Genomic DNA, 144,179 nt, shown 5'->3' with positions numbered 1-144,179 from the left:
GAAGGTCTGAGTGTTTTGCACCTGACACACACACACACACATTTCCTGTCTCCTGTTCTACGAGGCACTGGGCTTCGTACACAGTAAGTCACCTGTTTGTTCATTTTCTTCATCTTCTGCTTTCAATATTTTCCTCTCAAAGCTCCATCACACACACTTCAAAAACCGAAGTGTGTATGTAGAGAAGCAAAGCGTTGACTGCAGCATATTACAGCTTCTTCTAGAACTGAAAGAAATCATGTTAAGTTCTCATGTTCAGGACATGGAGGAGTGTAACATCATCACCTGCTTCTGCTTTACATCGAGAGAATAGACCGTTTTTATCACCACTTTCAGTCCTCTTCCTTCCTCTGTCTGTTTCTGTCTGCCTCCATCTGCCTCCATCTGCCTCGTCAACTCAATAAGACCTGAACTTTGTCATGCTTTTTAAAGCATCATGTTACTTATGTTTCTCTTTTATAGTAAACACGTGCAACACAACAAACCATATCAAATTTTTTTTTTGTGTGAAGTGTGTAAAGGTATGTGTAGTGTGTGTAAAGTGTGTGTAAAAGTATGTGTAGTGTGTGTAAAGTGTGTGTAGTGTGTGTAACGTGTGTGTAAGGTGTATGTAAAGTGTGTAGTGTGTGTAAGGTGTATGTAAAGTGTGTAAAGTGTGTGTAAAGTGTGTAAAGTGTGTGTGTGTGTAAAGTGTGTATGTGTGTGTAAAGTGTGTATAAGTGTGTGTAAAGTGTGTGTAAGTGTGTGTAAGTGTGTGTGTAAGTGTGTGTAAAGTGTGTGTAAAGTGTGTGTAAGGTGTGTAAAGTGTGTGTGTGTGTGTAAAGTGTGTAAAGTGTGTAAGGTGTGTGTAAAGTGTGTGTGTAAAGTGTGTGTGTGTGTGTAAAGTGTGTATGTGTAAAGTGTGTGTGTAAGTGTGTGTAAAGTGTGTATGTAAAGTGTGTAGTGTGTAAGTGTGTGTGTAAAGTGTGTAGTGTGTGTAAAGTGTGTGTAAGGTGTGTGTAAAGTGTGTAGTGTGTAAAGTGTGTAAGGTGTGTGTAAAGTGTGTGTAAAGTGTGTGTAAAGTGTGTGTGTAAGGTGTGTGTAAAGTGTGTGTGTGTGTAAAGTGTGTGTAAGGTGTGTGTAAAGTGTGTGTAGTGTGTGTAAAGTGTGTAAGGTGTGTGTAAAGTGTAGTGTGTAAAGTGTGTGTGTGTAAAGTGTGTGTAAGGTGTGTGTGTGTGTAAAGTGTGTAAGGTGTGTGTAAAGTGTGTGTAAGGTGTGTGTAAAGTGTGTAGTGTGTGTAAAGTGTGTGTAAGGTGTGTGTAAAGTGTGTAGTGTGTGTAAAGTGTGTGTAAGGTGTGTGTAAAATGTTTAGTCCTCATGCCTCTTGATGCGTTTCTGTAAAACCAACGCATGAGAAACACATCATTGTACACAGCAGCTGGTGTTTAATTCTGACTTATGAGTGAATATAGAGAATTATTATAGAGATCATTTTGTACAAAAGACACACACACACACACACACACACACACACACACACACACACACACACACACACACACACACACACACACAACAACTCTATAGATTCGCAGGCCAAAAAGGCCTGTCTGATCAAGCTTTTCTTCACTTCTGGTTTTGTTCACTACATTCTTTATTTTGTTCCAACATCTGGTTTGTTTTTAATTTTCTCCTCATTTCCCCTCTGTCTCCCCATTTTCTTTTCTTCTTCCTTATTCTCTCTTCTCACCTTTCATCTGCTCTTCTCCTTCCTGTTTTCCTCTCTACATTTTCTCTTCTTTTCTTTTCTTTTCTTTTCTTTTCTTTTCTTTTCTTTTCTTTTCTTTTCTTTTCTTTTCTTTTCTTTTCTTTTCTTTTCTTTTCTTTTCTTTTCTTTTCTTTTCTTTTCTTTTCTTTTCTTTTCTTTAGGTTTCTTATATTATATTATATTATATTTTAATTTATTTCAGGCCCTAATCTCATTTGTTCCAATGGCTGTTGTGGATTCAGTGAAGATCGGTAAAAACAAGTTCATCAGCAAGTAAGAGTCAAATTTTTAAATCCAAATGAGTGCAAACTTTATTATTATTATTATAATTATTATTATTATTATTATTATTATTATTATTATTATAGTTGTTGTTGTTGTTGTTGTTGTTATTATTTAATAATAAAAAGCCTGTATTCTCTTTATTGCTCTGAGAAAGTGAACTGCCTCTGTTTTATGAGTAAAAATTTTATTTTTAGAACTGACTTACTGTCACATCTCAAAACCTACAACCTTTATTATGAGGAGAAATCACTCCAGCTGCGGCACAGAGAGGCGAGTCACACACACACACACACACACACACACACACACACACACACACACACACACACACACACACAGACTGAGAAAGCTAGTTTGTGGCACTTTGTGTTTATATATAATATTTTTTGGGGATTGTTGTGACTGAAACAGGAGGAAGGAGAGCTGATCATTGAAGGTTTGCTGAACATCTACTGGGGTCTGCAGCGACCAATCAGACTGCAGATGCAAGATGGCAAAGAGCCAACCGACTTTCCTCGTTTCCTCGCATCACTGAGACGCTCAAGAGTTGGGATGAAAAGAAATGGCCCAAAGTATACAGCAGTTTTTATTTCATTCAATAGTTTATCATTCTTTTACATAATAATAATAATAATAATAATAATAATAATAATAATAATAATAATATACAACAATATAAAGGAATAAAAGGATCACATTATGCCAAGTCATAACTCTTTTTTTTTAGACAGCACACGACACAGGCTCCACCCACAATTAAGGTCACCGAGCCTGAGAGGGAATCAGATGAGAGAACAGATCAGGCAGAAGATACAGGTACATCAATTTAAACTTAAACTCATAGAATCCTAATGTACACTGAACTCAAAAACTCAAAAGTTTGGACTCGCCTTCTTATTCAATGTTTTTCTAATGTACAGTAATACTGAAGTCAAACAAATATAGAATTACGTAGTAAACAAAAATGGGTTAATAACCCAGAATATCTTTTATATTTTCAATACTTAAAAATAGCCTCCTGCTTAGATGATGCTCATGAGGTAGTCACCTGAAATGGTTTTCCAAAAAGCTTGAGCAGTTGCCAAGGTGTTGAGTGCTTGTTGGCTGCTTTTCCTTCACTCTCAGGTCTAACTCATCCCAAACAATCTATACTGGGTTTTAGGGGTGATTGTGGAGGCCAGTTCATCTGATGCAGCACTCCATCACTATCCTTCTGGAACAAACAACCCTTACAGAACCAAGAGGTGTGTTTTTAAGGTCATTGTCCTGTTGGAAAAGAAATTATAACCCAATTAATGCAAACCAGATAGAGTGGCATGTAGCTGCAAAATGCTGTGGTAGCCATGCTGGTTTACGAGTGTCCTCAATTCCGACTAAATCGCCAACATTGTCACCAGCAAAACACCTCCACAGCATCACACCTTTGGAGAATCTGAAATATGTGTTTTTGTTTACTAAATAATTTCATATGAGTTCTTTAATAGTTTGGATTCTTTAGATGTTGAAAATAATAATAATAACAATAATAATAATAATAAAAAACACTGAAGAAGAAGGTACAGTATGTTCAAACTTTTGGCTGGAACCATATATATTTATATATTGTATGTAATGTTGTTACGTGTCACATGGGCAGTAGAAGAGGAGGATTCCTCTCTGCAGAGGACCAGGAGTTGTGTGAGTGGGCGGAGTCTTGGTGAGCAAACAGAACCTGGTAACCAGAGGCGAATCAGACGACATCGCTGTTCCTTCAATGGCCATTTCTACAATCGCACAGTATGAGTTACTACAGTCTGAATTCAGTAACCAAACGTCGAGTTTCTGTGTTCAATTTTGACATTTTTTTGTTGCATTATTTTTGTTGTGTTTGTATTAGAATTGTTTTTTTATTGTATTTTTTATAGATATTTTTATAAATTGTCCAAATTTCTATTTAAATGTCTACTTTTTTAAAAACTACCATAACTCATATTTAACATCTACATTTCTGCTTCAAAGTCCGACTTTTCTAGAAATTAACAAAGTTTTTTTCATCATTTCAAATTAATAAAATGATCACCATCAAAATTACTGTTCCGAATGTTTACATTTCTAAATTTTCTCTAGTCTGTCTTGGAAAACGTCTGTCTCTTGACTCTTCTGTATTTATTCTGTTTTCCTCCTCACCTTCTCGATTTGTCAGACGGCGGTTTTCACCCCGGCTTTTGGTTCGGTCACTAACGTCCGCATCAACAGCTCCATGAACATGTCGCAGGTCCTGCGTGTGCTGCTCAACAAGTTTAAGATTGAGAACGGTCCTGATGAGTTCAGTCTCTTCCTTTTACACATTAGTGGAGGTGAGCTGCTACACCCTCACCTGGATGCTGAACATTTTCACTGCAAACAGAATTGAATGCCATTCAATTGGTTTCTGTGTTTTGTTTCAGAGCGCGTCCAGCTAAAAAAGGATGATCACCCGCTGGTCTTTCGTCTCCTGCATGGACCATGTGAACAGATCAGCAAAATCTTCCTAATGGAGCCTGACCAGGTCGAGGAGGTCACCTATGATGTAAGATATTGGTGTCAGCTGGTTCAAGCTATTTGAGCTATTTCTAAACAATGTTGAATCCGGCTTGGGTTTAAATCAGTACATACACAGTACACCAGCAGTGGGCCGTGTATTTTACACCTAAACCTTCAATATTGTGAATCAATTCAGATCAATCAAATACAGAAACCATCAGTATTTTAGAGACGTGCAGTAGATCAGAGCGCTGCATCACACAGGATCTCATACAGTCAGAATAAACGTCATTAGAGCAAGAAACCCAATGATCACAATTCAACACGTCTCCTTTCACTGGAGCCACAACTGCACTTCCACATACATCATCTCCAGCAGGAGCACCGATATTCACCTCACCACATCACCCCGGGGTTTCCTGCTTTGTTTCAGCACATTACAGTTTTCCTGTGGATTTGAAATGAAGACAAATGATGCGTTTCTGTGCAAATTCTACAGGAAAAAAAACACTAAAGTATGAAAAAGTTTAACAACTGTTTTAAACTGTTTTGGTGACCTTTAATCACAATGTCCGACTTCTTTTATAAAGTCTATCTTGTGAATGTCCTTGTGTCTGCAACCGAATCAGTTTCTTCTCCTCTGTCAGTCATTGCGGAATGAAATAACAGCTATTAAATCCATGAGAATATATTCCAGCTTGTGCTACAGATGCGGGTTGCGAGCTCTGACTAGTGCGCTCTCTGACCATCCGAACCAAAGGATGTGAATGCTGATCTGATTGGACGCCTGTTAGAGAGCCTCAGAGTCGACAACTTGCAGTCTGATTGGTTATTTATCAACTCAGTTTATGTGTAAAGACTCGACTGTGACTCTCAGCACACTGATCTATCAATAGAATGATATTAATGACTCAAACAACTTCAGAAAATGGTGTGAATAAGTCCACGTGTGCGGATGCTCGTGCCCTCTCTGCCACTGCCAGGCACCAATCAAAACAAGTTTAAGACAGAGCGCACGCTCGACCCTGATTGGTACTTTCGGCGGCGTGTTTGACCAGTTACGTTTTTATTCGCTCATAAATAAAAAGGAACGACTGATTTTGCGAAATGTATTTGAGTAAAATGTCAGATGACTTTGAAATGTAGTGAAGTTTCAAAATTCTCTCCAAACGGAAATACTCGAGTAAAACACAATACGAAAAAGTTGCTTAATTACAGTAAGGAATTACATTTACTTCCTTTCTGTCTGACTTCATGATTCAAAAGAAATTGGTTGGTGTTTAAATAAAAGTAAAAAAAGCATTTTGCTCCATTTTTACTCAGTTTTTCAATTTTTTTCACAATGTAGGTTTGAATAGCAGAATTCAGGTGAACATGATGCTAGAAATGCTGATGTTGCATCTTGAACCTGCAGCAGCAGTCAAAACAACATGTTTCATGTTATTTGTCCAGACAGTGTACAGCAGCATGGGAGATAAACAACATGAAACTCCAGTAAACAGTCATTCAGGTGTTGTTTTGTTGTTTGCAGGTAGCGCAGTATATCAAGCTGGAGATGCCTGTGCTACAGAGCTTCATTGTGAAACTGAAGGAGGAAGAGAACAGAGAGATGGAGAAGATCAAGCAGCGGTACGTGTGAATGGAAACTCACTGGTATTTGAATGGATGTTTATTATACTGTATATTTATTATGAATTATTGTTGTTGCAGGTACTGTGAAACACGGCGTACGATTCTGCAGCACATGCAGCGTCTGTCTGATAAAGCTTTTTGTTAGTAGATGTTTCATTTCATTTCTCTCTCAGGATCTTATTTTTTTTTTAATCACTCCAAGGATTGAAACATCACTCATCAAAACATTGTCTAATGTTATAGTATGACTTAAGAGTGCACTACCAATAGAATAATTTCTGGTACATCCTGCAGTTGTTAGACTGTGAATCCAATAATCCCCTACCACTTCATTTACATTTCATCAGATATTTCTAAATATCTAAATATCAAACCAAATGTAAGATCAGATCTGGACTAAAGTGATGCCTGTCACTCAGCATCATCATACAGATCTTATAACCAGAGTGTATCTTCTCTACTCCTCCGTCTCACTGGAGAAGTAGCATTTGATGATCTTTTCTATGAATTCTCAGAACTGCTTTAGTGAAACTGAATCCTGCTGTGTACTGATTTTGCTCTGATCATGTTGTAATGTATTTGTTGTATCTGAGGAACCATGAGAACATGTAAGACTTAATAAAATGGAGATTATTTATTTTTCCTTTTTATTTAATAAGTAATGTTGTTGTTTTTTTATAGCAGTGTCTGCATGATGTAGCACCAGTGCTGAACTTACAGACAGTGACGTAATCTATATGCGCGCGCGCGTGCATGTGCGCGAACGTATAACGAACGTGCCAGACGCAGAGGAGCGCGCGAGCGAAACATTCACCATTATAGAAAACACCAGCAAACCGGAAGTGAACAAACAGATCAATGTGATTTATCTGCTGTAAAAAATAAAATGGAGATACACGGAATGTTCTTTCAATTATGTGTAATTATGTTGTTAAATGATTTATTTTTAATTTAATTATGATTTTCTGCCATAACAATATAGACTGTGTTATTGAATAGGTTAGGATTAAAAAAAATAATAAATAAATACGTTGTAAGTAAATAAATGGCAAAAAGAAAGAAAGACAACACAAATTGGGCAAAATATTTCCAGGATTTAGAGCAGGGGTGTGGATTTCCGTGTACAGCGCCACCATTTGAGAAATAATCTGGAGATTACAAAAAAAGCTCATCGGCTTCAGATGACAGAAGCCCAGCCGCGTCCTTTTTCCCGTTATTCCCATGACCAGGGCAGGAAATCCCGCCCCAAACACAGCCCAAATCCACAATTCCCTCCACTCGGAGTCCAGTCCATGATCTTCTACCCTGTGCAGTGCATTTCCATATGGAATAAAGAGCAAATCGAGAACCAGAGGAGCAAACAGACCTTTTTGGTACCAGGAGGAGAAACAGCAGCAGCAGCAGCAGCCATCCATCAGGTAAGAAGCAGATATTTATCTTTATTTATTTACTTCTGATTATGTAATAAAGTGCGCCATGCAGCAGTCATTATGATCAGTTAATTTATTCATTGAATAATTTATCCATCATAAACCAAACACACACACACACACACACACACACACACACACACACACTTCTCATCCGGAACATATGCCGTCTATAGACAGTGAGAAATTATAGGGATTCGTTTAATTAAAAGGTTTGTTTTCGTAAAGTGTGTGTGTGTGTGTGTGTGTGTGTTTGGGTGCGCACCACTTTATTAAAATGGAGTGTTTGAACACACCCTGATGCTGATGATGGAGGTGAAACCTTTACATGTAGACGCAGATTGGATGAAACACATGAAACCCTCTGTAATAACAGCTTGATATAGTAAACACGGATTATAGGTGTGGTTTTGGTTGTGTCTTTTTCTTTTAACACACATTATATACTGTTCCCATCACTTCTCTGGATAAAATAAAAACTGTTCTTCTTAGACATGAAAGATTTTGTTCCAGTTTCATGGCCAGCACTTTTCCCAGGTGGAGGTTGAGAAAAACTTGAGAATGTGGTGTATCTCAACACAAATCAGCCAAGAGCTTCAAAACATCATCATTCTGACATTCAGAAGGAAATACATCAAGATTAAAAAATCCCCAGCCCTTAAGCTTCAGCTCATAGTAACTGATCTGAAAATCAATGGGGCTTTTAGCGCTTAATAAGATCAACTGAGCATCACTTCTGCTCGACAAACACAATTAGCAATCTGCAAGTGCAAAATCCTGGCCATGTCTGACCGCAGTCTGGCTCAGACTTTTAGACCAATCACATGTACACTATATGCACTGTATGTAGAATACAAACATCTGGTTACAGATGTTTATGCCTTCTGCATTATTGAATCATTTTAGATTTCCAATTAAATTAAGATTTTACAGAAATGTATAAACTGCACTAATTATAGGATTGTCATATGTAATGTTGACTTTATATAGTTTATTACTGTTTACTGCTTTTTATATTTTTAATTTATAATTTCATTATTTTGAACATAACATGAATGTCCTTTCACCAATTGCTTCTGCTCTTAGTTCCATCACTGGATTTCCTTGTTTACTGTTAAGTATGAAATATATGTGAGGGGGAAAAGAAATCAGCTGAGCTGGAAATGAGGATTGTGGGTACATCATCACGTAGGTCATGGACGTGGAGATTCACCACATATGATGGAGGTTTTAGTAACAAAGAATATATTAGTAATTATTTCTGTTGTTGCATCGCTATTTTCTACAAATGACATATTACTTGAGAAATCAAGCTAATCTTACTGCTAATCCTAAAATCCAAACTGTAGTCTAGTATTTGAGTTAAACAGCCTTTTCTTTAAAAAGGGTTATTCAACAACAGAAAGTCTTTTTAAACACAGTTAAATGCTCTAATACAGTGTCAATTACTTGATTACAGGATGGGGCAGCTGTGCATCTTTACAATCTTCTGTCTGGCTTTAATGCTATTGCTGCATGATACATCAGCAAGCAAGAAAGGAACAAGCATCAAGAAGCCGACCAACACTAAAACACCTACATCTTCAAACAAGCCTCCTCAGGGGAGCAAGCCACAGCCCAACTATCCCAGGCAGCCCAACCAGCATACCAATGCAGGCAGTAATCCTGGGGTAGGGCATCCCAACCAACAATACCCTGCTAAAGGAGGTGCTAGTCCAGGAGGATATCCTAATCAGAACCCTGCTGGTGGGAGTTATCCTGCAGGTGGGAGTTATCCTGCTGGTGGGAGTTATCCTGCTGGTGGGAGTTATCCTGCAGGTGGGAGTTATCCTGCAGGTGGTGGGAGTTATCCTGCTGGTGGTAGTTATCCTGCAGGTGGGAGTTATCCTGCAGGTGGGAGTTATCCTGCTGGTGGGAGTTATCCTGCAGGTGGGAGATATCCTGCAGGTGGCAGTCACCCTGCTGGTGGGAGTTACCCAGCAGGTGGAAGTTATCCTGCAGGTGGCAGTTACCCTGCTGGTGGGAGTTATCCTGCAGGTGGCAGTTACCCTGCTGGGGGGGGTTACCCAGCAGGTGGGAGTTACCCTGCTGGTGGGAGTTATCCTGCAGGAGGAAGGTATCCATCTGGAGGGCAATATCCAGGACAAGGGGGCAGTAGTCCTGGAGGGTATCCTAACCAGTATCCAGGAAGAGGAGGTGTGAATCAAGGTGGGCATTCCAATCAGTTCCCTGCAGGTGGTAGTTACCCATCTGGAGGACAGTATCCTAGAGGAGGTGGTGTAAGTCCTAACCAGTATCCTGCAGGGTACCCAGCGGGTGGTGGCTATCCAGTAAGAACAGCAGGACAACCAGGAGGATTCCCAGGGGGCTATCCATCTTCAGGAGGAGTATATCCTAACTGGAATCCTAACAATAAAATCCTTAGTCCACGCTATGGAGGTGGATTTGGGGGTCCAGGGTATGGAATGGGTGGCTCCCCTTTCTCCAAATCGGTTCATAATATGGGTTATGCACCATCTGTGAAATCCAAAGGCTTTGCCAAAAAGGCAATGCTGGCAGCTGGAGTTGGTGCAATGGCGGGGATGGCTGTAGGGTACGGCCTGGGTCGATTTCCACGTCCACACTTTCAGTTCAGCAGCCCCCAAGAGGAGCATTACTACAACCATTATATGCAGAAGCAGTATGGCACAAAATCTACTGATACCAATGACTATGGCCGTGACTACACTTTCAAGCCACCGCCACAAGCCCAGACTTATGAAAACTATATGGACAAGTGCATGAATAGAACTGACCTCTTGCGTGATGAAAATATTAGCAGTATCCAGGGGGATGGGCCCATGACTGAGGAGAGAATTTCTGAGAGAGTAAGCACTGCCGAGAATGCTACAACTGAAGTTCAGGTCTCTGTTAAGTCCCAAGACATCAATGATGATACAGTGAGCATCACAGAGATTGGTTACCCTGCACTCATCCAGCAAATGAAGGCTCGGAGATGTGTAGAGTTGTACATGGTATATTCTGAAAAATTTCTGCAGAAACAAACACAAGAGCGTCCCAGCAGCCGCAGTGACACAAACGGACTTTCTGGACTCCTTGTTCTGCTCACAACAGCCATTTCTGTACTCAGCAGCGCCCTCTTGCTGAAGTGATTGCAAGGATATGGCTCTACAGTGTGCTAAAGGGTGTCAGATGGAAGATCTCCGGGTTCATGATAAATTTCCTTGTATAAACTTTTCAAATTACATATCACTGTCTGACATATCACGGTTCACGATATTAGCATAACGCTATTGTATGAAACAATACAGCATGCTTTACAGCATGTGTTAGCTAAATGCATCATTTTGACCAAAAATTATTACATATGCGGCATTTAACTCCTAAGTCTAATATTCATCCTCGCATGCTAGCTTCTCAGCAACTAAACTTTAGATCAAGCTCATGAGTATTGCTAGCTAAACATGCATCATTCATCAGTAATCAATACTTAATAAAAAACATTTTGTTAATGCACATCATTCAACGAAGAAACTGTCAGGAATTATGGTTTAGCACTGAAAATACGCTGTATATCCAGAATTATTATACATTATATATAATTCTATTTTATTTATTAACTGTGTAACTTCTTGGTGGATTTTTATTATTTCTAAATAAAACTATCATATATACACATTATTACAAGACTGACTGTTTAATAATTGACTTTGACTGTTTTATTCTTACATCCCTGTTAGTGATCGTGGTTCATGAACGAGTCGTTCATTTTAAACGAGTCTTTAATGTGACTCAGAAGAACGATTCGTCTCAAAGAGCGATTTGTTCCTTTTCTACTGGACGCACATGAGCAAAGCATCGCAAAATCTTCTTAGGTTATGTACAGGAAACGGAACTGAGTGGTTCATCACGTGAGTTCTCTGGTCTGAGTCATTCGTTTATGTGTCACGTGACAAAAGAACTAAAAACACAGACCAGAAGAAGCTACTCATTCTGTTCATCATAATTTGTGCTTAGCAGCATTGTTATTTTATTATTGGATCTAAAGTTGGTGAATGTAGATGTGTTGGAGGATCTGCTTATTGAAAATGTAACATTAAATCTTTTTTAAATAAATGACTCAAAAAAAAAAAAAAGATTTGTTCATTTTGATTCAAGATTCAAAGAACCGAATCGAAAAAATGACTCGATCTTCCCATCACTATTCCCTGAACGAAGCAGTAGGCCACAGTCCAAACTTTCCAAACGTTTTATTGAGACCCCATTATAACTATAATGTGAAGTCCATGTGAACAAATGACGTACAAACATGTTAAAGACCCCCCTCCCCCCCAACCCAGACTATTCGAATACAAATTGAAATACATATATAATAATAATAATAATAATAATAATACACAAACAATTATTTTGTATGTTCTTAAGAAGGTCAGACTGAAACAGGAACATCTCAGTCTCGGTCCCACACACACATTGGCAGCATTAGTTTGAGGGCTGTGAATGAGGACATGTCCATCACACAGTTCAAGATTAGCTTAGATGCTACTGAAACCTCTACAGAGGCAGGAGAAATCCTGCCGCGGCCTGTTTGCGTTCCTGTGCTGAGAGAAGTGCGTCTCTGAACCGTAGGGGTTTGTGGGAATCGGTTTCGGTGAGCGACGGATAATGTTGCCGGTAGCACAGATACGAGAAAATCAAACCCAGCAGCGACCCCACTAATACATCTGAAACAACAAGCAACAGAGAGATTCAGTAACAGAATGTTATTTATATCATTAAAGAACATTAAAAATAAAGTGCAGTGCAGCTGTGGGAAACATCTGCATCGAGATTTCATCGTGCACTTAAACATTCTCCCATAAACTCCTATCAGATTTGTAGGTATTTAATGCGTGGACTTTTTTCTATTTGAAATATTGACTGCTTTGTTCATGTCTGCTATATATTTGTTTTATTATTTGTTTTTACTGTCTGTTAAATTTATTTGTAGAACAATGGAAATGCAAATAAATGAGAAAAATATTGAAATCTTGTGTTACTGTGTGTTATTTATGTAGAAGTCACGAAGTAAAGCTAAACTGCTATTTGTGTGGATCCTCATTCACCTTGCCAGTGATGTTTGTAGTCGCAAGTTCTGGAGACGGCGATCAAGACAGCACAGAGTAGAGGCGTGAGGAACGCACAGAGACGCCACGCTTTTCCCCGACCGGCCGGACTGAAACAGTGGAGCTTCCCAGCCACGAAAAGAGCCGTAAAGCCGAGGCCAGCAAATGCAACTAATAAAGAAATAAAGAGAAAAAATGTAGACTGAACACAGAAATGCGTCGATATTATAAATATTGACTACAGAGAGATGTTTGATTATGAGTAGTTTGAGCTGCAAGTAAAATCTGAGTTTATATTAATAATGAAAGAACGTGCTGTTATTCAAAAATAAAAACATTAACTTTGGGGTTTTAACTGAATCCAGTATCCGGTGTTCACTCGGGATTCAAAAGCACAATTTCCTACTGAACAAATAAACATGAATTGAATTGAATTTTTTTTTTAAATGCAACGAATGAAGCAGTCTGATGCGAGTTCTGATTTTGTTCTGCTCTGTGAAAGTGTCCAACATGACTTCAGTCAGATTCCCACACTCATGACTCTGTAGAGATTTCTTGGAGGTCACATGCTGAAACCAAAGCTATTTCCAATAAAGTCATGAGTTTGTTTTAAGACTATAAATAGCAGACTGACACACAATTACTCCTGTTTGTTGACTCGAGTTATTTCCTTAAAAATAAAAATCGTTTTATTTACATGATGAGTGTCCACTGGGGAAACTCTTCCTCCCTTCTGTCACCATTTCAGAGTCGCCGCTGCACTGGAACTCTGCGTTCATCTGACCATCTGGAAAGCAGCGGTAGAAGAAATCGGGACGCGGCCTACAGAGAGAGAAAGAGAGAGAGAGAGACAGACAGACAGACAGAGACAGACAGACAGACAGAGAGCGAGAGACAGACAGAGAGAGAGAGAGAGAGAGAGAGAGAGAGAGAGAGACAGACAGACAGGCAGACAGACAGAGCGCGACAGACAGACAGACAGACAGACAGACAGAGAGAGAGAGAGAGAGACAGACAGACAGACAGACAGACAGACAGAGAGAGAGAGAGAGAGAGACAGACAGACAGGCAGACAGACAGAGAGCGAGAGAGAGACAGACAGACAGACAGACAGACAGACAGACAGACAGAGAGTGAGCGAGAGAGAGAGAGACAGACAGACAGACAGAGACAGAGAGAGACAGACAGACAGACAGACAGACAGACAGACAGAGAGAGAGAGACAGACAGACAGACAGACAGGCAGACAGACAGAGAGCGAGAGAGACAGACAGACAGACAGACAGACAGACAGACAGAGAGTGAGCGAGAGAGAGAGACAGAGAGAGAGACAGACAGACAGAGAGTGAGCGAGAGAGAGACAGACAGACAGACAGACAGACAGAGAGAGAGAGAGAGAGAGAGAGAGAGAGAGAGAGAGCAGCATTAAGGTGAGCAGCTGGTGAACAGAGAGACCAGAGTCCATGATCTTCATGTTTCTGTCTTTGTGCTCATCAGCTCGTTCGTATTTAAATGTATGTTTGAAGCTGCTCATTGGACGGTACTTAAGTCAAAAACGTGCATTTCTCAACACAGATTATTTACAATTAATGACCTTTATTTCAGTCTTGTGGCTTTTATTGTCATTTAATTTTGTATACAATACTGTACACTGTGAAACAAAACAACGTACCTTCATGACCAAGGTATGGTGGCGGAGATAAAAACCACAACGAAAATTCAGACACACCAGAAAATCTAGACTTAGTTTGTGAATGGAATATTTACCACTCATGGGATGAGACATCTGTCATTCACACAACTACACACAGAACAAGAAACAAATTTATAGGATATTTGGTATCAAAACGTTTTTGGACTAATGGTGTAACTGGTGCTGTTGTGACCCACGTGCGTTCTTAGAAGTTAGAACACGTGAAAGCGAGTTAGAACACGTGAAATTCTGTGTGAAACTGGGCAACTCTGCCACAGAGATGTTTGACGTGACGTACGTGTGACACGCGGCGTCGCTGCGACGAGTCGTTCGTGAGAAAAGAAGAACATCAGCAGAAGATGACGAGAGATCAGGAGGAGCTTCGACGAGCTCAACCCCCAAAAATGTCAAAACCGTTCGGCAGCTCCTGCATGATGATCGTCTGAGAACAATTCACACGATCTCACTGCCACACCCACCCTAATCACCAGGTTCAGCTCCTGCACTTTGACCTCACCCTCCTCCTGAAGATGAAGATGCGGCTTGAAGCTCGCCGTTTTCACGTAGTTGCGGAGATCCGGTGTGAATCACAGAAGGTGCTTGATACGATTTAAAAAGAAGACTTTCAGGACGCGTTCCAGAAGACCACAGGGGGCGCTGTTTTACTGTGTAAGGAGACTATTTTGAAGGCGATCGTGTGGAAACATAAAGTCCTTTCTTATAAACAGAGCGAGTCTCCAAACTTTCTGATAAAACCAACACAACAAATGTCTCATCCAATGAGCTGTAAGTATTTTATTCACAAACTATACCTCTCTTTTTTTAGCTTATCTGAATTGTAGTTTTGTTATTTTCATAAATTTGTTAATTTGTTTTTAAATTTGTTCATGTGTTCTCCACTTCTCTGCCTCTGTAATGGTGCTACAGACCTACACTACAAACACGTACGTCTGCAAACAAGATTTAGTGCAAAAAACTCAGAGAAGGTAAAAGAGTGAAAGAGAAAGTTCTAAGCAGCAGCACGTGTTAAATATTCCAGGAATGTACAATATTTTCCATTGGTGTATTTAAGATCACTGTGATCAAACATCATCCCTCACCTTCCCACAGTGAGCTTCACTGCGTTGGTGAATACTCCGTTCAGAAGCAGAGTCAACGTCACAGCTGAGGGACACACACACACACACACACACACACACACACACACACACACACACACACACACACAGTCAGGTTCTATAGATGCTTAGAACAATGCAAACACAATTAATTTATAGAAATGAATTCACATCTCTTAGTAAATATGATTGAAACTATTTCGACATGAAGGTCGTAGTGAATGCTGGACTCACCTAGCGACGCCTCCTTCACCTCGCCCTTTTCAGTTCTTCTCAGGAATGCAAAAAGCAGAATGGTGACCAGCGGTGTGAAAAGAGCAATGCTCTGCAGAAAACAGAAAAATGTAATCTTCACCACAGAGTCTCATCCAAGCTCAAAAATTCCTCCGTCACTTCTACGTATAAAATAAAACAGCACTCAGACACGCCCAATGCATCTCCTGAGAAGAAGCAATGAAGCAGCACGATTTGCAAGTGGACGTGTAGCTTCACTCTGAAGGTCTGAGCTCATTCAAATGCTCATGCAAATTTCTGACACTGTATAAAACGGCTGAATACAGGCCTAAAATCCATCTCCATTTTATTCACACAGCTCTCACACAAGCCTTGAGGAAACCCTGCATGTTCACTGTGTCACATAAGTTTCAGATTCGAGGTCGATCGATGGATTTTACTGAAATCAATCATACTGATCAATAACCAATTAATCTACCAGGTGTTTTTAAAAATAGATACTGGATAAAAATTAAACTGAAAATAAAATATTTCTGAACTTTAATAAAAAAAAAAAAAAAAAGGACTGCATCAGGAAAATGTGCAACAGGAAATAAATTTAAATACATGAATCAATAAATAGAAATATATATAAATGATAAATAATAAATATAATATAGCGCTCTCTGTGCAGCGTGCAGTGTAACTGTAAAAACAAACAGCATGTGGCGTCACTGATTCACCTCTAGAGGCCGCTGTTGTAATGAGAGCAGACCGGAAACCTGAAAAACTAGTGGTATGGGTTTTTGCAGATGGTTCCAGTGATCAAATATCAGTGCTGATTAATCTGAAAATCTGATGAATCAGTTGAGTGAGTAAACTTTCTTAAACTGAGATTAAAAACACACACACACATTCTCAGTGTTTATATGTTGCAGTTACACAACACACACTTACGAACATGAGTGAGGTAGGAACGTGGTCATTCTTCACGTGCTGGAACCTGTAAAGCCAGATCTCCTCCGGCTGGATCTGGCGTGTGAATGGAGCCAGTTTCTCAGTTACTCTGAAACGACACAATCATCATGCGATGTTCATTTGCATATCTGTGTCCTTCTTTTCCATAAATTTACTCAGTCAGACGAGATGTTTTGTGTAGGAGGTCTCACACCAGAGCTCAGACGTCCTGATCATGCAAAACGTCCCAAATTTGCAGAAAGTGGAAACAATGTGGAAATCTCCAAGAACTTCTGGACAAGATCTACCCTCTGCTTTCTGTCTGCACTTTACACCGACACACCGACACTTAATAACTCAGTGTATGAGATGATGATGAAGATGAAGATGAAAGTAAACACTTACATAAAGACAGCCAACAGCAGCAGGCGAACAAACACTTCAGTAATGAACTCCTGGTCCAAACTCTTCCTCATCTTTGGAATCTGGTGTGTCCCAGTCACCTGCTCCACCTGAGTAGAACATCATTCACATGGTTTAATGATCTGTGCAGATCCTACACACAGGAATTAGAACGATTTATAAAACTGAAGCTGTGGAAACGATACTGCTGTGTTTTCCGGCTGAACTTCAGTTTAATCGGAGCAGCCTGCATCTCTGATCCCTCACGTGCGTTACGTGGAATGTTTTCAGCACTTCTACTCGAAACTCATCCACGTGCTTCACATCACACCATCCAAACGTCAGAACTCACGCAGGGATTCGATATCAGGCAAAATCTGAGGATCTGATCTCAATCATTCAGCAGATCAGAACGTGTTCCATCTTCATCAGGATTAAAGAGGAGTGTTTCTGTGTTTTGTGTTTTAGACACGTGGAACGTTGCCATCACATCTCTCTCTTTTTCTCTCTCTCTTTCTCTCTTTCTTTCTCTCTCTCTTTCTCTCAGGTTTTACACATATGACAACCATATATTATTATTATTATTATTATTATATATAATTCAATGCTGAGAACTTTCAGAAGGACCCAAATAAATAGAAAATAAATGCCATGAAATCAAAACAGGCACATCAGAACATCATCTGCTGGGACTCACATAAAGGCTCCACTTCAGATACTTAGAACTTGTACAAGTGGTCCATGTCATGCAGTCTGAACTTTCAGAAGCTCTCAGTATTTCAGAACTTGTACACTCAGAGTCACACATTCAGAACGTCAAAACTCGCACAAGTGTTCCGTGTCATGCAACCAAACACCTGAACCATCACCAGCACCCTGTTCCAAACACTCCAAACCTTCACAAGCGCTCCACACACTCCAAACCTTCACAAGCGCTCCACACACTCCAAACCTTCACAAGCGCTCCACACACTCCAAACCTTCACAAGCGCTCCACACACTCCAAACCTTCAAGCGCTCACACACTCCAAACCTTCACAGCGCTCCACACACCCAAACCTTCACAGCGCTCCACACACCCAAACCTTCACAAGTGCTCCACACACTCCGAACCTTCACAAGTGCTCCACACACTCCGAACCTTCACAAGCGCTCCACACACTCTGAACCTTCACAAGCGCTCCACACACTCCGAACCTTCACAACCGCTCCACACACTCGAACCTTCACAAGCGCTCCACACACTCCGAACCTTCACAACCTTCACAAGCGCTCCACACACTCCAAACCTTCACAGCGCCCACACTCCAAACCTTCACAGCGCTCCACACACCAACCTTCACAAGCGCTCCACACACTCCAAACTTTCACAAGTGCTCCACACACTCCAAACCTTCACAAGCGCTCCACACACTCCAAAACCTTCACAAGCGCTCCACACACTCCGAACCTTCACAAGTGCTCCACACACTCCGAACCTTCACAAGTGCTCCACACACTCCGAACCTGCCCGCGCTTCACGCCAAACTCACTCACACTGTTCCACGTCACGCAGCTCGAACCTGCACAAGCGCTCAGGACGTCATGGCCCGAGGAGGAGTTGGATGGATGTTCTGGCCGCTCTGAGCTCTTCGTCGTTACACTGCACGCGCTCTGAGCTTCGGGAGGCTCAGAAGTGTCACGGGCGCGCGCGCCACACGGACGGACACGTCAGCGTTACATGTAACAACACAAACCGGCTTTTCTACATTCCGGGATTGTTTTTTAGCATTAGCATCTGATCTCCGTCTATTGTCTGCTGGACACGGACCTGGAATGATGAAGACTCGCTCCTCTATTTCCAGCTCGTCTTAAACAGGAAGCGCGCGAGGCGAGGAGGTTGATGTGGATGCGGTTCCTCATGTAGAAGTAAACACCTACATGCTCTACATGTCCAGAGTGACTAAAGAAGGTGCAGATCCTTATTCTTCTTCTCCTGGTGAGGAGAGACCAGCCCGGGCCGGCAGAGACACATTTACACGTCACTCAGGTCTCACGCCACCTGGAGGCTGTTAGAAGTAAGAGCTTGTGTGTGGTACACATGGCTGTATCCGAATCCGCTTCCTGTCTCCTACTCAGCGCACTATATCGAGTCTCGGCCATTTTGGAGTGGAGTTTTTTTAACAGATTCGCGTCTCAATTCGATAAACGATAAAATACATTAAAGATCTGATGCTCTGCCATTTATTATGGTACAGAAAGTTCACTTTAATTTCTTTGGTTCAGACTGACAGCAAATCATCACTTTACTCAAGTGCCTTCTGACTTCTTGCAGAGCCCTTTTACAAAAAAGAGATGAAATAAAACCAGATGTTCTTTTTTCGTCTGCAGGAAGTTACAGCTCTACCTCTGCCATGTTAATCTGTATTATCTGACTCGCAGAACACGCCTCGTCTCCGTGGTGTTGCATTGCGTCATATTCATCTAAACCCTAACTCTTACCCTCTAACCCTCCAACCCTAACCCTAACTCTAACCCTCCAACCCTAACCCTAACCCTAACTCTAACCCTCCAACCCTAACCCTAACTCTAACCCTAGATCTAAATATCAAATATTTCTCACAAATTATTGGTCACTTTCTAAATAATAAAAGTGTCGTGCATCGACTAATAATTCTATAGAAATAAATCGTTTTTTTTTTTTACCAGCACATGCTAAAAATGATGCATCGTGATACATATGATAACTTGTATCTGATGCACACGTGTTTAAATCGATGCATCACGTTATGGTGGTGGGTGGGGAGTGGGTGGATGGGGGGTTATGGTGGTGGGTGGGGAGTGGGTGGATGGGGGTTATGGTGGTAGGCAGGAGTGGGTGGATGGGGGTTATGGTGGTAGGTGGGGAGTGGGTGGATGGGGGTTATGGTGGTAGGCGGGGAGTGGGTGGATGGGGGTTATGGTGGTAGGTGGGGAGTGGGTGGATGGGGGTTATGGTGGTAGGTGGGGAGTGGGTGGATGGGGGTTATGGTGGTAGGCGGGGAGTGGGTGGATGGGGGTTATGGTGTTAGGCGGGGAGTGGGTGGATGGGGGTTATGGTGGTAGGTGGGGAGTGGGTGGATGGGGGTTATGGTGGTAGGTGGGGAGTGGGTGGATGGGGGTTATGGTGTTAGGTGGGGAGTGGGTGGATGGGGGTTATGGTGGTAGGTGGGGAGTGGGTGGATGGGGGTTATGGTGGTAGGTGGGGAGTGGGTGGATGGGGGTTATGGTGGTAGGTGGGGAGTGGGTGGATGGGGGTTATGGTGTTAGGTGGGGAGTGGGTGGATGGGGGTTATGGTGGTAGGTGGGGAGTGGGTGGATGGGGGTTATGGTGGTAGGTGGGGAGTGGGTGGATGGGGGTTATGGTGGTAGGTGGGGAGTGGGTGGATGGGGGTTATGGTGGTAGGTGTCGAGAGGGTGGATGGGGGTTATGGTGTTGGGTGGGGAGTGGGTGGATGGGGGTTATGGTGGTAGGTGGGGAGTGGGTGGATGGGGGTTATGGTGGTAGGTGGGGAGTGGGTGGATGGGGGTTATGGTGGTAGGTGGGGAGTGGGTGGATGGGGGTTATGGTGGTAGGTGGGGAGTGGGTGGATGGGGGTTATGGTGGTGGGTGGGGAGTGGGTGGATGGGGGTTATGGTGTTAGGCGGGGAGTGGGTGGATGGGGGTTATGGTGTAGGTGGGGAGTGGGTGGATGGGGGTTATGGTGGTAGGTGAGTGGGTGGATGGGGGTTATGGTGGTAGGTGGGGAGTGGGTGGATGGGGGTTATGGTGGTAGGTGGGGAGTGGGTGGATGGGGGTTATGGTGTTAGGTGGGGAGTGGGTGGATGGGGGTTATGGTGGTAGGTGGGGAGTGGGTGGATGGGGGTTATGGTGGTAGGTGGGGAGTGGGTGGATGGGGGTTATGGTGGTAGGTGGGGAGTGGGTGGATGGGGGTTATGGTGGTGGGTGGGGAGTGGGTGGATGGGGGTTATGGTGTTAGGTGGGGAGTGGGTGGATGGGGGTTATGGTGGTAGGTGGGGAGTGGGTGGATGGGGGTTATGGTGGTAGGTGGGGAGTGGGTGGATGGGGGTTATGGTGGTAGGTGGGGAGTGGGTGGATGGGGGTTATGGTGGTAGGTGGGGAGTGGGTGGATGGGGGTTATGGTGGTAGGTGGGGAGTGGGTGGATGGGGGTTATGGTGGTAGGTGGGGAGTGGGTGGATGGGGGTTATGGTGGTAGGTGGGGAGTGGGTGGATGGGGGTTATGGTGGTAGGTGGGGAGTGGGTGGATGGGGGTTATGGTGGTAGGTGGGGAGTGGGTGGATGGGGGTTATGGTGGTAGGTGGGGAGTGGGTGGATGGGGGTTATGGTGGTAGGTGGGGAGTGGGTGGATGGGGGTTATGGTGTTAGGTGGGGAGTGGGTGGATGGGGGTTATGGTGGTAGGTGGGGAGTGGGTGGATGGGGGTTATGGTGGTAGGTGGGGAGTGGGTGGATGGGGGTTATGGTGGTAGGTGGGGAGTGGGTGGATGGGGGGGTTATGGTGGTAGGTGGGGAGTGGATTGATGGGGGGTTATGGTGGTGTGAGTTCAGAGATAACCAGTAACAGTAGCTTAATAAACTGCACATCGTCACTACTGTGTTGTTAAAGTTCACTAGATAAATACCACACACACACACACACACACACACACACACACACACACACACACACACACACACACACTTACTTGTTGGTTCATGGCAGCATCCAGAAACAGTTTTCTACTAAAAGAATGAGACTTTGTTGGAATCCTTATTAATTAAAAAAAAACTACAGGGAATCAAATGTAATGTTCTAGTTTATGCTGCAGGCTTAACTATTGTAGGTGCTAACAAAGAGCCTGCACCTTTTCCATCAAAGCAGGTATGAGTTTATAAAAGACCAACAGTTCACTTGGGTACAGAGGTGTGAGATATTTCAGTACTTCAGTAGAGTTTATAGTAGTTTTTTATAAATCAATGCTACATTTCTCTGAGAGACAATAAAACGCATGAACACAAATAGAGGAAAAAAAGAAGAAAGAAAACATACATCTGTTATTAAACACTGAACCGAAACAGTTGAACATTCAGTAGAGTTTTTATTGAAGTCAAACCAGGCAAGTCTGAGAGAGCGAGTAAATCTGTGGAATGTTGTTTCTCTGAATAAATTAGCAATTCTGAAGAAAAAAAAAATCTCAAAAAGTTGGTCAAATAAAAAATACAGTAAAATAAAGTTACAAAAAGAATGTGCCTATACGTTCACAAACATTCAGAAGTAATTTTACAGGCATTCTTTAGACACTACGATATAATGATAGTGGAGTTCTTTACTTTCTACTATGTACAAGTCAGACGAGCTCGACGCCGTGGCGTCTCCCGGATCACATTAACACTGTGGCCGTCTGCCCGCTCAGGAGCACAGCCTGCTATGAAGCTCGGAGAAGCTCGTTCTACCCAGATAATATCATTTACTGTTATTCAGCTGGAGTGTATACTGCGACTCGATGCACGGGGGTGAGTTTTACATTAACACTTAGATTTACACACAACAGAAAGAAGTCCAGTAGCAAGATTCCTTTAAAACAGTCTATGAAAGGAATGTGATTTGTCCTTAACACGTCAACACAAATGATTTTCCCTTGGAGCTGGTGAGATGGCATCATTTTAAAAAATATAAAAATTGAACAACATAAAGAACAGGCACAAACATGCACAAGATGATTTATGACACTTTAAATCACGTATATATTTATATATATAAAAAAACCTAAAATAAAATAAACAGTGAAGTACAGTGCACTAACACTCTTTAAGGAGGTAAATACAAAATGGCTGATATGGCAACAAAGGTTCGTCTTACAAAGTCCAATCAGTAACACTGTGCCTTTCGTTCAGCTCGATTTCTACTCGTACAAATTCCACCGAAAGGCATTTATTTTAATCAGAAGGAAAACCGAAACACTTCATTTGTACTGAATTAGTGAACATTACAATACAGTATAGGAATACAAAAGTCATTCAGGTCAGGATTCCAAACGCACGTCTTCTGTGTGTTGAATTGTTTCTCTGAGTCCACAGACGAGCAAACGGCACTGCTCACGCAGGGGGAAAAGTGCTCATGATAAACTACAAGTCGTACCTCTTCATCAAACCTACTACGCATTCATCCAATCAAAAAAAGAAAAAAAAAATCCAGCATGTCACGTGTGTGTCACTGTGAGGAGAGCAGACCAGACAGAAGACATGCAGACGACTGAAAAAAAGACAAAGTGCGCTGAAAAGATACAGAAAACTATGAGGGACAAAAAACAGGAAGGAACATGAGAAAAAGGAAGTAAAAAAAACGTACAAAAGTCTGGGATGGAAAATAAAGGAAAGAAAATAAAGGAAAAAAAGGGGGTTGAAGATTAAAAATTGGAAGGAAGGAAGAAAAAGGAAAGAAAGAATTGAACCATAGGGTAGAAAAAAGGGGACAATAGAAACAAAAAGGTAAGAAAGTCAAAAAAAAAAAAAAAAAAGGGTCAAAGAAAATGGGGAAAGAAATTCAAGAAAAACAAACAAGAAAAAAAATATACAAATGGATGTAAAATTTGCTCCTAAATTAATGAAAACTTAAAAATTATAATTAATGAAATTATCATGAATGAATGTTCAAAATAAGAAAACAATAAGGAAACAGGATTAATAAAGGAAAAATATAAAATAGAAAGAAAATAGAAAAAAAGTGTATTTATAGTGTGTGTGTGTGTGTGTGTGTGTGTGTGTGTAATCTATGGCACTGTGTCCATTGAGTGCTAATAGAAGTGGAGCTGCTGCCTGGTCCTTAATAATTACAGTATTACATTATTATCATCATCATAATCATTATTATTGTTACATCTGGTTGTTGGAGAGTCAAAAAAATCTCCAACATTTATTCCAATTATTTCCACTGAAATGTAAATATTTGAACAGAGCGTAAAAAAACTCCAGTGAGGTTGTTGGAGTGAGGAATTGAAGCCCTTCACGCAATCATTCTGAACATGATCTATACTGTGATGTCGACAGATGACACAAACAGTGATGTGCTGGATTTTTAACCCTCTGAGTGTAAACAGACTCGGCATCGGAACTCCAACAACGCGATAAAAGGTGGAAAGAAAAAGCACAAAGTGCATTGAGATGTGAACAGAGCTGCAGAAGTGCACGGGACTGGAGAGCTGCTGGATCCAACACGTTTCTGAAAAGCTTCAGTTCGGCAGTGAGAGAGTTCCTCCGTGCTTTTACACACACACACGATATTACAGGATTCGATTGAATAGTATGCGAGTGGTGTAAAGAGGAGGAGAAGGAACCGAGGGTCTGGTCTAGCGGCTCAGCGGAGGGGTAACTGTCGACCGCAGTACATGTTTATATGCGATTGTGAACTGTTTTAGCGTGTGCTGGAATTGTCCTGATCTTGGACGTGTCCGAGTGTTTAAATGGATCTCAGCAGCACTCAAACCAGTCAAAACCGGATCCGCCGGCTTCTTATTACCAGGTCTAACGATCTCCGTGTGTATCGTGCAGCCCTGCTGTTACACTGAACGTCTGCCCCGATCAACACTACCGAGTTAAAAAAGTAACACATGCTCACCAGTAAAATACGCTTTGGTCACCGGTATACATCCTGCAGAAAGGCAGTGCCTCGGTGAGGAAGGTTTTGAGCTCGATGAGCGTACGCATCACCAGTGAACGACTCGAGATACTAGTAAAAATCTCGGCTTGTTAACGCGGCTGGATTATCGCAGTGCATCATGATTATGAATCCTAAAAAGTGGTCACTTGTGTACAAATGGCATAAAAAAAGGGAAATAATATATATATTGGCGACATCAACAAAACAAAATCCTTATAGACTGATATTCCTATGGGTACAACACCAACGATGGCAGTGTTCAGGTGTTTCTCAGAAGATACCCTCACAAAAATGCTGAGATTTAAGTGCTCGTCTATGACGGATCACGACAAGAAGCGAGTGTGAACACGGGCTGAGTGAGCGATGGGGGGGAAGGGGGAAAAACGAGGCACATGTATGTTGACGTTAAGAATAGTGATAAACTCACTAATAATACCGATGAGCAGTACTGTACAACAGGAGCGAATGTAAACGTAGTCATAAATATATTCGTGATATATATATCTTACAAATCACAAACGCACGAGTGTGAGGAGGCAGCACGTAATCCAAAAAAAAAAAAAAAAAAAACGGAGTCACGGTCCTGTTTTTTTTCTTCTCTTTTTTCTTTTTTTTTCACAACTAGCCGATATTCAGACGTGTAGTGAAAATTCTAGTGTAGAGACTCTGACCTACGTCTTTCGTATGAATCCTTTCTATTTACACTGAGGTACGTCAAATCAAGTTCTCAACGTGCTGCAGGTACCGGAGAGAGAGAGTGTGTGTGTGTGTGTGTGTGTACTGAGATCTCTGAAGAAGAATTCAGACTTGGCTTGAAAAAGAAACGATCGGTAAAGTGACGATTAGGTGCTGTGTGATTCTGGATCGGAAAGAGTGAAGTTGTAAATGTTTTCGGCTCAATAAACGATCGCCCTCAGCTGCAGATCTGGAATGGACTTGTACGAGTGATGATTCTGAACTGAACACCGCCCCCTGGCTGCATGGAGGAGGGCCTCGTTTTTAACAAATTCCAGCCAGGATTTTAAGAAGAAGAGCTTCAGCTCAGTCACTCAGCTATTTCTCCTTCGTCATCCTCTTCCGCCTCTCTCTCTGCATCCCCCTCGTCGTCCTCTTCTCTCTCTGCTTCCTCTTCTTCCTTCACCCTCACAGTGGTAGGGAGGCTGGGGGCTTGTTCCGGGTCGTGATTGGGACAGCAGGGGCGGTTATCCTGTGTTGAAAGCACCAGCTGCCCTGCCTCATGATCCTGGCAAAACGAGGCGGGGCAAAAGTGACAGAACGCAGAGGCTGGGCGCTGACATACACTGCACTGGTGCCATGGGCATTCCCAGCGACCTGAACACACACACACACACACACACACACACACACACACACACACACACACACACACACACACATACAGATTCAATGAGACAGAAAGTCACTGGTCTCCTCAAAGTAGTATTGAGGAACACACGTGATGTAAACGTGTGGTCTGCACGTACCACAAAACACGACGTCACTAAATGAGCGTCAGTGTTTTAACATTTTCAATGTGTTTTTGAGTCATGCAGTATCAGTCTCTGTATGAATGGGTGTGGCTTTGCATACCAAAAGGGGGTGTGGCCAGATTGAGACAGAGCAGGTGATAGGCTCTGGGACAGTCCTTCCTGTCACACATGACCAGTTCTCCGCCCTCACCGCAGCAGTAACAGTAATAATCGTGACTGCGGCTTTCCGTCTTCAGTTTCCTCTTCTTCATCTTCAGCTTAGAGTTCCTCACTTTCTCCTCCCTTTCCATCACCACAGCACTCTGAGGGACGGGAGATGATGGCACGTGTACATACGGGGCAGAGCAGAGCGGCCAGGAAGACAAGGCAGAGAAAGGAAGAAAGAAACAAGGGAGAGGAGATGTATATTAGGGTTAACGATGTGAATGGAAAGTGCGTTAGAAGTCAGAAGACACTTAAATAAATTGATGATTTGCTGTCTGTCTGAACCCAAGAAATAAAAGTGAACTCTGTACTTTATTGAATTGCAGAGCATCAGATTTTTACCAATGAATCATATTGTACTGAATCGAAGTTTGTATCAGATTCTTACTGCATCATAACGGGGGAATCGTATCATCGTATCATCTCGTATCCTGGGCATCAAGATGTGAATCGCATCGTCCTCAGTTATGGAGATTCATATATATACACATATATATATATATATATATATATATATATAATTAGTGATATGTGTGTGTGTGTTTGCGTGCGCACACCTTTGGTCGGACTCCCAAGAAGCCGCTGCAGTTTTCTGCTCCGCAGTGACACGTCATTCTCCCGTTCCCCAAACAGTCCAGGTTATAATTGAATGTCAGTTCAGTGTCTGTTCAAACACACACACACACACACACACACACACACACACACACAATGATTCACAGCATTCAGAAATATAGAAAGAATAATTCATTTCATTTCCTGTCTTTTAACCAATCAGCAGTGAAAATATTCCTGACAGTACACTGATCTCTCATATACCCCACACAGCTCCACTGGACCCACTGGACTGCTCTATAAACACCACAAACTTCTGAGTGACAGAGCCGTAAGATACAATGCTTCTTAAATCATGCATGTTTTTTTTTTTTTACATTTGAACGTTTTACGCAGTAAAGACGAGATGAAGAGCAGTAAAGACGAGATGAAGAGCAGTAAAGACGAGATGAAGAGCAGTAAAGACGAGATGAAGAGTGGGTCAGGCTGATGTTCACCTGCAGCGATGTCACACAGAGTGAACAGGCCGATGCGGACGTCTCCGTTCACCGTCCATTTCTGCGTCTCACAGTTCGGGCTGCAGCTGTGGTTCATGAAGCGAGACAGGTTCCCTTTGGGCCCAGCATCAATCACACGATCCTGAAACACAAATAAACGTCTTTCAAACCGATCCAACAAACAGAGCTGATAGATTTCTCTCTCTCTCTCATCTCTCTCTCTCTCTCTCTCTCTCTCTCTCTCTCTCTCTCTCTCTCTCTCTCTCTCTCTCTCTTTACTCTTGGACTAAGGACATGGTTAAATCGTTTAAAATGTGATATTACCTTGGTGAGGGTGAGCATGTAGAAGTTGGTCACATGGTTCTTGTTGGCGAGGCTGATTCTGTGTCGACATTCCTCCAGATCGATCAGTTCCCCTACGTACTCGATCACAAAATCTCCCTACACACACACACACACACACACACACACACACACACACACACACACACACACACACACACACACACACATTAATTACACTAATACAGCAGATTTAATTTTTATTTTCCATGAGTGTTTTATGATGTTTGAGAGACACATGTATGTTCTTTTTGTTTCTATGCAACAAACTCAGTCTGAAAATTTACTTTGAACAAAAAAAAAATCTAGAAATGTCCAGATGTTCTATTTAATTTCATTAGCATGAAGAACAGCATTACACACATTCAACATCTGGACACTTCTTCAAACGTTCAGCTGAAATATTTTGCTGTGTCTCTTGAAAATCTCCAACTAATGAAGAACATCTTTGAGGAGTTTTACTTGTTCCTCCCAGAGCAGTTTAGTAGGATTGAGGTGTGGTGACTGGGCAGGTCGTGATAGGTCCATGATAGATATCACTCCAGACGTCTGTCTGCTCTTAAAATAACTCGTACAGAACTCAGACGTGCGCTTCAGATCATCGTCTTGTTGACGGAACTGCATGGTGTTGAAGTATGGAATAAAAGCCACGTTGTTTCAGGACCCTTTCACTTTCCAGAACCTTCCCTGCTCCAAAAAAACCCCAAACCACCAAACTTCCACCTCCATGTGTGAGTGTGGGGGTGAGGTAGTCTGATCACATCTTCTCTCCTGTTCTCCATCTTATACAAGTTTTTCTGTTAGAGACAGAAATGTCTCATTTGGACTCCACAGGAGTCAACTTTGGACTCAAAAATTGGACTCCACGTTTTTCCACTCAATCACTGTCACATTGTGTGTTTTTGCCTTTTACTGAGTTTGTTGCATAGAAACAAAAAGAACATGCTTGTGTGTGAAAAACCATAACACATATGTATATTTGACATGTGTAAGATGCCCTGATATTGCAGAGTAACAGGTTTCTCTGGATGGACATGAGCAGAGTTTGAGATCAGCCATGAATCAGTATTTATTACTTAAATATAAACCTTTAAGTGTTTAATGCCAAAGGTTCGAGTTTGTTTGGTTGATTAAAAGAATTTCACTGCGCATGTCTATCCCGAGAAGTCAATCACCTGCAGACATGTTCCTGCAGAAAGACGTCAGTTCCTGACCTTTTTGAGGTCCTGTTTGGTTTTGAGGCCCCAGCCGCATGTCTCCGTCTTGACCACCTCCATCTTTGGACACTGGCGTTTGTTGAAGCACTGGTTGAGGCAGCGCTCGGCAGCGGCACACACCTGAGGGTGACACTCGTACTGCAGCGCCCGGTTCACACACTCCGATTCCTGCGCGCACGGACGCTCGTCACTCGGACTGCAGTTGCAGCGTGGGATCTCAGACAGGTCGGCAACACACACCTGCACCTTCCCTATGGGCCTGTTACACTGAGAATAGGAGAACATTTACACACACTTATTAAATGTTTAAAGCAGCAGGAATGTGTGTATGTGTGTGTGTGTGTTTCACACTCTCATGTTGTACCTTGATGAGTTTGTATGGTGAAGGCCGTCGTGAGTTGCGTTCCTGTTCCAGAGCTTCTTTGGTCTCTCGCTGAGATTTCAGCTCCTGAAACCTCCTTGCTGCCTCCTCGAGTGCTATACACACACACACACACACACACACACACACACACACACACACACACACAAAATACCACACCGATAAGAATTGTACATTTTCTAATTACAACTTATGTTGCAGATTTTTTTAAGGGCCATTTCATTGCTGATTTAAAACAAATTTTTTACAGCGATTATATTTATAATTGTTGTACTGCATCATTAATATCAACAATTATAAATGTCAGTCTTATTTTCATAACAACATCAGTGTGAAAACCATGAAGCCCATTTCTATACTACTACTTATTTCAGCTTCTCCCATTAGGGGGCGCAACAGCAGATCATCCATTTCCATACCCACCTGTCCTCTACATCTGCCTCTTTCACACAACCACCTGCATGTCTTCCCTCACCACATCATTTGGTCTTCCTCTTTTCCTCCTTCCTGGTGGCTCCATCTTCAGCATTCTCCCACCATGTCTCCAAAACGTCCCACATGTGCTGTCCCTCTAATAAACTCATTTCTAATCCTGTCCATCGTCGTCACTCCCAACGAACATCTAATCATCTTCAGCTCTGCTACCTCCAGCTCCACCTCCTGTCTTTTACTCAATACCACTGTCTCTAATCCATACAACATCTCAGGTCTCACCACAGTCCTATAAACTTTCCCTTTCACTCTCACAGATACTCTTCTATCACAAATCACTCCTGCTATCACTCTTCTCCACCCACCCACTGTTGACCCCAGGTACCTGAACTCCTTCACCTTCTCCACCTCTTCTCCCTGCAACCGCACCCCTCCACTGCCCTCCCTCTCATTCACACACATGTACTCTGTCTTACTCCTACTCACTTTCATTGCTCTTCTCTCCACCGTGTACCTCCACCTCTCCAGGATCTTCTCCACCTGCTCCCTACTCTCACCAGTAATCACAATATCATCCACAAACATCATAGTCCACAGAGACACCTGTCTGACCTGGTCCTTCAACCTGTCCATCACCACTGCAAACAGGAAAGGGCTCAAAGCTGATCCTTGATGCAGTCCAACCTCCACCTTAAACCAGTCTGTCTTTCCTACTGCAAAAGCCCATTTCTATACAGAATTACTTAATTCAAAATGGGAAAAAAAATTTATCTGCCAATAAAATAACAATTTTAATCTTTGTTTGTAAAGACGTGTAAAAACATACCTGAAAACTAGATTTTATATAAAGGGAATAAGTGATTTGCAAAACAACACCTTTGGGAAACAGAGGAGTCGAAACTCACAGCCTTTATTTTTACCTTTTTTAAAGGTCTTGTTAATCCCAATCTGTCCTTCAGCAAAATTCTTATCGTTCTCCAAGTATGGAAAAACACGACCCTGGTGGATCCAGTAATAATCGTGAGACCCGAAGAAAAAGACCGGAAAATCCCCGATGTCATGTTTCAGGTTCTGGATGTTGGACGGAACCAGCCGAGGGTTACAGATCTCAGCAGGCCACCATCTACACAACAGAGAAAACACAACAGGAGACAAATGAATTCATTACAAAAGGGAATTAATGGAAATAAACAAAAAAATTATTTTGGGTAAAAACAATCACATTTAATGCACATTCATCAGTCACATGCACACAGCACAGCGAATGTGATCTTCAGACTAACAGGAGGAACATGGTTTGGTTCTGTGATGGATCTGCAGCATCTACCGCCTCTTTGATCTTTGTGTTTGGTGCGTTATAGAGATTTGTACCTGTAGTTGCCCAGTTTGACCCAAACGATCTGCTTGTAGTGAGGTTTCTTTCCTGCTCTGCATTCACTACAAAGCCAGGCTCCTTCAGGCATCTCGATGTTCAAACAGGACGGGTGGAAAGAGGCAGGGCATGCCTCGCAGCACAGGAGTCTTCCTCCTACACACACACACACACACACACACACACACACACACACACACACACACACACACACACATTAAACACACAGGTGCGTTACTGCAGGTCAGCTCCTAATCGGCGGTTGCAATTCGCCAAACCTCACCCCCGAAGCAGTGTGTCTCCAACGCTGGGAAAGGAACTACGTGGATTTGATGCACCTTCATGTTCATGTTCCGTGACCATATTAGCAAAATCGGAACCATCCCTGATCGACCCCCTTTATCATGCTGCAAACACACACTCGTGTAATATACTAGATGGATGTAAACAAGTGTGTGTGTTACCATGAAATGCAGCAGGACTGAATATCTGGAGATTTTTAAACCCACTCTCAAGGGTGAGATTTGAGAAATTCAGAGCCATTCGAATTGAGACACAGCCATAATAGATGGATTAGATGCAGAATAATGAGCGGCATGCGCGCACACACACACACACACACACACACACACACACTACAGCTGCACTTAACACACCTGCACTAAATAGCAAAACAATCGCAACCCAAACTATTTTGAACGGCAAAAAAATGGCAGATGATGAGGCCAAAAAAGCATGAATGAGAAGTACAAAGGCTACGAATTTACATGCTGCCGTCCAAAATAGGATTGGATTTAAAACAAACCAAAAAAAAAGAAAAAGAAAGAAAAGAAAAAAAAGCATAAAGCGAATGCGAATAAAACACAAAGCCAGAGTGAATAAAGATTTAGAGGTGCGTGTTGTGAAAGTGCAGCTCGAGGACTAAAAATAACTACAGGCGCATGAACTTCTGATACTAGAACACAATTAAAGCATTAAACTCTTTTGCCATAAAGCGAAATACACTAAAATAAGAGAATGAAGTCTGAGGTGTCGGAGAAAGTGTGCACTGGGACTACAGGGATGACGAAGGCACCGGTTTTGGTATTGTTCAACCTCATACCTGAACCATCACACACTGGAATCATAGCCCTGTGGAGTCTTTAGTATGAAGCCGTTATCCAGGAGTGTTATCTATAAACTGCTGTGCACCAAAAACGACTACGGCAAAAATCAACCATTTTCACATCATGACGTCAATCTGCACTACAGATTCCCCAGAATCTGAAGTCTAGTTTTAAGTAAAACTGAGCCCAGGAGAACGAGACTATATCAAAAAGGAGCAGGAGCTTCTGTGGACACTTTCAGCATTTAGACGTTCATGTAGGAATTCACGTGGAAGACTTGAATCGCAGACAGACATGGTTGTTGTTTTGGACATTAGATGGATGAACTAAACCGGTGCTGGTGAGCATCCTGAAGCACGTTCTTCCTCATCGAGGTGGAGCTGATGCTGAATAATTGATTACATCGGTTCAGCAGCTCAACAATGACAGCATAATGATGCAGGAATTTGAACTCACAACCTTCTGATCCTGTCCTGAGTGACTTACAATGATCTTACACACACACACACACACACACACACACACACACACAAACATTGGAGCCTAGGGCTGAGCAGTTTTTAGATTTATTCAATGAATCAGAATTTTAGTTAAGACGATTACATTTTTTCTTCAATCAAAGTATCGTGATTTTTAACACAAATGTTGACGCACGCATCCAATCAGATTCATCGTCATTGCACCGATAGCAGAATGATTAAGAATCGACATTGTCCGAGCGCATGATGGTGCACCTGGTTACCCGCTCACGTGCGAGAACATTCTCTGAAGGAGTATAATGTAGAAATAGAGTCTAACACCATGGAGACGGACGTCTCTTTACGTCAGGACCGCGAGCTAAAGAAAAGTAGTAACGTTTCCTCTGTGGTCTGGAAACGGTTCGGATTTGAGGTCAGATGCTGAACAAACTTTTCTGAAACGCTCAATATGCTGAAAGTCCACTTATTTATTCCAGCGTTTACGACACCAGGCTGAATGGGAAAAACACTTCAAGTTAAGAGATGAAAATAAACCAACAAGTCAATATTATTGTGAATCAAACAGAAAATGTTTCTCTGTAAATTTGGGAAACCAGCAGCTGGTCAGTCAGTTGCACCAGCAGAACATAAGTTTTTTTTAATTCCATAAACTTCTATATGATGCTTTGATATCATAATATAACCAGGTTTGAGCTTTATGCCCTTTGAAACAGACCCTGACTACACCCACTGGAGTTTAAAGTTCTCCCAGAGTACTTCTGTAGATCAGCATCTACTAACTGCTGTGAATGTATGTTTATACTTCCTGTTCCAGGTCTAGAAGTTGTTCAGGAGATCAGAATCCAAGCTGCTGTGTGTTTCTTAGTCATGGTTTAAACCCAGTTTCAGTTGGTGCAACTGGCTGCTAGATATTTCTCAAACACACACACACACACACACACACACACACACACACACACACACACACACGGCCTCAGCACTAATTTCTGAATGCATAGCGATGTCTAAGTGTGTATACCGAGCATGTGCTGAAATTACATTCTCATATTATGATAACGGCCCAAACTTTTACCAGAGTTTGTAAAATTATCATAATATTGCATTTTTTTCGTATGATTTGAAATGTTCAGGACAGCTGTCCGTATATTTATGCTGCCTTATCAATGAGATTTGGAGTTTTCTGAATCTATAAAACAGAAAAATAACGCTGCCTATCCTGATTGGCTTATCTGAAACATGCGTGTACAAGACCACTGATCACACCAGCACATGCCCGCTATAACCCACGACTGAGCCTGTCTACTGCAGCTGAGACAACGCCGAGCAGTTATCACGTGAGCCGTACGTTATTTCTAGTCCAGCGCTTGCATTAGTGGCTGCAAATTAGAAAAAGCTGAAATAAAAATTAACAAAAGAAAAGAGCAAAAGCGTGAAAAGTGAGAGTAAATAAAGAGGGTGGAGGTGGAAGGGCTTTAAACGGGAGCGAAGGTGAAGTTACCTTTGGCCGGATTCTTTTGGGTAGCTGACGAAGGAGAAGGAATCAGAGGTAATTTCATCAACTCAGCACGATTTGACTCAGTCAGAAGGTAGTGAGACTTAAACGTATAAGAACTTAATACGGTGTCAGTGAGGTCGTGCACTAAGCGTCCTACACGAGACAAACAGGAAAACCCGTGAGCAGTCAATCACACTCCCCATGATTGCAGAAAACACATACCAGGCTACACACACACACACACACTCGCATACAGACTCCTGAGCGTGATGAAGAAAACACACATTTTGGAGATTTCAGTGTTGGCCTGGAAATCACTGTTTATATTAAAATTGCTGTTTGAATTCTGGAACGTTCCATAAAACTCCACCAGCACGTCAGGGGTCTGATTGTGTGGTGATGAATGATATATAACTCAATATTCTCAGATTTATTTGGATTAAGATTATAGAGTTATATGTTATTTATCTGCTACCAAGCCAACACCTTCCTCGTCAGGATTTCTACAGGCTCTACAATAATAATCATTACTCCTCTTCTATTCCTAATGAGGTTTAGCACGACTTTTTAGAAGAAAAGAGACTTTTTATTCTACGAAGCAAAAGGCTGAAGGTGCAATCAGTGATCCATGTTTACAGCAAAAATAAATAAATCAATAATAATAATATATATATATTGAACTAGGAGCCCCAAACCTGTTCCAGCATGACAATGCCCTTGTGCACAAAGCGAGCTCCATGAAGATCTGCTCACCATGGGAAAGTTGGAGTGGAAGATCTCCTGCTATAGAGCTATATCCTATATTGAACAATGTAGATGAACGCTGCACCCCAGGCTTCCTCACATCAGTACTAACACCCTTGTAGCTGAATGAACCTACACAAACATCTAGTGGAACATCTTCCCAAAAGAGTGGAGCTCATTATAACTAGTAAATGGGAAGTCGTATGGTCAGGTGTGTGTGTACTTCTGTCCTGATAGTGTATATTAGTCGTACTTTAGGCTTGCAGACGTCAGACTGAATAAAAGCTGTTATTCACTAAAAACACTCAGACTGCCTGAATTTCATATAAGCATCAATGATTGCACCTGTACAGCCACCACACACACACACACACACACACACACACACACACACACACACACACACACGAGGAAATGATGTGGATCTGCACCAGTCACGCCTCGACCTCATTCACACTGAATCAGTGTTTACAGATTATCAAGACACACACAGGTCCGACGGCTTATAAACACATAGCACATCTAAAAGGAAAAGAAAGATTAGACAACAAGATAAAAAAAGGAGGTTAGAAATATGCATTTGTTTTTTTTCACACAAAGTGAGCTACGGTTAGAAAAGACACATCAACAGAGACAAAGACAACACTGAAGCAAAGGGTCATTAATAAACATCTTCACATGATGAGCAACAGTTACGCCAAAACTGAAATGTATACAACGACCTCGTTACTCCAGCTGTAGTTAGACAAGACCTTCTGCGTGCCTACAGCAGGAAAAAGTGAGACGAACGGAGACGAACTGAGACGAAGTGTGTCAGCGAGGGAATGAGGACGGGTTTAGACATGAAATTAACTCCACGCTTAACCACATCCATGTCACAGCTTCAGTGCGTCCTGTAATAATCGAACATCTCACGTGTCTTTAGCTGACAGACTACAGCTGGGGTACGGAGGACATTTCATTTCTGACCAAACTGTTGCTGTGACAAATACAATTACGGTCACTGTGTTAATGTTATTATTAAAGGAAAACCAGGCATTGAACATGTGCAGCTGTAGTGAACCAGAGAGGAGGGAAAAATCCTAAAGATGCTCCTCCACTCAGGCCTGAGAATGTTCTGCGTGAGATAAAGTTCTCAGATGTTCAGGGCTAAAAATGGACACAGGATATGTTCTGCTTTCTGCCCACACAAACGTCTGCGTTCCACACGTTCACACGAATTTGATAGGGAATGTAAAGATAAAATAAATACTCCTGCTGTGTATATAAAGTGCAGTTCTCACAGCACAACTCTGACCGGGGCTTCTTCCTATTCCGAGGTAAGACTCTACCCTTTCAAGTGACGGATCTTCTGTACATTTCTGAGCTGGGCCTCCACTCTTCTGTGCAAAGATGCACTTACGAGGTGGTATCAAAGGGTTTCGAGACTCGCTCTGTTTACAAGAAAGTACTTTATTTATCTATATTTACACACAATCCCCCCTTAAAAGCCTCCACCTGTACAGAGAGGGGCCTCCACCCCTACAAACAGGGGCCCCCACCCGTACAGAGGAGCCTCCACCCCTACAGAGAGGGGCCCCCCACCCGTACAGAGAGGGGCCTCCACCTCTACAGAGAGGGGCCCCCACCCGTACAGAGAGGGGCCCCCACCCGTACAGAGAGGGGCCTCCACCCGTACAGAGAGGGGCCCCCACCCGTACAGAGAGGGGCCTCCACCCGTACAGAGAGGGGCCCCCACCCGTACAGAGAGGGGCCTCCACCCGTACAGAGAGGGGCCCCCACCCGTACAGAGAGGGGCCTCCACCTCTACAGAGAGGGGCCCCCACCCTTACAGAGAGGGGCCTCCACCCCTACAGAGAGGGGCCTCCACTCTTCCTTGTAACTAACAGAGAGGGGCTTCTACAATTCAGACTGGGAGCATCAAAAAGTGATAATCATCAACAAGTCTTTTTATTTTGGCCCTTAGACACTCTAAAACACATTAAAGCTCCATCAGCTGAGTGGAGAAACACCTACTCCAGCCACATGGACTCACTACTGCTACACACTGCACAATGACCTGCAGGACTGCAACTTCTTCATCAGCATGCAGTAAACACACTTTGAGTAAAAGAACCAGCCATGTGAGTGTGTAAGCTTTAGGCCTAGCCGGCTGCTCCGGCTCTTTGGCTCTGTGCTGAGTGGGGAACGAGTCTCACCTCGCGAGCAAACGAAACACCAGCCTACGTTTACGGAGGAGCCGAGATGACCGTTCTTCCTTGTGCCCGAGTGATTGCTGCACACGATGAGGTGAGGCGTGATCATCACGCTCCCCGCTGCTATGCACAGGTCTCCTGTGTGGAAGGCTAGAGGACAGCGGATACAGCGCATCATCCGGCCTGTGGACACACACATTCACACGTATAAACACTGCCTGTCAAACACGTCAACACTAATATAACACACACACACACACATCTACATAACTTAACTACACACTCCTCACAACTCTGCTAAACTTTCAATTTGAACTTCATCTGGGGATTTTTGGAAACTTACCAGGAATTTATGGGAATTAATGAAACATTGGGGGAAAATGTATATAAACTGTGCCATATGCAAACCTGAATATAAACATTTTGTTTGGTTTGGTTTGCACAGTAACATACACACAGCACGCAGACGTTTGTAACATAAATGTATGTCATATTTATGTAATTTACGTGAACACTCGCCGAGATGGATTTGTTTTTAGCGTGCAGGATTGCAGAAATGAAAAGTGTGTGACGTGATGGAGGGATGTACAGTGACTCAGTAAGTGTGCTGTGTGCATGTGATTGATGAATGTGCAGGGTAGAAAAGCAGCTGGAACTGCATTTAATCTGGTTGTTTTAAACAAAATTATCCTGCAATATTTTTTTTCCAAATACATTTCAATTCCTTGTTCTAAGCAAACCTGCAATTTAGTAAATTCCCAGTTTATTCCCATTAATTCCTATATATTCCAATGGAATGTTTCCAGGGAAGGTGTATTTGTGTATGCGCGCAATAAATCGCACCCTTGAGAGCTTTTTGCGAATCCTTTTCCAGCCAGCAGGTAGAGCAGCAGTGCTGTGGGCACCTCAGGCCCTGTGGCTCGGCAGCAGTGCCGGCGTACTTCCACGCACAGGACTCGTGATAGAAACGCCCACAACCGATCACCGAACACGGCTTCACGTCTTCATCAGTGCGCTTACAGGAGAAACACAGGTGTGAACCTGGACAGAGAGAGACAGAGAGAGAGAGAGAGAGAGAGAGAGAGAGAGAGAGATATGTAATAAAAGTACACATGTGCAGTTAAAACGAACAAAATAAGAATATATTAATGGTTCTGACCCGTTTTACACTCGGTACAGATGTTTTCTCCCTCTGTTCCACCAGCTGAGGCCAAACACTCCGGATGAAAAAACCCGTTACACTCGCCCTCACAGGACAGCAGGGAATCTCCAAATGTCTCGCAAACCTAAAAAGTCACACACACACACACACACACACACACACACACCTTTCAGTATAAACACAATCCCTCTATAAAATCAATTAGGCAGAAGTGAATGTAATCAATAGCAGGACGAGTTCTTCTCATGACATCTTTTTACCATCAACATTATTTGCTCTTTTCAACTTACAATATGTTGCCAGATTTATCATTTCTACACACACACATGCCAGTCATAATACACATGCATTAATCTTCCCTGATCACACTCACCGAACACACCATATCCTTCTTGGAGAAGTTGCCGCTCTGCCGGGAGATGTTGGAATCTTCTGACTGGGCATCTGAGCCGTCGGCGTCCAGTGTACCAGGGCTGTCGCAGCGTTTTTCAAACACACACTGCACACACAATACGAGACTCACAAACTGGCAACAAACTCGTCCCTAAAGACGAACCGATATCAGCAGAATTACACCAAGAGGAGTTCAAAAATGTTGGCTTATGTTTCTGAGCTGAGCACAAGTTTGAAGACTGGTGTGTGTGTGTCTCGGTCCCCCCTCACCTGCATGTCGTTGAGGCCTCTGGAATCGGAGTCGGATGTGTCTCTATAAATAGAACTTGTGACTTCGACATCTGTCGACGCTCGACTTCGTTTCTTCAGTGGTTTACAGGAGTCGGAGATCTCGCTGGCTCCTGCACGAGCAGAAGGTTCTCAGTGTTAAATCTCTCAGAACTGACTGATGGAATTTTGTAAATCACCTCTATTATTTATTCTGCAGTTTTCCTTTCTGGAATCAATCCATTTTAAAAATATCAATTTATGGGATTTAAACATGGACCTTTGTTTGTAAGAAAGAAGGAAGATAACGTAGAAAATATACTTCGTACTAATTAATATTAAATCAAATGTGTAACGTAAAATAATAGTTTCAGTTCAGTTGTCGGAGAAAATAAACCGTATAAAAACTCACCTTTTTGAAATCCCGTCTTAAAGTCCATCTGAGGCATCGCTTCCACCTGAAATACATCAGGAACATTTATTATAGGTTATAATTACTATAAACATCTGCAGCTCACACACTTGTTAAACACCAACAGAACAGAATCTCAAATGTAATTCATGAAAGGTGTGAGAGTCCACCTGCTCCTTCTTGATCTTCTTCTTCGGAACAGGATCGACACTCTTTTCCGACTCTGAGCGACTTCTTACACACCGCCGCTGCAGCTTCCTTTCCATCGAGTCTGCACATGCACACACACACACACACACACACACACACAAGTATTCATTAGTGAAAGCAGGAAAAATACGTAGATGCACAGTGATCAAGTCATGCAGAAAAACCCTCACAAAACGTGTGCTCAGAGTGTGTGTGTCTGTGTGCGTGTGTGTGTGATGTACCTTAACTGAGTTCAGTAACAGGAGTAGGAGAGTGTGTGTATGTGTGTGTGTGTGTGTGTACCTGAGCTGAGTTCAGTAACAGGAGTGTGTGTGTGTGTGTGTGTGTGTGTGTGTGTGTGTGTGTGTGTGTACCTGAGCTGAGTTCAGTAACAGGATTGTGTGTGTGTGTGTACCTGAGCTGAGTTCAGTAACAGGAGTGTGTGTGTGTTCTGCGCTCTCTGGTTCACTCCATGCTGTTCTCTCCTCCTCGCTGGAGAACGTCTCACCCTCTGCTTTATCACTCGAACCCTTCCGTAACGATAACAATAAATCAATTACATTTAAAATGTATCAGTAAATGTTAGAATAAACAAACAATAAGCAAAACCTCTCAAGAATTTATTACCCTGAGTTAATGTTACAAAAGGAATCTTCCGTTAAAGGGTTATTTCACTAATCCACACACTCATGCCAGAAATCGTCCATCTTTAAATGTCTGAAATCTCAGAGGCCGTCGTATTGAAATTATATTGATTTTTGGAATAAGAGGTTTAATTACAATCACAAATGAAGCTCACCTCTGGAGACTGAACTCTCTCGTCATCTCTCTCCACCTCCTTTTTTATGTCCACCTTCTCTTTGGGCAGCTGCCAATCGCATTTCACGATCTCCACGTTGAGCTTCTTCATGGTGATGGAGAGCGGGAGCAGCTTCCGAGCAGCCGCCGTTCTCCAAGGAGTCCGGACAGGAGGTGGCGAGGGTTGAGATTCTGTTGCGTCCTCGGGCTCCGCCTCTTCCTCCTGAGCGTCCGAAACGCTGCACTGGCGACGAGGCTGCTGACGGCGCGGAGGCGTCGTGGGGTCCTCCTTCTTCAGGCTCTTCGAGCGTCTTGCCCTCCGTTTTTTTATAATCGTCGGGGTCACGGGCTCGCTGCTAGGCTCCTCAACAGGCAGTTTGTCGATGTAAATGAAGGTGTAGGTCTCGTTACGCTCCTCTCGGGACATGAGCAGAGCCGACTCGGCGTGGCCGACGCCCACCTCCCACTGAGCGCGCTCCCTCTGAGACTGAGGCTTCAGCAGCTACACGTGGGCAAAAGAAGATGTCACACGGAAGGGAGCAAGACGTCACACATGTCCAGCAAAAAAAAAAGCGTTTCTCTCTACATACAAATTATGTTTAACAGAATGAAATGGATTTCTCCTCGCTTGCTCACATACGCCATCATTTCTAAAAAATACACACATACAATTTCACTATGATGCTGGACTCATAAGAAGCTCAGATTTAAGAAAAATACTAAAAAATAAATATTAACTGTATATTACAAAAAACATTCAAGTATTAGAGATCGACTGATTAATCGGTTCTGCTAAGTAATCGCCACTGATCGCTGGAACTGTCGGCTATCTGCAAAAATCCATACCGATTTTCTGGCTTCCGGTCTGCTGTCAATACAAGAGCGGCCTCTAGAGGCGAATCACTGCCACCACGTGCTGCATGTTTTTACACGCGAGACTGAACAGACAGAACGCTATATTTATTTTTTTACTTTATTCATTATATAATTATATGTATTAATTATTATTTATATTTATTTCATTTAGCACATTTTAATGACTTAGTACTGATGTTTAATTATTGTAATAAACTTCAGTACTATTTTACATGGAGTGTTGTGTTTGTTTTTATCCACTATAAATTTTACATCCATCGGTCGACCTTTACCGAGTATATCTACTTCATAAATGCATATATTAAACACACACACACACACACACACACACACACAAAAATAAAAACGGCATTACCTTATTATGCATTAACTGCTTGCAATAAATACAAATACAAATACAAAATTAATCATATGAAACATGTACAACGTTCAGAAATATATATTTTTTACATAAATCCAATAAAATATACTGTATATAATCTGCAGCGAGAACTGGGTTGAATCGTACTTTCTGATAACCGATTAATCAACCAATAGTTTTTAAAAATGGATACTGTATAAAAAGCAAACAAACAAAAACAAAACACTCCATGTAAAATAATAGCGAACTTTTCTACAAAAAAAAGACAATTTATAATAATGAAAACTGAATTAATAGGAAGGTATTAACTGTGTTAATAAATATAATTGTATAAATAATAAATATATAGCGCCCCCTACGTTGGGCTGAAACGATTCTTTGAATAACTCGAGTAATTTGAATGCAAAAAAAGTTTCGTTTAGTGAATTTAACCACACACGGAGCACTGTGTTTCCCCACGGACCATTATTACTGACGCACCACCTGCTAAACTCTGGAGCGCTCTGCACAGGTGGCACAGAAGATGATGCAGATTGAAAAAACGGTTCAGATTCAGGCCAAAAAAAAAGTTACTTGTTCATTTTAAGAGACACGTCTTATTTTCTCTTTATATATATTAGTATATTTAGTATTGCTCTTTAATCATAATAAAAAAATTACTTTTTTTTAATTACTCGATTAATCGGCAGAATACTCGATTACTCAAATAATAGATCGATTCACCTCGTAATGAGAGAGGACAGAAGCTGGAAAAACTCGCTATGGATTTTAGCCCATAGTTCCAGCTATCAACTATCAATGCCGATTAATTGATAAAACTGAAAACTGATTAATCGGTCGACCTCTGATCTCCATTATAAAATATATATAACAATACTACTAAAATGAGAGTCATTAAGTACATATTAATAAATAAATATACACATATAAAATAATAAGAGTGAAATGTGATTTTTAGAATATAAACCGGGCGGACCTTCTGTCTCTCAGTGGGATTGGTGGTTTTGCGTAAGGTTTCCGCCTGCAGTTCCTCAAACTGACTCTCTCCTTTATACACCAAAATCCTCTTCTCGTGAATCCAAGCCCGCTCAGCCACACTGCCAAAAAACTGCACATGGTACTCCCTGTGACCTAGACACACACACACACACACACACACACACACACACACACACACAGAGAGAGGTAAATACAGACCCATCACCCGCACTACTAAAAGAAAAGCATCCTGTGCTGCCTCTAGTGGCGAGTGAGTGAATGACAGCCCAGGATTCACTAACAAAAGCAGCTGTGAAAAGAAGAGAATAAACATCATGGCAGCTATTTATAACACACACAACAAGAAGTGTGTCAAATCAGTCTGTTAATAGAAAGTACAAGTACAATTAGAATATTAGGATTGAATAGAAGGCACATATTAAATGAATGTAAAAGTGTAAATACAATCTGTGGATGTTCATGTTAAAGCTCGCAGATGCAGTAGTGTGAGGGTTATGGTTACCTCGGGTGTTGATGCGTGTGTGAACCTTCAGCTGGGGGTCAGAGGAGACCATGCAGGGCCACCACGGGTACGTCCCTACTTTAGCCCACACCAGATCACCGATCTCGTACTCCACGCACAGCGAGGGCACGTTCCTGTCCACCTGCATACAACCAGCATTCGTTTATAATGCAGTGTCAAGTCACAAGACTGGACCCTTAAATGTCCTGTTTCTCTATAAACTTCCATATTTTTTAATGATCTACACCACACGGACTTCCTTCACTCTTCTAAACAAATAAGATGACTCTCTGGAATAGTACCCCGAATGGAGTTCCCCTTGTCTCCTTGTTTTCAGGATTGCACCTGATCGCTCTGTTATTCTTTAAACATTTTCTACGAATGAAAATATCTAAAATATCTTCTCAACCTGTTTTTCCCTTGAAACAATCCTTCACATCTCTCTCACCTGGACCTCCTTGGGCTCCGTTTTGGGGCTCTTGACACTGAGGGTCGGTTGTTGTTCCTGCATTACAGCCTGTCCATCGCCGAGCCTGACTTCCTGTTCAGGGAAGACCCCGTGCCGGCTGTTTTTCTTTTTTCTCTTCTCCTTCTTGTGCTCGTTCCTCCTGGTCGACTCCTGAAACTCGTGCAGCAGGTCTCCGCACAGCGACGACTCGAACAGCTCGCGGCCGTTCTGATACGTCTTTATGATCTTAATCTTGATCTCCGGGGAGTTTGTTTTCTTCTGGCCGACGGGTTCGGAGACCGTGTCCTGAATGGAGGAGGAAAGGGGAGGTGGAGTGGAGGGAAGGATGAGAGTAGGAGGAGGGAAAACCGGCTGTAAATGATGTAAAGAGGAGGACGATGGAGGAGGTGGAGGAGGAGGAGGAGGAAGAGGGGGAGGAGGCTGATGAGGTAAAAGTTTAGGATTCGGTTGGTGCTGCTGCGACTGATGTTGAAGATGCGAATGAGGATGATGAGGATGATGAGGATGGTGGTGATGAAGATGAGAATGAGACGGAGGAAGAGGGGAAGAGATGTGAGATGATTTTTCCTGGACGACGGGCGACCTCAGCACTGTTCCCTCCCCCAGGATCAGGCCGTGGTCGGCGTGGTAGTTGCGTATGGCGCCGTAGCCGTTAGCCGAGCCGTTAGCCGAGCCGTTAGGGAACTGCGAGTACAGTGCAAACTTTGCCTGTTGCTCGTAGGCACTGATTCCCGGCTGGTAACCGTTAGTGACGACCCCTAAGTCGTCCGGAGGGTAGGAGAATCCCGGATCTAGGGGTGAATCGTAGGCGGAGGGACCTCCCTCATCCCCGGGGTCGCTGATCACATCGTACCCGTCCTCCTGTCTGATGTTAGCTGAGTCAATGAGCTGAGGCGGTTGCTGGATTGTGTTTCCCATGATCCCTTGCATGAAAGAGAAGGAGAAATCCATTGTTCTGCTCCAGCATCCTTAGGTTTCCCTTTTTCTTACAGGGTCTGGAGATGGGAACATAAATATATTATAATAAAAAAAAAAAAACTGCAGTAATATAAACATACTTCATATTCTTCATTCTGATTGGTCAGAAGGGGCTGGTTCATTTTCTCATTCATTCAATACGTCATGATTTTGCGTACGGAGATATTTATTTTTTAACTTATTAGCCTCGACAGAGGGGAAAAAAGTGAACTGATGAGGAAAAGACAAATCTGTTTACTGGACATTTCAACACAACAAAAGTAACTGTGAAAATTAAGGCTATAGCACAGAGGACACGCAAGACTGTACGCTGCACGGAGAGCATATTATATTTATTTATTAATTACATCATTCTATGATGTATATTTATTTTTTTATTATATCCAGGATCCATATTATTTTGACTAATCAATTATTGGTGAGTACGATCCAACTCAGCTATCAGTATCGCCAAAATCCACTATCGGTCGACTTCTAGTTTAGTGTGTTTTACCCTCCAAAAGCCACTCGATACGTTTACATACGCCACAATCTACATACACACAGCCCAGACACACACCAACATCTGGTTTACAAAAACATTTCCAACATATAACTGTTCTGTGGTGTGCAAGAGGTTGGAAACACCTGGCTCCACATACCTGCACACCTGACCAAACGTTACATGTGGCAAATCCCGAGACTGAGGTTTGTGCGTCATGCCGTCTTTTGTGCGTCACGTCAAAGCAGAACATTGACAGCGACACTGCCGTGTTCCAGGATGACAACTGCACAGTGCAGTGACAAATCTGTGTGTGAATTACTAGGTCAGTATAATGGAACACTTTGCCTTGCCTGAAAAATCAGCACCAAACCTCAATCTGATCGAAAACCAGTGCTGTGTCAGGACAGCTTCGACACAGGTCATCTCACCGATTCTCCTGCTGCTTTAACAAAGGCTTGTTTACAGGATCGAGGTCAGATGATGGTGCAGGACAGTGGAAGTGTCCCTTTAGTTTATTGACGTTTTGGTACAAATTAGAATGTTAAATGTACCTCGTTGAATGTAGGAGACAAAAATCGTTGTGTTTGGAAATGAAGGACGAAAACCAAAACATAACCTGACCAGTATTCAGGTGGGCATCTCTTTCACACTGTACTGGATCCTGTGATCGTCTGGGGAGCAACTGCATGAGATCCAGAGATCTATTTAGAGGGAAATTGCTATAATCGGACAAACCTTACAGCTGTGAAGAAGCTCATCAGCCCGTCTCTTCAATAATGCATTTTAAAAGAGTCCCTCTGAAATGCTGGTTTGCAAACACTTCATTTAGGGACGTTACACACGGCCACGGTAGCGCCCCCTGTGGCTTTGTGGGGACTTTTCTGTACGTGAAATGGAATAACTGCATGCATCTGTGCTGAGTTTTCAAATGAGACATCGATGTCATTAGAAACCTGAGGAACTACAGTGTTATTGTATGGATTTGACCTGAACGCTGTTGAAGCTCTTGGGGAACAGAGTAAAAACGTGCACATGCTTTTATTATAACTGATAATGGACCACAGGCCTGATCAGGAGACGCTTGGCGTTTCAGGGCAGATCAGGGCAGACTGGTCCCCCATAGATCTATTCAAGCCTTTATTTGCTTTTCAACTGGATGCAACAAACACCAAACGAAGCAGACCACATATTGTGTGGGTCTCAGGGACAGCGGTGTTTATACAACCATCATATAACCTGAGGATGGAGGACGTACCTCCAAAAACATTCGAGTTACGCCACTGCTGTGTACTTCAAGTTACCCATGTGGGAATATGAGGAGTTTGGGAGTTTGGTTAAGGCACGGGGCTACTGATCAGACGGTCAGGGGTTCAATCACCGGTATGACCAAGCTGCCTCTCTTGGGCCCTTGAGAAAGGCCCTTATACCTCTGTGCTTCAGGGGTACTGTATCATGGCTGACCCTGAGCTCTGAACCCCAGACTCCCATCGCTGGGATAAACAGTGTAAATACACCTTTCATTTCAGTTTCTACTCGATATCACAAAGTGTTAAAAAAAAAAAAAAAAAAAGAGAGAGTGTGTGTGAGAGAGAGAGAGAGAGAGAGAGAGAGAGAGAGAGAGAGAGAGAAAAGAAAGAACCTGGTGTTTAACAGCTGTTCAAGCAAACTGGAGTGAATGGAGAATACTGGTGGATATCAGCAGCTGAAAGGTCTTGAGTTCAGCACATAACATTGTGGTTCCTCATTAAAATAATGTGCTGCTAAACAAAATACACAAAGGAATGGATTCATGATTTATTTAAATAACCTCAAGAAATGTCCCGAGACAAATTAATGGCTGCCATTAACGACCTGATCGCAGTCTAATCACATGGAAATCCGAAGTGTTCCCTATGCAATGTCTGCACAAGTAGTTTAGATATTCCCAGTTTTGGAGTTGAATGGAACACGAGCATGTGAACTTGAACATGTCATCTTTAGCTTTTCACAATTTAGAAGACCTGGATCCTCATCCAGAGCTACTTACATCATTTACACAACTGAGTTGTGGAGCATTAAGGGCCTTGCTCAGGGGCCCGGGAGTGGCAGCTTAGTGGAACTGGGATTTGAACACATGACACAATGCAACCGAGCTTCCACAAACATTTCATCACCAACCTAAACTGGAGGTTAGGGATGGAACGCTACACGTATCCGTACAGAAATGTTTCCGTACAGGTCTTTCGGTTCGGTGCACGTGTACCAAATACCACGTGTACCGGCGGAACGTAGTTATAATACGAGTTGCCTCACAAACGTATTAAGTGGCGGCCCGCGAGTTTGTTTATTCTCTGTCTCGCGTCACTGCTCGATTCGTCCCGGAAACACGATTTGTACTGAAGTGCGAAATCGCTGCTACTTCACGTCTTCGCCAACATTTTTACGAGTTGAGCGACACTGAGAATTAGAATAAGAATTTCTCTTAATAGAAAAAAAAATCCTGACAATTTCGCATTTTGAGGGAGTGAATGAATGAAGGATGAAAGGAATGGAATTATTCATGAATAAATAAAAAATTTAATATTAAAATGTAAAACTCTCTCACACACACACACACACACACACACACACACACACATCTGTATTACCCAAATGGGGTCTAACTAATGTAAAGTATTTAATTCATTTTTCCATTGATACAATTTAATTTAAGGTACGTACCGAGCCGTGACTTTACTGTACAGTTACACCACTAATACAAGGAGAAAATCCGAGCTAAAGCACAGAGGACCACGCTGAAGGCTCACTGACTGTGACGGCTGCAACAGTGTGCAGGTTCTCGCAGGTTACCAAACTTCATTTCCCAGTGTAAAGACGATGCTGGATTAGAAACATGTTTTCACAAGACTAAACGACTGAGTGCTACAAAACCAGGACGAACAGAATGTTATATAAAAACTCAACTCCTCCAGCTGGCCGAAGCATGAAATTAAATACAGGAGAACACATTTAGCATTAAGTCTGATTAGCAGTTTTGATGCTAATATAACCAACATGCTAACCTGAAGCTATAAAACTTCACTTGCATCATGCGAACGTGGCGTCCGAGTCGTCACACTTTTGCCTTTATAAACTTTTATCTCCAAGAGTGCTGGGCAGAACAACCAAATAATCATCTCACGGTATTTAATCTTCATGCATGACAGGGTATTAACCACAATATCTACTGATCGATAAAAGAAACACTGCAGTAGATTGACTTATTTTACAGTCATGATGAGTGAATATTGTAGAAAAATTCCACACAAGTAAACCAATTGGCAACTACACAAAGTAACCAAACCCCTTCCCCATAAACTTTAACACCTGAACAGCCTGCAATGGAAACTTGCATAAATAATATTTAAACAAATCAATAGAAACGGTGCATTATTATTAATAATATTCTTTAAATTCGAGCTAAACTGCAGTGTTCAATTCAATCTAAAAAGAAAAGAAGTGTAACTTGGTGAAGAATATGGATTTTGAGGTACACACACATTCCATCTAATAAAAAGTCAAATAAAAGTCTGCAGCTGGTATTAGTGATAGAATTGTTTCTATATTTCTGAAAGCAGGTGCAGTCAACAGTAATCCAGTACTGAAAATAGAAAACAAAGTGCAGATTGTGTTGCAGGATTATTCTGTAGCACAGAAACAATATTTACACATTTCAACCTGAGAGACGAGCTACAAAACTCAGCCATTACAGATGTTGCGCCTGAAAACCAGACGGTCCACAGCATCTGGTTTGTGGCCCGTTGCCATGCTGGGATACAGATACACTGGTGAGCTTTGCAACGCGGGGAGATTTGCCGCTAGTAAACGCGTCTTCCAGCGACATCTGACTCGACTTTTCTTTTGATTTTCCACTCTGACCTGCTGATGTGGAGGACGCTGATCTAAGTTTCATGTATTCTTGATATTTCAAGACGTTTGCAGATCGTGGATCAAAAAACGCTCATATTCAGAAAATAATGTTTAGTTGACTTTTTATAAAAAACAACAACATAAAAAAACTCCAAAAAAACAGACAACTCCTGTTTTTGCACAAGTTTCTCAGTCATCACGTTCTACAGCTTCAGTTTTAGATGTAATGTCCATCCTCTCCGTCTTCACACTTGATAACACATACGGCTGTGAACAGGGACCCCCTCTCAGACTGCGCCAACAAACACCGCTATTACACTATACTACACATTCATACCAGGACAAACAAACACCGCTATTACACTATACTACACATTCATACCAGAATAAACACCGCTATTACACTATACTACATTCATACCAGAACAAACACCGCTATTACACTATACTACACATTCATACCAGAACAAACACCGCTATTACACTATACTACACATTCATACCAGAATAAACACCGCTATTACACTATACTACACATTCATACCAGAATAAACACCGCTTATTACACTATACTACACATTCATACCAGAATAAACACGCTATTACACTATACTACACATTCATACCAGAATAAACACCGCTATTACACTATACACATTCATACCAGGACAAACACCGCTATTACACTATACTACACATTCATACCAGAACAAACACCGCTATTACACTATACTACACATTCATACCAGAACAAACACCGCTATTACACTATACTACACATTCATACCAGAATAAACACCGCTATTACACTATACTACACATTCATACCAGAATAAACACCGCTATTACACTATACTACACATTCATACCAGGACAAACAAACACCGCTATTACACTATACTACACATTCATACCAGGACAAACAAACACCGCTATTACACTATACTACACATTCATACCAGAATAAACACCGCTATTACACTATACTACATATTCATACCAGAATAAACACCGCTATTACACTATACTACACATTCATACCAGGACAAACACCGCTATTACACTATACTACACATTCATACCAGAATAAACACGCTATTACACTATACACATTCATACCAGAACAAACACGCTATTACACTATACTACACATTCATACCAGAACAAACACCGCTATTACACTATACTACACATTCATACCAGAACAAACACCGCTATTACACTATACTACACATTCATACCAGAATAAACACCGCTATTACACTATACTACACATTCATACCAGAACAAACACCGCTATTACACTATACTACACATTCATACCAGAACAAATGCCGCTATTACACTATACTACACATTCATACCAGAATAAACACCGCTATTACACTATACTACACATTCATACCAGGACAAACACCGCTATTACACTATACTACACATTCATACCAGAACAAACACCGCTATTACACTATACTACACATTCATACCAGGACAAACAAACACCGCTATTACACTATACTACACATTCATACCAGAACAAACACCGCTTATTACACTATACTACACATTCATACCAGAACAAACACCGCTATTACACTATACTACACATTCATACCAGAACAAACATAAACACCGCTGTTACACTATACTACACATTCATACCAGAACAAACACCGCTATTACACTATACTACACATTCATACCAGAACAAACACCGCTTATTACACTATACTACACATTCATACCAGGACAAACACCGCTATTACACTATACTACACATTCATACCAGAACAAACACCGCTATTACACTATACTACACATTCATACCAGAACAAACACCGCTATTACACTATACTACATTCATACCAGAACAAACACCGCTATTACACTATACTACATTCATACCAGGACAAACACCGCTATTACACTATACTACATTCATACCAGGACAAACACCGCTATTACACTATACTACACATTCATACCAGAACAAACACCGCTATTACACTATACTACACATTCATACCAGGACAAACACCGCTATTACACTATACTACATTCATACCAGAACAAACAAACACCGCTCTTACACTATACTACACATTCATACCAGAACAAACAAACACCGCTTATTACACTATACTACACATTCATACCAGAACAAACACCGCTCTTACACTATACTACACATTCATACCAGAACAAACACCGCTATTACACTATACTACACATTCATACCAGAACAAACGCTATTACACTATACTACACATTCATACCAGAACAAACACCGCTATTACACTATACTACACATTCATACCAGAACAAACACCGCTATTACACTATACCACACATTCATACCAGAACAAACACCGCTATTACACTATACTACATTCATACCAGAACAAACACCGCTATTACACTATACCACACATTCATACCAGAACAAACACCGCTATTACACTATACTACACATTCATACCAGAACAAACAAACACCGCTATTACACTATACTACACATTCATACCAGAACAAACACCGCTATTACACTATACTACACATTTATACCAGAACAAACATAAACACCGCTATTACACTATACTACACATTCATACCAAAACAAACACCGCTATTACACTATACTACACATTCATACCAGAACAAACACTGGTATGATCTGGTTTACCGCCCAGCACCAGTCTCCATATTAAATCCAAACATAAGAAATGATGCAGATGATAAATACGGTTTCTGTGTACACACACACACACACACACACACACACACACACACACACACACACACACAGTAATATTCCTCGTCTCTACAGTGGTATAATCAAACACACCATTTCTACCTTTAACACACACTGTACTCTAAAAGGTAATTACAGTGTAATTAAACACCGGCTGGATCTTTTTAAAGGTCTGCTTTAATCTACATTTCCAGCTGCAGTATATTAAAAAAACAGCTTCTGTGGCAGAGGAAAGTTAGAAGTTTGAGCAGATATTCTTCTTGCTGATTTACACGTTCGGTTCATTCTGCACTGGAGGAATTTAGTTTTCTATGTTTGGCCCTTAGAAAGACGTCGTGTGAATTCTTTCCTGGTTTTGTGATGATGTCGATTTCACCATCCGCTCAACTGGACGTTCAGAACGCCGAGCGAGATCGAGCCGTCACATCGACACTTTCCTGTTCTACTCCATCATCCAGCACTTTTGACCCACTGCACCGCTTCAAGGTGACACGCACGCGACACGTCGGCGATCGAGACGTACGTACGCACGTGCGCGGACCTCCACGAGTCTCCATCGTTGAGCAGGTGAGAACTTCAACCGTGATGAAACTATAATAAACAGATCACAAGTCTTGAAGATGAGGATCCCTTTTGAGTCTGGTTCCTCTTAAGGTTTCTTCCTTGTACCATCTCAGAGATTTTCCTCACCACTTAATTAGAGATAAACTTTTGATAGGGAATCATTTATACGTTTAGAAATGTCTGCTTGTGATCTGTTGATTTTTGGGACGATGTGTACGATATACAAACACTGAATTGAATGGATTATATGGAGAGCTGCAGAGCTGCACATGGTTCTAGGTGACCAGAACCTGAGCTGAAACTCATTTCAGGAGAAATTCTTTACAAAGCAGCTTCTACATGGAGTTTGGAACATCATGATGTGTCTAAGTTCATCCTCTGGATCCATGTGAATCCATTTCAATGTTTTGATTCTACATAACCCTGTTAACATCCATCCCAAAGCAGCTTTAGACTAAAAAAAACATGCCAGAATACGAATTTAATTCATAAATAAATCCATAGTAACTGATATTTCAGAAAGGAGCATCATAATAATAATAATAATAATAATAATAATAATAATAATAGTGTATATAACCCTGAGGTACAGCAGCTCGCGCTCTCATCAACCCCCAGAAACTTTTAATGCTTTTATTAATAATTAGATCACTAATAAAACTGTAAACATTATACACATAAAAACGTGTCTCTCTATTATTATTATTTGAATGAAATAAACAAGCGTTTTGTGGTGTTCGGGTTTCCCAGAGGTCCCACAGGTTTCTCTCAGCTGGAATGCTAACTTAATTGAAATCCTGTCAGAGCTAGCATGCTAAATACCTCCGATATCATCAAATAATTATAATAATGATGGCACTAACGCCAGTTTTCAGCATGTGTTGATGATGAGGACTGTATATGAAGAAGAAAAGACCTGAGGAGACGGATTTAACGCGCACACATGCTGAAGGATGTGGACTATAGGATGTGATGGTAGCATTATTAGCGCTGTCCTGCTGCTTAAACATCCATCATCTCGCTTTATTCTGAGGTAAAAAACCCGTGTGCTTTTTATTTTAGCGCTTTTTCTGGGAAACTGAAGCGGTGTAAATGATGAGGGATGCGTTAACCTGAGTGAAATCATCGTGTTTTTTCTCTTTGCTGTATAAAAGCGAGTGTAGGAGAAGATGTAGTGAGAGACCCAGGAGCCAACATGGCCGCCCTTTAAACCAAGCTGGTCCGTTCGGGTTCGTCCGGTTTCCGACAAGTGGCCGTTATTTTCCGACGGAAAAATCCGGATTTAGGAGACGCGGTGTGTTTTTATAATTGGGGATATTATCCGATTTTTTAGAAAAAACCTCCGCAGCATCGCGAAGCTGCCGCTCGGGTTTTTTTCTGACGCCATGCGAGCAAACAACGAGGCAAAAACAACAGCAGAAAAAAAAAAGAAAGAACATGTCGGTACCTTCAGCGTTTCCCATTCTAAACAAATACTGCGAATAAATCCGATTCCGGGTGCAGAGATCACAGATCTAACGCGATCTACACAAAGAGCAGCTGCGGAGACACGGAGCTCGATCGGACAGGCCCGAGTTTTCAGTGCAGATCGGACTCCCGTAGATCGAATTCAAGCCTTTGCTTGCTCTCCCTCTGGATGCAACAAAAGCCCCTGTGCTCGAAGCCCGGTTGCCAGATTGGACTAAATCCATTGAATAGGCAGATCAAAACAGATGATAAAGACGTTAGAAATATTAGATTAAACAGATCCATAATGTCATGTCTTTATATATTTATGTTTTTATTATATTTTTCTGTTTGGTTCTTATACAGGTGGATCAGAATTATCAATCGAAAAAATGCACAACCCCATGCACCCTGCTCAATACAATCTGGCAACCTGATCAATTCCCTCTACCGACCCTAATCAATCTGTTTCATTCACCTGATGTAGATCGGACTGGATCAGAACAGTGTCCTGCAAATATTATTATCCTGATTAAAACTCTCCACATCCTGTTTTACTAGTCTGATTCAATAAGGATTCACCTGAATCTGATTTTTAAAAAATCGTAAAAATCTAATCTAAATTCAAGTTGCATATTACAATAAACATATTGATTTGTGATTTGATGTTATTTTTATGGTTAAGGTTATAATAATAAGATTTTCATCATCATCATCATCATCATCATAAAGGGTTTTAAGTCTGATTGTTCAGGTTGTTCTGATCAAATCAATCCGGTGGCAATGTTCAATCCAAGATAATCAGTCTGGCATCTTGCTCAATCACTTTAACAAGAAAATCACTTTTAGTTCGTACAATCAGGGTGCTTAAGTGAGGCTACAGGCAAACTACAGCAAACTACAGCAAATATTAAACATTAAAACAATAATAAACAGTTAAGAGAAGAGGAATATATATATATATATATATATATATATATATATATATATATATATATATATATATATATATATATATATAAATACTCTTTGACACATATGACATATTAGAATGAGGTATGTTCTATGGCACAAGAAAAACATATGAAGGTGTACAAGCAGAATGTAAATCCTACAGTACAGTAGTTGTGCAAAAATATGTAAAATAAATAAATAAAATATGTAGTGTGCAAGTAATCAATAGTACTGAGTGTAATAGTATTTCGAGTTGTGCAGTCCCAGTGTTTAACAATATGCATAAAATAAATGACAGTTAGTTGGCTGTTGTGGTCTGCAGTGAGACTGTATAAGATAGATAGATAGATAGATAGATAGATAGATAGATAGATAGATAGATAGATAGATAGATAGATAGATAGATAGATAGATAGATAGCACTAAACATAAATAATTATAAATAATCAGCCATGGTTTCCTGATTCAATAAATAATTAAATTAATGGATTACAGAATAAAACCACTTTATCATGTAGAATTGCTATATATAACCAAACACGTACTAAACAATTAATATGCACTCTATAAACCAGGTTCACTAATTACCACTCAAATTTACATTTACGCCACATTTTTATCCATTGCAACTTTCAGCTGAGCAGGCGAGGTTTAAGGGCCTTGCTCAGGGGCCCAGTGGTGGTGGGATTTGAACCTGTGGCCTTCCAATCCAAAGTCCAATTCTTTAACCACTGAGCTACAACCTCCCCATAAATGTAATGTAATTATAGAGTTATAATTATTCCATAATATTAAATATCTTATTTGGCAACCCTGTTTAGCACTAAAAGGAAATCTTCCTGATTGGCTGTTCTACGAGAAATTAAATTGCATGCTGGGAAGTTTTTCAACCCTGACTATAGACTCCACGTATCTCACGTTGACTCATTCCATGAGAAACACATCACTGTATAACTATATAATTATTTATTGTACATTGTAATCATTGTACATTTGTTTATGCATTACAATATTTACATCAATGAAACACAGTGTATTAATTCATATTTATTGAATTTGGCTCATGGGGTTACAGTAATAAAGGTCATCTCTCTCACACGTTATTTACTTATTGAAAGGTCATTAAATTCCAACAGTATCAGACTTCTATTTAATTTCAATACGGAGGACTCAGAAGGTAACAAGTTTAATTCCCAGCAATTCCAAGCTGCCACTGCTGGGCCCTTGAGTAAGGCCCTTAACCCCTTACCTGATCAGTTATTGCTCTGGATAAGGACCTCTGCCAAATGCTATAAATGTAAGTGATTTATTGACTGTGTGTTGAGGATGTAAGTTGGTGCTGAAACTCTCTCTGAAATGTCAGATGTTTGACATTTACAGTTCCTGTGAAAAGGTTAGAAGCACCTACTGTAGTTTAATGGTTTTTGAGACACACATGTTCTATTTGTTATACAACACACTCGGTAAAATGGGTTGTTTTGTGGCAGGGAGGGTTGAAACATGAACCATCATGGCTCCCATTCCAAACTTCAACACCATGCATCTCCGTCTGGACTGCGGCTTTGAAATTGGAACCAACTGAGCCGAAGCATACGTCCGAGTTCTGTAAGTGTTGTTCAGAGAACGAGCAGATGTCTGGAGTGATGTCTGTCATGGAACCACCTGCCCAGTCACTGCACCTAAACCCTACTGAACTGCTCTGAGATCAACAAGAATCTCCAACTAGTGAAGAACATCTACATCAACAAACATTTGTTTGGTCAAAGGAAATTTTCAGACTGTTACATTACTGAACATAGAAGTCTTTTTTGTATTTCATTCCTAATGATATTTTTACTGCTCATATGACAGATGTTATTTCACGCTATTTTAGACACTTTAGACACATTCATTGGGTTGGAATTAAATAAAGAAAGTCAAGTCGATTTCTATTGCGCTTTTCACAACAGACATTGTCTCAAAGCAGCTTTACAGAATTTATCAGTTAAGATGAACAATGTGTGTTTATCCCTGATGATGAGCTATTAGTAAAAACTCCCTTAGAAACCTTCAGAGGAACCAGACTCCAAAGTGGAACCTCATCCTCATCTGTAAGCTAAAGTATGTCAGGGGGGATACAAAGTTGTGAGCATGTCTATAATAACAACTGCTGACTCAGACTCAGGTTCTGACTCAGGGCTCAAACCTTCCAGCGTGGCTTAAAAGTTTGCATTTAATAATTTATTCAAATGTGTTCTGTAAACGTTGACCTCAGCATTTCTTTTTTTGTGCAGCAGATCCACTTGAATGGTAGTTCAACACTAGCTGAGGTTAGAGCACGGAGATAAGATAAGCATGGAATAAACAAATAATCAACAGAATGAAGGTGTGAAAGCAGAGTGACTTCTACTACCTCAAAGTTGATCAGTTTCCAATAAAAGCATGCCGTAAATTCTGTCAACCCAATATAACTAATATAAAGGGTGTCCTACCTGAATCAGTTTACCTCTTAATACCATCATTATCACACCACGGCTACAGAAACTATCAGTATTATAGAGAAGTGCAGCAGAACAGAGCGCTGCGTCACACAGGAATCTCACACAGTGAGAATAAACGTCATCATTAAAGCAAGAAACCCAATGATCACAATTCAACACGTCTCCTTTCACTGGAGCCACAACTGCACCTCCACATACATCTCTAGCAGGAGCATCGATTTTCACCCCGGGGTTTCCTGCATTTTCCTGCATTTTCCCAGTGCATTACGGTTTTCCTGGGAATTTGAAATGAAGGCAAAATTTGTGTTTTTGTGCAAATGTTTACACAAAAGAAAACACAAAAGTATAAATGATCCATGGAACTGTTTTGGCGACTTTTCCTCACGATCTGATTAAAGATTCTGTGCAGTGTGAATTCAGTACCAGATCACAATTTTACCCAAAACTCTTCCTTTGGCAGCATTTGGCAGAGACTTCCAGACCCACACCAAAGGTCTATCCTGATACAGGTTCTCCTGACACATCAAACATTCAAACATTCCCCAATCATAGGAATCCCCATGATACTGTAGTCTCTCTATCAGAAGCATCGATATCCACCTCATCACATCACATCACCCCGGGGTTTCCTGCATTTTCTCAGTGCATTACGGTTTTCCTGCGGATTTGAAATGAAGGCAAATTGTATGTTTTTGTGCAAATTCTACATAAAAGGTTTGTCTTGTAAATGTCCTTGTACGTGATTCTGCATCCAAATCGGTTTCTTCTCCTCTGTCAGTCGTTGTGGAATGAAAAAAACAGCTGATAAGTTGGAAACTAAATTGGAAATTGTGCCGTTTGCTACTGATGGAGGTTGTGAGATCTGACGAGTGTCCCTCTCTGATCATCCAATCAAAGGACGAGAAAATGCTGACGTGATTGAACGCCTGTTAGGGGCCTCAGAGTGGCCAAATCACAGTCTAATTGGTTAAAACAACAGCTTTATTCTCATGTATTGTCTGCTACATATTGCACACATAAAATATAAACTATATTAGATCATCACCTGCATCAGCAGAGAAACACTGATATGTAAAGTGTATAGGTTTGAGCTAATAGGTTTGAATTATATTGCTCTAAAATTTTGATAAGCTCTCTCCCTCCCACATACACACACACACACACACACACACACACACACACACACACACACACACACACACACACACAAACACACCTTTAAAGCACATGTTGAGTTAGATATTTTAAGCTGTGGGCTGAAAGAGTCACGCTCTTGACTGTGTTATTTCCACTGGCTGTATAACTGGTTTCATATGTACCCTGTACACGTTGACACAAATCATTAACACTGTCTGTCTTTAAACTACGCCGAAGACCAATCAATCTACAACTTTATGTATAAACATCAGGATACAGTTTTGTTGTTATTGCTGTTTTTGCCTCATTTCCTTCTTCCACATGTTTACCTACTAATTCCCACCCATCTGTCAAGGCTAACATGTGCCTCCCCTGGTACACGTAGCAACATTATCATGATCTTTATCTTCCCTCTCCTACATATACATGTTCACGTTTCAGACTGGTTAGTGTTGACAGGTAAGACTGAGATCCTCAATATAGAAAACATGAACAATTTTACTCCCTTAGCTCCGGGTTCATGCACTACAAATGCACTACACAGTCTCACGGGGATTCCCATAATTGAGGAATGTTTGATGTGTCTGGAGAACCTGTATCAGGATAGACCTTTGGTGTGGTTCTGTAAGTCTCTGCCAAAGGAAGAGTTTAATTACATCGTGAGGAAAAGTCACCAAAACAGTTCAAAACAGTTGTTACGCTTTTCCATGAATCATTTATACTTTTGTTTTCTTTTGCGTGGACATTTGCACAAAAACACACAATTTGCCTTCATTTCAAATTCACAGGAAAACCATAATGCACGGAAGAAATGGACAAAAATAGCACTTTGTAATGTTACGTTTACATCTTTACATTTTGGTCATGTCATTTTCTTTTCCATGACAGGCAATAATTATAAGTTCAAAAATCTCAAACACACCTGAAAATATGAGTTTGTGTGTGTGTGTGTGTGTGTGTGTGTGTGTGTGGTTGCTTTGGGCATTAAAACCACACCGCTGTCTGCGTAAATTGACTTCAAGAGCCATTTTTAACTATACTCATTAACATCTGTTTCCAGAACAGTTTTTCACCGTTTTTCTCTCAAATACGGTGCAGGTCTGAGATCAGTCACTTAGGAGGCTATGACGCTTACGTCATTGTACTAGACCAGCTGTGTATGGCATGTTCTGGTCTATGAGAAGTGATCGGCCAATCATCACCCGTCGTATACATTTCCGCAATCCTATTGGCTGTTTTGCTTGTCAATCAAAACGCTGATTTTAATCTGACGTGAAAACCTCCTGACAGCCTGTTAGCCAATCGTCACTCAGCGTTTTTCCAAAGCGCATGCTAATTGGTCGTTTTGTCTGTCAATCGAACTCAGGTTCGTCCCTCATCCGGGCATCGCAGTTGTTGGTATCGGGTTTAGTGTAGTGACTGGGCAGGCTGAGGGGAGAAGTCGGCCGTGTTTGTTATCTTTCTTTGTTCGGTCTGTTTAATACCGGATTCATCACCACTAGAGCTGTGTTTAACAAAACAGGAGCCGGGGATAACGCTGGAGGGAGTCGCCGCTTATCGTGAATGGATCAAATAATTTCCAGAGGAATCGTTTTCGTTGCTACGCCGCATGGAATCCGGGGGAGAGATTTGACCCTCATAACGTTATCGCGCAGAGACAAACTCCATTTTCCTCCAAATCAAATGACTTCCGTCTAACAACGAGGACTTTTTTCCAAATACACTCCAAGTTGCAACCTGGTATTTATTTCTTTATTCTTCCTTCTCGCTCAAGTGTCCACTTTCTCTCTCTGGTTGTTTACGAGATTCCCCTCACAGAGTACCGCTGCTACAGGCCGAATCCCAAATCAGCGTGTCCTCCCTAGAAAGGTGCACTACTTCTACATGACAATAACAGCACGTCATAGCCTATTTACTCTGCTACATATCCAATTGGGATCAGTCCATTTTATAATTCTCAGTACGTATAATTTTTAAGCGCCATTATTCTCCAATGTGTTCTTTATTACAGCAGTAAAGGAAATGTGGCCTAATAAATCGATACAGATTGAATAGATTTTTCGTTGTGGGAGCGAATAAATAATAGATATAATATACAGGGATACAGAGCTCTGTGTCAGCTGTGGGAAACCTGTGGGGTACTGTAGTGCTCTGAATTGGGAAGAGGGAACCGACTCCCAAATGACTCAGTGCATGTAGTGCTCTGAATTGGGAAGAGGGAACCGACTCCCAAATGACACTGATCTTTTCCCACTAGTGATTGTCATGTGTCCAAATTATTTAGTTTCTTTTTCTGGATGAAAACATTGCTATCGAAACACCTGTAGAGGTGCATGCAACATCTGTGACACCTGTAGTGGTGCATGCAACATCTGTGACACCTGTAGTGGTGCATGCAACATCTGCGACACCTGTAGTGGTGCATGCAACATCTGCGACACCTGTAGAGATGCATGCAACATCTGTGACACCTGTAGTGGTGCATGCAACATCTGTGACACCTGTAGAGATGAACATGACACTTGCTTAGATGCATGCCGCAGACTTGCTTGTATTTCACGACGCATTAAACAGCAGGCATGTTTGTCCTCCAGCTATTCGAAGTTGTTACAAACTCTGCGAGCCACAACCTGACACACGCACGCGCCCATGAAGCCGCTTTGGGTCACGTGATCCTTTGAAACGTCATTATAGCAGCGTGTTTATTGTCCACCAGAAACTGAAAGCGGCTCCAGGACCAGACACTTAACTGGTTAATTACTCTGGATTTCCCCCTCCTCCCCCGCCTCTAACCACGTTCTGTCTGGGTTTGTTGTTTGTTTTTGTTTCAGCTGGACGACGTGCGGTGTGACGTCATCATGACCGTCTTCAGCTCCCAGGTGCTGTTCGCATTCACAAGATCCAGGTGAGGCAAAGTTTCAATGTTCAGATTCATTTAGCTGTTCAATCACTGCCTCGTTCACTCACGTGACTACATGCTTCAGATCATCTGTAATTAATTTAGGCTGTGATCTAATCTAGAATTAAGGGCACGTGTTACTAAAGAAGTGTGTCATATATCTTGAGGAGGTGTTCCAGCCCCTTTATCTTTACACCATGTGTGATATAGTGTCAAATATTTAATACAATCAATAAAAGTATGTATATTTAGTAGAAGTTGATTGATATGGATTTTTCTCAGGCTAATGTTGATGCCAATATTTAGAAATCGATAGCCGATATATGATGCTGATTTTCTTTTTCTTCTCTTCATCTCATAAAATCCAACATTTAATGAGAAGTGATATATAAAGCATTTAGGTGGTTGACATAATAGTATGGAAATGTTGTGAAACCTGCAGGGTAATGGTTTTATTTTATTACTGTTACACTAAATACTGTTTGGTTTTACTTTCAGATTCATGTTTCATGTTTCATGTGGGAATCACCTCATCATCATCTCTCTTATTCATAACATAACCATGTTTTTTAAGGAACACTCATGCAGTTGTACAGAAATCCCTTCTTTTTCTCCACCTCCAGATTTTCCCTACAATTCCCTATAATTAATTTTTTTTATGTGCTTGATTATAACTTCAAGTTGGTCCTCAAATTATGTATTTTCTACCTCAAAATCTTTTTTGTTCCTCAGGGGATCGTATTTTCTCTCCAAGCGGCATGGCTGTCCTCTCTCCTCTTCTGTATCCGTTATCACATCTCCACGTTGGAGCTCTCGTCCCACAGTGCTCCCAAACCGCTCTACCTTCACGTCTCCCACACTCCCACCCCACACACCTTCCACATCCGCTCTCGGACTCTTCACTCCTCCTGCGCTTGGCTCCAGGAAGTAAAGAACACTCCCTCCGAAGGCGAGCAGGTGAAGGTGGATGTTGTTCCCGAGCCCAACAAAGCCTTGGCTCGTAAATCTGTGGGTCAGAGAGTGCTGGACGAGCTTAAACATTACTATCATGGCTTCCGGCTGCTGGGAATCGATACGAACATTGCCGGCCGCATGGTGTGGAGGCTTCTGCACGGACAACAGCTCACCCGCAGGGAGAGGAGGCGGGTACGTTTAGGGCAATTTACACACGTGGTGAAGGACAGGCAGTGATCTTCAGCGCTTAGCTCTTTGTTCAGGAGGATTTGGTCCAGCAGTGACCAGAATTGTCGTATTAAACTCACTTTAACATCCCTCTAGTCCTCTCTCCAGAACTTAAAGCATTTATAGCCTTTTGATATTAAGGATTCAGACTAGATTAGGGGTCATCAATTGGTGGATCCAGTAAGTCAGACTCCACTGGAGCAATGAGACTCATTCAGCACTAAAAGACAGAAGAATATTATTTTTTTCTAGTAATTTATTCTTTTCCTATTTGTCCATTCACATGCATTTTACTAAAGGATGCTGCTTATCAGTTTGGCAGCAGGGCACGACGTACCTGTTATAGACTTTAATTTGAATTGCACTCTGTCTGATTAGTGTGAACTTTGTGTGCTCCCTATATCTAGAATAAATTGTACCACACACTTGACTGTTGAACGTCATTAATAGACCTGCACCGGCTCCGAAATAGTCACCAGTAGTCCAACCTGATAGGGACCCTTTCTTAATTCCTTTGCTAAACTTTTTACATAACAAAAGGTTATTTAGGAAATGAAGTGAAACCCTGAGGTATTGGTTTCTGATTACCCCATCATGCTTTGTTTAACATTTGATGCTAACCTGTCCCCCCTCCCCGTTTTTGCAGTTGATGAGGACGTGTGCAGACTTGTTCCGTCTCGTCCCCTTCGTGGTGTTCATCATTGTCCCCTTCATGGAGTTCCTGCTTCCTGTCTTCCTGAAGCTTTTCCCTGAAATGCTTCCTTCTACTTTTGAAACAGAATCCAAAAAGGCAAGTATTCAGTAGTCAGATTTGAGCTTTTTAAGAACAGAGAGAGAGAGCGAGAGAGACAGGCAGACAGGCAGAGAGAGAGAGAGACAGGCAGACAGGCAGAGAGAGAGAGAAAGAGAGAGAGAGAGACAGGCAGACAGAGAGAGAAAAAGACAGGCAGAAAGAGAGAGACAGACAGAGAGAGAGACAGGCAGACAGACCGAGAGAGAGAGTGAGAGAGAGAGAGACAGGCAGACAGAGAGTGTCCTTACGGTGTAGGGTGGTGGTAGATGGGGGGGGGAGCTCGCTCTGAATGAGCTGGTTCTGGTTGATGGAACGAGTTTAAACAGTTTGTGGTGACTAAAATGATGATGATGATGATGATAATAATAATAATAATAATACGTTGTGTGAGATATAGCATGCTGTATTCCCAATATGATTGTTAATTCATGCATGTTTAGATAAAAACCAGATGAAATTTCGTCGCTTATATGTTTAATTGTGTGAGTAGGAGGAAAAGCAGAAGAAGGGACTCGCGGCCAAACTGGAGCTGGCAAAGTTTCTTCAGGAGACGATTGCTGAGATGGCTCAAAGAAACAAAGCGGCCGTGGGAGGAGACGAGACGCAGAAGTTCTCCACTTACGTACAGCAGGTACAAGAACTGAAGTCGGTCAATTAAAAACGGGACGAACCTGTTTGCCTTAACACCTCCCGTAAAATAGCGTCGTATTCTACCAGGAATAAGAACACCCGTGTTTAAAGTGCCTCTCTGGATGTTCTGTCCAGGTGAGACACACGGGCGAGCATCCCAGCACAAAGGACATCGTGAAGTTCTCCAAGCTCTTTGAAGATGAACTAACGCTGGAACATCTGGAGCGGCCCCAGCTTGTGGCTCTGTGTAAGCTGCTGGAGCTACAGCCCATTGGCACCAACAACCTGCTGCGCTTTCAGCTCATGATGCAGCTGCGCAACATCAAAACCGACGATGAGGTGCAGAATTCTGTGCTTCTCTGTCTGTAGGTTCTTACCTGTGGCATGGTTGATAAAAAAAAAAAAAAACTCTTAATGGTTTCTTTGTTTAGATGATCTCAAAGGAAGGAGTCTCGGTGATGACCGTCACAGAACTTCAGGCTGCGTGTAGGAGTCGAGGGATGAGATCTCTCGGTCTCACCACAGATCAGTTACGAGAACAACTGCAACAGGTACATCAACCACACCTCAGGAATAAATGGTGTATGCTTTATAAGCGAATTGATTAGAACGGATCTACACCATACTGAGTAAATATCTGTCTGATAAGGAGGTGTGCAGTGGTTAATGTCATATTGTGGTGTGTGTGTGTGTGTGTTACAGTGGCTGGATCTGCATTTGAAAGAAAACGTTCCGCCATCTTTGCTGCTGCTTTCCAGAGCCATGTACCTGACGGACCTTAAACCTAAACCTCCCATTATTCCTCCCGTGCCCAAACTGGAGGTATGTGTGGTTTAAACCATACAGAAGATTCAGGGCGATTGCTTACACACCTGTAACCCAGGTGCAGTTTAGTGTGTCTTTCTTTTTTCTGTAGCATCAAACCAGCAAATGATACAGGATTATATAAAGAGAAGATTTAAACGTAACATCCATACAGTGAGCGAGGAAATAAATAATTCAAGGTGTACTAGATAACACATTCTCTGATTTTTTTGAGAAGAATGGCAAGAAAAATATTTATAGTGCAGTCGCCAATAAATACCTGTAGTGATGCAATGCACAGGTAACATTCCTGATCTAATGCTGTATGTGACTGATGGTCATAACTGGAGGTCAACCGATGGATTGGAATGGAGCTTAATTTAAATCTCATCTTTAAGTTATTTAATGCACCATGGACTAACATGAGTGACGTACAGCATGCAGCCTAGCTTTAAAACTAACAACATTCGCCTCTAGAGGCCGCTCTCGTATTATATAATGTCAGCCAACCTGTGCAGACGCGACTCGGAAAAACTATCGGTATGGATTTTGACCTAAACGATTAAAAGTACCTATAGTCGTAACATGTATGTTCTGATTACAAGAAAAAAAAAACCTGACTTCAGCTAGGAATTCATACTAAGGAATCCTCAACTCTGGGAAGATGTTCCACTAGATTTTGCAGAAATCGACAATGACAAATTCCAGTTAATTCAGAGAGCAGAGGAAATGTTTAACAGATGTTTCACTGATTTATTTAGTCATGATGTACTTTATTCTAATACACAAGCTCACACTTACAGGCCTATTTACAATAATCAATCTGCTCTACTTTAAAACACACCACTTACTGCTCTATACACACACACTCACTGATTAGATGTCTCAGACTTCAGCTGAATGTTATCTAATGTGACCTGTGTGTGTGTGTGTGTGTGTGTGTGTGTGTGTGTGTGTGTGTGTGTGTGTGTGTGTGTGCGCACGCACGCTAGAAACCTCCTATTGAGACTGAAGCCACAGCAAAGTCAATTTCCTCTTCTGTGGAGATGCTGATTGACTCTGCCCCCATCATCAAGGACAGCAAGGTCAGTGAGCCTGGAATGAACTCCCCTAGACGAGATCCTACAGAACATTTTCACAATAATTATACAATATGCAGCTATCTATATGGCCAAAAGTTTGTGGACATCTGACCATAAGCTTCATATGTGCTACTTTTTTTTTTTTTTTTTTTTTTTTTTTTAATAATCCCATTCCACATTTAGTCTCTATTTGCTGTTATAATGAGCTCCACACTTTTGGGAAGATGTTCCACTAGATTTTGTGGAGATTCAACGCAATGGTGCTCAGTCAGCGTTTACATTTATTTCGACAGTGTTCAGTAGGGTTTATAGCTCTATAGCAGGAGATCTTCCACTCCAACCCATGTAAAGCAGATCTTCATGGAGCTTGCTTTGTGCACAGGAGCATCATCATACTGGAGCAGGTTTGGGTCTCCAAGTTTAAGTGAAGGAAGTATTTTCTGCTACCACATCCAAAGCTGTTTTATACAACTGTGTGCCTTCAACTTTGTGGAACGGTTTGGGAAAGAACCACATATGGGTGGAAAAGTCAGGGGTTCCAATACTTTTGGTCATAGAGATATTGTCTTATTTCAAGGCTTTTTGATTTGAAGTGCTCTAGGTTAAGGTTATGTACAGCAAACAGAACTGAGTGGTTCATCACGAGGTCTCTGGTCCGAGTCGTTCGTTCTTTTGTCACGTGACTCCCAAAGATGCAACACAATTAAATAGATTCGTTGTTGTTTTTTTTGTCCGAATCTTGATGTTATTGCTACAATAATTATGGGACTTGTGTGACAAAAGAACTCAAATCGTCTTGTTGGAGGATCTGCTTATTGAAAATCTAACATTTTATTTTATTTCTGAACAAAGGAACTGAATGAACTAAATGATTCGCAAAAAGATTCGTTTTTGATGAATAAGATTCCAAGAACCGAGTCACTAAAATGATCCGATCTTCCCATCAGGAGTTTGGAGTGATAGAACCATTTAAAGTGTCGTGTGCATTTCTGTGTCATTACATAAACATAATATTGTAAATAATACTCACATGGTTTCTGTGTGTGTCAGGAGGAGGAACTGTCGGAGAAACAGAGTGATTTGGAAATGCCGTCTCCTGAGGCTCAGTTAATCCATGTAAGTTAAAGATCAGCTTTAACTTCCACACCACATCGCTTTATCGCTCATTAACTGCAGTAAAGCTTCCAGAATCCTCAGCAATCCACTTTGTGTGATCTGTATAAAGCTGTTAATTCTACTTTAACCTGCCGGAGCAGGACAAAAACGTTATTCCAGCTTTATTCACCTTTTGATCTCGAAGTCTCATCAGAAATCGCTGCTAATATCAGACCTACACACAAAGTTAGAAAATACAGTACAGCTGCTGTGTCACTAATTTACACGTCTTTTATTATCAGGCTAAAGGTGCAGAAATGGCACAGAAATCCAAGATGAGTGCAAATGGACTTTGACGAGCTTCTCCTGGAAATTTCTCATCTTCCTCATGTGCAGCACATGACATGAGGGGGCGCACACACACACACACACACACACACACTCCTGATCTTGGCGATGGACTCGGATGAGCCTGTGCCCTCGTCCAGCACGTCGTGGCCTATTATTTCTTTTTTTCCCATTTATAAGAGAAAGAAAGAAGAGAACTTGATTTGAGGAGAGAGTCGTACAAATGTGCCTACGAACTCAGAGCTACAGAATAAATTCTTATGGTGTACAGTGAATGATACTGAAGACACGCTTCTATCTCGGAGACGTGGCCGGGCCACGTTTAACCTGCACGCCTGAGAATCAATCATGCTCTTTATTTTTATTTTGCGAACCCAAATGTCAAGTCGACTCATTTATTTTGAACTCTCAGGCATCACAGGATGAAATAAACTTTCAGTAGAGCTCTCGACTTTTCAGACCTGTATGTTTCGTAAATTAGCGCACCCACAAAAGCTGATTTTTTTTGTAACGGAAAAAACATCGGCTGCCCTTTTTACTGTGTAAAGATCAGTGTTTGTACATAAATTTAATATGGATGTAAAATAAATTGTAGAGATTGTTTAAAGCAGTAATCAGGAGTCTTGTGAGACGGAAAATAGCAAGAACTTTGTTTGTTTGGGGATTTCAAAAGCTTTATATATTTGATGCATTGCTCAGTTCAGCTGTGAGATCGGTGATATTGGTGATATCTAACGCCGCTGTGGATTTAATTTTTGCTCTCAAATAAAGGAAAATATTTCTAAACTTACACCACAATAAAACCGCAGCAATTTGGAGTCGTTTTGTGCAAACAGTATTTATTAACAATTTGTAACAGTATTTACAGTATGGAAGTGTGAAAGATATTATAGAATAATGTAGATGTTAAATATTTTTTATATTTTTAAACCATACTGTTAAATTCTACCTGTTTAAAGCTAATGGTCCTTTGGTTGGAATGAAAACCTTCACCCACACTCTTGCTCTTCCGGCTTCTTCCATTAGGGGGCGCCAAAGCGGGTCATCCGTCTCCATACCCCCCTGTCCTCTACATCTGCCTCATTAAACCAACTACCTGCATGTCTTCTCTCACCACATCCATAAACCTCCTCCTTGATCTTCCTCTTCTCCTCCTTCCCCGTGGCTCCATCCTCAGCATTCTTCTACTGATATACCCCATGTCCCTCCTTTCACACTTCTGCTCTAAGACCTTTTAATGGATCATTAGAGACTGAAATGTGGGTGATGTGATCATATAACCATCACTCTAAACCTGGAATTAGTTAAATGTCACCATTTTATCTCCAGATCAACACTTGCAGATGATCATTTTATTTCATTTTCGCTTCCTTACTTTCTCACTCGGCTTTACGGAAAAACCTGTTACTGTAACTGCAGAAATACATATATGTGTGTGTGTGTGTGTGTGTGTGTGAGTGCGTACATGCATATTGTATGATGCTGAATAAACATGCTCTTGCATGTCTGAATCTCAGAGACTGTGTTGGATGAGGAATCTGATTGTCATGTGGGCGTGGCCTAATATTTAAATGAGCAGACTTGATTGGTTTTGTATGTTAAAGCTTCAGTATATGTCTAGTTTTGATTAAAGTGTACAGGGAAGGCTTTGAGTGAGCAGATGTATATGGTGAGGTGGCATTAATGGTAAGCCCCGCCCACTTTTTATTAATGGGAGAAAGTATGGGCAATGAAACTAACATCATTCAAATGATGTTTATTTTTACACTGTTATATTGAAATATAAGGTAATATGGTGTACACTTAACATCTGCTGTGCTGAGCAGAGAAATAATAAAAAAAATCATGCCTTTCTTTTGGTGCAGTTTTTTCGTCTCATGTTAAACTTGATGCTTTTCACCTCTTCAGATTCCCCTGGTGAAGTGCAGGTCCAGAGCAAACCTTTTCATGTTCTTCATAAGTAATTACAGTCCAATTGACATTATTATAGTTATTGGGTCTAACAAAACAATTTTCTTCTCTACTACTGCATCACTCTACAACTTTCTCCATCTTTGCTTCCAGGACTTCTTTAGCACTATATCTCATGATAGATGTTTCTGTGGGGAGAGAAAAAATATATATAAAAATATAAAAATATTCAACATTATCTTTTTGGCCTGGAGTCACAGTCCAAAAAAAGTCACAACATAACATCCTGACCATCATTAAATAATAAACTACCCAGAAAATGTTATTCAAAAAATTAAAATTCGAGTGAAAATGCAAACATACGGAATGACATTATCCCCAAGAATAACAAATGAAAATGTCATACTAAATAATTATTTAATATTCTGTGAAAGTTTAAATAAAATATTAAATCTTATGCCCTCTGTGACAAATCATTAAAACGATATAGAAATTATCATAAAAAAAAAAAAAAAAGTCATTATCGTAATATCGTTTTTATCATGTGGAGGAATTGTACCGGTGTATAATGAACGATACGATATTGCACAGCTCTACACGGCTCTATGTAGTTCATTTCTAGTTCGGGTATCGGTCAAAATCTTTAGGTGAAATGTGAAATAAAATGAGTTCAATGTATTTTACTGATTATGAATCTTTAAAAATAATATAAAGTTCATTCAAAACCATCGGAATCGACAATATAAACCGTACAACAAAAGCGCTCTAATACAGTGCATCAGCGACACCTAGTGGCTGAATTTATGAAATACAGCTTTACAATCACCCTGCGTAAAATTCACCGAAAGTGTTTAAATGTTTACTTAATACATCACTTCCGGGTAATAATGTTGAGAAAAGCATGTTTTTTGCTTAAAGTAAAATGCTGTATCCATGCTGCAATGCCTGTAACACTAATAGTACTTTATTCGAAGGAAGTAAAGTCTAATATAAATAGTCAATCATGTTTATTTGTGTTTTTTTATATTAATGGTTACAATACGTAATGAATAAACTCCAGTCTGATCTGCTGTTTAATGAAAATCCATTAAAAATCTATTGGACGACCACAATGTCCCTCTGCAGCTCTGGACAAAAACGTTTGATAGAAAAGATCATCATCAATTGAAAGTTCTTTCTGCTGTTAAACTCTCTCCAATCAGTTATTGAGTTCACTTCCACTTCAGCGGTAATAAAATGTCTTGCACTTGATACTCCTCGTCATCTCACTGCAAATGTGGTTGGAATCTGTTCACAAATTATTACTAGTAATAGAAGATCATAGTCACAAGTTCAGCGTTGTGAAGTCTGCAGCATTGTCTTGGCAGGAATTCATCACAGTTTGCTTTACAGCTTATTACCACTGTGTGGCGCCAGAGCCGAGCAAAGCACTTTTAAAAACATATTATTATTATTATTATTAGTATTATTAGTAGTAGTAGTAATAGTATTTATAAGTAGGATTAATACTACTCCTACTACTACTAATAATTAGCGGTCTTTTTCTCTTCTTCTCGTTTGCGTCTATATGACTGTTCACATTTGTATCATGCCATTCATGTCCTGTCAGGTCACACTGTCTCTGTCTCTCTGTCTCTCTGTGATCAGTGATGAACAGCTCTGATGTGAAAAGGACGATGGAGTTTGTCTCCAATGTGACTCTGTTGCCGTACTACATGCACTCAGATGGAATGGCACTCAGTTACATTCTGCTGTACACACTCGTGTGTGTGATGTGTGTTTGGGGCAACATGCTGGTGTGTGTGGTGATTCTGACCAACAAGAACATGTGCTCCATCACCAACCTCTTCATCCTCAACTCGCCATTAGTGACCTGCTCGTGGGTGTGGTCTGTGTGCCAACAGCCTTATCTCAGGTAATCACCAGGGTGTCTGTTTATCTGTCTGTCTGTCCATCTGTTTGTCTGTCTGTCCACCTTAGTTCTGTCTGCCTGTGTGTGTATCTGTCTGTCCATCTGTGTGTCTGTCTATGTGTTTGTCCGTCCGTCCATCCATTGGTCCATCTGTTTGTCTGTCTGGTAAAATGTGTGTCTGTCTGTCTTTCTGCCGATCTGTCTGTCTTTTGGTGAGCACTAATTTTCAGAGGGGTGTAGGTCAGGGGGCCGGTTGTGTAAGAATCTGAATTTTCTGGTCATTGAACCTTTTCTGTGTCAAACTGGACATTTTTTAGGTCACTGGTCTGCTGGGAGAATTTTTTTGGAAGGGTTTAAAAAAATGCCATAAAATAAACGTCTTTGACCTTCATTTGTCTGCAAGGGCAGGATTTAGTCATTAATTTGTTTTCTTACAATGACAACTGAATTTCTGACATTCCACAAGGTTGAATTGTGTCTGTATTACTTTCACAGGCATCGCTTGTTATTGCTGTATACCTTTGCTTAGGTGTGTGTGATGTTTAATATTGTGTGTGTGTGTGTGTGTGTGTGCAGGTTGGCCATTCAGTCAGACGACCTGCACTGTCAGTAATCTGTTCCAGGGCATGTCTGTGTCTGCGTCTGTCTTCACTCTCGTTGCTATAGCAGTGGACAGGTGAAGACTCTGGTCTCAGTGTTTTTATAACAGTGCTCTACAGAAACGTGTTTGTTTCCCATGTGCATTTTTAAGAAGAGAACAGTCGGAACAGTGTTAAGAATAAATGATCATTAACACTCCTCTCTAATTCATGGTCATGTTTCTTTATTTGCAAAGATATACAGGTATTGTTTTTCCGCTTCACCACCGCCTGAGGCCTGTCACTGCTCCACCATCTTCTTCATCTGACTTCTGGCTTTCGCAATCATTTTCCCTTCATCTGCGAGTGTACATGGTGCACGAAAACAAGACTTATCTGTTGTTTGTGTGTTATGAGGTCTGGCCTCGCTCTGGCATGAGGCGTGTCTATACCACCACCATCTTTGTCCATGTGTACCTCCTGCCCTTGGTGCTCATCAGCATCATGTACGGCTGCATCGCCTTTAAATCTGCGCCAGAACAGCCGGCGTCTGAAAGTGATAAAGATGCTGATCATGGTGGCTGCGCTGTTCATGGTATTATGGCTTCCTCTCTGGACGCTCATGCTGTTGACCGACTATCAGGAGCTGGATGGCCAGCAAATTGACTTCCTGAGCAGCTTCTTGTTTCTTGTTGCACACTGGCTGGCGTTCTTCAACAGTGCCAATAACCCCATCGTCTACGGATTCTTCAGTGAGAACTTCAAGCGAGGTTTTCAGGCTGCTGTCTCCTGTCGAATATGTGATCTGCAGCTGCTCGTCTCGCATTGCAGACGGTTCGCCAATAAAGATCTGCTGTGGCGCCCCCTAATGGGAGAAGCTGAAAGAAGAAGAAGACGTAGTGTATCAGACGTGTCCTGATCTTGTGAACATTTTCATCCTTGTATATTACATACACCTTGAATCAAAACACGTTTAAAGAAGAACATTTCTCATGTACAGTATTTTAGTAACTGAATCTATCAGTGTGTAGACATTTAGACACGTCCTGGACTTTTATGTACAGAATGAATTGATTGACCCTAATGTGCAGTTTACTGCCTCTGATCTGGGTGTTTATGTTCCTGTGTATTTGGTGTTCAGTTCTGTATTTTTCAGTATTTATTGTCTTGCACTTTATTGATTCTTTCACACTCGTCTGTGTTGCACCATGTTTCTGTAAACAGCGGCTGAATGGAGTGAAGAATCTTCCGGATCATTCCATGTGAAGTTTATTGCATAAATGATTAAGTTTCGTTATTTGAAATAAAGAGAAAGAAAAACAGAGAGCTTTTTGTAACCCAATACACAAATGTGTACGGCCAAAAGTTTGTGGACACCTGACCATACGATTGGTATGTGCTTTTTGAACATCTCATTCAACATTCGCTGGTATAATAAAGTTCACTCTTCTGGGTAGAATTTGAATAAAATATCTATTAAAATGACTGCGCAGGTCTGACATTTGTATTTCTAGAGATTAAAAGCATTTTATAGTAATTTGTATCTGCCTTTTAAAAAATTCTAAAACACAATAATAAGTGTTTATTTTTTGTTTTTGTTTATATAACACAAGCAGATTTGATAAAGACTGGAAAAGGCTCTGATTGTAATGTGGGGGGGTTCAAGCCCCTGTACTGCTTCTGCCGGGCCCCTGAGGAAGGCCCTTATCTCTCTCTGCTGTAGGGACGCTGTATCATGGCTGACCCTCCTCTGACCACAATTTCCTAACAAGCTGCGATATGCAAAGAAAGAATTTCACTGTGTCTGTAACAAGTAAAACCTTTTTCTATTCCTAAAACCAGTGACCTGCCTCATGTTCATGATTACGAACTTGGACAAACCACAGTGTTTCATAGAAACTAATAATGAACTGACGTTTCATTTGTGGTATGCAACACGTTTTTTGTTTAATGAAGTGAAGCACTGTGTGTGTGTGTGTGTGTGTGTGTGTGTGTGTGTGTGTGTGTGTTTGAAAAGCTTGCGATCTCTGAGTATGGCTCACTGCCCGGGTGTGTTATAGCGACTCACTGGTCCAGAATAAACCCCAGAAGATCTAAGCTGGTGTTCTCATCCATCGCTTTGCACATGTGGTTGAAACTCATCATGAATTCCCAGTGGACATTTTTGCTCCTGCATTCTTGTTTATCACTGGTCTTCGGCTTAGATTTAGAGGTTAAATATCCTCCAGAAACTGATGCAGTCAACTACAGGGATCCATGCAAGGCAGGTAAATAACTCATAAATATTCAGATTTACATGCAGACGCTTTAAACACACTTTCTGATGCTTCACAGGTGAAGTGTAAGACTGGCAGTGATTTTTATTTCTGTTACGCTGAAATACAGAAGTGTGGCTTAAATGGGAATAATTAAGTGTTTAATATATAAACCCTTTTTCCCGTATTAAAATTCATTCTAATGTTGGTGTTGCAGCAGACTGTGGGCACTCAGGCTTCCGTTGTTTACACCTGAAAGATATTCAGTCCTGCTGATATTCAGTATAAATGGTGTAAAGTAAGAAGTGATGATTTCTAGAGAGCTGAAAACCATAAATACTTTTTCACTGACATTTGCTCAAGAAAACACTGTAAATACAGTACAAACGTGTATTTTATGTGAAGAGGCTGTTGCAGTCATTATGCAAATTAATCTAATGAGACAATCAGAAAAGAATTAGAGAATAAAAAGACAGAATGTGAAGCAGTTGAACTTTATACTGTAGAAACGACTTTTTATTTAAACATGAATTAAAAGCGTCCTTAACTTATTTCCTGATACTCTTTTCAACACAGCAGCTAGAAATCCCATTCCCTCAGGTTTCACTCTTAATTTTCTCTTTTACTATTGAACTCATTATAACATTAAAATTCCCCAAAAAACAAACCAAACAGCTTTTTTTGTTTTGTTTTTGTGAAACTACTCTTTCCTGAAGAATTTTACAGGTTTAAAAAAAACATGAATAGAAAACAAATTCACAAATATACATTTTTATTCTATTTCTTAGTTTTATATTCCATCCAACATGAGCCACAAGGTCCACGTTCATGATCTTCTACTACGGAAACACGAACAGAATATTAATAAAATGAAGAATGCACACACACATATATAGTGCGCACACACACACACACACACACACACACACACACACACACACACACACACACTTTTCACTATTCAAACATCTAATAAATGGAGTCTGGAATTTTCCACTCTGCGTTAAGCCATGCTAATCCATTGAATAATCACCTCCATGTACAGGAAACACACTGGGGGTTGTGAGTTCACATCTCATGCAACCGCAAGTCCAAAAAAAGAATTGGGACACTGAGATAATGTGAAAAAAAAAAAACATTGCAAAGGAAAAAATAAGTATTTTTTATTAATAGGATTGAGGTCAAAGATTTATAACCCATTAGAAAGCAGATCTTCATGGAGCTGATTTTGTGCACAGGAGATTTGACATGCTGGAGCAGGTTTTGGTCTCCTAGTTCAAGTGAAGGGAAAAGTTTATGCAGCATTCAAAGACTATTGAGTGCCTCTGACTTTGTCTGAGGAAGAACCACATATTGGTGGAAAATTCGGGTGTCCTAATACTTTTGGCCTACCAGTTTGGGCTGTATTTTGGTGTTTTGTACGTGTGTGTGATCTTTGGTGATAGAATCCGTGATAACAAGCGGTTCCTAATGAAGAGCCGAGATGATTACTACAAACATTCATCGGTCTCATCACACACTCTTCCAGGAAGTACGGAAAATACTCATGTCCAATCACTGCCATTGATCATATTCCTGAGTATAAGCAAACTTATATTGAACTCTGTGGAGTCCAAACGGGACATTTGTGTCTCTACCAGAAGAACTTGTGTAAGAAGAAGAAGATGTGATCAGACTCCCTCACCCCCACACTCACACATGGAGGTGGAAGTTGAATGATTTGGGGTTGTTTTGGAGCAGAGAAGATTACAGAAAGTGAACCATCACAGCTCCCATTCCACACTTCATCACCACGCAGTTCCGTCTAGAAGCGACTTCACTGTACAACAAGACGCACCTAAATCCTACTGAACTGCTCTGGGAGGAACAACAATCTCCAACTAGTGAAGAACATCTTTGGAAAGTTTTACAAGAGACACAGCAAAATATTTCAGCTGAACGTTTGGACAAACAAAGTGTCCAGATGCTGAAAGTGTGTAAAACTGTTCCTCATTATGGCTGCCAAAGTAAATAATGCGTTAAAGCAAATTCTTTTTAAAGGCACTCATTTTTTTATTTGTTTATTAGTTGATTAATAAAGTGCACATTTCTGTTTGACCATTTTAAAGAAAAATATAAATAAATAAATATGAAAGGCGAAATTAAAACTTCAACGCAGCACATTTATTCACAACGCCATTTTTTATTCAAATATAAAAAAATTAAAATAAAATATTGTAAAAAATATAAAAAAATATTGTTTTATTTTCACTAAACATTTACTGATGTGCCAAGTCTCAAATCAACACCAAAATCCGCCATGATGCACAAATCCGGTAATTAAAACCGTCCGTGTGGAAACATAACAAAAGTTCCGTTTGGTGTCCTGATGATTTACGACATTTAAAACACCATCATTTAAAACATTTAAATAATATTTAGTCTTCGCAAAATTGTCTTTACAGCTCTAGTAAAGATACATATACTTTAAACAAACTAAAAGCTGCATCATTTTAAGGTTCTTACACAAAGCAAACACAAAATATACTTTAAGAGTAAAATAAGGTGTTTGGGAATGTTAGGAATGTTTTAAATTTACGATCTGAATCTCAAGTACATTTTTTATATATTGAACTCTTCTTCTATCTCAACTGGACAGCTGCATTTATTGGAGACATTGCTCTGGACCAGGAGGACCTGCACCTCTTCAGACAAGATCAGGCTGAGAAGGACCTTCAACACACCACCGAAAACTCTAATACCACTGTCAATAACACAGGTGTGTGTGTGTGTGTGTGTGTGTGTGTCTACACTACAGTATAATGTGATTGACTTACCAACATGTGTGCTCTCGTTGTGTGTTCTTTTCTATAAATTTTTGAGTCAGTTAACAGAAATGGAGAAACAGATGCTTCAGCCAATCGGAGTCGACAATTTTGGAACAGTTTGAAGTTTTCTCGTAGAAGGAGAGCTGCTACTGCGAAGAACCAGAGAATTTGGCCCGATGGGGTCATTCCTTACATGATCAGTTCAAGTTTCAGTGGTGGGACACTCTTAATAACGACTCACACACACACACACACACACACACACACACACACACACACACACACACACACACACCCTAAGAACACACTGAAGAAACCTTTTCCATGTGGCTTCATTACAGCACTGATGCCTCCATGACTTTGAGGTTTATGAGATGATGGAGCTAACACGAGCGATGAGGGTCTCGGCTCAGTACATGAGCTCTTTTAGTGATCTTTCTAACAGATAAAAGTGATACCAGTCACTCACTAGCTGTATCTCAGAGCTCAGTTTGAAGTCTACAGTGATGTTGATCTTTTTTCTAATAAAATGTATTGATGCACTACTTTCACACGCTGATGAAGTGCACATGACTGTCACACGTGCGTCACATCAAACTTCTCTGTGGCAGATGTTCCAGGTTTCACACAGAATTTCACGTTTGCTCTTTGTTCTAACTCGCTATCCGTAATGAAATCGCAGACACGTGGGTCAGAACAGCATCAGTTACATTATTAGACTCCAAATTTTTAAATACCACCTTGTATTTATCACAAATAACTTCTTATAACCATATTACATTATTTGCATGCATGAGAATATGATCAGAAAAAGCAAATAAAACACTTGGGTTTAAATTCCTCTTCTCAGGCAGTCAGAAAGCGATCTTTAAACAGGCCATGCGGCACTGGGAACGACACGTCTGTGTCTCCTTTGTAGAACGAACGGCTGAGAAGAACTACATCATCTTCACGTACCGGCCATGTGGGTAAGAACAAACAAACTATAAATATATATATTCATTTTTTATTTTCAGTTTGATAAACAAACTAAAACAGAAAACAGAATGATTGCATGGTCTTCACTGAGAAGTTCATGTGATGCTTTTTATGATGCTCCTTGTGATGCTCCTTATGATGCTCCTTGTAAACCCAGATGTTCTCTTCAACCTTCTGAACCACACTACAGATTTTAATCGATGACTGAAGAAGCACTGAGTGTATTTCTAAATCTATTTTTTAGATGTTGCTCCTATGTGGGTCGGAGAGGTGATGGACCTCAGGCTATCTCCATTGGAAAGAATTGTGATAAATTTGGCATTGTGGTTCACGAGCTCGGTCACGTGATTGGCTTCTGGCATGAACACACACGACCTGACCGGGATGCACATGTCAGCATTATTAAAGAAAACATACAACCAGGTAACACTCACACTCCTACTGTTCTCTCCACCTCGTAAACACGATGATGATTTATGCTAATCAGAGTTACTTTGAAGAGCACGGAAAACATATCCACGGATCTGCTCTGCTGGCTTTCGCTCTGTAATGTGTGTAGGCCAGGAGTATAATTTCCTGAAGATGGGACCGGATGAGGTGAACTCGTTAGGAGAAACGTACGACTTTGACAGCATCATGCACTACTCCACAAACACCTTCTCCAGGTGTGATCATTATATATCCCTCATCTACACTGAGTCTTTAATTATACAATCATGAGAAAACATGCTCAGTCTTTTCATCCTTTCAGTTTTTTGTAAGGAAAAAAAAACAGTGCAATAATCGTGGAACAGATAAAACATTTGTATAATCAAAAAAATCCTCTCATTCTTCTTCAATAGGGAAGTAGGAAGTAGGAAATACAAAACTTCAGATCTGGTTTATTTTTAAATAACTGCAGATCCATAACTCAAATTTGACTGCAGACTGTGCTGTTACTGAAGCGCTCTGATGATTAATCCTGATTCAAATAATAACAAATTTATTATCATTTCATATTCCGACACGATTACATTCAGCCAATCGGATGTAGACCATGAACGTGAATGGGTTCGTACACGGAGAACTTAATGGATTATAAAGAAACAAAGCAGTTTCATACTGAGATCCAACTCAAATAATTAAAAACATCAACCAGCCGCATCATCTCAGGGCTTATTCTTATTTATATTAATATGTACTGCTCTATTAATAAACACAAAACTATTACCGACTACCTTCATAGCAAAGAAAGAAAGAGAGGGATGGAGGGAACAGATGAGGAAAGAGGAGAAAGGAGATGGTAGAGATCAACAACAACAATAATAATAATAACAATATAAAAAACAATAATTATGTGAATAAAATCAATATAATTGAATCACAATCATCCTTATTGCCAAATCACAATATAAACTTTGTCATGGTGTGCTGATGTTATAAAAATATGAAAAACTATGAGAGTTTAATAAAATAATGAAATAATAATTAAAGAGAAAGACATGAACTCGACAGTGGATGTAAAAGTAAAGCAGTACAATGATCATTTTTCCCAAATAAGTCCACGGTTGCTATATAGTATTTAACAATTAAAATAAAAAATTAAGAATACGTGAATCTATTAACTTAGAAATTGTGATATAATAATACATATTATTATGTAATATATGTTTTATAATTTACATACATGTATATAAACTAAAAAACAGCATAGATGTATAGCGAAAATGTTTACAAACCAGAATCACCAGATGTCCTGCTCTAAATGTCCTGCGTTTATGTTACATTAATAATTATTCCATAAGAAAAATATATTTCTCTTGTTTAGTTAAAATGGTCTTATAAATAAATATGTCTTGTTTTCCCCCCTGAACCCTACACATGTATAATAGAAGCGTCCTCTTGGAGACGATTCTGCCTCGGTATGATGTAAACGGGATCATTCCCCTGATTGGTCAGAGGATGAGACTGAGCGAAGGCGACATCACTCAGGCACGAAAGCTCTACAAGTGTCCCAGTAAGTGGATTGGAATGATTCCATTTCTGACGTGTTTTGTCTCTGTTCTGATTGTCTGAGAGCATCAGGAACAGCATCTCTCTCATACTAAAAGAAGAGTCTCCACCATCTCCTAGCGCAGCTGCTAATGAACAGCTATTGAACATGTATGGAATTAATTAGTAAACAAAATCATGACCAAGAATGTGTTTTATATTTTAGATTGTCCAAAGTAGCTCCATGTAGCTTTCATGCTGCCTTACAAACTCTTGGCATTCTCTGATCAGATTCACAAAGTAGTCACCTGGAATGAGTTTTAGGTCGCAGGTGTGTCGAGTTCATTTGGACTTTTCTGACCTTCTTAATGTGCTTTAAACCATCAGTTGGTCGTTGCAGAGGAAAGTGTGAGTACAGAGTCAATAATCCTTTTAGTGCTGCTACAACTACTGTACAGATCCACTGGTACATTGGATATTTTTGTTTCTTATCTATGAACCAATTCAATATAAATTTGTGTAGGCCATCTAGTCTAGATTTTATTATCAGTCTGAATCTGTATCAATTAATAAACATGCATTTATAAATACATACATTTTACTTACATCAGCTCTAAATGGGCTATCGTAAGCCCTGGTCCATTCTCCATATGTGCCACTAGATGTATCTATGTTCAATATAACATGTACCTGTAACAATTGGTCTTTTATAGAGCTCCATGCAGAAGATATTTTCTGGTCAGAAGATATGGCAGGAGTTCCTGTGAGGCATCAAGCTTGGAAAGAGTGAAAAGTGTGTGTAGTGTGGAATTGATACACACTGTTTGAGTTTTAACATTAATGTTAAATCCAGTCTGAATGGTCCAGATGTTCTGTTTAGTTTCCCTGTAGGTGGATTAGTTGATGTTGGATCAATAGCAGAGTCTGGATTTTCTGGGAAAAGTTACTCCATTAGATATCTTTAGGTGTATTTGATATAGTCACATGATCTTTCTATAAATAAGAATGAAATGGTAAACACAATACATATCCATCACAAACATGACATCCTAAAAGGCAACACATGATGATACGTGATGGAGAAGATCCATACGACTGCAAAATCGTACATATGGTGTCATCATCAGCTTTCTGAAAGGCAATGAAATGTATGTAAAATGCAGTATTCTGTTCCAAACACTACTCATTTCTACCTCGATCTTACACAGCAGTAGCTTCTGAAATGAAGATCTGGTGATGGAATTCATTTCCTTTGATATGTGACTGTGTTGTGTGGCAGAGTGTGGAGAGAGTTTGCAGGAGAGCTCTGGGAATTTCTCTTCTCCTGGATTTCCTAATGGATATGTCGCTTACACACAGTGTGCATGGAGCATCTCTGTTACACCTGGAGAAAAGGTAGAACATACAGAAAAAAGTAACAGATAATTACTGATTTAGGCTTTTGGTTCATCTTCTGACTGAATTCTTTGAAGATCGGTTGAGTTAGATCTGATCTCTATCATAAAACGTGACATGAAGAACAATTTGCTATTGCATTGTTTCTTAGAGAATTGTAACATGGAAAAAGATTTTATTAAAAACATCTCAAACAGCTCAATGAGTAAAAAGCTTAGAAAATGACAAATCAATGACTTTAATTAACTGAAATCAAAGGACTAAACTTTTTTTTTTTTTTTTATGATAGTGGCATTTAAATAAACCAAAGAAATAACCACAATGATCCTTTGCTCTAAATTAATTGTGAATTAATTCCAGCCTATTGTTCAGTTTTACTGTGTCTGTTTTAGATCATACTTAATTTCACCTCCATGGATCTCTACCAAAGTCATCTTTGCTCGTATGATTATGTGGAGGTGCGAGATGGATACTGGAGGAACTCTCCTTTAATAGGTAATTGACCTTTCTGTATTCTCTGAAGCTACTCTAAATAGATTAGGCATACATTATTTAATACTGTGACACATTTTGCAACACGGCTAAAACACATTTGACAAAATATTTTGACAATAAAACATTTGACAAAATGTATTTATTTTGATTACATCACATGATCACTAGCATTTGAATTAACTTCCCTTAACTCGATGTTAAAAGTTCAGCTAGTTTTAGATTACTCAGCTACTACTTTACTAGGCTACTTAGCTAGCTAGGACTCTAGAGTTAGCAATTATTTAAGCTAAACTAATGATGTTCTGAGATGCACAGTCATGAGGCATACTCAAAAGATATGATAGTCCTCAATAGGTCGTGGTTTAGAGTGTAAATATGTACACATCTATGTTGGATTCAGGCCGTTTTTGTGGAGATCGGGTTCCAGATTCTCTCGTTTCCACTAACAGTCGTATGTGGATCGAGTTTCACAGCAGCAGTAACTGGGTTGGAAAAGGGTTCTCCGCCCTGTATGAAGGTAAATATAAATCCTCCAGGCACAATGTTAATGCATTTCTGAATCATCACACACTTGACCCCAACAGCTTTGTTACAGTGAAGTTCTGAAGCAGAATAGCGTTACTGTGCCACCTCTGAAACTGAATTACAGATTATTATTATTACACTAATTCCTGAAATATCAGCATAAGAGCATGTTCTAGAAACAATGTTTTTTATGTCGGAAGAACGAGATAATGAAGTCATGATCATGAGAAAACAAGAAGGAAAAAATATATATGATTGATGGCCTCTTAAGATTTCCGATGAAGGATGAATGAGAAAACACTATTACTGATTTGGGACATTATGATTATTTATGAATGCCTCGTGGTCTAGTAAATGCCCCATCCAAAAATTGGATTGGAACACTGATAATCCCCATGCGCATCCTTCTCAAAAGGACACATCACCTGGGTAATCTATGAGGTGGTATCAAAAAGGTTTGAAACTAGTTTTGTAACACACCAACAGATGGCAGTACAAGGCTGCACGCACAGTCACAGGGAGCACCGACCAACATTTCAGCTTGCTCCAAAATATTAACCAATTCATCTTCTTTATTTCTCTCTGTGCACAGGCCAAAACAAACATAATTCTCTGATCTGTTGTACGCACATCTCAGTCTCGTTTATTCAGTTTCGCAGTAGCAGTAGAGAAGATATTGGACTTCTGATCAGGAGGGTCATGAGTTCAAATCCCAGCACCCCTGAGCTGCCACTGCTTGGCTCTTGAGCAAGGACTTTATCCCTCAACTGCTCAGTCGTATAAAAGTCTGTAAGACATTTGTTTTACAGCCTTCAATCCTACACACTTATTTCTTGTGCTCTGGGTTGGGCAGGTTTTTATTGGGTAACAGTGTACATTTCATTTACGTATAATTCTTTTCAGCAATGTGTGGTGAAGAATTAAACACTGATAGAGGGGAGATTGCGTCACCAAACTACCCTGACGACTATCATCCCAGTAAAGTGTGTGTGTGGAAGGTGACAGTGACTGAAGGGTTTCAGGTGGCACTTTCCTTCCGGACATTTAAGGTGAGAAAAATGTCAGTAAATAACTGCCCTTTGACTGTTCTGAGTTTCTGACTTCACACCATGAATAAAGATCAAAATAGCAGTCAAAACCCCAACATATTTCCCTCCTATTGTCCTCCATTGTGTGAGAGGAGATTTGTACAGTCATGTGTGTGAAAGTCTGAGTGATTTGCTGATTTGTTGATGGTCTTTTGTATTTTTGTTGTTCAGTTGGAGATTCATGACAGGTGTGCGTATGATTACGTGGAGGTGCGTGATGGTAGCTCGGAGAATGACCCGCTTCTTGGACGATTCTGTGGGAACCAGATTCCCCAAGATATCAAAAGCAGGTCCAACCAACTCTGGATGAAGTTCGTCTCAGATGGTTCTGTTAATAAATGTGGATTTGCTGCAAATTTCTTCAGAGGTACAACTGATTTCAAAACTATGATAATAAAGTGAATGGAAAATGAATGAAGTAAAGTTGTAGTGAATTCTGATATATGAGAAGAAGATAGTACAAACAACCTCCTCTAGAACTTTATACAGAAGACCTGGATGAGGCTTCTACTAAAGGCGCTCCACTGTTCACCAGTAGGTCATGAAGGGGATGTTGTTCCTTGTCCAGAATGGATTAGCTGGCCTTCTTAATTGGTTTATTACAGAATAGTGCTGCAAAGAAGACTGGCTACCAGAGACTGGAAGAAGCTATTTAACATCTTACACTGAACATCGAAGAACCTGAGCTAATTTCTTCTGTACGCAGTTTATGAACTGAACCTACAGTCCAGCCTGTTGCCCAAAGTCGGTGTGAACCAGCTCCTGACCCATAAAAGTATTCAAACTGATTGTGGTCTTCTTCCTTCCATGACATTCCCTTGGTCTTGGCTTGCTGTGTCCTGCTGCATTCTTTTAATACATTATACATTATTTTATTTATATATACAAATTATAGCATCACATTTAAATCATAGTTCTTTCTTTGCTATTTTAAGAACCACCAGTCCTCTGGGAAAAATGTTTCTTTATGACCATGTGCTGTTGGCCGAGCTTCTGTTCGACACGTGCTTCCAGATGACATTTGAAAAAAAGCAGTAGAAGTGCATTTCACAGTATGGGGCCATGCCACTGAATTACCTTTTGCCTTTTGAGAAAAGTCTGGACTTAATGAGTTTAAAAGGCCTAAATAGATGCATTGCTGTCAGTCGAGGACACGTTATATCACCTACAAATTCCCTAAATGTATTTTTTTTATCTGTTTGCAAAAAGACCAAATATTTTATATATATATTACTAAAGTTTGCCCAATATCTACCAAATTGTGGAAGTGAGACTGTGTTGTTTCCGGCGATAAACTCACGTGTGAGGAGGAGCTCGGTGACAGGGTGCGCACGTGGTCAGAATAGCAGACGTGGTAACGCACGTTGTCAGAATGGCACCAGTTGCACAGCTCTCGATGTACACAGGATAATGTCTATTGGCACACTGACTTATGAAGGTCGGTGCTCCCTGTGACTGTGCGTGCAGCCTCGTGCTGCCATCTGTTGGCGTGTTATAAAACTTGTCTCGATATTTTTGAATACCACCTCGTATATATGAGAGGTTATATTAGTGCAGGATGTGTGTGGAGAATGTGGGATATAAAAATTACAATATGTAAATAAAACTGTACAAAGTTCTACACAGTGGATCTACAGATGATTGATAGATATAAGGATCATCTGGGATATACAACAAATAATAAATTATTAGAATGATTGAAAAGAATAAAACTTTTATATACAGAATGAATGTACAGAATGATGTAGAATGTGCAGAGGGTTTTTAATGTCTGTATGTTGGTGTTTTTTGTGTAGAGGTGGATGAATGTGCCAGACCTGATAAAGGTCACTGCAGTCACATGTGTATTAATACACTGGGCAGTTACAGATGTGCGTGTCAACCTGGATACCGACTTGCCACTGACCGACGCAGCTGTGAGGGTGAGGGCAAATACAATACAAAGAACACACACACACACACACACACACACACACACACACACACACACACACACACACACACTTTTCACCAATTATGTCTTTGTTTCCCACCTTGCTGTATTGTTTATTAATGATTTTTCTTTTACTCTGTGTGTGTGTGTGTGTGTGTGTGTGTGTGTGTGTGTGTGTAGCAGCTGCGTGTGGAGGTTTTCTCACCGCATTAAATGGCTCTGTGTTCAGTCCAGGATGGCCTCACGAATACCCCCCTAATAAACAGTGTGTGTGGCAGCTCATTGCTCCTCAACACTACACCATCACACTGCTGTTCCACAGCTTTGACACAGAAGGCGACAACGTCAGTGTGTGTGTGTGTGTGTGTGTGTGTGTGTGTGTGTGTGTGTGTGTGTGTGTGTTATTATTCATAAGTTATTGTTAATTGTTTAGATATTTTTGCAATGAAACGTGTCTGCTGACATTCATGCTCCTCCTCTGGATGGTTTTCAGGTGTGTAAATATGATTATGTGGAAGTTCGCAGTGATTCCAGGCTTCACGGAAGATTCTGTGGAGCTACAACTCCAGAGCCGATCACCTCCGACTCCAACATCCTGCACGTGGAGTTTAAATCCGACAGCACTGTGTCTCGCAGGGGCTTCACTGCGACCTTCTTCTCCGGTGAGCTAGCTACATGTAATTTTGTGAACTAGATAGATAGATAGATAGATAGATAGATAGATAGATAGATAGATAGATAGATAGATAGATAGATAGATAGATAGATAGATAGATAGATAGATAGATAGATAGATAGATAGATAGATAGATAGATAGATAGATAGATAGATAGATAGAAACTGAAAATAGTCATATAAAACTGTATACTAGTAAGTAAAACTGTTTTTCTCCTTGGAGATGTGGACGAATGCTCCCGGGAGAACGGAGGTTGCCAGCATGAGTGTGTGAACACGTTTGGGAGTTATAGCTGTCAGTGCCACAGCGGGTTCACCTTACACACCAACCTGCATGACTGCAAAGAAGGTAGACTCTCATACATCTCCTGCATTGCCCTCAAACACCACAGTGTGCATTTCTTCCTCTGCTACAAACCTTTTGTACAATTACATTAAATACAATATTACATAGTCCAGGATGAGAAGACTGAGAAGTGCACAGGAAAAAAATTTCTTCATGCTGCTTTGAAACAATGTGCTCCACCTCTTCTGGTCAGGTTCTTGCCCATGATAGATCTCTTTGCCGGTCATTATTTCATTATGATTATACTTATAGTAGGACATCAGAGAGCCAGAGACAGCAGATCAGAAAAACACTGGGTGTGAAGAAGGAGAGAGAAACACACACAAACACTGGCAGGGAAAAATAAAGAAAAGAATTCAGATGAATAATTAATTTTTTTTAACTGCTAACATGCATGAATTAATACTGAACCATGTTTCCAAAAATCATCACACAATCATGCAGTGAAGAACAGAAGTGAATACGGACTCAACACACAGTTTTCATTGCTTTCACACAAAATGCTTTCCGTGACCTTCAATTTGCCCTTCACTCACCACCACCTCCAAAACAGCACAGTTTTCACAACGCTTTAAACCCTGTTAAAAAGAGATTTAAACGGAATAATATTCCATGCATTTCTGCAGCAATTATTCTGAACGATAGAAAATCTTCAGAAAATGGAATAATCATCATTCCAAACAAATTTCTATCTGCCTTGAATTCAAGATTTAAGAGTTGAACACCACAGTAAGTGTCTGTTACACCACACAATTCAGATACATTTACAAAGATTTACAGTGCAAATGCCAGAAACACACACGTGCACATGCATCAGGTGTTCAGTGTGCAGTATAAATGTGGAAGACAATGTTTTCTTCAGGGGCTGCTAGACCGCACCACGTCTTCATTCACACTAACAAATTGTCCATGCTGAAGTCAGAGAACACAAGAGCATCGTGCATTCGTTTATATGTTTATTATTAAGCTGTAGGCCACTTTCATCCAGAATAATTTAACAAGAAATGGCATGAGATCTTTTCCTTCTACTGGAGTTTGTTCCTTAGTAGTTTCTACAGAATCGTTCTTGCTGAAAACAATCTCGCAATCAAGGGAGGTGAGATTCAACCCGAGATCATTTGAAAGATTGATACTGATTGACACATATACTGCTATATGAAGTCTGGACAAACATGCAGACATAAACAAAAAGACTTCCGTGTTGTCCTCAGTCTCACTGATGCTTTCATACGCATTAACATTAACACACAACACTGTAAGTCTGATTCGATGAGATCTGATGCGAGGAAACTGATGCTGTTAGCAATAAAACCGTGTAACCAACGGTGTAACTGATGCTGTTCTGACCCACGTGCATTCCCACGTCACAGACAGCGAGTTAGAACAAAGAGCAAACGGGAAACTGGGAAAATGAGAAACACAGTGTCCTGAATCTGAATGGGTTTCTATAAAACAATGTTGTGTTCAGATTTAGACGGACACTCTGTTTCTGCACTTCTGATCTTTCATGTTTTTGCTGTTGTGTTTGCACATTTAGCCGGTTGTGATCATGTGATCACCAGCTTGCCCGTCTCCATCACCAGTTCCAACTGGCCAGAAAAATATCCCAATAAGAAAGTGTGCACTTGGGTGTTACACACTACACCAGGCCACCGAATCAGACTGGTACGTCCATGTTTCCTCTTCATTTTTCTACTAGTGCTGCTTTTCCAAACCAGACATAGTGCCTTCACCACCAACCCTCACACACACCCTCACCATCTTCTGCACCATCAATCAGATTTTTGACTGTAGATTAAACAGATACATCCATCATGTATTTCACTGTATATCCCTTTTCTTTGTTTTAGGTCTTTAATGAAATTGACATGGAAAGCCATCTTGGATGTTCCTACGATTATCTGGAGGTTTATAACGGCCCCAACGATGCATCGCCCAGTTTAGGACGTTTTGTGGAAGCAAAAAACCATCTCCCGTTATTTCCAGCACCAACATGATGTTTCTACAAGTTTTCTCAGATAGTTTGGTCCAGAAACATGGCTTTGAGGCATCGTTTACAACAGGTAAAGTCTGTCGTATAAACAAACACTGATGTAAATGAATCAGAATGGGGTATATCAGTAGGAGAATGCTGAGGATGGAGCCACCAGGATGGAGGAAAAGAGGAAGACCAAGGAGGAGGTTTATGGATGTGGTGGGGAAAACATGCAGGTAGTTGGTGTGAAAGAGGCAGATGTAGAGGACAGGGGGGTATGGAGACGGATGATCCGCTGTGGAGATGCCCAATGGGTGCAGCCAAAAGAAGGAGAAGAAGAAGAAGAAGAAGAAGAAGAAGAAGATTTGGTAATGTAGAAGAAAGACTTTTGCAACTGCTAGAAAACTAATTTAATCGGGATTATTGTATAGGGACTACGTTACCCAACAGCCACTGCACTTCCTTGTTTATCACATGTCACTAATCACTCACACCTGAATCACACTGACTCTAATTAACAACTGCATAAAATCTCACCTCATTAAACAGTCTTTCTTCTCTTGTTGCTGTTGGTTCTTCATGCTTGTGTTCCATGGCACAGATGATATTTATTTTGCCACCTTTGCCTCATTAAAATCGCCTCGATAACACAATCCAGGTCTTCTGGAAAACAAAACTTTCTTCAGCATGTTGCTGTTTCTTCAATAAAAACAATAAAGTCCACAAATTAATCCACAAATTGGTCGAGTATCAAGAATTCAAATATTTCCCCCTGATGAATGATTCCATAGTGACTATCGCAATGCCAGATGTTCAATAAGAAAAAAACAATTCTAAGACTGAAATATTTAATATTGTGTAACATAAATGTGCAAATATTAATGTTTTTTTTTATATAATATTTTGAAACCACAAAGTATTTACATGGTTACATATCTGGCACAAACCTAAACTTGGCAACTTTATAGAACTGTGCATTATTCAATTCAATTCAATTCATTTTTATTTGTATAGCGCTTTTAACAATGAACATTGTCTCAAAGCAGCTTTACACAGATAATGTGGTGATTAAACGTAAATATGTTCTTTGTAAGTATGTTTGTCCCTGATGAGCAACTGTGGCAAGGAAAAACTCCCCGAGATGGCATAAGGAAGAAACCTTGAGAGGAACCAGACTCAAGAGGGAACCCATCCTCATCTGGGTTGCACCAAATGTCCATTTGAAGCAGATATACAAAGCTGCGGGGTACAGTGATGATGATCAGAAGCAAACTGCACTCCCGAGTCAGTGCAGCAGACCGCCGACACCAACTACAGTCCAATCCGTCCTCAAAGCACCCGTTCTACTCCGGAATGACATGGAACCACCCAAGGTGTTGATGAGATACCGTCCCAAGCTGCACAGAAGTGTGAAGATCCAAGGAGGGAGAGGGGCAGGAACAGTGGTCACTGGAGCCTCAGGAGCATGTTTAACTCGACCGAAGAGAGAGAGAGAGAGAGAGAGAGAGAGAGAGAGAGAGAGAGAGAGAGAGAGAAGGATATGGATTATTAAGTGTAACTATTGGTGTATGAAAGTTAATGTCACTGTGCAGTTTGGACTCCGGCAAGACTCGCTATGGCAGCATAACTAAAAGGGAGAACCAGAAGGTAACACAGACATGAGGGATCTCTGGGATAAGAGACGACCCACCACACCACCGTCAACAAACCTGAGTGAACGTGTGAATGTGAGGGGACGACAGCATACAAATATACCAGTTCACCAAACACTCTATATCCATGTTCCCTCCAGATCTGTGCCTTTACCTAAGAAAATCTACTGATAAAAGGCTTGACTAAATAAATAAGTTTTCAACCTCGACTTGAACACTGAGACTGTGTCTGAGTCCCGAACACTGATTGGAAGGCTGTTCCATAACTGTGGGGCTTTATAAGAGAAAGATCTGCCCCCTGCTGTAGTCTTCATTATTTGAGGAACCAACAGATAGCCAGCACCTTTTGATCTAAGTAGGCGTGGAGGATCATACTGGTACAGAAGTTCACTCAGATACTGCGGTGCGAGACCGTTAAGTGCTTTATACGTCAGTAGTAATATTTTATAATCAATGCGAGATTTGATTGGGAGCAGTGTAGACTGATTAAAACAGGGGTGATGTGGTCGTAATAATGCATTATAATGTTATTAGGGATTGTAAGAGTCACAGATTCGCACCAGTGCATCGTCATAAACATTAACGATGTGATGCATCAATTTACAAAAGTGCTTCGAATACAAGGTGGCATTTGTATCACAATGCATAATTTTGAACATATTTGCATCGGATTTATTTCTATATAATTATTAGTAGATGCGCTACACTTTTATAATTTAAAAAGAAAGTGAACAATAATTTGTGCACGATGTTTCCTATGTAGATCGATTTCTCGCCGCTAAACCGTTTCTCGAGCGCGTTCTCTCAGCACCGCCGCTGCTACGTCAATATGACGTATCACAACACTACAGAGACGAGGCGTGTCCTGACAGTCACATAGAATACAGATTAACATGGCAGAGGTTGAGCTGTAACTTCCTGCAGACACAACAGGAAAAGAACGTCTGGCTTTATTTCATGCCATGCGCTACAAGTCTAGAATTAGAGAAATAAAAATGAACCACATTGAACTGCAGAACATCATGTTTTTTTATTGCATCGGAAATCTGATCGCACTGCATCGTATCAGGGGGAATCGTATCGCAGCGTATCGCATCGTATCGCATCGGGAGCTGCTTCATGTGTAGCTTTAATGTATCGAATCAGCCTCAGTTATGGAGATGTGCATCCCTAATATATAGTCATATATATATATATATATATATAGCTTTTTTATTGTCTTAATTTTTATGCTGTTGTACAGTTTAGTGTTTTAGCGTGTAATTATCTGTGATGATAATAATAATAATAATAATAAGAAGAAGAAGAAGAAGAAGAAGAAGAAGAAGAAGAAGAGGAACAATAAGAAGAACTTGACTTTGTCTCTGTGGTCTTTCTGCACCCAAAGACATCTTATAGGAAACATTTACAATATCTAGGGATTTATTTTCTCTTCTCTGTCCTGCAGATTGTGGTGGAGCTCTGAAGGCTGAAGCAGAACCTGGAGATCTTTACTCTCACGCTGAGTTTGGTGAGAAAAACTACAGCGAGGCAGAGGAGTGTGAGTGGATCATTTCAGCTGAGAAAGGATTCGGAGTCACGCTCGTCTTCAACATCTTTGATTTGGAGGATGAGGCAGAGTGCACATATGATTACATGGAGCTATTTGATGGACCTGACACTATAGCGCCACACCTTGGGCGTTACTGTGGATCCAGGGTATGGATTTTATCCCTCATATCCCTCTTCAAAAATCTCCATAAAACCTTCAGGATCTCGTAAAAAAAACACAAAAATCTTTGGAATCCAAAAGTAATCATTTAACAACATCCTTTAAATTTATGTTAATCTCGGAATAAACACCGCCCCCACACACACACACACACACCCACACCCACACACACATTTCTATTTCAGATAAAAAATAAACAATTTCAATAATGTCTTCCTGTTAAAATGATATATATTTATTTTGTTTACTGCAGCCTCCAGATGATCTGTCCTCAGCTGGAGATACCATCCTCATCAAATTCCACTCAGATCATACGGTCAGTAAAAAGGGCTTTCACATCCAGTACACCAGCACCAAATTCCAGGACATCCTTCACACCAGTGACTCAATCTAGTGCCCTGGGACGTTTTCCTCCTATAAACTTGTCCATGTTTCTTTCTGTGGAAATCTTCCTTCATACATCCTTCACCAAGTGACAATTCTGAATCTCAGTGATGAGAACATATCAGTCTCAGAGCTGCTTACTGGAACCATTACACATTTCCATCAGACTGCTGTGTCATGTTCTTCCATGTCTCAGACAGACCTTCTGACACACTGTGAAATCATCTCTGTCATATTCTACATCTTTCTCAGCACATGATTTACACTCAGGTAGCAGATTTTAGTTTGTGTGTTATTATGGTTAGTAAATTATGCTAAATAATCTAAATTATGCTAATTAAGCCAAATGATGTCCTTTTGAACGAATCAAATTCATTCATTAATGCAGATATCCTGGTAAAATGGAGGCTACGTGCTTTTCTTCCTTGTTAGATCTTTTCACCGTGTAGCCAAAAGGCGAAATGCTGATTTCACCAGACATACAATATATAAAAAACTTTTGTGGACCAACCTGATTACTATGTGCTTCTTTCTGAACATTCTCCATTTTGCTGTTATAATGAGCTCCACTCTTCTGGGAAGATGTTCCACTAGATTTTGTGGAGATTCAATCAGCCACAAGTGTGTTAGTAAAGTCAGGCACTGATGAAGGTGAGAAGGTGAGGAGGTTCCTGAGTGCAGTCAGTGTTCACATTCATTCATGTTCATTAGGGTTGGTGCTCTACAGAAGGGGATATTCTACTTCAACTTTCCCATGTAAAACAGATCTTCATGGAGCTGGATTTGTGCACAGAGGCATCGTGTCTCGTAGTTCAAGTGACGGGAAAATTTCATTCACCTACATCCAAAGACGTCCTACACAGTTGTGTGACTCTGTCTTTGTGGATACAGTTTGGGCAAGAAGCACATATTGGTGAAAAAGTCAGGTGTCCCAATACTTTTGGAAAGATATTGTATTGTGGTTAATCTTTTATGGGAAATATAAACCTGCTATTAAGTTCCCTTTGGATCTCAGAGAAACTTGAAACTGGAACTGCAGTAATTTTAAAGGATTAATAAACTATTTTTAATTTGTGGTTTGTTTTTATTATTTATTCACTGATCGTTTTCAGAAACAGTGAGCTGCTGTTCCTGGTCAGTCAGAGCATTAACGCCCCATACTGTTCAGAGCTGGTACTGTAGATGTGGAGACTCTTACAGGGAACCTCATCCCCATCTGTAGGACACCGAATGTCCATTTATTACAGTTCCATCATTGATGAGCTTTTCAACTGTTCACTGATGGACATGTTTACATTTATGGCATTGGATAGAAGATCATATCAATTATAACTTACATTTATCTCATTCATACAACTGAGCAGCTCTGGGGTTAAGGGCCTTACTTAGAGGCCCAGAATTAACAGGTTGGGATTTAAACTCATAACCTTCAGATCCAAAGTCCAATGTCTTAACAACTAACTAATAATCTCCTCTGAATGCAAAAATCCCAAATGCCTGAATGCAAAAAAGGTCCATGGTGTCTGCAGTCCTGAGCTTTTGTAGCAGACTGTTTAAAATACAGTCCAAATCCATCTTCATGGTGTTGAAGTTAAATTCTCAGCTCATGCACATTAGACTGTTTGTGTGGAACCATCTTCAGCAGCAGCGAGTGTTCTCCAATTAAAAAGAACTCTGTACCATGGTAGAGCATCAGGATGAATCCAGCAGATCTGGGAAGAAGAAGGTGGCAGGATCTTTGGTATCTCAGGAACAGGGGCAACATTTATAGTTATTGTTCATGATCCAATATATTTATACAAAGAATTTAGCTCATTTATTATGAAGCAGGAAAGTTGGAAGCAATGCAAATGAATATTTACATTTATAATATTCAAATTTGAATATGAATATTAATATAAAGCAGGAAGTGAATTGAAACAGACTACAAAGTTATTATAAAAAGAAACAAAGCGCAAAACCTGAAACATGGAACAGGAATTTCTACAACATGCACAGAAAGACGGATGAGAGATACGGTGAATGCAGGAATAAAAAGAATCTTTCGCATAAATTCTACGACATCACGTCATCTGCAGTACAAAATCACGTGACATGGTTCAACATGGTGCAGAGTCGTTCCATAATTCCAACCTTCTGTTTTCACTTATAGGCAGTTTATTGCAGATATAAATAGTCATTCCTTCACTCGACAGCATCGTTATTGCTAATAAATCAACCAATTTTTCAAAGGAAGAAAAAACAAATACCAAATGCTTGGGCAATATTCAGTATAACATGGATTTAGTGGTGAAGTAAACAGGAAGCCTGGTGGATCCAAGAGCATGAAATCTGTTCAGGGTGTTACAGTGAAACAGTCCTGAACACACTGAGAAACTCCTTCGCTGTATCTCACTTTAAATGCACTACGGTTGGGGAGGTCCATAAATCCCCTCGTCAAGGACGCAAGTCTGAGTTGTGCAAGCAGATTTATGAGAAAAGATGAAAATGTCATGAGAATTGGACATTTGCCCGACACACACACACACACACACACACACACACACACACACACACACACACACACTTTTAGAGTTCGCTTCTCAGTGCGCTTCCTTCCTGCTGACCACCACATGCAGGATGTCAGAAGTGTCCCAACCTCAATCGCTGTTTCTCATCAGACCCTGAACACAGTGGTGCTCATTCATCAAACAAACATCTAATCAAAACCAGGTCTGTTTTGTGTGTGAACGAGTTTGAATTTACTTCTGAAGACGAGTCACACGCTGCTTAATACTGAAATCCATGCGGATGAATCACTTTGACATCAACACTGCGGCCTGTAGGACTGATCTGATGTTTAGAAAATATTTGTGATAGACGATCCTGCTGATCTGTAGCATCAAACATAAAACCTTCTCCTCCTCATTGTGTTACTCTTTAAAACTCTTTTTTCACAACTGCATCCAAACAAACCCTGCTGACTAGATGCTGTTCAGTACCACATTTATTACACTCTTATAAATATCAATTTACAATTTAATCTCATTATATTCTCATTTGTCTCGTGTTGTTCCACAAGAGGTTTTATAAATATTATTTCTCCAGTCTGGGCTGATATTTTCTTTACATTTTAAACCAGTGTTTATGCTCCTCAATGTTTCCCAGATCAGCATAATGTGGCCTGTTTTTATACCTCATGAGGACGAACAGTAACAGATATGAACTTTCGTACTCTTTTCTCTAAGCAACCGGAACAAGAAGGGACATTTTACATTCCGGAGAAAGTTGGGAAAATTGTTGGGACACTGTAAAATGTAAATAAAAACAGAATTCGATGATTTGCAAATTTCATAAACCCACTTTTTTATTCACAATAGAACATAAAAAAAAAAATGTTGATTGAACCATTTTAAGGAAAAAAGTAGGTAATTTTGAATTTGATGCTGCAACACGTCTCAAAAATATTGGGACGGGGGGGAAACACAATTCTGCAAAAAAGTGCGTGTTATTAAAATGAAACAGTCGAAGAAACATTTTGTAGATTAATGAGGTTCTGACAGCAGGTCAATAAGATGATTGGGTATAAACAGTGTATCTTAGAGAGGCAGAGTTTCTCAGAAGTAAAAATGGGCGGAGCTTCAACCTGTGAAACACAAATGAACGTCTCATCATTTTCAGTACATAAAATCATTAAAAGTTTATGGTATATATTGTGATTTTAAACATTTGCTGTTTTTTGTTTGAGTGTGATTAGAATATGAGATTTCATCACAATCATCACATCCTGAATTTACATTGTACAGTGTCGCAACTTTTGTTGAAATTGTACAGACAATGTGGGAATTTGATCTCTTTGTCACACTCCAGCTTGGTGGTGATGGGATTTAAACTCATGACCTTCATGACATCTTGTAGTCAAGTCAAGTATTCTTTTAGTGTCATTCCAACCACATACACAACCGTCCAGGACCACGGTGCGACACAAGACTACAGAAATGAACACAAAATAACACAAAACACAGAACCTCACAAAACTAACTAGAACAAACTTTATTCGTCCCACCGTGGGAAAATCTCCAAGACCACAGTGGAGAAACCGGCTGGTCTGATCAGAGGAAGACACAATGTTATGTTCGAGCGTCTTCTCCAATTTGCTTATTAAAAGTAGTAACAAAATTACATGCGTAATAAAATGTAAGTTCCATCGACAAGAGAATACTGCAGATACGAACACTTCTGCATCACCTCCAGTTTGGCTTCTGGATGATGTACAGGTAAAGTCATATTTTACTTTATATCATCTGATTCTGAAATTCAATCTGAGACTCGGTTCAAATCAGTTTGTGTACATTTTGTGTTTTTGGTTCTAAAGTTTAGTAGAAAAAGTTGAGTGTCTATAAGTCTGTTTCTCATAAATGTATCTGTAAAGAGCGAGACAGTGATGACTGTGGAGACGACAAAACCACCTGAGATGGCATGAGGTAGAAACCTTGAAAGATTTAAAAAGATAAAAAAAGTGAAAACTTTATCACCTCCATCTTTAAAAGACAATCTCTCACTTTGTGTCACCGTCATTTCCTTCACTTTTGTTATTTTATTTTTTTTGCAGTTCCACGTCTCAGAGTGAAACACTGCTTCTATTTATAAAGGGTTTATTCCCCTCTCCCCTGTCATACACTATTATTACTTTTTACAATGATGAAAACCATTTGTGGGGGTTCAGAGCCCCTTCTTCTGCCTGGTCATTTCCTGTAAGAGAGAAATGAGCGATTCAGGATTCTCTTCTTCCCTCATGAACTTCACAGAGAGAAACAGTCCAGTGACAGAAATACTGAAGAATATTTACAAGTATATTTAATTATTTACTCAACACTGTATAACTGTGTTTTCACCCGCTGTCTTGAGGTCTTACAGCTAAAATGTCACAGCAGGTCAGTCATTAGGAGCTCTGAAGATTTAATGTGAAGTTTTTATGAAGAAAAAAAAATCAGAGTTTCAGGGAGGAAATAAGGAACCTATAAACGTAATGAGCGATTCTCCTTCTGCACCATGTTCCTTCTCTTCCTGCACTGGGAATGGAGACTTCTTCTCCACCTGCTGTGCTCTTATTGGTTGGTTGCATGATTCCTCCCATGTGATAATGATTTATTATTTCAGAGACACAGATTTCAGACGTATGTTCTTTTTTTATATATTGAAGATGTACAAATGGTAAAATAAACACAAACATGGTTGTGAAAAAGCAGCATTATCCTTAGTGGGATAAAAGTTCTAGAGCTACGCGTGTGAATAAATTCAGTTATAAAAGAAAATAAAATCAAAAACACTACATTTTAGGTGGGAAAAAGACCAAACCTGCATATAAACCCGTTACAGAGGAAAGACAGCAGGCAGAATATTAAATCACACTATAATCATTATTGATATGTTTAATTCACACAAGCTTTTGCAATTTGTGTTATTTTAATTCTGCTTTATTCACTATTTGAAAGTCAGAACATTTGACAAGAGTTAATTTTTCACTTCATGCTGCTCGAAACGATTACACATTAAATCCATTTAACTTTGTGAGGTGTAAAAGGTGTACTGGGTTCAAAGGTGAAACCTGGGATAAAGCAGCAGGTCGGAGCCGTAATAAAAATCTCCACAACTCTGGAATTTGCTTTATAGTTTCAAGTTAAAGTTTAATTTTCACCTTCACAGATTAGAGTACACGTGAGATAATCACTATTGAGACAGAAATCGGAGAGACACTGCAGCACTCGGGGACTTGTTACGACCCAGAGCCTGGAATAACTATAATCTCTCAGTGTTTGGGTGTTTGGTGTGGTGTTTTGGTATCAGGATGGTGCAGAGGTTGATGGTGGTGGGTATATTGGTGCTGTTAATTGCTGCACTAGGAACATTTTTGGGTGTGTTTTTTGGATATAGGGACAAACTTTCGTCAGTCGTCACTGAGAAATCGTACGCACATGCCGCCGTAGCAGCTGACGCCGGGACGTGCTCTGAAATTGGCAGGTGAGAGTTTAAGAATTTATTGTCTCCAGTAAAACAATTTGTCAAACAATTTATATTAAATAGATTTTTTTGCGAGTTTTTTAGGTAAATATTTCCTTGATGTTATGTAACAATGCATTTTTACACAATCCATCAGTAGAAAAGTGTATGAGGGCAAACCAATGTTTCTCAACTTGCATCTGTCACTTCCAAAATAGCCCTGATATTGTAATAACATACACCGATCAGGTTAATCATTATACCACCTGCTACAAACCCGTCGATCATCAACAGCATGAACTTCTTCAGCAGTTTGAGCTACAGGAACTCGTCTGTTGGATCGGACCACACGTCCAGCCTTCACTCCTCACGTGCATCAGTGATCCTCCTCCCCACGACCCTGTCGCCAGTTCACCACTGTTCCTTCCTTGGAGCACTTTTGATAGATTCTGACCACTGCAGACCAGAACATCCCACAAGAGCTGCAGTTTTGGAGATGCTCTGACCCAGACGTCTAGACGTCACAATTTATCAAACTCGCTCAAATCCTTACCCATTTTTCTGCTTCTAACATCAACTTTGAGGACAAAATGTTCACCTGCTGCCTAATTAATAAATCCACCCACTGTATACTGTGTATATAATATATATAATGTTATACCTGAAATTAATAATATCTGCTTACTATTATGAATGGCTAAGATACAATCAATAACTGAACATAAAACCTGTAACTATATATATTGTGTGTGTGTGTGTGTGTGTGTGTGTGTGTGTGTGTGTGTGTGTGTGTGTGTGTGTGTGTGTGTGTGTGTGTTTATCTGATCTGATGTTGGTGTGTGTTTCAGAGACATTCTCCTGAAGGGTGGTTCTGCTGTAGACGCAGCAATTGCTGGACTGTTATGTGTAGGTTTAATGAATGCTCACAGTGCAGGGATCGGAGGAGGCCTGTTTCTTACCATTTACAATGCTCACACAGGTACACACACACACACACACACACACACACACACACACACACACACACAAACAATCCTCTTACACAACACTCTAATTCTCATTCATCTAACAGTAAAAGTAGTGTTTTTTCTCTCAGCATTCGGTGTAAATATTTAATGAAATTGATAAAAAATAAACAAAGTCTATGAAACGCGTGAAAGTTCCTTTTATTTCTATTCAACAAACTCGGTTATGTAGCAGATTAAAGATTTACTATGACAAAAAATGTCTAGAAATGTACTACAGACTTTCTTTCCAATGAAAAATCCCTAAAACAGTTTTTCACACTTTCAGAATCTGGACACTTCGTTTCTCCAAACGTTCAGCTAAAATATTTTGTTGTGTCTCTTCCTGAAGATGTTCTTCACTAGTTGGAGATTCTTGTTCATCCCAGAGCAGTTCAGGAGGATTTAGGTGCGGTTACTGGGCAGGTGGTTCCATGACAGTTAGGTGATTACGTCACCGTCACTGCTGAGTTTATTGTAGATAATAATGTTTCATCTTGCAGTAAAATTATTTTTTGAAAAATCCACCTTGAGCGCCATTTTTTATAGTGCAGGAAGTGTAATAGTGGAAGTGGTACAGTAGCTCAGGGGTAACGTTGTTGACCCTCTGCTGTCCTTCTGAAAGGTCTTGATGTTCATCGTAGCAGTTCACACACAACATTCACATTCACAGTCAGATCTTTCGTGGTGTGTGAACATTTTGACAAACTGCAAAGTGCATTTTACTCATCTAGTTTGGAGGTTAATGTAAATATGTTATGTAAATGAGTTATGTAAATAAGTTATGTAAATGAGTTATGTAAACGTGAGAAACTTGCTATTTTTTTACAAAATGATTTACATTTACAGCACAACTCCCTTATCCAAAGCACCTTATAGTAATTTTATTTATACAACCGAGCAGCTTTCGGGGTAAGGGACTTGTGCCTGTGATTTGAACACATTTGGATCTAAAATCCAACCTCTTACACACACACACAACACACACACACAACACACACACATCACACACACATGGATCAGCATGGGTTCTTTTTTTATACTTTTTATAAGATATATATATATATATTTTTTTTTATAGGAAGAGTGGAAACAATTGATGCTCGTGAAACGGCTCCCGCTAACTCCTCTCAGGACATGTTCGGGAACAGCACTGAGCTTTCACAGAAAGGTGATCATAATCCACATAATCCACAATCAAGGGATTGAACCAAACAACCATAACATACATAGGATACATAACAATCTTAATAAAAATAAATGCAGGGTGGGGCTGGTGGTGTAATGTTGAGAGGGTTATTAAATAATAATAATAATAATAATAATAATAATAATAATAATAATAAAGATGATTCTTCCTGTTACGAATGCTTTGATGGGTTAGATGCGAACACTTTCTCGTTTTTCAGGAGGCCTTTCTATCGCTGTTCCTGGAGAAATTCGAGGATACAAACTTGCTCATAAGCGTCACGGCAAACTGGCCTGGAAAGATCTGTTCACACCAAGCATCGAACTCGCTGAGAACGGATTTCCTGTGGGTAAAGCTCTCGCTGGAGCCATTCACCAAAAACAAGATATTATTCGCAATGACAGAAATTTATGGTAAATATCTACTGATGTTCATTAGATAGGACAGATTTTCAGCTCTGTTTCATGTAGAATTCATTCTGAACTTGTCTTTTTCTGTCACTTTGTGTCTCAGTTCTGCCTTTTGTGTCTCGATTCTATGATTTGTGTTTTTTTTTTTTTTTTGTGTGTTTATCAATTTTGTGATTTAATTCCATGCACAGTTCCAGTTTTGTGTCTCAGTCCTGCATTTCTGTTTTCTTTTCCTGTCTCTGTTTTGAATCCTGTGGTTTGTGTTTTCTAGCTCAGTGTTCTGTAACAAAGAAGGAGACATCCTAAAGGAAAATGATATAATTACCTTCCGTAAGCTGGCAGAGACTTATCGGCAGATTGCAGAGGAAGGTGCAGATGCTTTTTATAATGGAACGATTGCAGAAAATCTCGTCAAAGAAATTAAAAGTGCAGGTGGAGTTTCCTTCTGTAAACACTGACACCTCAACAGGAAGTCACAGGAGTCGCCTCTTTTTTAAATGTATAAATACAGAACATGTTATATTGTGTGTGTGTGTGTGTGTGTGTGTGTGTGTGTGTGTGTGTGTGTGTGTGTGTGTTTAGGTGGCATTATAACTATGGAAGATTTACAGAATTACACTCCACTGTTAGATGAAAACCCTCTGAATGTATCAGTGGGTGATTTTACAATGTTTGTGCCAAACGCTCCTTCGAGTGGTCCTGTTCTCAGCCTGATCTTCAACATACTGAACGGTGAGAATACATTTCTCTGGAAAATAAAACATGATTTAATTTAAAAAAAAGATGAAATACCTATTATTTACTTATTAATTAATAAATAAGAATAACATTTATTCCCAATTTGCTGTTATAATAATGTCCACTTTTCTGGGAAGATGTTCCACCAGTTTTTGCGGAGACTTTGTGGAGATTATTTCAGCTACAAGGGTGTTAGTAAGGTCAGGTACTGATGTAGGTGAGAAGTTGAGGAGGTTCCTGGGGTATAGTCAGTGTAAAGCAGATCTTCATGGAGCTGGCTTTGTGCCTCCAACACCAACAGTTTGGGAAAGAATGACACATGGTGGAAAAGTTGTGTCCCAATAGTTTTGCTATTATAGTGTATGTATGTGACCATGTGTGTTCTGATCACCACCTCTTTTCCTTTGCAGGTTATGACTTTACACCAGACAGCGTTTCCAGCACTCAGAAGAAAATTCTCACTTATCATCGTATAGTGGAAGCGTTCAAATTTGCGTATGCGAAACGCAGTGTTCTTGGAGACCCCAAATTTCTAAACATCACTGGTGTAAGTTCTGATGAAAGTCTTTGAACTCCAGCAACACCTGAAAATGACGTGTGTGGATGATTGAGTTAATTCTTAACATTGTTTTGCTAAAAGATTAAAGACTTCGAGGTGAAGAATGTGAAGTTGAATTATAATTAACGCAGCAGCAGTATAATTTATATCCAGTTCTCTGTAGCTGCTTCAGACCCCACCGTGTTAAATATAATGTTTATTCACGTTTCATCTACTGCTTTTACACATCCATTTCCCAGTTTATCCAGAACATCATATCTCAAAGCTATGGAGATTCAATCCGTAAAAAAATCACAGATAACACCACACAAAACGAGAGTTATTACGAACCGGAATATTTTCTTCCGGAAAATCACGGAACGTCTCATATTTCTGTACTGGACAAAGATGGAAATGCAGTCGCTGCCACCAGCACCATTAATCAGTAGTAAGTGGTCAGAATGTAATCTATCTATCTATCTATCTATCTATCTATCTATCTATCTATCTATCTATCTATCTATCTATCTGTCTGTCTGTCTGTCTGTCTGTCTGTCTGTCTGTCTGTCTGTCTGTCTGTCTGTCTGTCTGTCTATCTATCTATCTATCTATCTATCTATCTATCTATCTATCTATCTATCTATCTTGATTTCACTTGATAGAGAGAAGCGGTTAGTTTTATGTTCTCATTCTTATGTTAGAAAACAGTGTAAATTAAAGCTTGTATTATGAATACTGATGTTTTTCTTTTGTTTTTCTTTTGATGTTATTCTTTTTCTCTCCATAGTTTTGGTTCCAAGGTCCTGTCCTCGTCTACAGGAGTATTACTGAATAACGAGATGGATGATTTCAGTTCTCCTCTGATAGTTAACGGATTCGGTGTTCCACCTTCCCCTAATAACTTCATCGTACCACGTTAGTAAACCTTCCGCTTAAGGTTTTCAGAACCTCGATCAATTTGCCTGAATAAGATCTACATTTTGCAGTGCTACAGATGTTACAGATGTTCATTACCTAGTAATATAGTGTCTTATTCTTCTTTTTACTTTAATGGGCTTCTCCCATTAGGGGGCGCCACAGCGGATCCTCCATCTCCACACCCCCCTGTCCTCTACATCTGCCTCTTTCACCCCAACTACCTGCATGTCTTCCCTCACCACATCCATAAACCTCCTCCTTGTACTTCCTCTTTTCCTCCTACCTGGTGTCTCCATCCTCAGCATTCTCCTACTGATATACCCCATGTCCCTCCTCTGCACATGTCCAAACCACCTCAATCTCACCTCCCTCACCTTGTCTCCAAAACGTCCTACATGCACTGTCCCTCTAATAAACTAATTTCTAATCCTGTCCATCGTCATAACTCCCAATGAACATCTCAACATCTTCAGCTCTGCTACCTCCAGCTCCACCTCCTGTCTTTTACTCAATGCCACTGTCTCTAAACTATACAACATCATCCTGCAAAAAAATGCTTATAAATCTGTTTTTTATTTGTTTTCTATTTTGTAGATAAGCGTCCCATGTCCTCGATGTGTCCTGCGATCCTGTTTGATAAAGATAATAAAGTTAAATTGGTGATTGGCGGCTCAGGAGGGACAAAAATCACTACATCAGTTGCTGAGGTCAGGTGTTTTATTCTGTTAAAAACTGACAAGAAGATTTTGGAGTTTTTTTTGTTTTGTTTTGGTGTTTAAGTAACAAATTTGTCTTTTAGGTCATTTTAAAATCACTATTCTTCAACTATGATCTGGAGAAAGCCATTTCGGATCGCAGAGTTCATCATCAGCTCAGTCCGAACTTCACTGTGTTAGAGTCAGGCTTTGATGACGTGAGTGAAAATTTATTATAAACATTTCTTTCTTTTTTTGTCTATATGTTTAACCTATGAAAATGAATGTGTGAAATAAAGACACTGAATATTCAGTAGAGTGAAATATTAACTGGAATTTTACATTCTATGACTTGACGGTTCCTCGGTCAGACATTAAACATCTACGCTGTTTTGGTTGTTTGAACTGTAGTGAATGAGATCACATGACATCACTACATTAAACAGAACTCTTCTCTCCCCACTGTACTGAGCGTTTCGACGTATCGCATGTCACATGTTGCTGTAGTTTTTTGCGATTTCTAATACATGGTTGTTTATTGTTCACGTGTGCTCACGTGATGCCACGTGCAATCAATATTGTGCTCAGAAGGCGACTCTCCTGTTGGTGCTGAGCGTTTTGATATGCCGCACATCATTTAAGATTTTCTGATGAGTTAATTGGTTAACGAGCACGTGGCCTGACTAATTAACCTCTCAATCGACTCCCCCCCACTGTGCTGAGGGTCTTCGCGTGTCAAACGTCAAACAATTTATCAATAATACTATCTGTTATCTAATATTACTAATAATATCACATACTCTTAAACACCGAAATACGTGGATTTTAAATGATGTCACATTATTACCCACAATGCACTTCTTACTGCAATTCTAAAATGCTATTATTTGTTGTTATATACAGTTTGTCCAAAACAATTTGATCGGCAGTGTGTTTAAAGAAAACAAAGGAAAAAACATTTTTATGTCTTAATAAATGACCCTCCTCTCTTATATATAAGTTGAATAAGCAGTGTGTATGATATGGTCCTGTCTCCCCGTGCAGGCTGTAATGGAAGGTCTTATGAAGAAAAATCACCTGATTGAGATCTTGACATCGACGGGTGCTGTGATTCAGGCGATCCTACAAGACGATAATCGTCTTTACGCTGAATCTGACCCTCGAAAGGGAGGACACGTTGCAGGATACTGACGAACCCTGTTTCTTTCTTTTCCACTATTTATTCATGTCTTCTGTTTTAGCATTTAGCATTTGTGTTATTAAATTGATCAGACTGTCGTGTGGCCTTTCATGCTGTGATCATGTGAGAGATTACAGACTGAGGTTTACACCAGAATCTGATTTTGTGTCTTTGTATGTGACTTAAGTTAAAATTAAAGTTTGATTTGGAACCACCGATTTTTTTTTTTTTACTAAATATGCATAAACCAATGCTGCAGTTTCAAAACATTTTATTACACATAAAAATGCACACATTTGTTTTTTAAATTTTTTGTTCCATATAGTGTTCCACAACACACACGTGTAAAGTACCTGCAGGAAGTGAAGTGATATATGATCGATGTATTAAAAGTTAAAAACCAAAAATAAAACAACCGCAATGTTCTGGTGCAACAAAGTTTATTTCTATTAGAAGTAAATGTTGATGCACTTCATGGGATTTAAGGTTCATATTTGGTCCAATGCATAAATATGAACCTGTCGTTTGGCTTTATATGTCCCGCTAGATACCAAAAAAAACCTGTACTTTTAATATAAAAACCAGTACAAAAACTAGTTCAACAATTATTCATTAAACAAATCAGTATTCAAACATTTATTTATATACACAATATATAAGGCTACATATAAAGTAGTGTAAAATAGGGTCATGTTTACAGTCGGTTAAAGCACAGTTTGCTCATTTGGCTCAGTTTGGTCATTTCTCTGCTCTGTGTACACTTTCGAGTGTTTATAGTGAACGGTTGTGCGGTGGAATTGGTCCCTGTGATGTTTCTATGCAAGACTTCATCAATAAGACCAATTTAATTGAAGTCGCTCTGATTAATATCCTACATGTCTTAGTGTAGAAATGTAGAGCTAAAACATATATTAATATATGTGTAAAATGTTCAAGGGTCCACAGTTTTCCCACATAAATCCTGTAGGATGCCTGCGGATATTTAATGCACACAACTCACGATCAGAGACTATTCGAGGAGGTCTGTAATTCCTAACTATATTCCTGCTGTTTGTGTTTGGCTTTCTTTCTCCAAAGGAGGCAAAGCCATCAGAGAATGAGGTGGATTTTGGTGTTGTACTGAAGCCAAGGTTCTGATTGTTTGTCCTCTGAACAGGAAGTTAAAACCACTTTCTGTAAAAAACAGTTTTCTGTTCTTCTGCCAAAACCTGGTAATTTAGTTATTTGAAGTTCTGTGAGCCAGTGTGTATTTTTTTCCCCAAAACCTCCCATACATTCATTTGAAATATGACTTTGCTGTTATAACCCCCTTCCAGCAAACATCCCCTACATAGAAGAACTTCCTGTTTACATTATATACAGTATAAATCAAACTGAGAACCAAGTTGACACTTATTATGAGTAAGAACCATGCAGTAATTGCATTTCCTCCTGGATTACTTTTGATAAATTTGGAATTTGTCCTGTATAATACAGACTTTGTGTGATCCAGATCCTCTGCTGTACAATGAAAGAGCTGAGAGTTATGATGTGAGTAGAGAAGAGTCTGGAGGGACCTGTTGCTCCAGTGTGATCAGAAACCTGATGCTTTTCCTCGTTTCCTGCTATCAGAGAAGGCAGTGATGCAGCCGCGCTCTTTCAGTACAGCATTCACAACGTTAAGAGATAAACTGTTATCGTGTACATCATGTCCGAAAGACCGCATGGCCTCCTTCATGGACTGTAAAAGAAAACAACACTCATGTCAAAAAATAGACGTTTCTGTCAGTGGAAATATAATGAACAAGCAGTTAAAAGTAATCATGTGAAAATTTATCAACAATCTTATAGTAACGTTTAGGGAACGTTCAGGAGCTGAATTCCTGTGTGGATTTATCTTCAGTGCTGTAAAGTATTGGAGTTCTTTGTTTTTGTACTTCAGTCATTTTTGACTACTTTAAAGTTTTACTGAGAAAAATATAAGCCACGTTTTACTACAACTTCACTACAACTTTAATATTAGAGGTCCACCAATAGCACCGATAGTTGATCGCAGGCACTATCAGCAAAAAAATAAAAAAATAAATAATAATTAAAAAAAAATTATATATATATATAATATAGTTTTTACTTATGAGTTTTTCCGGCTTATATCTAAATAAAAAAAGGTGTTGAGTGAATAATTATTTATAGCTGTTATAATGTAAGTAAGTACAAATATTTATAATATATAATATATAATATTTAATATATATAATATATAATAATAACAATAATAATATTTATATATATATTTATTTTATATTTATATATATATATATATATATATATTTGTAAGTACAAATAGAAGGCACATTTATATGTGTAGTAGTGTGGATAAGATTATGTGTTCAAATGAATATCAGTGCAGAAGATCAGTAGGAAAGTTTTTTCAGAAATCATATCTACCTTATCAAACCCCGGCTCAAACAGCACTGAATTAGTTGAGTTGACAAAAACAACTTTGTCTTCGATGGCGTCTTTCAGGTACATCTTAAACCACAGATTGTTCATTATTGCCTGTGGACAAAAAGTGAGACAAAAAAAGCAAATGTCAGTTTTCAGGAATATTCTGTGCAGTACACAGTCCCTGTGTTTAATGGAGTTTGAGAGATACGTGCATGTTCCTTTTGTTTCTATGCAATAAATATGGTCATGTTATACTATGTCCAGATGTTCCACTTTATTTTCATTGAAAATTCCTCCCTTTGCATGAAGAACAGCTTTGGCATCTGGACAGTTCGTTTCTCCAAACTGTGTCTCCAAAGACAAAAACTCTCCAAAGATGTTCTTCAACAGTTGGAGATTTTTGTTCATCTCAGAGCAGTTTAATAGGGTTTAGGTGCAGTGACTGGGCAGGTGGTTCCTGATGATCCGCTGTGGCAACCCCTAATGGGAAAAGCTGAAAGAAGAAGAAGAAGATTGGGCAGGTGGTTCCATGATAGATATCACTCCAGATGTGTGCTTCCAATGAGCCGCAGTCCAGACGGAACTGCACGGTGTTGAAGTTTGGAATGGGAGTATGGATTGTTCACTTTTAATTTCTGGAACCTTCCCTGCTCCAAAACAACCCCAAACCATTAAACTTCCACCTCCATGTGTGAGTGTGGGGGTGAGGGAGTCTGATCACATCTTCTCTCCTGTTCTCCTTCTTACACAAGTTCTTCTGTTGGAGATAAAAATGTCCCATTTGGACTCCAGAGAACTTTCTTCCACTCGTTGACTTTTACTGAGTTCTGATGTTTCCATACTTCTCAGACTCTGTAGATTTGAACTGTAATGGTGAAATCCTGTTGTTGTTTTTAGTACTGTAGGTAGATGATGTGTATCTCTGTGTACGTGTGTGTTGTTGTTTTATATCTGCTTTACCGTGGCCACGCCAGTAATGATCTGACTCCCTCCAGATCCTCCGATAACCAGAACTTTCTCTCTGTTCTTTGAGTGGATAATTACAGGTGACATGGAGGATGGTGGCTGTTCACCTACACAACACAGATTATCAACACACATTAATTACAGCTACAAATCAATAATACACACATTTGTGATTTCTTGAAATTTGTCTGATAGAATAAGTGAAAAATATTCATATTTATGGCATTTAGCAGACGCCATTATCCAGAGCGACTTACATTTATCTCATTTACATAGCTGAGCAATTGCAGGTTGAGGGCCATGCTCAGGGGCCCAGCAGTGGTAGCGTGGTGGTGCTGGGATTTAAACCCATGAACTTTCATGAACGTTTACAGTGGTCCCCCAGGACTCGTGGGGGTTACGTTCTAAGACCCCGGAGCGACTTACTTTATTTTATTCATAAAACTGAGCAGCTTTGGATTTATGGGCCTTTCTCAGGGGCCCAGGAGTCAAAGCTTGGTGTGTTGGGGATTCAAACTCAAAACCTTTTAATTCAAATATTTTAACCACTAAACTCCCACCACGCATAGGAAATAAAGCTGCAACCTTGTCTCACTGACGGAATGAGGGTATAAATAAAACAGTGGAACCAAAAAAGGGAAATAAAAGATCAGACAATGTGAAGATCTGATTTATCAGAACTATTATTGGTTCGGAACCCGTTTACCTGGAGACACAGAATCCACTCTTCCACAGAAATCCGCCAGCTCGTTGTTGAGTATGATCCCTGTTGTTGGAGAATAGAAAGCTGATCCAAAACTGATCCAACAAGAAAAGAAACTTGATTTAGTAAACAGAAACACACAGTATTTGATACACACTTTGTGTAGCTGCAGTGCTCACAAGTGATTGATGGTGCTGGTGACAGAAACGGCCGAGCCGTCACTTGCAAGCACAGAAACGTGCGTCGTCCCGAATCCATCGGGGGACCGGGTGACGTTGTAGAGATACGGCGGTTTTGTCTCAGTGCTGCTGATCATTGACCGGATCTGATCCACAAAGCCTGAGTTCATCAGATGTTGTGACTGTAACAGGAAATAAGCGAACAGAACAGAACAGTGATGAACAGAACAGTGATGAACAGAACAGAACAGAACCGAACAGAACAGAACAGAACTGTGATGAACAGAACAGAACAGAACAGAACAGAACAGAACAGAAGAGTGATGAACACCTGAATGAACAGATTAGACAGTTGAAAAGGGCTGAAATGTCCGAGTCCAGTTTAATGGACGTTCTCAGGGTGCTATCAGGTGTGTGTTAATACGTCTCTAAAACTCACTAAATTCTTGCACAAAATCTCAAAATTGATTATTTAATAGAAGAGTGTTTACGTTGTCTTGACTGTACTGGGGGTCTCTGATATTCTTCCTCTGTCCGTTCGCAAACTTTAGCGTTTCTATATACTTATGAAGCATCAGCTTCCTCTTCTCACCCATCACAGATGATGGAGAAGGTTCAAAACCTGCAGCACACACACACACACACACACACACACACACACACACACACACACACACACACATACAAAAAAAACTTTACATGATCTGTCATTTCTGTATTTATATATAAAACTATATTGTAATTGTATCTCATTTCTGGTTATTTTACTCAAACGAACCCTGCATAACACTGAGGATGAAGCTGAGGAGAGCGCCTCCAGATGGCGGGGGAGGGAAATGCATCGTAAAATCATCCAGTGGAACTGATAAAGTTTTACCCACTCTCACCTGAAAACACACAATATCACACATCACACACATCACACACATATCAAAGAATATAATACAACTGAAACACACCCAATCGAAAAAGATCAGTTTATTCTCACCTGAAAAGTCTCAAGATCCTCTGATGACAAATATCCACCTGAAAACATACACACACACACACACACACACACACACACACACACACACACACCTCCAAATGAGTTCATAGCAATGTTTGTCATATTATTCATCTGTATTCTGTTTGGTGTCATTTAAATGTTACTAAACACACACACACACACACACACACACACACACACACACACACACACACACACACACACAAACACACACACACAAATGCAGAAAAGTACCTGCTTCCTTAATGTCTGTTATTAAATCCTGGGCGATTGTGCCATTATAAAAAGCATCAGCTCCCTCTTTTGCAATTTTTTCCAGAGTATCTGCAAGTTTTGGGTATCGCAGTGTTTCCCCTGTTCTGAGAAGTGTTTTATTCTCATGGCAAAACACTTGACTACAAAAACAACACACAAAAAAAAACAACAATTCACTGCAGATTTGTCTGAATAAACGTTAAGGTACGGGGCAAGTCTGAAATCTAGGAGAAGCAGGACCGAGCAAAGGGAAGAAGAAGCAGGTTGGTGAACTAAAAATGTATTGGTGATGATTAAAGTGAGAAGCAGAAAAGTGGTGGAGCAACAAAATCAAAAGAACTACAAGAACTAGAAAAATCAGTACCACAACAATGTATTCTGCACCAGAGTAACGATTCGCTTGTCTTGAAAAACATAACCGAGGTACTCAGGAACAGGAAACCCGTCTCTGGCCAGTTTGATGACGGGCAGGAACAGTCGCTCCCATGAAAGTTTACCGAAAAGTTTGTGAGCACGTTCATAACCACGCAGCTCACCGGGAACTCCAATCCAAGCTGGACCTACACACACGCACACACACACACACACACACACACTACAAATGAATATCGGACAAGCACACAGGGTTCTGTTTTTGCCTGAATTTGGTTGAGGATCTCATGTATGGAGAATAAAACAGAACATATTTGAAATGAATTGCTTCTGTGGCTTTGGCTCGTTTTGGGAATGTGTTCTATATGTGTTATCAGATCTTGTGTGTTGATCAGATCTTGTGTGTTTGGATTAGACAGTGTTTGTGGCTGTTTTGGGTTTATTTAAATCGTCTACTGTTCTGGGTATCGGGTGTCCATGTAGATCTCAACCATGTGAAGTGCTGTAGTGTGCAGGTTTTCTCAGTGTTCTGCTCCATCAGATCAGGACTTTTACATTTCAGACCAAAACTATGACAATTGTGATTTAAATGCTTGATGTATCTGATGAAGATTCTCTTTTCTGCACTAATAACTTTATCGCTTTCCATTTATAAACATGGACCATCGTTTTTTTCCTGCCAGGAGTAAATTTACTGCATTTTACACACAACAGAACTAATGAAATTACATTCAATGTCATTTCAACAATGATTTAATTTGCTGAATTAATGCAAATCATGTCTGCACTGTGGCCTTTCAGCATCTAATTATTTATTTATACATTTTGTATTGATCCAAAATGTTTTTATACATTTTTCTTCTATATCTTTGTGTGATGTTCTGTACATTATGGCTGCGTATATACTGTATCTACATTATTACTCATGATAAGTTTATCCCTATGTAAATATATATGTACGCAAATATTTTTGTTTCTTATGTAACAAAATATAATGGATAAATGATGAGTTTCAGTTTGGTTTCATTTTTACTACCATGATTGGATTGTCTCTAATCATAGTGTTTGTATTGTCGTCTTTTTCAAATCATTTCAGTGTGCATTCAAGCTGACAAAGAATTTGTGTAAAACCTTCTAATCCATATCAGATCAATCACATGCTGCGATTTAAAGGGTTAAAAAATCAAGAAAAATCAGACGTTTTGTACAAAGGCGTTAATATGGCTAATAAAATACCGTATTTAAAAACATTTACGATCTGCACGCCTGATTCACCTTCACTAGTAATTAGCACTTATTATCAGCCTCATCTTAACCTCTCGGTGCTCGTTGTCTCCAGGGTGATAGTTTGGAAAAGTAAACTAACCCAAACTCTCTGATATTCACCCGAACTGGGCAGACTGGAAACCATGGAGGCACAACAACAGTTAAAATCAGAGAGATCACAATTTCTTCTTTTCTGATATTTAATGTGAACATTAACTGAATCTTTTGACTCTCTGTATTTCTGTATCTCCTGTTAGAGTGGATGGTGTGTGTGTGTATCACCAGTAGATCATCACACCTCTCAGTGAAATGATTAGATTAGTGATGGAAAGCAGATTCTCCTACCGATCTGACCCAATGTTATGGAAGTGGGGCATTTGTCCAGCAGGTTTGGTGGGAAACGTTTAGGAACTGTTTCTCTTGAGTTGATCACAGTCGTGTCACCTGAAAAAAGAAATCATTATCGTTATTGCTGTTATTATGTCTATTATTTTTGTTTGCACTGAAGCCACTTTAAGATCAACAGATGTTACGAAGTTCGAAAGGTAAATATGATCTCTAGTTGAAGTCTTCATCTCGCAAATAAATCATCTGCCCCCTTCTTTAGACACTCATTCTCCCTCTCAGACCTCAGAACGTCTGGCAGACATCTCGTCATAGATCGCTGCTCATCCGTGGAAATCTAATCCTAGCAAAACCAAATAGCTGTTCATCTAACAGGTGAATTATCCCCCCATCAGGATCTTGTGATACTCCTAGAGAAACACTATGATCTCATTCTTGATCTTATTTATCATGGACAATCATTTCCATGCACATTTGATACGGTGACATCATGCTCATTTTTTACTTTACCCTGTCAGAAGGATTCATCCATTTACAGTATATCCACACATGCACATAAAACTCAGGCAGTTGAACATCTGGCAGCTCTGAACCTCTAAAACTTATCCAGAATGCAGCTGCCTTGTGACTTGTTTTCACCCTTCAGACTCACATCCACGGGCTTCCTGTAGCTTTTTGCATTGGATTTAAAGCATTGATGCTTATCTACAAGGACATAAGCAGATCCACACTTATCACATCCTGTACTGCACAATGTTTCCTCTGATCCTTTGGCATTGTTCTCTTCTGGAACCTACTTAATTGTACATAAAATGTACATAATTATTCTATATTGCCGCCGCAGCCAAGCCATTACACTGAGAGTATTCATTAGTGATGTGCGTCTCCATGACTGAGGCCGATGCGATTCACATCTCGATGCAGAGCCGACGATACTATACATAAAGATTCATATGAAGCAGCTGCCGATTCGATGCGATACGATTCCCCTCTATTACCATGCAGTAGGGATTCGTTTTCCATTCGATTCCACACAATACGATTCAGTGGAAAAAATCTGATGCACTGCAATTTAATATGGTACAGAAATTTCACTTTTATTTCTTCGGTTCGAACAGAAATCATAAATTTACTTAAGTGCCTTCTGATTTCTGACGCATGGCCCTTTCACAAAAAAAAATAGATTAACTAAAATATGTTAATTTCATGTTGTGTCTGCCGGAAGTTACAGCTCTGCCTCTGCCATGTTAATCTGTATTTTACGTGACTCTCAGGACACGCCTCCTCTCCGTAGTGCTGCATATTCAGAGAACGCGCTCGAGATACAGTTTAGCGACGAGAAATCAATCTACATTTAAAATATTGCTCACAAATTATTGGTCACTTTCTAAATAATAAAATCTAGCGCATCTACTAATAATTATATAGAAATGAAAAAATTTTTTACGGCGCATATTAATTAATTAATTAATTAATTAATAAAATTTTAAAAAATGCATTACGATACAAATGCTAATTTGCACCAATGAACATTTCTTTAATTGATGCATCAAATCATTAATGTTTACGTCGATCCGTCCTTAATATTCATTACAGAGATCCTGCCATTGGCTCTTGATAATTGTGTCTACCAAATGACCAAACTACTGTAAAATACTAACTATAGTAAAGTAGCAGAGTAAAAAATACGCAATATTTGATTGCACATATTTGCGTGCAATAACTGCGTCATGTCTGTGAGCTACTGGCATCAATAAACAGTAACATCCTTATTGTGTTGATGTGTTTCTGAGCTTCTGATTGAGTTCACCAGACTGAAACCTTCAACATTTCTCCCTGATGAGGTCTTGTTTTGGATATATGGAGTAAAATGTGACTGGTTCTTATTAATTTATAAGTCTGCTGTAACAGTTATAACAGTTGTTATATCCAGCATCATTTTTGTGTCTCCTGTTTTTTTGTCTTTTTTAAAGTGGGCCGAAAAACAGTAACAGCTCCTGCACAGGGTCAATAACACAGGAAACACAATACTGTCAGAGTGACATTAACTGTTTCCCCCCACTTTCCCTTCACCCGAGTACGTTTCTGAGCAGTTAACCGAAAGGGTGAGTCTGAAATCAGCCTTAAAGACAACATTGTTGGTGCTCGTTAGGACTAAACCATACAGGTGACATGAATGAGAGTGAACTGAAGACAGTTCCACATACCGTCTTTACTCATGATAGTGAAGATGGAGCCGCCTCCGATTCCCATGCTCTGAGGATTAATTAGTGATGTACACAGCAGCGCAGAAATCACGGCGTCTACTGCCGAGCCGCCTTCTAACAGAATATCCCTTTAAACAAACACAAACATCATTTAAACGATTAGTGTCCATCACAGTATCTGCTTACAACCTTCCATTGTCTTCCCATTTCATAACAAATCACTGAGCTTCAATTACACTTATATTCCAGCATTTCCAGAGCAGCATGGCACTAAAATACACACATTTCTGTGGTTAGTTTGTGTAATTTGTGTATATTTGGGCCTTAAACATAAACTATTCAATGGCTGAGTCTTTTAAATTGGCTAGACAGCAACTCATCATGGATTCTTTTGTCAATTATATATATATATATATATATATATATATATATTAAAAAAAGCCATCCTTAGGACATCATGGATCACCTACACTTTATTTATCATCCATTATGGGGAAATAGAAGCTCAGTGGTTACGGCTCTGTTTTATCGATCACACTGTTGTGGGTTCAAACCCCGATTTCGTCAAACGGCCGCTCTTTCTAACATCACTGGGATATGCGAAGAAATAATTTTAATTTACTTTAAATTTTACTTCATTAATTACACACACACACACACACACACACACACACACACACACACACACACACACACACACACACACACACACACAAACCGACCAGCCTGACCATTAAGGATAAGAATCACCAGCGTTAGCGAGAAAGGAAACACTGATAATAACAATAGAACAAGAATTCGAGTCTCAGCGGTCGTCTAAAAGCTAAAAGAGGTCACTCTTTTAAACAAAACACATTTTTGACAGAGATAAAAAAAAAAAACGGTTTCAGACAGGAACTAATGTGGACATAAAAACAACTGCTGGAAAAAAAGGGATTGGAATCAAAACAATGAGATATGATTTGAAGTAAAAATGACTAGAACGAGCAATACCAGGATTTCACCATTACAACTCCTCCACAGTCTTTTATGGATTTTAAAACACACACAAGTTCTTTATGTTTCTGTACAAAAAACTCAGTAAAACACAAAACACACAATGTGACAGTGAATGAAGTTCTGTGGAATCCAAATGTGAGATTTGTGTCTCTAACAGAAGAACTTGTGTAAGATGGAGAACAGGAGAGAAGATGTGATCCAGTTCATCTCAGTTCAGTAGTATTTAGGTGCAGTGACTGATCACAAGAAAGAAATCTCCAACTAGTGAAGAACTAAAGAAAATGCACCATTATTAATATTAATATTAATAAATAAACTCACTTTTCTTCTTGCCTTTCAGCACCACACACACTCTGCAGAATTACTGCCATATATTTACTCCACATTCTGATATTCTCTCTTTTTTTAATTAAATCCTATTTTATATTTTTATTTCACTGCATTTATATTCTATTTTGTTATTTTCTAAATTCTTATATAGTTTATGGGACCCGTCGTAATGCTTTATGTAAATGTAGATTTATTACAATGAACTGGACTTTGTTATTTGTTGCATTTTTTTTTTTTTTTAAAGCTACATTTTTTATAACTTTAAAAAAATATCTTAAATTAAAACTTTGAACAGAATATAAGGTACAATCAGCAATCAGTATTTTAATGTAAGAATGAATCCTCTCGCCAAAACACCAGTAGTGACATTACTGTGATAGTATTGTTCCAGCCATCATGGAATCTATCATCAGGGTTGTGGTGGATCTCAGTGCAGGAGCATTGAGCATGTCCATCACACAGCACTGAACTATTTCACATTTACAGGCAATTCATGGTTGTCAATCCAACTACCAGCACGTCTTCAGGAGGAGTGAACAATACTTGTAGTGACAAATGGAGAACATGTGAAACTCCTCAGACTGTAAACTGATCTTAGGTTCATGCAGTGACCTCGGAGATGTGAAAGAGCAACACTGCTAAGATACACAACCGTGCGGCTCCATTAGCAAACTAAACAATTCAACACAGCTTTTTAAAACAGAATGGGAGAAGATTAGATGATATCTACCTATAACAGCATGTTCATATTTCTAAACAATGAGACACCAAATCTTTTGGGACACTTGAGTTTTACAGTCATATGTGGTTATTTGAAGATGGAGACAAACATCTTTAGAGGCAGGAGCATGAGATTTTCCTTTCACTACAAAATACGTTTCAGCATGATGATGCCTCTGTGCAGCTCCATGAAGATCTGCTTTCCATCGGTTAAAAGATGTGGAAGATCTCCTGTTACAGAGCTCCGAACCTATGAGCAAAAATCTCCATAAAGTCTAGTGGAACATCTTCCCAGAAGAGTGGAGGATATAATAACAGCAAATGTGGATTAATGTGTAATGGGATGTTCAAAAAGAAGCCCAAAAGAAGCGTCCAATCTAATGATCAGGTGTCCACAAACTTTTGCTCATATAGTGTTTAATATAGAATCTATTACACAGATTTCTTTTCCTTTACTGTTTTGTAGAATCTTCTCAGTTGAATAAGACGCCTTAGTCGGAGTAAACAAGTCAACTAGGACACAGAAACATGGTTTAGTTGAAAAGTGAGAAGGACCTTAAAGACATTAGAAACAAAGGAGCATACAGGAAGTGAATGGGGGGAAAACACACTCTGGCTGAGGACAGTGTGGTGTCAAATCTCACGAAATGTTTCATTAGGAATGCAAAAAAACTATTTTATCTAAGAGCGACGGATTTCTCAGTAACTAAATAGCGTTATTGTATACGAGTGAAATAGGACATCGGATTAAAAAAAAACACATTTTCTAACTAGTTATCTGGCCAGTTCTCCAGTTTACTCTAGAACAAGGATCAAAACAAGAAAACGTCTGAAATAAAAGCTCTATATAGTTCTCTATTATTGTAATTATCATCTAATCATTGGGTTATTTGGTGCAGCTGGTCACATGATTATCTTTGCATGTTTTTGCTCTTGAAAACACTGGTCATTCAAATCCTTTATAACACGAGAATCCTTTCTGAGAATCATCTTGGTAAGTAAACCTGAAACCGCTGGCCTCAGGCCTGTGATTCATCCTAATCCTGGTCATCTTTTTACTCCTGTATTCTGGACTAATGATGGTGTTGTAGACTGTGCTTTCAGTCTAGACCTTTAATTATTTAAAAACATTTGGTGAATCATGAAACTAAAAATACAACAAAGGACACTCAGAACTGTTCATCAGCTAAAATCCTGTATCAGACACGTATGGGTTCAGAAACCGGTCTCCTCAGTTCCCAGATGTATATGGACAGAAGATGTGGTGGTAAACACGGCCCTGTACCAACTTTTTTGAGACGTGTTGCAGCCATTAAATACTAAATGATCTTATTTAATTCATTAAAATGGGGCATATTCTCAGTTTAAACATTCACTATGTTTTTTGTTGTGAATAGAATATTGATTTATGAGATTTGTAAATCATTACATTCTGCTTTTATTTACATTTTACACAGCGTCCCAACTTTTATGGTTATTTAGTTCGGTTATTAAGCTCTGTTCAGTTCTACACACCAGATCACAATCACAAGTGAACTGCTCTCTCGCACCGTCACTGATCTGCTCTCTCCTGTTGTTTCATCTCTTTTTGATATCTTCAGAATAAATTCTCTGTATGATGTTTGCTGCGAGCTTCTCTTCCGTCTTGCAATAAATAATATAAACTCTGATTTGAGATTAGACTGGAAGATCATTTCTGACAACTGATAGCAATAAGAAGGAGGAAGGTAATAGAATGCAGTTTAGGTTACACTTCATCCACCAACTTGACGCCATTAGTCCTTCTTTTTACTTCTTTATCTTGATATTGCAACTCGCATAAAAGACCATAAGCGGATAATTTTTTCATGTATCACGGCTGCAGGTCTGCAATAATGATGACAATTTTAGGCTGAAACTATAAAGAGAGGGTAAGAGTTCCTTTTACAGAAATAAAGATAAAGATTAAGTAAGTAAAATGCAACACACACACACACACACACACACACACACACACAAACACACACACCTGCATTGCTAGATAGTTCCAGGTGTACTATTACACTGTTTGTCATAATAGAGCAGGGCAAGTCTGATCTGGTGACACACTGATATGTAACAGGGGTCACAGACACAGGCACACACACACACACACACACACACACACACACACACACACACACACACACACACACACAGTATAAATGTCAGTAACATAAATGTACCTAATATTCCACTCTACATGTTTTAATTCGACACAGAATAAATGACTAATAGGAATGTTTTTTAATGTTTGATATTCCTGCCTTCAGGTTCTGCATGATAAAACATGACATTTTCTCCTAAATTGACTCACACACACACACACACACACACACACACACACACACACACACACACACACACACATTCACAAAAGCTGAGCTCAGAACTGATGGCTGCTGTCCAGTGGTTTAAATCCAGTGCTGGCCATGAATAATAAAAAAAATCCAAAAATACAAGTAGAAGCATATCCTGAAAAAGAACGCATGAAGACCATGTTCAGACACATTTAGTTCCTGAAGTGTAAAGTGAAACTTTAGAAAGATATGAAGAAAATACACTAAAATGAAGTGCACCTTTCGTACTGCTGGTACTCAAAAGAAAACTGTGTATTTAGAAACGCTATGAGGAAGCATCTGAATGTAAAGTGGAGAAAAGCATGTCATGATCAGGTTATTAACTGTTTATCCATCCTGGAGAAACGACATAATTAATCCTCATGTATGAAAATATCTAAAAATATCATTGCAGCAGGTCAGAGCCAATGCCCCTCTGCCCTCATTGGATCTGGTGCCCCTCTTACCAACCCTCCAACAGCTCAAAGGGTTTTGTTGCCACATTACAGTCAGTAGTTGATCTACTGAATTAGTCACTTAATAGTTTTTGTTTCTAAAAATGTTCACAACTAATACAAAATATTCACATTCTTAGAAATAGTGTGTAAATGTGAATCATAGATGATGACGTCATCAATATTCACTATATTGCCAAAAGTTTGCAGACACCTGGTCATAAGTTTGGTATGTAATTTTTGAGCATCGCAATCCACATTTATTCCCAATTTAATCTTATAATTGCTCCTCGCTTGTGTAGATTGTGGAGATTCATTCATCCACATGGGTGTTAGTAAAGTCAGGCACTGGAGGTCTGGGGTGCAGTCAGGGTTCACATTCATCATGTTTGATACACACATATGGCTAAAAAAGTCAGGTGTCCCAACACTTTTGTTTGTATAGTATATATTTCAGGACGTTTCAGTAAGAAATAAAACAGGTTTTACTGTAAAGGAGCAGGTACGTTTCAAAATGTAAAGTTTCTGTTTGTATCAGCAATGTGTAACTGTGATGGTCTATCGAAACATCTACAATAAAGTCTGAAATGATTTCGAAATCACCTTCCGAGCAGTGACAGTCACCCCTGACAAACCTCTCCATCAACCCTCTAAACAAAACAGCACAGATTACTGAGAGAAGTAAATAACCCATAGACTCCCAGTGATCTGGAACAAACTGCAATCTGGTTGGAACTTGAGAAAATACTCCAGGGGCGAAATGGACGCATGACAATTAAATGTGTACACTTATACAGGTATTTAGCACCTCTGGGGGTTATCGAGCATTCGCAAATCCATGCCAGAACTCATTAAAATGGTTTTAACACAGCAGTTGTGGCTGTAAGTCTGAGGTTCTGTGCACTCTGGATAAAGAGACGGATTAAAGAAGCTTTACTGTCCTCTTATTAGCTTCATGTAACTTCTCTACCCTGGACATGTCTTAGTGATTATTTAGGGTCATGGATTTTGAAGATTGTTCTTTAAATTTAAACCATATAACATCATTTAACAAAATATTGTAAAAATTATGTAAAATATAAATTAAATCCTTTCTATTACCACCAGTGACGGACAGTAAAGAAATAAATGTAATTCGTTCCTGTACTTTAGTAGTTTTTCATGTATCTGTACTTAATTGAAGTATTTCTATTTGGGGAAATTTCAACTTTAACTTCATAAAAGAGACCTGGAAAATCAGCCAAACTAATTAGTTATGTGGCAAACGCAATTCCGTGAGAAACCGGGGCGCCAGATACGAACCTCAGTAAAGCGCGGAATTACTGTATCTCATTTTTTACTCAACTACATTCCGCTAAATCAGTCGGTCCTTTTTATATTTGTGCATCTGCTCGGTATTATAGTATGTTGTTTATCATGATGTGTGTAGCAACAAAACAATTTCAACCCACTGTAATCGTCCAGTTGGATTAAAGTAAACAGCACTTATGGATTTGGTTCCCTTTAATTAAAGTGATGTCATGAATGTTTTCAGTGTTTGTACTGAATAATCCTGAGCTGAGGTCAGTGAGGAGAATCTCCAGTGCAGCTTAAAAGACTCATTAAAAACACATATAAGGATATAATAAAGATACAACAAGGATATAGATTATTAATTCGCCAAGGAGTTTATGGTTCTTGGTTTTGAGAGTTTGATAAATTGTGCACAATGACATTTAATTTAATAAATGCATTTAAGGTGATATTTAGACATGAAATGGAGCTCAGAAATGTCTCCAAATTTGTGGACTGCTCTGAGAACATGTTTCACTCGTCTAGTGACGGTAGCTGAAGCACAGAGGAGCTTCTCAAAGCTGAAACTAATCATGGGGAGATGTTGGGTCATGGTGTGGTTCACCCAGAGCTTCATTCAAGCTAAAACCGCCATCGCCGCTCGGTGTATCTACTGATCACCAGCATACAGTTCAGAGTCAATTCAACACCAAACAGAATATTAAGAGGAATAAATGATGAAAGAATCTCCTGACTCGAACTCACCACAACACACATGGACTTATTTACATGAAGTCATTAAAGAAAAAGGTTTTGGGCGCATTATCATTTTAATAGAAATCAATCAGTGTTTGTTTGGTTTGTGTGCTGAGAGTCACATTCGAGTCTTTTCACAGAAACTGAGGTGATTAAGAAAAGAGTCTTTAACAAAATTACATTATAGTTATAATAAATCTGAGTACTTTGGATACTTAAGTACATGTGAAGGCAAAAAAGTGTCAGTTTTACTCAAGTGAAAGTTTAAAGGTTTTTACTTTTACTGGACTCATATTTCACCGACTGCATCTCGACTTTTACTCAACTACATGACTCGTTCACATCCTCCGCTGGTATTTTGCAAAACTTCTGTAAATTTATCTTGTTTCGTATCGGCCCTGGAGGAATGTTCTTTTGTTTTACGGTGTACTGGACTGTGTAGGGCTGCAAATACGAGGGAGAATAAAGTATTACTGTGGTATGTGCAAATGTCTTTACACTTTTCCAGTTCTGACGTCTCTAAATGTATAAACTCTTAAAAACAAGAAAAAAATTTAGTATAATTAAGTCCAAAATATCACAAAGTAATTGTAGAAGAACCAGCAGGAATGTTTATCTTAATCAAATGGTGTTCCAAAAAATATTCAAAGAGGTGGTCACTTTCGCATGAATCTGTAGAATAAAGTTAGTTCATGATAAGAAATGAAGATGCTGATAGAGGAGAAAAGTATTTGTTTTTGGGGTAAAGGTCTAACTCATACACACTATACTAACGTACAGGAAGACCTTAAATCACCTGTACCAAATATAGTCCCAGCTACCATAAAGTGTCCAGACGCCATGAAACGGATTTCTTTTTGTAGTCAATGTTCAGAGACAGAGTTTCTATTATGATGATGATAATGATTATTATTATTATTATTAAAAGAAAATAGTTACAGGGACTGTGAAAAACTAAATAAATAAAATCAGACAAAAAAAACCGTCTGCTCAAGGCATGAAGATTTCAGGATTAACATCATGTCAAGCTTCATGCTGGCAAGATAAATGTTTTGGAAGCCTTTGTAGGTGAGAGGTAAAAGTTCAGAACCTTTCCAACTTTTGTGTTTGTGTATTTACAATGTAAAGTGAAAACAAGATGCGAGAGAAACTTGGACCAAGATCAAGAAATCAAAATGTTTTAAACTGCCACCATATTGAGGAAATAAACAAAGTATGGATGAATGAAAGGTGATGAAAGTGGTGACCTGTGGAAGGAGACTTTACAGTGGGCTTATTGTTCTTTTACTTATCTGGAAAAACAGAAGGAATGTAGAGAAAGCATAATTGAGTTCGATTGGATTGGCTGTAAGATGAGAATGTGATAAACTAACCCCAATAAAGCCCAAACAGCTTCGAGCATGTCTTTTCAGACTCTTAAATAAACAATGAAAAGCAAATAATGTGCAGAACATCTCCCCATGTGGTGTCAATCAATCACGTTTGCTGTCATCTTGTAATGTTTCTTATTTATTTTTATATTGTAGATAATAGAAAAGGCACGATGAAGCATGCTCATTGTCCTGGTTTTATAGTTGAAGAGCAGGCGAGCTGCATTCCTGAATCATACTGCCTCAGACAAATATGATGCTACAGGGTGAGGATAAAGGACAAAACAACAGGGGGAAATTAATGAGGAGGGCAGACAAACGTCATATATGAAGAAACCGAAGCAGCAGAAACAACAAAGCGTCAAGCATCTCTTCCCACTGACATTCAGAAACTTCCAGTATAATAATAAAAGGGTAATGAAGGGAACTGGAGAATGAATGCAGTGGTGAAGAAATCTTTGACAACCCAAAACTGCCTGCTTGGATGTTCATTCATTGTTTTTGTAATTCATTGTGACAGTGTAATTGGCTGGAGAAGGGCTGTGAGGAGCAGCTGATTTGCTTTTGTTTGTAATAAAACCAGTAAGGGAACGCCCTGAAAGCTTTGCCTTTGACATTACTGAGTTTTAATCAAACAATATTAAACCACCATTTTGTCCATGGTGATGTAACAGAAGTAAGTAACAGTTTTTTTTTTTGGTCTCTAGAGCACTGTTTGGACACGATGAAAGAATTCAGGAAGGTCAAATAGAATAAAGTGCCATCAGCATTGGCAAATGCCTAACTATGTACTAAAAGCAGGACAAGGCAAAATTGATCACACCACATCCCTGGCTCTACTTTCCCACAAGTACCTTGAGCACTGTGTTGAAGGGACCTGCACTGAGCTGGTGGAAGGCAGAGAGAATCAAAATCCATAATTGGAGGACGTTCAACAAGGCCTTTATGTCAGCTTTCATTTCAGATGACTACCTGGCAGAAGTTAAAACAAGCCGGGTCAGAAGTTGAGTGATTTTGCCTCTGCTTACCGTGCCCTCTGCTTTTAATAAAAGGCAGACATCACTTAGTTGCTGAGCTGCATCCTAAACAACATCAACCACAAGGTTGCAGGATGCCTAGGAGGGACAGTTACTACTGTTGAACAACTTGTCGAAAAAACTGTATAAGATCTAAGGACAGCTGGGTGGTGCTGGGGTTTGGGAAGCTGGGGATGTGCTGGGATTTGACCTCATGTCCTTTTGATTAGAAATCCAGCATCTTAACCATTGTGTCACTTTCCACCAATTGTTATCCCACTAATCATACAGTCTGAGTAACAGTGAAATCTGTTTGAGAATTTGAACACAAGTCTGAACACCTCAACACCAAATCCATGTTAGACGCCAGCATGTCTTGGCTGTTCAGGAATCTTTGCAGTGAAGGGCATTTGAGAACATATTATATTAAGTAAACATACTCATCCCTGTTCATATGCACTTTTAACGGATTAACATTGAAATAGACATTTCCACTTTCACTTCCACCTGCTGGTGTGGTCTGTTTATTTAAAAGTCAACCACAGAGCATGTTATAAGCTTTACCTTTTAGAACATACGTTACAAAATACTAAATATGTGATTTATGAGAGTACAAGTGGAAGACGGCATTCACCACCTCTGGACACTCTAAGTACTGCATGATGCTGTTTGGGTTTCCTTTTGGATCATAGTTTTTTAAGAATCTGGTTAATTATGTACTGCCAAAGATATTGGGAAAGTACATCGTATCCGACACAGAAAATATTCTGAGCCTGACGAAGACACCAAATCCAGAATGTGTCTCAACTCCTGGCTAGTCCCTGTTAAGGAGTTCAGTTGTTTTTCAAGCTTTGGCAATTTATAGCAATGCTTTATTATGAACCCTGATCAAAACATGTACTAGAATGATGTTGAAATCTCATCAGGTATGCTGGATTCTGTCCTTATCCACCGGATCCAACAACACCTACAGTACAGTTCCCACTTATAAACTAATAGCACTTTTGGAGAGCTTTGTAGAAGCTCTGGGACAATGTTCATCGACAGGGGGGTTGAGGAGTAGAGAATCCCAACTTCTCCTGCTACAGTAACTACACTAAGACCATAAGATATTAGTCACACCTAGCCATAGACCTCATGTCTGATCTTCACGTTATCATAGGACAAAACTCTTATCTTGGTTGCCCTACACTGCTCTAACACCAGCATGTCTAATTTTCAGACCATATTGCATCCTGTGAACAATGTGAGGAAAACCGCCTGCACTCATCCTGAAAAAATCTGCTTGACTATGCACAAACATATCTCGAAGTAGTGCTTCATTCCAACCACTATGTTTCATAGTTACTACTATGCTTCCAGAGGTGCATGATGATTAGTATCAAGCCCCTGCTGCTCCATTAAATTGACTCATTGCAGTTTGCATATCATTCAAACCACTTTACAGACAGCACAGTTTCCACTACCCTCCATCTGCCAAAAAAGACACGTATGTAATAATGCTGTTCACAGACTTGACCTCAGAAATTCAACACCATCATTTCTCAGCACCAGATTGGGACGCTGAGCCTGTTAGGCATGAGAACCTCCATCTGCATATAGATCCTGGACTTCTTGACTGGAAGACAATCCTGATTGAGAAAAGTGTGTAAGTTGGGTAAGAGCCACATGGAGATTGGTGGAATCTGCAGAGCGTTTAGTAAGTTATACTACAGCGAGTTCAGTGAGAGAAGATCAGTCATGAGGTCCAGGTGTAACCACGCTGTTTAATTTAACTGGGTACAGTTCCAGGTGTATATGGTTGAAATTAACCTCAAAACACTCAAGCAGACTTGAAAGAATAAGAATAATCTTCTCTTGGCTTTGCGATTTAGATTTTTAATGCTCAAGTTTGGCAGAGACACCATTGTCATTGTTTTGTAGAAAATTGCAACAGATGTTTAGTTGTTTCAAAAGAGCAACTTTTTTTCCCAATCACATCTTCTTTCTTTAAAGCTCTTTTGTGGGAGCAGTCTATTGTGTTTTCAACATCATCATAACATCAAGTCTTTGGCTGCTGCACTGCTTTTTTTTCCGAACACATTTTCTTTTCCTTTATATACACTATATCCTGCATGTGAAGCCCTAAAATGAGCTGATACCCTATTCAGGATGTCTCCCCACCTCATACCCATTGTTTATTGAATAGACTCTGGATTCACTTCCACTTTGACTAGGATAAAGTAGTGGCTGAAGATAATTGAATATAATGTACAATCGCCTCAGGGTCCTTAACCACATTATCAAAGAAATTGGAAAATCCCTACCATTTATATCATTAGTTTTGGTTTCACATAAGATGTTCATCACTTTCCTGCTATTATTGTACTTTTATATTATTTTTTACTCAGATCTACCAAGCTGCCACTGGTGAGCCCATGAGCAATGCCCTTAACCCTTAACTGCTCAGTTCTATAAATGGGATAATTGTAAGTTTCTCTGGATAAGAGCTTCTGCAAAATACCATAAATGTAAAAGTAAATATTTGCTGTTCTCTCAGTAGCTGGTGCTGAACAGAGCCGCATGAAAACAAGCATACGTTTACTGCTTACCATTTAAATCAACTCTGGTTCATGTTGACATGATACAAGACATCGAAGTGAACGCAAAATTTAAAGCAAAAATCATTGGCTTATTTATGGAGATACAATCAGAAATGATCAAAATAAGAGATTAAATTGTTCAAGCTATGAAAAATATTAAACAATTGGTTTTGCTTTATATTCCAGACAATAAGTGTTTATTCTAAAGTTCAATCTGTTCAAAAATAAACATCTCGAGTATGGAGATATCACGTGTTGATTTCTCTCCAGCTCGCTGTGTGGACTGAACTCTGCTGTTCAACTAATCAACTTCAATTCAGCTCAACTTTTATTGACTTGAACTGAGGATTGTGATGCAGAGAAATATGGAAAGAAAAATGTATTTCCGAAAATATATGACCTATTCAACTCTTAAATTAATTATTTAAATATGTGGGTTTTTTATGTGGTGAGATTATTAATAATTTGTGTTATTGAATTTTTGACTTGAAACGATCAAAGGCCAGTAAAAGCTTCATTAAATATTTAATACACTTATCATAAAACAAATAAAGACATAACGTCATCACCCCGAGAATTCCTTAAAAGCCACGGGTGGTCCCCAAACCCCACTCTGAGAGCCACTGCGCAATTATTCCAAAACTACAACAAAACAATAATAAATAATAAATACTAGCTGTGAAATCAAACACCCCACTATACCAAACCACTGATACACGACGCGCAGGGTTTATGCGCCCGGAATCCGGAGTGCGCGGAACCGAACCCTTTCTTTTTGCGCATTCTGGTTCCCCTCGAGCTCAATGGTCAGCTGTCTCTGTCCGTTACCTGCCAATGTTGGAGCACGTGAGGGAATCGGCGGCGACGGCGAAGTTCGTGAACCCCGAGTCCCCGCACTTGTTCATCTGCACGAGCAGCAGCGCGCACACGCAGACCAGTGCCGCCGCGCACCCGAGCGCCACGCACACGACGCACGCGAGTCTAGTCTTCGTCCTCTTCGCCATCACGAGCTGCAGTAAGAGTGGAGACGACCGAAATGTGGGAGTCGTTGAGAGGGAAAGAGAGAAGGAGAGAGAGAGAGAGAGAGAGAGAGAGAGAGGTATAAGCCTCTCCCCTCCTCACCAGATTAGCGCATGGAGCAAACTATTGATGGTGCGCGAGACTGCGCTGCAAAATTGGTACTCTCGGATAATTGGCATTAAAATCTCGAGGAAAAGCACGCGCGGAATTAGCATTTACATGCAACCAGATCAATAGTTTACTTCTGGTAAAATGCAAAAGGAAACATTGGCCCTAATCTACAGGTTATAAGAGGATCATAATGCGTCACAGCCTAATCTTGTTTAAAAGACTAACTCTGTAGATGAAGATCATTACACTGTTGTAGACCATGAGGTGTGTTATGGGTAAATAAAATATTATATCATCATGCTTACAGATTTTTTCAGTGATCTGTTTCACCTGAAAAGACTTGCAAAGTGTGTTTGAGTTCCATAAGACGTGCACTGATTGTGTAGGGTAGTGAATAGTGAATATATTCATATCATGTTGAATGAATGAGTGAATAAAAAGTTGTGCATGAAAATCACAGACATTTTGCTTGCAGGGTTTTATTGCATTAATTCATTTTACTTCAGTGGTGGGAAGTAATGAACTACAAATACTTCATTATTGTACTGAAGTCGATTTTTGATATATTTTATATCAGTTTTCATGCAAACCAGCCTCGTTTAGTTTTAATCTATTTGGTGACATCATCAATGCTGGATACATTCATTAGGTAACAATTTTAAAGGATTTTGTAATAATATATTAATATGGTTCAGCTACCAGCATGACACTACAACAGGCTGCTAATTTTTACTTAAGTACATGTCAATACCCAAACTTCTTTACTTCAGTACTCAGAACTTTAACTTCCACCAGAGTCTTTTTAAAGTATCTGTACGTCCGATTGAGTGAAGGATGTGTTTACTTTTGCCATCTCTGTTTTACTTCATCAGCTGAAAGCATGAACAAGTGTTGATTAGAATCAGATAAAACAACTAAGAAACAAATGTTGCTGAAAAGAAGTGGAGTTTACGTGGTGACATTCCCATAAGCTGTTTAAAACAGGTAGCTACTGTAGACCCACAACATGCCCACAGACCACTCAGTGCTTGGATGTGGGTTACGGTTGGTACCATTCCCACAGTAAACCCACACATTTCAACAGACAGACATGTTTGCTGGGTCTCCCTGTGTCTCTATGGTTATCTTCTGCTTTCCCTAGTTTCTTTTCTGTTTCCAGAAACATGCCAGTACATCGATTAGGTGTAAGCAAGTTCATTAAAGGTGTGTGTGTGTGTGTGTGTTTGTGTGTGCAGAATGTATTCCCACCTCAATTTCAGTTTTCCCAAGACAAGCTCCGGATCCTCCACAGTCCTGATCAGGATTAGGCGAAATCCTTCCTATAAATTGATACAGCAGGTGTTTTCTTCCCCTAATATTCCCTGGAACTTGATTCCATCTTGTCCGTGTTTCATCATATGAGCAATGAAGTCATTTTGTATGCTATCACATCAATCAGAAACGTTTTTTTTACCAGCATTTTCTATTTATCTGTAACTGAGATTCATTATGATAAGAAGTTCCTTCATATCGCACACATCAAACAGCAAAGCGGTGAATCAGGTTAGTGTATAATCTCTTTCTCTCACTTTCTTTCTCACTCAGAATCACTCTTACCAGTATTCTCTCAACAGTCTGTTTTCGTTTCGGGTTTTTTTTCTCTTCTACACAGAGCCAGGAAGTTAGAAACAGACTTTCTGTGCCTTTCTTTGTCTTACTGTCGGAGATTTTCGCACCGAGCACTGCAAGCTGGAGGTGAGCTGAGTGCATAGCAGCCTGTTGGTGTTGTGTTGGCGTGTGTTAGGTTTACTTTGGAACATGCGTTTTTATTTCGGTTTACTTTCGTAATTAAAAAAATTGAGCCAACCATTTGCTTGTTAAATTTTGTTCGGTGTGTATATACTATATACTGTGTAAACCTTTTGTGACTAAAGCTGACTCTGAGAAATGCACAAGAATTCCAATGTTCTTCCAATGTCCAATGTTCTTCATTGACAATATACAGGAAAACTTGCAATACCACAATTATCGATCCTCTTCCATTGCGTTTGTGTTCTTGAATATCCGAGTTATTGTTGGTTGTAGAGTTTGACTGCCTCATTGTTTGCTTTTGTCAGTTCCATTTGTTTCTTGTGCGCCCATTAGCTAATATTATTAGCCAACCGGAGATGTTCTCTTTCTTGCCGACGAGCTCTGCTACAGAATCGACACGCAGAACCATGTAGTTGAGCTAAAGTAGAAATACAGTCAGTAAAATGTTACTGCAGTTAAAGTAAAAGTGCTTCTTTTAAACTTAAAGTTTCTTCATCATTTATTCCTCTCTAAATGTTCTGCTGGATGTTGAACTGATGCTGAACTGTATGTTGGTGATCAGTAGATACACCAAGCGCTGATCAGAACACGTGTAAAACAGAGCGTGTGCTCGATCCTGATTGGAGACTCGCTGCGTGTTTCACCACGTTTTTACCCTCGTAAATAAAAACTATACTATAATAAAGTATAATATTTGACTCTGAAATGTAGTTACAGTAAAAATCTCCCCAAATTAAAGAATTTCAGTAAAGTACAGATACAGAAAGAAGCTACTTAAATACAGTAACGAATTACATTGACTTCATTACTGTCATCACTGGGAAACAGAAAAAGCCACATCCGACACGCCCAATGGACGAATGTCGACCTGTGAGTCTGTATTTGATTTGCCTCCTGCCCCTGTTTCAGTCCTTTAGTTGGACTCTGGTGGTCCTGTTGTTCCCTGACCACCTAAGATTTGCTATTTTGGACCAAATGACTGTTAAGTCTTCTGGTTAGTGTAGCGAAACCCTGATTATTGATCTGGTTTAGTTTTAGTTTAGAATTACAGAAGTGTGTAAATACCTGGGAATGTCCAGAAGTACCGGTTCCAGACAGAGCTTTTCAGAAATCTTCTAACTGAAATTTTATTTGTATATAAGATACGTTAATAGTATCTGTTCGACTTGTTTGATCTGTTCGAGCTATTTTATGAGTTGCTCAGTAGCTCCTGGTTCCATAATCTCATCTGACTATAAAAAGATCATCAGTCATAATCACACACTCCAGTGCTCATGTTAGTTCTCACTCTCCAGTGTTCTGTAGTGTTTAAAGACTATAATCACACTCTTGATGTCACCTAAATGAGGATGAGGTTCTGCTTTTGAGTCTGGTTCCTCTCAAGGTTTCTTCCCCATAACATTTAATTCTTAAATTCTTTAAAGCTGCTTTGAGACAAAGTGCAATAGAAATAAACTTGACTTGAGTGGACAATGCAAATATATAATAATAAAGATAATCTTTCAGTACCAGGAGCAAAAACCACAGAGAGATAAAGAGATACATATTTTAATTTGCTATACAAAGTGAAGAATAAGATAACTATATGCTTAAGATGAATGAAATATTAAACAGTGGATGTAAGGAAGTTGAAATACTGTAGACTTTATTGTAGATAGAGGCATGTTCTCACAGTGAGGAGCACTGAGGCATGTTCTCACAGTGAGGAGCACTGATGCTTGATGATGGTAACTTTTTGTTTCCTTTATGTTTTCAATGTGTCCATGAGCTTTTTTTTACTGTGAGTCTGATTTCCTCCCATTCCCCAAAAACACACTGATGTATTTATTTAACTTGCACCCAAATATGTGTGTGTGTGTGTGTGTGTGGGTGTGTGGGTGTGTGGGTGTGTGGGTGTGTGTGTTTGTCCAGAGCTGGACTCATTTTTCAGAATGAGTTCAGATTTGTTGCAACTATAAACAGGATAAAGAGCTTACTGCAGAAAAGTACAAAATAAAGAAATGTGTAATAAAGTGTAAGTCCGTGTTTTTGTGACGGTTTAATAAAAACTCCTTAGGAATTGGATTAAATCTTTCATACATGCACTACATAATGCCTGAACAAGCAAAGACTTGCATACGGGTTTACAATAAAATTCAGGGTAAATCAGAATATAAAACAAATAATAAAAACACATGCTAACAATGCAGTACTGAAATACACATCTGGGGTTAAAAACAGCTTACAGATGTTTCAAAGTAAACCAATCAATTACACGGAGTGTTTCAGCGAGTTTCTCTCTTACTGTTTCAGTGTATCATACAGGATGGGAAAACAGTTGAGCAAGATCAGAAAAAATAGTGACACACACACACACACACACACACACACACACACACACACACACTCTCTCGCTCTCTCTCTCTCTCTCTCTTTCTGTAGTAAAAACCGTGGAATCAAAAGGTTTGTGTTCAAAATGAAAGTGTTTTAATAAAAGACACATGCTTTCACAAGGTTTCACACTGTTTCATCAAGTCAGAACAAAATAATTGTAAAGATGAATAGGAATGAATGGAACAGAACTGTCACGTAAATAAATACAACTATTTATACGTCTAGGTACTTCGACAGGTAACTTTTGTCTGTCTGTCTGTCTGTCTGTCTGTCTGTCTGTCTGTCTGTCTGTCTATCTATATCTATCTATCTATCTATCTATCTATCTATCTATCTATCTATCTATCTATCTCTATCTGTCTGTCTGTCTGTCTGTCTGTCTGTCTGTCTGTCTATCTATCTATCTATCTATCTATCTATCTATCTATCTATCTATCTATCTATCTATCTATCTCTATCTGTCTGTCTGTCTGTCTGTCTGTCTGTCTGTCTGTCTATCTATCTATCTATCTATCTATCTATCTATCTATCTCTGTCTGTCTGTCTGTCTGTCTGTCTGTCTGTCTGTCTATCTATCTATCTATCTATCTATCTATCTATCTATCTATCTATCTATCTATCTATCTATCTATCTCTGTCTGTCTGTCTGTCTGTCTGTCTGTCTGTCATCTATCTATCTATCTATCTATCTATCTATCTATCTATCTATCTATCTATCTATCTATCTATCTATCTATCTATCTATCTATGTCTGTCTGTCTGTCTATCTATCTTTATTGATCCCATAGGGAAATTGTTTGGTTGCAGTTGCTCACTGTAAAAGATCAAAGTAAAGATTAAAGACTGCAATAACAGTTATTGCTCACGTAACTAATTATTATGGCACTGAGATTATTGCACAAAATTGCTCAATATATAAAAAATATATGTGTGACATTAAATCTTATAAATATATTATAACTATATTCAAAATGACTCACATATATCTCATTCATACATCTGAGCAGTGAAGGGCCTTGCTTAGGGGCCCACCAGTGATAAATTAGTGGTGGTGGGATTTGAACTTATAACTTTCTGATCAGAAGTGTAACATCTTAGATACTGAGATCCCCCTTCCCTCCGCGCGGTCATAAATTTAAAACTTGAAGTATGTTTTATTAAATGTTAAGTTATATACTCCATAATAGGGCTTAAATATCCATTTGAAAGTTGCCCGTAACTTCTAGAGAAAGTTTATTCCACCACCTCAGTGCCAGAACAGAAAAGAGCCGTAATCCCTGCCTTTATTGTACCTGAAAGTTGGTGGGTCGTATCAAACAGTGGTAGAGGCTTGGGGGCAACGTGGTGCAGTGCAGGGTGTAATCAGTGCTTGGATGAAGCTGAGCGCTGGTCCAGGTTTTGACTTTGTAGGCAATCATTAGTGTTTTAAATCTGATCCAAGCAGCTACAGGAAGCGAGTGGAGGGAGCAACTTGGCTGCATTCTGCTGCTTTCTGGATCAATTTCAGGCTTTGGAATGTTCGTGAGACAAACCTGCCTGGAACAAGCTGCTTTACTCCAGTCTCAAAACGACCACGGGCTAATCGAGCACCTTAGTGGCCTGTGTGGATGATTTTCTTTACAGTCTTTCTGATGTTGTAATGAAGAAACTGTCACGAGCACTACATCTAATCTGATTAGCTGCTATTCTTGATCTCCAAGACATGATGAGATGCAGGCATAAATATCTGATCTGTGTGTCTAGTTCCAGGCCAAAAGAGCTTTTATTCTCTGACACTTGATGATGCTCCATTTCTTCTCACATCTCCTCCTTTAGAATTTGACCACATCTGCAGCACCTTCTCATATCTGAATGATAAAGCTGTCATTACGCTAAATCTTCCAACAAGCAGCGGGTAGCTGTTGCAGTCACACTGATCTACACAATAACGTGTCTGGATGATGATGATGATGATGACAGCAGTAGATAATTGCAGCCTCTGAAATCTCTTCTTTCACCAGTTCACTGACTCAACACTGGTGTTTGGCATGGCATCCTTAAAAAAACAAAAACAAAAGTCATGTCAGAAAAAAGGTCAGCAATTACAAAGACATGTTTGTGCAAAACAGAAGCATCATCACATAACTAACGCATAGGCAACATACACGTGTTTATTAAATATATAGCTGTAATCAGGGCTGTTTCCTGGGAGGCGAGGGGGTGAGGGAGGGCTGGGCTGGTTGTGCTCTAGGTGACTTCCTAGTTTGCCCATGCCTATAAACGGTACTGGCTGTAATATAGCAGAGGTAGAAAGTAACGAATTGCATTCATTTGCGTTACTGTAACCGAGTAGTGGGTTTTCTTGCACAAACTTGCACTGATTGGTCGATGGGTGGAGAACAAACACGCTAAACTCAAAAGAAAGAAAGATGGAGACGGACAAGACAGACACCAGCGTAATTCTTAATAAAAACAAACCCCTGGACGTATTTAAGCTTTATTATGCAGTGTGAGATGTGCAACTGAACTGGCAGCTTATAAAACCTCAACATCAAACCTGCACATGCATGTAGACGTCTATAATACTTATATCTTTAATACTTATATGTTATATTATAATCGTTTTAGTTTGGGTTCGATCTCCGGTCAGGGAACCAACCCCAGCCACTCTCAGTGCCGGTCCCAAGCCTGGATAAATAGGGAGGGTTGCGTTAGGAAGGGCATCCAGCGTAAAAACGTGCCAAATCAATCATGCAGATGATCCGCTGTGGCGCCCCCTAATGGGGGAAGCCGAAAGAAAGTTTATTGTTGTACTGTTTTGTTTCATCACTGCAGGACGTTGGTAATGCTGGTTAGCACCAGGGAATTTGTGAATTCTTTTATTATTATAAATGACATTATAACTGGAAATATAGTTTTACTGTAAAAGTACATAACATTAGACTGAAATTGTGGACTGTAGTGGGGTTTTTTTTTCGTTATTGCACTTTAACATTAGAATCCCCCACCCCCCCCCACCCCCACTGTTACAAACAGTAACTCGTTAATTTTGTTTTCCACTTTTCTTGTAATTAAGCACATTTTCTTTGAAGTAATGGTACTTTTACCTGAGTAGAATCTTTTATATTACATTTAAATGCTAAATGAATTTGGAAATTCCTTTGCGCAAGTCACTTAATAAAGCCAGACACCTCTTTTTCAGCAACTTGACCTGAATAGCAACAGTAACCAAGCAGCAAAGCATGACTTCATCAGTTAGTGGTCTCAGTTGTTTAGACACATTTCAGAAAGAAAAAGTTGCAAATTGGTTTACGGTATGTAAAAAAAAAAATGGGGAAAATGAAATGCTGGATTTGGAAACGTTTACACAAACACAATCATTACTGTGATAATAAAATGTAAATGCCAAAAACATTTATCAAATTTAACATGATATAAAACCCTGTGAAGTATTTGAGAATGTTCTGTGCCTTTACACCCCCCCCTTCTCTCTCTCCCTCTCTCTCTCTCCCTCTCTCCTCTCTCTCTCTCTCCCTCTCTCCCTCTCTCTCTCTCTCTCACTCTCTCTCTCTCTCTCTCCCTCTCTCTCTCTCTCTCTCTCTCTCCCATTCTCTCTCCCTCTCTCTCTCTCTCTCTCCCATTCTCTCTCCCCTTCTCTCTCTCTCCCTCTCTCTCCCTCTCTCTCCCTCTCTCTCTCTCTCTCTCTCTCTCTCTCTCTCTCTCTCCCTCTCTCTCTCTCCTCTCTCTCCCATTCTCTTTCTCTCCCTCTCTCTCTCTCTCTCTCTCTCTCTCTCTGTTCTGTTACTTCTTGGAAAGGGTCATAGCTCTATATCTCAGTGGGGGCCGAATGTCCCGACAAAGATAGGAATATCTGAACTTGTGAGGACCCAATGTCTGCTTCTCAGGTCTGGAAACACTACCTTTTTGTTTGCTTGTAAAATAAAACTAATCTTTTGTTTAAAATAAAAAAAAAAATAAAAAAAAAGTTTTTTTTTCTTTTACTTATATTTTAGTTACAGGCTGCATTATGAATTATGTATGTCAAAGGTCCTCACAAGTGTGTTTATGTGTGTGTGTGTGTGTGTGTGTGTGTGTGTGTGTGTGTGTGGGTGTGTGTGGGTGTGTGTGGGTGTGGGTGTGGGTGTCAGAGTTACTGTGCAAAAAGGCCTAACATGCAGTTTCAAACCTACACACAACTAAAGCAGTTGAGAAAATAATCAGTGAGCACAAAGAATGACTGTGATTTAGTTATTAAAGTGAACGAAACACACAGTTTCAGTCAAATTCATGTTAAGTGCCTATAGAGTGATATTGCATCCTTTATTTATCAGAAGAGTCTTTAGTTTGATCAGATTTATAAAAGAAAAATCCAGCTTTTCGCTTTTCTAAGAAAATAGCTGAGCCCCCGTGGGCGTGGCATGGGCGGAGCTAAAGAGTCACAAGCACCCTTGGGTTTTTTCGATCCTCTACGAGCTGTGACATCACTATGAATAAAACAGGAACAAAAACTTTATAGCTGAACTCTGGCTAACAATCCAATCCAGCTGCACATATCTGCTCCCGAATCGGATCCTGAGTCTGAAATCGAACATCAAGAACAACAGCAGGACGTGTCTTTATAGTCAGTTCTGAAGGAGGTTCTCTTTCCCTTATATTTGAAAACACACTTCTTTGGAGACTTTCGTCTTGAGCGAGTCTTGTGCAGTGCTGCAGCGACTTCTATAATCAAATAAAGCATGGTGGTGGGTGTGGCTCTTGCTCTCGCTCTGGTTGCCATGTACGGGAGAAATGCCCATACAAGGAATTATGCTCTTCATGACAACATAAAGAGCTATACTCGACCAAAACTTTCCGAAACTTATACAAACAAAAACCTTCATGTTTTTGTAAAGTGGGAGGAAATGAACATGCCTGAGCTCTGGATGTTGAGAATTAAAACCCTTTTAAAAGGCACGTTGAGACAGAGCTGAGACACGCTGACTCGGCGGTTTGAACATGGTCCAGTGAATCATTACATCTCTCTGTTCATCTTTAGAATAATAAAAGAACAAAACTGGGATATTAAATCTGTATAGACCCAGCTGACCAAAAAGAACAAACACAGCATGTGCACACACACACACTCGTGCACACACACAATCACAGGATGTGTGCTTACACACACACACACACACACACACACACACACACACACACACACACACACAGGCAGGGAGTTAATATTGCAGAGATTATTAAACATCAGGTCATTGAGAGAGAGAGAGAGAGAGAGAGAGAGAGAGAGAGAGAGAGAGAGAGTATACTAAATACCACCAGTAGAGGTCACTGTTGTGTTGTCTTTTCAACACACTACTGATGATTATAAACTAGGGACGCGTATCTCCATATGAAGAATCTACTGATGTGATACGATACGATATCGATTCAACTTTCAGAAAGTTTCAAGAGTGTGTGAGGGGCATTAATTGTTCTATAGATTAAATCAAATCCCATGTGCTGTTAGATTATACACATCACACTGCTGAATGTAGCATTAATACTGTACACCATATCATTTCTTGTTAGAAGCTTGTGTGGGCATGTGGCAAAAAAAAAGCCAAATGGAAAATCCAATTTCACAGCAGAAGTGATGTTCAGGTGCAGCACACACACTTCCCATTATATCATTCACTTCTGTGCTTTAATTCTTGTGCAAATATCTGTACAGAAGACCACATTTTACAACTACAACTGCAGGCGATCACGTCAACTTTGATCATTTAATTTGCTCCTGTGAAATGTGAAGGTCACCAGAGTGTTGTAGCTACTGTAGAAATAAAGACTACAGAGTGCAAGTCAGTGTTTCAGTTATAGAGACACACTGCACAATACAGCAAACATGTTCCATTTTTTATAGAATGTTTTTAACATCTGACAAAAGAAATGGCTTTAGCCACAAATTACAACTGAAAAAGCATTTCAGGAAGCATTTGGAGCAGGTGAGCAGCAAAGGCAACAGCAATCCAAAGCCAAAAACAATAACGTGCAGACACAAGTTCTGGGAAATGTAATAGATAAAGATCTGAAACTCATCTGGTCTTTTTAATCTTTCAATCTGCCCCGTGTCCACTGTATCCCAGCTTCCATGATTAGCATTTAGCAAAGTGGTATCAAAATCATTTGAGACACGCCAACAGATGGCAGCACAAGGCTGCATGCACAGTCACAGGGAGCACCGACCTCCATAATTCAGTGTGCCATAAGACATCATCCTGTGTACATCGAGAACTGGTGCTATTCTGACCTCGTGCGCACCCTGTCACCGAGCTCTCTACAGTCGTGAGTTTCTCACCGGAGGCAACACCATCTCACTTCCACACCCATCATACGCGCGATATGTGCTTGACACGTTTCCAGAAGACTTCCAGGACACATTTGAGAAGTGGCAGGAACACAGGGATCTCTGTATTACTGTGCAAGGAGACTATTTTGAAGGTGATAGTGTGCAAATGTAAACAGAGCGAGTCTCCAAACTTTTTGACGCCACCTCGTACATAGACACAGTATTTACTGTACATGTCCTTTTCAGTAAAATAATGCCTCCACATTGTTTTATTCAGTGTGTGATGTCCTCTTTTAAACAGGAAGCTGTAAGGAGATGCTGAAAACATTCACTGCAAGTGAAAAGTTGCTGCTGGGTGAAGATGAGTGTCAAATTCTCTGTTGTTTGCTCTAATTTACTATGAATCTGAGCAACTAACACCGTATTCAATTATTGATTTGGGAAATGCATCAGATTTACATTGCTGAAGTGTAATCGCGTCTGGAAACGTAATTAGGAATGCTGACACACTAAACACACACACATGCACACAAACATACATGACTACTGTATGAACACATCAAATACAATCGATTTAATGCACATATACACCAGATATGCACACATACCTCACACTGTCACCCTGTCTAAAGACGTCTTCTACGTGATGGAGCGTGTGTTACACATACTCAACATGTCCGTGTTTGTTCTTATTCGCTCTTCTTTCATCCATCACCATGTAATCATTTGATCCTGGTCAGGATTGCAGTGTTTTATCCCACTTTATCCCTCCTGCTTTATTTTTTGTAAATGAGAGCTCTGCATGTGAACTTTTACATGTTCAGGCAGAAGATACTGAACATCCTGGACTGAGTGGTGGTGAATCCAAGAGGCACTGAAAGTGGAAAACAGAAACAATTAATTAATAAATGAATTAATGAATGACATGAGGAAGGTGAAACACACACACACACACACACACACACACACACACACACACACACACACACACACATATATATATATATATATATATATATATATATATATATATATATATACACAGTAACCAGATCTTTGTGAAACATGGAGCATTGCTTGCTATGAAGATTTCAGTTCGTGCCATTAAAATGACTGTAGTACTTCAAAAGTTTAACATTTGTTCAGGTCAAATAACATACACACATATTTACACACTCGTGCACACATTTAGACTTTAGAAATCCACCGAAGAACCAGTGGAAACGGTAAAAATATATACAGAAATAGAAAAAAACAAAAAAAGCTTTAAAGTCAAGTATGTTTGCACTTACAAGGAATTCTTTTGGTGACAGGAGCTTCCAGTTGCAAATTTTTATAAAATATGAATCAAATAAAAAATAAAATAAGATTAAAAACAATGGTATTACACATAAAAAAATATATATATTTCATAATGTTTATTCATCTCTCATTATTTATTTACATCTATTATTTATCATAACCGTGTTACACTGATACCAATGTACTTTTGGTTAGATGCTCACTGAATTTCATTGCTTTGTACTGTAACATGTGCAATAACAATAAAATCTAATCTAATCTACGTAATCTAATCTAATCTAATTCCCCTAACCCAAAATCTAGTTGATGGATTGTACTGGTGCCTAATAGAGCTGCATAAACCATCAACCGTTAACCTCGAGACTTCACAGGGAGAAACAGGGACAAAAAGGATCTAAAATAAAGAAAACCTACAGTATGTGTGTTTAATTATTTTTATTTAGTATATTGGTTTTGTGAAGCTCAGACGCCTGAACTGTACCTCGCTGCTGATTGGTGACTCGCTGTGTGTTTGAGAAGTTTTTTAATCCTCATAAATAAATAAATAAATAAATAAATAAATAAATAAATAAATGTAGTGAAGTTATGGAAATGGAAATACTCCAGTAAAGTACGGATATGTGAAAAGGCTACTTTCGTACAGGAATAAATTACATTCACTTCTTTACTCTCCATCGCTGACCGTATCCTGTGTGTTGTTGTAAGACATCACAAGACGGTTGTAAAACCGCAATACTGATCTTCATTCTCACTGCAGGTCAATGCTTTTTTAAGTGGCTTACAACAGTATCGAATGGCCGACAGTATCTAATTACATGGAATTTAATTTACAGAATGAAATATTAATTGAAAGTGAAACCCCAGGGTGTCCCAGTGTGGGTAATGGTTAGTCAGATAAAGGGATTTCTCTCACTATAATCAGCCATGCAAATAATTCTGTCCCCTCTGTGACTCTCCACCCACTTACTGTACTCTTACATGTCCACCACAGAGAAGCCAGACCCGGGTAATAAAGGCTTCTTCAGCAAAACTCCTGCAGAGATCAGAGTTCCATTTATTCTTACAAAACAATAAGGGTCCATGAGAAAGCTTAGTCGTTGCATTCACCTTCTCCTGGTCAGGATCATGGAGTCAATCCTGGTAAAAGTGAGCACAAGGCAGAAGAACTCACCCTGGATGGTATGTCAGGCCATAACATTGCACCACACACATATAAATATTCATACACACATCAAAACCTGAGCGATTTAATGCAAACGATTATCTGAGTAAAATCTAATATTGCATCCAGAACACTCCAGCTGAAGTTCTGAGCACAATGTGTGACACAGGTGAAGTGTTCATGCTTTGATATTTTAATATTCTATCCAGTGTGCAGTTTGGGACACAACCCTATGAAACCTAGTGTTCCTATAGCAGTGAAAGCTTCTAGTCTAATATTCACGACGGCACTCTGCAGTGGTATTCATGTACAAAAACGGGTGGATGGAAACAAACACACACACACACACTCACACACACACACACACACACACACACACACACACACACACACACACACACACACACACACACACACACTGCTGTCTGTCATGTTTGCCTTTGTTTATTCATGAAGTGTTTTGGTGATTGGGCCTCCACCTTCTGCAAATCAGGTGAAAACAGGGACAGAGTTCAAAAGGTTATTTACCTGCTGAATGATTTACACAGGTGATGAATATTTCATCTTCTTCCAAACAGCAGGGTAATGCAGATGTCAGATGAGCACAAATATTTATACACATGCAAGTAAGTGTAGATGATTTTAAACTGTTTCCGTCGATTCATTCATTTACTGATTACATTTGAACTCATTATCGCTGTTATTATTCAGTTGCAAAAACGACTTAAATAAAAAATATTGGGACACCTGGACTCTTCCAGCCGGATGTTTATGCAGTTCTTCTTCCAGTTATTTGAACATCATGACTCCTCTGCAGTTATATACTAAACATCATGGTTCTTCATCATATTATACACTGAACAGTAATGCTTCCTCATTCAGTGTTTCCTCGTGAGATTTTATGATTTCTCTACTTTCGTCTTAAAGTTTTTTATGTGTGTTTGTTTGGGTTGAGATCTGATGAAAGTGAAAATTTCCAATGACGATTTCTATCAATATAAAGAAATAGAAATGTTAAGGTATGAGTGATCAATCAGAAGAACTTTGTAAAGCTTTATGAGGACCCAAACCATTCCAGTGAAACAAAAACTGGTGTCCACAATTTGACCTAAAAATTCCCACACATCATCCAGCTCTCCAAGAGCAACTCAGAAGCACAGGTTAACGTCCTTCAACCAAGCAAATGATCCACATCTTTATAACTTGCTGATCATGTGGTGAAACAGGACGGTGTAATACACTCTGAGGTATGTCTCCAGCTCTAACTGCCCTCTTCATCATACATGAAATCACTCACTATTGCACAATGCTGCTGTTATCACTATGATGGACACGGAAAACAGATCATGCCCTTTTTTTTATTTATTATTATACAACCCCAGTTCCAAAAAGGTTGCGACAATTTACAAAATATATAAAAACAGAATTCAGTGATTTGCAAATCGTATAAAACCGTATTCTATTCACAATAAAACAAACATATCACATGTTTAAACAGAGAATTTATGACATTTTTATATACCATCAACACAAATGTTGAGACAGGGGCGTGTTTTCCACGTCTTCTGTCCGTGTACATCTGGGAACTGATGAGACCAGTTGCTGAAGTTTTGGGAGAGGAATGTTTTCCAAATGAGTCTGATACCAGATTCCAGCCGCTCAACAATTCTGGGTTTCCTTCGTTGCATTTTTCATTTCATGATGCGGCAAATGTTTTTAAATGGTGAACGGTCTAGACTTCAGCTCGGCCAGTTCATCACCCAGACTCTTCTTCTGAGAAGTCATGCTGTTGTAAGAGATGCAGTATGCAGTTCTCCAAAAAAAGATGTTTTCAGGATGGAAGTATATGTTTCTGTATAAACCTTCAATGGATATTTGCAGCGTTAGAGGATCTCAGGATATATAAAGCATTTCACTGCATGTGAATGTGACAAATAAAATTTTAACTTGAACTTGAACTTTGAACTTGATATGGTTGATGGATCCTTTCGAAATGTACAAGCTTCCCATTCCACAGGCACCAATGCACTCCATACCATCAGAGATGCAGCTTTTTGAACTGAGTGCTGATAACAAGCCAGATGGTCCCTCACCTCTTTAGTCCAGAGGACATGGTGTCTGTAGTTTCCAAAAAAAGTTCTGTGTTTACCATTTTGGCTCACATTAGTGTTCCTGGATCATGTTCAGATGTGAGTTCATGAGATTAGCAAAGCATTGCATTCTGCTTTTATTTACTTCTTTTAGAAAGATTATCTGTAAATGTTCTAAGAGGAGGTTGATGTTTCATGGGGATATTTGGAATGGTAAGTGAATCTCAGTCCAGCATGTTTAGTCTCAGAGAAGCTGAACATCTAAGTTTGCATCTACACACACTCCAGTTCTGAACTATGGTGTAAGTTTTAGAACATAAAAAAATTAAAAAGCTATTTTAATTAGTTTCTTGGAGATGATCTTGGTAGTATTGGAGTCAAATAAGAGAGTTTTAAGGAGGTTATGAACAATAAAACCGAGAACCGTGCAATTCAGACACATGAGCTCGTGTCTATTCAGAGGTGAGAGCTGCAGGAGAGTGAAACACGAGACAGGATTGATGGAAACATTATACTAAGTGCTACAAACTGATGTGTGTGTGTGTGTGTGTGTGTGTGTGTGTGTGTGTGTGTGTGTGTGTGTGTGTGTGTGTGCTGAATTCTCATTCTCTCTCAAACATACACACACACACACACACACACACACACACACACACACACACACACACACACACACACACATATACACACACACACACACATACACTCACACAAAGGACAACTATTTCTCATTTTAATCCACCAAGACCATCAATTATCACATCTCTCTCTCTCTCTCTCTCTCTCTCACTCACACACACACACACACACACACACACACACACACACACACACACACACACTAAGCCTCCAAGGTTGTTGATTATAATGTAAGTGAGTGTGTGACATGTTCAGACATTACAGAATCCTCTCACACACTGGCAGGACCACTGAATAAAAACTACATTCACATCCAACTCTAAACTCAACACCTGCATCTGTCCAGTAATCAAATATAGAACAGTGTTTCATTAAAAAAAAACTTTTTAGATACACTACAGATTGTTTCTTAAGAATAAATTTAACAATTAAAATAAAAAGTAAAGAGTTTATTGGTTTTTGAATAAGCATGTGTATGTTCCTTTTGTTTCTATGCAACAAACTCAGTAATGTAACAGTCTGAAGATTCACTTTGACCAAACAATCTGTAAATGTCCAGATGTTCCTCCTTATTTCCATTGAGAAATCCTCCTTAAGCATGAACAACAGTTTTACACACTTTAACAACCTTTGTGTTTGGAATGTTGGTGTTTGTTGGAGAATATGGTGTTTGTTGGAAAATGTTGGTTTGTTGGAGAATATGGTGTTTGTTGGCGAATGTGGTGTTTGCCGGTATTTGTTGGCAAATGTGGTCTTTGTTAAGGAATGTGGTGTTTGTTGGGGAATGTTGGTGTTTGTTGGGGAATGTTAGCATTTGTTAGTGAATTTTGGTGTTTGTTGGAAATTGTGGTGTTTGTTGGGGAATATGGTTTGTGTTGGGAAATGTTGTGTTTGTTGGAAATTGTGGTGTTTGTTGGGGAATATGGTTTGTGTTGGGAAATGTTGTGTTTGTTGGTGAATGTGGTGTTTGTTGGAGAATTTGGTGTTTGTTAGTGAATGTTGGTGTTTGTTGGCAAATGTGGTGTTTGTTGGTGTTTGTTGGCGAATGTGGTGTTTGTTGGAGAATGTGGTGTTTGTTGAAGAGTGTGGTGTTTGTTAGGAATGTTGTTTTGTTGGTGAATGTGGTGTTTGTTGGATAATGTTGGTGTTTGTTGGCGAATGTGGTGTTTGTTGGGGAATGTTGTGTTTGTTGAAGAATGTGGTGTTTGTTGTGAATGTGGTGTTTGTTATTGGAAATGGTTGTGTTACAGGAAATTGATTAGTAAATGATCTTTAAGAAAATGTGCTGATGTGTAATGAGGGTTATTTGGTGTTAAATATTGAATTGTTGGAGATTAATGCTGATGGA

The 144,179-nt window shown here is 39.8% G+C and overlaps 9 protein-coding genes and 1 long non-coding RNA gene across 15 annotated transcripts in view; 7 read left to right on the top strand and 3 right to left on the bottom strand.

The window, feature by feature from the left end:
* rassf2b (Ras association domain family member 2b) overlaps positions 1 to 6,816 on the top strand; it is a 6,873-nt gene extending 57 nt beyond the window's left edge. The window contains exons 1-10 of one of the 2 annotated variants that reach the window (XM_046861157.1): positions 1 to 83; positions 1,950 to 2,020; positions 2,227 to 2,302; positions 2,444 to 2,604; positions 2,760 to 2,848; positions 3,672 to 3,808; positions 4,215 to 4,368; positions 4,459 to 4,580; positions 6,066 to 6,163; positions 6,245 to 6,816. The exon at positions 1 to 83 is cut by the window's left edge and continues 57 nt beyond it. In XM_046861157.1, the coding sequence (XP_046717113.1) occupies positions 1,971 to 2,020; positions 2,227 to 2,302; positions 2,444 to 2,604; positions 2,760 to 2,848; positions 3,672 to 3,808; positions 4,215 to 4,368; positions 4,459 to 4,580; positions 6,066 to 6,163; positions 6,245 to 6,311 (954 nt within the window). In that variant the 5' untranslated portion in view covers positions 1 to 83; positions 1,950 to 1,970 and the 3' untranslated portion in view covers positions 6,312 to 6,816. Of the gene's footprint in view, positions 84 to 1,949; positions 2,021 to 2,226; positions 2,303 to 2,443; positions 2,605 to 2,759; positions 2,849 to 3,668; positions 3,809 to 4,214; positions 4,369 to 4,458; positions 4,581 to 6,065; positions 6,164 to 6,244 lie in introns of both variants that reach the window. The other variant, XM_046861156.1, reaches the window with a different exon arrangement.
* Positions 6,817 to 7,274: 458 nt separating this feature from the next.
* prnpb (prion protein b) lies at positions 7,275 to 11,277 on the top strand. The gene is made up of 2 exons (XM_046861155.1): positions 7,275 to 7,584; positions 9,056 to 11,277. The coding sequence occupies exon 2, from the start codon at positions 9,057 to 9,059 to the stop codon at positions 10,746 to 10,748; it is 1,692 nt and encodes a 563-aa protein (XP_046717111.1). The 5' UTR covers positions 7,275 to 7,584; position 9,056; the 3' UTR covers positions 10,749 to 11,277.
* A 554-nt stretch (positions 11,278 to 11,831) lies between these two features.
* On the bottom strand, positions 11,832 to 19,204 carry plpp5 (phospholipid phosphatase 5). 4 transcript variants are annotated; one of them, XM_046861159.1, is made up of 8 exons: positions 18,895 to 19,204; positions 17,088 to 17,194; positions 16,683 to 16,791; positions 15,747 to 15,837; positions 15,495 to 15,558; positions 13,399 to 13,523; positions 12,702 to 12,872; positions 11,832 to 12,320 (listed from the first exon to the last, which is right to left on the bottom strand). In XM_046861159.1, the coding sequence occupies exons 2-8, from the start codon at positions 17,156 to 17,158 to the stop codon at positions 12,151 to 12,153; spliced, it is 801 nt and encodes a 266-aa protein (XP_046717115.1). In that variant the 5' UTR covers positions 17,159 to 17,194; positions 18,895 to 19,204; the 3' UTR covers positions 11,832 to 12,150. The 4 variants fall into 4 exon arrangements, with proteins under 4 accessions (XP_046717115.1, XP_046717118.1, XP_046717117.1 ...); XM_046861162.1 differs by lacking the exon at positions 18,895 to 19,204 and adding an exon at positions 18,617 to 18,872; XM_046861161.1 differs by lacking the exon at positions 18,895 to 19,204 and adding an exon at positions 18,647 to 18,872.
* A 6,090-nt stretch (positions 19,205 to 25,294) lies between these two features.
* nsd3 (nuclear receptor binding SET domain protein 3) lies at positions 25,295 to 54,350 on the bottom strand. 2 transcript variants are annotated; one of them, XM_046860839.1, is made up of 23 exons: positions 53,811 to 54,350; positions 43,677 to 44,692; positions 43,229 to 43,370; positions 42,704 to 42,858; positions 40,492 to 40,992; positions 40,108 to 40,222; positions 39,674 to 39,774; positions 39,504 to 39,549; positions 39,095 to 39,225; positions 38,805 to 38,930; positions 38,429 to 38,555; positions 38,113 to 38,310; positions 37,273 to 37,452; positions 34,334 to 34,483; positions 31,250 to 31,406; positions 30,799 to 31,001; positions 29,429 to 29,541; positions 29,062 to 29,331; positions 27,830 to 27,946; positions 27,506 to 27,647; positions 27,011 to 27,117; positions 26,350 to 26,551; positions 25,295 to 26,091 (listed from the first exon to the last, which is right to left on the bottom strand). In XM_046860839.1, the coding sequence occupies exons 2-23, from the start codon at positions 44,646 to 44,648 to the stop codon at positions 25,805 to 25,807; spliced, it is 4,542 nt and encodes a 1,513-aa protein (XP_046716795.1). In that variant the 5' UTR covers positions 44,649 to 44,692; positions 53,811 to 54,350; the 3' UTR covers positions 25,295 to 25,804. The 2 variants fall into 2 exon arrangements, with proteins under 2 accessions (XP_046716795.1, XP_046716796.1); XM_046860840.1 differs by having other exon boundaries at positions 34,334 to 34,357.
* LOC124393237 lies at positions 53,132 to 56,688 on the top strand. Its single transcript, XR_006927301.1, has 2 exons — positions 53,132 to 53,396; positions 56,251 to 56,688. It is a non-coding gene; the product is annotated as an uncharacterized LOC124393237 (long non-coding RNA).
* Positions 56,689 to 59,751: 3,063 nt separating this feature from the next.
* On the top strand, positions 59,752 to 68,031 carry letm2 (leucine zipper-EF-hand containing transmembrane protein 2). Its single transcript, XM_046861894.1, is given in 12 exon segments — positions 59,752 to 60,120; positions 61,212 to 61,285; positions 62,012 to 62,055; positions 62,058 to 62,425; positions 63,108 to 63,251; positions 63,745 to 63,885; positions 64,020 to 64,223; positions 64,316 to 64,435; positions 64,587 to 64,706; positions 65,681 to 65,773; positions 66,821 to 66,886; positions 67,168 to 68,031. Coding segments are annotated over 11 exon segments (1,401 nt in total). The 5' UTR covers positions 59,752 to 60,120; positions 61,212 to 61,238; the 3' UTR covers positions 67,222 to 68,031.
* Positions 68,032 to 70,460: 2,429 nt separating this feature from the next.
* Positions 70,461 to 72,963, top strand: npffr1l1 (neuropeptide FF receptor 1 like 1). The gene is given in 8 exon segments (XM_046861654.1): positions 70,461 to 70,981; positions 70,984 to 71,051; position 71,387; positions 71,613 to 71,712; positions 71,872 to 71,921; positions 71,924 to 71,978; positions 71,980 to 72,135; positions 72,137 to 72,963. Coding segments are annotated over 8 exon segments (1,035 nt in total). The 5' UTR covers positions 70,461 to 70,773; the 3' UTR covers positions 72,534 to 72,963.
* A 701-nt stretch (positions 72,964 to 73,664) lies between these two features.
* On the top strand, positions 73,665 to 92,375 carry LOC124393991 (bone morphogenetic protein 1-like). Its single transcript, XM_046862091.1, is given in 21 exon segments — positions 73,665 to 73,881; positions 76,508 to 76,627; positions 76,736 to 76,891; positions 77,527 to 77,644; positions 77,899 to 78,077; positions 78,214 to 78,319; positions 79,526 to 79,650; positions 80,905 to 81,020; positions 81,413 to 81,515; positions 81,916 to 82,032; positions 82,944 to 83,089; positions 83,300 to 83,495; positions 84,925 to 85,050; positions 85,245 to 85,405; positions 85,555 to 85,723; positions 85,961 to 86,086; positions 87,621 to 87,748; positions 87,934 to 88,027; positions 88,030 to 88,146; positions 91,158 to 91,408; positions 91,675 to 92,375. Coding segments are annotated over 21 exon segments (2,937 nt in total). The 5' UTR covers positions 73,665 to 73,739; the 3' UTR covers positions 91,816 to 92,375.
* A 5,121-nt stretch (positions 92,376 to 97,496) lies between these two features.
* ggt1b (gamma-glutamyltransferase 1b) lies at positions 97,497 to 104,667 on the top strand. Its single transcript, XM_046861547.1, has 12 exons — positions 97,497 to 97,805; positions 98,633 to 98,763; positions 99,870 to 99,959; positions 100,198 to 100,390; positions 100,659 to 100,819; positions 100,970 to 101,119; positions 101,536 to 101,672; positions 101,924 to 102,111; positions 102,451 to 102,578; positions 103,176 to 103,288; positions 103,381 to 103,494; positions 104,321 to 104,667. Exons 1-12 carry the CDS (start codon positions 97,633 to 97,635, stop codon positions 104,465 to 104,467), a joined length of 1,725 nt encoding a protein of 574 aa, XP_046717503.1. The 5' UTR covers positions 97,497 to 97,632; the 3' UTR covers positions 104,468 to 104,667.
* A 43-nt stretch (positions 104,668 to 104,710) lies between these two features.
* Positions 104,711 to 127,111, bottom strand: ggt5b (gamma-glutamyltransferase 5b). Its single transcript, XM_046861548.1, has 13 exons — positions 126,871 to 127,111; positions 114,186 to 114,313; positions 111,979 to 112,077; positions 110,360 to 110,555; positions 109,975 to 110,135; positions 109,720 to 109,757; positions 109,510 to 109,618; positions 109,223 to 109,353; positions 108,732 to 108,913; positions 108,556 to 108,647; positions 107,844 to 107,956; positions 106,884 to 106,994; positions 104,711 to 106,176 (listed from the first exon to the last, which is right to left on the bottom strand). Exons 1-13 carry the CDS (start codon positions 127,044 to 127,046, stop codon positions 106,030 to 106,032), a joined length of 1,683 nt encoding a protein of 560 aa, XP_046717504.1. The 5' UTR covers positions 127,047 to 127,111; the 3' UTR covers positions 104,711 to 106,029.
* Positions 127,112 to 144,179: the final 17,068 nt, after the last annotated feature.

This window comes from Silurus meridionalis, chromosome 11 (genome assembly GCF_014805685.1).
Source record: "Silurus meridionalis isolate SWU-2019-XX chromosome 11, ASM1480568v1, whole genome shotgun sequence".
Classification (NCBI taxonomy): Eukaryota; Metazoa; Chordata; class Actinopteri; order Siluriformes; family Siluridae; genus Silurus; species Silurus meridionalis.
This window is presented reverse-complemented; position numbering and strand designations above follow the sequence as displayed.

Bases quoted from the DNA above. Each gene is read 5' to 3' on its own strand.
- ggt1b (XM_046861547.1), top strand. From the start codon at position 97,633: ATGGTGCAGAGGTTGATGGTGGTGGGTATATTGGTGCTGTTAATTGCT. The intron at 98,764-99,869 runs GTACACACACAC...TTTTTTTTATAG, and splicing joins CATTTACAATGCTCACACAG to GAAGAGTGGAAACAATTGAT. The intron at 103,495-104,320 runs GTGAGTGAAAAT...CTCCCCGTGCAG, and splicing joins TAGAGTCAGGCTTTGATGAC to GCTGTAATGGAAGGTCTTAT.
- nsd3 (XM_046860839.1), bottom strand. From the start codon at position 44,648: ATGGATTTCTCCTTCTCTTTCATGCAAGGGATCATGGGAAACACAATC. The intron at 38,931-39,094 runs GTGAGGGGGGAC...TTGTGTGTGCAG, and splicing joins GAGGCCTCAACGACATGCAG to TGTGTGTTTGAAAAACGCTG. The intron at 34,484-37,272 runs GTGAGACTCGTT...TGTCTCGTGTAG, and splicing joins GTGTTTCGTTTGCTCGCGAG to GACGCTTAGTGCACGACCTC.
- prnpb (XM_046861155.1), top strand. From the start codon at position 9,057: ATGGGGCAGCTGTGCATCTTTACAATCTTCTGTCTGGCTTTAATGCTA.
- ggt5b (XM_046861548.1), bottom strand. From the start codon at position 127,046: ATGGCGAAGAGGACGAAGACTAGACTCGCGTGCGTCGTGTGCGTGGCG. The intron at 110,136-110,359 runs GTACTGATTTTT...TTGTTTTTGTAG, and splicing joins GTGCAGAATACATTGTTGTG to TCAAGTGTTTTGCCATGAGA. The intron at 106,177-106,883 runs GTAGATATGATT...TTTCTTTTACAG, and splicing joins TTGAGCCGGGGTTTGATAAG to TCCATGAAGGAGGCCATGCG.
- plpp5 (XM_046861159.1), bottom strand. From the start codon at position 17,158: ATGAGGAAGAGTTTGGACCAGGAGTTCATTACTGAAGTGTTTGTTCGC. The intron at 15,838-16,682 runs GTAAGTGTGTGT...TGTTTTCTGCAG, and splicing joins TTCCTACCTCACTCATGTTC to AGCATTGCTCTTTTCACACC. The intron at 12,873-13,398 runs GTAAATAAAACG...TTTCTTTATTAG, and splicing joins CCCCAGTGGACACTCATCAT to TTGCATTTGCTGGCCTCGGC.